Source organism: Pongo pygmaeus, chromosome 18, assembly GCF_028885625.2.
Source record: "Pongo pygmaeus isolate AG05252 chromosome 18, NHGRI_mPonPyg2-v2.0_pri, whole genome shotgun sequence".
In the NCBI taxonomy this organism is placed as follows: Eukaryota; Metazoa; Chordata; class Mammalia; order Primates; family Hominidae; genus Pongo; species Pongo pygmaeus.
In genome coordinates, this window is record NC_072391.2 from 47767747 (window position 1) to 47911925 (window position 144179).

Sequence of the window (144179 nt, forward strand, 5' to 3'; positions counted from 1 at the left end):
TCCAATTTATCTATTTTTTTCTTTGGTTGTTTGTGCTTTAGGTGTCAAATCTGAGAAATCATTGCTTCATCCAAGGTCACAAAGATTTTCATCTATGTTTTCTTCTAAGATTTTTATATTTTAAATCTTGCATTTGGGACTTTGATCCATTTTGGGTTAATTTTTGTATAAGGCCTGAAGGAGGAATCCAAATTCAGTTCTTTTGCTTGCGGATATCTAGTTTTCCCAGCACCATTTGTTAAAAAGACCACTTTTTTCCCCCCTGAATTATCTTGGCATCCTCGTTAAAAAAACAGTCTACTTTTTAAATTTAGCCTTATATATTCTAGGCGGCTTTCTATCTGATAAACATACTTATAGCATCTTTAAAAAATAAATATCTATTGAAATATGACAAGCATAAAGGAAAATGTAAATATCATGTGTTTAACTTGGTCAGTTTCACAATGTATTTGCATCAATGCAACCACTATTCAGACTAAAAATAGGAGATTATTGGCACCCCAGAAGTCCCCTTCACTCCTCCCCTAGTCACTACCTCCAACTTTCTCCCCAGTGGTAGCCTCTATCTTGGCTCCTACCTGTAATGCAGTTTTGCCTGCTTTTGAACTTTATAGAAATGATACCATTCCGTATGCACGCTTTTGCACTCAGCCTGTTTCACCCAACATTATGTCTGTGAGGCTGCAGTTCTCGTGGGGGTACAGTGATTCATTTATTTTCATTGGTTATTAGAAGCACAGCATTATTTTTAGTATATTCACTTAACAAAGATTTATTGCATGCCAGGTCCTGTTCTAGGCCTTGGGAGAAGGCAAGGAACAAGGCAAAAATTCCCTGTTCCCTTGGAGCTCATGCTCTCTTGGGTGAGAGACCGACAACAAAGACAATAAATAAGTAGAATACATAATGTGTTGTGTGCAGATAAGTGCTACGGAGAAAAATACAAAATAAAGCAGGAGAAGGGATTGGAGGGTGTTGCAGCTGTACACTGAATAGTTAGGGAAGGCCTTGCTGAGAAAGTCATATGGAAGCAAAGACCCAAAGGAGAGGAAGGAGGGAGCCATGTAGATTTCTAAAGAAAGAGCATTCCAGGCACAGCAAAGGCAAAGGCCTGAGTGTAACTTCAGGTTTGGCATATTTGAGGAACAGCCAGGAGGCCAGTGTGGCTGGAGCAGAGTGAGTAACATGAGAGTGTTAGAGGTGGGTAGAGAGGGTGCCAGGGGCCAAACAGCAATTGTAAGGACCTTGGCTTTTACTTTGGGATGGGAGTCATCAACAGAGGAGTTTCAGCAGAGTAGTGATATAATTTGACTTAAAACAGCAACAACAACAACAAAACCAACAGACTCACTCTGGCTGCTGGATTGAAGAAGGGCTGTAGCTGGAGGCGTGGAGAATGGCCAGGAGCTCCTGCTATCACCCAGGTGAGAGATGATGGAGATGTGGACCCAGGTGGTAATGGTGCATATGGCAAAAATGGGCTGCATCTTGGAAATATTTGAAGGCCAAGCTGAAAAATTTGCTCCCAGATTGGATAGTGGGGTTGAGAGAAGATGGGTCGGGTTAAGTGTTCTAGGTTCAGATGTTCTGTCAGTTTTCTTAATTAATTTTCTGTTACTGGGCATTAGGGAGGTTTCTAGCTTCTCACTGCTATAGGCAAGATGGTGGTGAACATCCTTGTAGATGGATCTGTGCACTGCCCAGAATGAGTTTTCTAGGGTAGATTCAGTCCTTCTAATGCAGCATTTTCCAACCTTGGCTGACTGTGCACCACCTGTACAGGTATTTACCTGAAAGCGTATGGGGTAGTGGTTAAAGCATTCATTTGTGCCAGAGGCCTGGGGCAAATCCCCATCTCTGGTGCCAGAGGAAAGGGGGCATCTCGAGGCTGGGGAGGCCCCTGGCAGGAGTGAGAAGTCCTGAGGAGCCCGGGCTTCAGGTCTCAGAGGGGGCCACTGTTTTTTGAGTTCCTTCCTCTCTGTGGGACTCAGTTTCCCCATCTTCACCATGCCAGTGAGTGGGTGGGTGTAAGTGAGCGAGTCTGCCTGGAGGATCCTACTGCTGCTCTCTGCACCTCTTAGGGGAATCTCCTGCCTCCTCCTTCTCCCTTGGTGGGTGTGAGATCCAAATTCAAATCTGTACCTCAGTTTCTGCATCTATAAGTTAGAGGCAATAATAGTCAATACCCTAGAGGTGGAAGTAACTGAGTTACCGTACGTAAAGACTAGCACATGGTAAGCACTTTCTAGATGCCAGTTATTTTCATTATTTTTGAAAATTGACTTCACATTTTTTAAAACAACCAAATATAAGAGTTTCAAAAGGAACATTTACATTAACATGTTAAATGGAAAACCGGTGTCATTTGCTCTGGAGAACAGAAGAATGTAAAATAAAATATATTTAACGGAAACAAAAACAATGCTATTAAAAGCTAATTAGATAGTTTCAGAGCCAAGTAGTCTAGGCAGTGCTACAGAGGTACTCAAGCCCTATTAGTACTAAACTGAGAAATAGACTCCATTCAACATAAACGGAAAAATTGAAAGGAAAATGAAAAAAAAGAACCTTAAATGACCAGTCCACTCTTACCTAACATGTAACCTGTCACACTCCGGAAAAGTTTTCCTAGTTTTGGCTGTGTGTGCGTGTGTGTGTGTGTGTGTTGGGAAGCGATGTGTGTGTGTATTGGGAAGTGGGGTGTGTGTATATTGGGAAGCATGTTTGTGTGTGTTGGGAAGCAGTGTGTGTGTTGGAAGTGGTGTGTGTGGGGTGTGGTGTGTGTGTGTTGGGAAGTGGTGTGTGTGTGGGATGTGTGTATGTGCACGTGTGTGTTGGGAAGCAGTGTGTGTGGGGTGTGTGTGTGTTGGGAAAGCAGGGTGTGTAGTGTGTGTGTGTTGGGAAATGGTGTGTGTGGGGTGTGTGTGGGGTGTGTGTGTTGGGAAAGCAGGGTGTGTAGTGTGTGTGTGTTGGGAAATGGTGTGTGTGGGGTGTGTGTGGGGTGTGTGTGTTGGGAAAGCAGGGTGTGTGTGTGTTGGGAAGTGGTGTGTGTGTGTATGTGAGTGTTGGGAAGCAGGGTGTGTGTGTTGGAAGTGAGGGGGTGTATGCGTATCAGGAAGCATGTTTGTGGGGGGGAAGCAGGGCGTGTGTGTGTGTGTGTATGTGAGTGTTGGGAAGCAAGGTATGTGTGTTGGGGGAAGCGAGGGCTGTGTGTGTGTATTGGGAAGCATGTTTGTGTGTGGGGGGGAAGCAGGGTGTGTGTGTGTGTGTTGGGAAGTGTGTGTGTGTGTGTGTGTGTATGTGTGTGAGTGTTGGGAAGCAGGGTGTGTGTGTTGGGGGAAGCGAGGGCTGTGTGTGTGTATTGGGAAGCATGTTTGTGTGTTGGGGGGGGAAGCAGGGCGTGTGTGTGTGTTGCGAAGCGGTGTGTGTGTGTGCGCGTGTGTGTTAGGAAGCGGTGTATGTGGTGTGTGGTGTGTGTGTGTGTGTGTATGTGTATGTGTTGGGAAGCGGGTTGTTCCGAGGACTCCCCGGTTCCCTCCTGGTTGAAACGTGGCCCAGAAAGAGAGGCACACTGGCTAGGGCACACAGCCAGGGCCGTCCGGCCCCGCAGGCAGCCCCGGTCCTGCCCTGTCCCAGGTAAGCCTGGCCAGCCCTGGAGCCGGCGCTGCGGGGCCGCGGGGCCGCGGGACAGGAGCGGGTGCTGCGGGGCCGCGGGACAGGAGCGGGTGCTGCGGTCTCGGCATAGCAGGGGCGGGGTCCGGGCGGGGGCGGAGCCGAGCGCCCGCGCACCCGGAGCCGCAGCCCGAGCCGAGCCGGAGCCAGAGCCGGAGCCTGGAGTCGTGGCCCGGAGCGGGCCTTGGAGTCGGCGCGCAGGCGGCTCGCGGTGAGTGCTGTGCCCAGCGCCTGGGGGTGGGCTGGAGGGAGACTGTGGGCGCCGAGGTTCCCGTCCCCGGGACTTGAACACTTGGCTTCTGAGCCGTCCTGGCCGCAGGGCTTGGGCAAGGGTTGCCTCGGTTTCTCCTGGGGGAGTCCCAGGATGTAGATGGGAAGTGAGACGGAAAGCGGGTATCTCGAGGTTGGGGAGGCCCCTGGGCCACTCTTTTGATTTCCTTCCTCTCTGTGGGACTCAGTTTCCCCAGCTTCACCATACCAGTGAGTGGGTGGGTATAAGTGAGAGAGTCTGCCTGGAGGATCCTACTGCTGCTCTCTGTACCTCTTAAGGGAATCTCCTGCCTCCTCCTTCTCCCTTGTTGGGTGTGAGATCTAAGTTCAAATCCATCTCTTCCCAGACAGCCCACACCAGGACCTGCAAGGCCACATCTCCCGGCTGTTTGCTCTCCTCTGCTTCTCAGGTTGATGGAGCAGCCATCTGGTCCTGCTTTCATTCCAACAAACTGAAAAGCCCTCCACCCCAATCCCCCTGGGGAGGACCTCCTGAAGCTGCATGAGGGCTAGGGGCTGGACCCCTGCTTCTGAGTTTGCTCTTTCTGAGCCTCTCCTGCCATGGCCTTGGTTTCCCCATGGGCTGTGACCTGGCCTCCTCCAGGGTCCTTGTTCTACAGAGGGGAAACACCTGCCCTGTCTCCCTCCCCTGACCCCTTAGTGAAAAAGACCATAGTGACATCCCCACCACCTGTACTTGCCTGTCCCAATCACTCAGCCATGGGGCTGCTGGGGCCCCTGAGTTTGTTGGTCACTCAAGGCCCCTTTGCCTCTCTGCACCCTGGGATCTGAGGCTGGAAGCATCCTCATCCAGCCTACCTCCCTCCTACCCAGTGCAGAGCCCCTCTGTGACACATGCCCAGTGGTGGGGAGCTTGTTACTGATAAGGTGGCTTTTCAGTGCCTTGCAGCTCTTGTTTTCTTTAGCTAAAATCTGTGGCTTACAGATTCTACACCTTGGTTCCATGTCTGTCTCCCGGAGCCATGCAGAGCATGTCAGTTCTTTCATTCATTCCAGCAGTCATCATTCATGCACTGGATGAGACACGAGATGGAGCAATAGGAAAATCAGACAAAACCCCCTGCCCTCATGGAGTGCACATTCTAGAAAGGAATGGACAGCAATGAAATAAGTAAATACATGGCATAGCAGGTGGCAGGAAGTGCTACGAGTGAAACAAAGCTGGGAAGCAGGATGGGGTGCTGGGGCTGGGTATTGCATTGTATATAGCACAACCAGGGAAGGCTTCTCCAAGATCACGATAGCCGGGCAAAGTCATAAGGAATTGAGGGGTGAGCCATGTGAGTATCTGGGGGGCTGGGAGGCTTTGGTTTTCACTCTGAGTGTGATGGGAGCATGGGTTTGGAACAGAGGAGTCATCTGCTCTGACTTGGGGTCTGGCAGGTCCGTCTAGCTGTGGGATGGAGAATGGATCATGGCGGGTGGGGTAAGGGCAGAAGGAGAGCCCGCTGAGAGGATCATTGCTGTCATTCTGGGGAGAGACCATGGTGGCTTGCCCATGGCCCAGAGTTGGTTAAAAAAAAAAACCCCGACATTCAGATTTGGGATATATTTCAAAGGCTGTGTCGATAGGAGTTGGGGTGCAAGAGAAAGGTAGAGTCAAAGATGATTCTGAGTTTTTGGCTCAAGCTTCTGGAGGTTTGAAGCTGCCATGAACTGAAATGGGAGTTGCTTAGGGGGGAGAGCAAGAGTTTGGTTTTGTGCTTGTGGAGTTTGAGCTGTCCATTAGGCATCAATGATGAGTAAGCAGTTGGGAAAAGTTAAGGGCGGAGGTTGGAGTTGAAAATAAAACTTTGGGCATCATCACCATATAGCTGGTATTTAAAGCCACAAGAGCAGGTGGGCTCATCTAGGGATGGAGTGATATGGAGAAGAGAAGGGGTCTAACCATTGAGTGCTGGGGCCCCCAGTGTTAGGAACCAGCCAAGAAGACAGAAAGAGTGAAAATCAGAGAGTTGGGGTGTCCTGGAGGAAATGAAGAAAATGCCCCAAAGAGGAAGGAGGGAACAAATATGACCAGTGCCCCTGGCAGAGCAAGCAGGCTGAGGGCTGAGGATTGAGCAATGGGAGGTCACTGGTGACAGTTTCACTGGAGCTGGATGGGGAACTTGAGGGAATGGGAGGGGATGGGAGGACTTGGGGACAGCAGTACAGGCAACAGACAAGGGGGCCTGCTGTAAAGGGAGCAGATAAATGGGATTGGAGCCAAATGAAGAAGGGGGGTGTCAAGAGAGGGCTTTACTTTTACAATGGAGAATTAGAGTGCATTGCGCACTGGTGGGGGGAGTCGATCTCTTAGGGAGAGAACAGTGTTGGGGAGGGAGAATGCAGGATGCCTGGGGGAGGGTGGGGGGCTGGGCCCCGGCAGAGACTCAGGACACTTGGAAAGTTGAGCTTCCCTGGGCTTCCCCTCCTCTCCTGTCTGCAAGGGGTCAGTGGGCTGAGATTTCAGCACTTAAGCAAAGCATTTGCTCTTGGCCCCAGAGAAACCAGGCTGGCTGTGGTCTCAGGAAGGAAGGAGGTGTCCAGGCTCAGGCCTGGGCCTGGGTTTCAGGGAGGGCCCACGTGGGTCACCGCTTGACCCTCTCTTTCAGCAAGGAAGTGCTCCTTTCTCTACATGGGCCTCACCTTGGGGAGGACAATGGTGTCTTTGAAGTTGTAGTAACTGAAGTAGAGATCAAAAGGCAATGCAGATAGATTGATAGATTTCACCTGAAGAGGGGAAGCCCGACCAGGTAATAAAGGAGTAAGAGGAAGGATGTTAAGGACAATTTTTAGGAAACAGATAATGAGTGAATATTTTTTCTCTCTCTTTCCCAATTTAAACTGAAGCAGGAGAAACTGAAGCTAGACATAATGAGGAACTTCCCAAGCTGGTGAGCTTCCTGAGCTGGTTAGTGAGAACAGCACTAAGGCCAGGTTCTCCTCCACAGATGTTTAAGATGAGACAGGACAATGCCTGCTCAGAGACAGGGGGCTGGCTGAATTGACCCTCAGGATTCTCTCTGCTCTGAGGTTTCTGGAAGAAGGCCAGGGCAGAGGTGCAGTGATGCAGCTGCTGGGAGGACAGAGCTCTGAGTCACGTGGCTTGGGCGGGCCTCCCCTTCCTGGTGTCCACAGAAGCCCAACGTCACTAGCCGGGCTGTGTATGGCTCACATGTAGGCCAGGCTGCCCTAGGCTTGGTGTGCAAGGGAGGGGCCCCTACTTACTTGTGGCCTGTCCCCTCGTGAATGTGTCTCATCTCCCAAGTGGGGTTTTTCAGTGAGTGTCATGGTCTCCAGGATGCACAAGGCTTTGTGCCGGAATTGCCTGGAATTACCTAGTTCTGGAAGGCTGGTTGGCCAACTCTGGCCTCCGGCTTTTCCTTTGGGAATTTCCCTTGAAGGTGGGGTTGGTAGACAGATCCTGGCTCACCAGTCCTGGGCCACTGGGCTTTTGATGTTCTGCACAAGGCCATCCCACAGATGCCATGCCTGCTCCCCTAGCCTAATGGGCTTTGATGGGGGAAAAGGGTGGTTCCGTCTCTCACGATGAGGAGGAAAGAGCAAGTGTCCTCCTTGGACATTCTCTGGGTAAGAGGAGCAGGCATTGTCCTGTCTCAGCTTGATTCTCAGCCTTCTTTCATCCCTGGCTGCGCGCATGCTCCCAGGCCTGGGGTCAGATGGGGAGTGCTGACTCTGTTTCTGGGCTGTTTTCTGGGGAGAATGGGTGGGTGGTTATTTTCCCCAGGACCTGCGCAGGGGCGATCGTGGGGGCTGCTGTCGCGTCCTTGGCTGGTGTTTCCATAGCTGAGAACCACTCCAGGGCCGAGCCCAGAGCTTATTTTACCCCTTTTTTGTCCTCTCTTCCCCCGTCCCTGGCCACCCCACCCTCTTGGCTCCTCTGCTTAGCTGTGGGCACAGGGAGGAGAACTCTTTGGCCTGAGAGAACTACCTTAGATCCTGGCTTCCAGTGGCCTCTGCAGAGGGGGACACCCTCTTTCCCAAGCAGCCAGACACACAAGTAACCTCATTGCCTCAGTTTCCCCATCTGATCAGTACAGGGCCCCCTGTGCCCCAGCAGCATTCTGAGAGATTGGAGCTTTCTCCTTTTGCTCACCTTGGCTACCGTATGAGGACGGGTACAGAGTGTTCCCCCCACCCCCAGCCCAGGGGATATTTGATTCATGAATATTCCCACAGTGTCTTTGTGGGGGACAATGCTGTGTCAGGCTCAGGGATGCTAGGAGGAGTAAGACCCAGGCTTCCACGTGGCCCAGGCAGGGAGAGAGACACATAAACAACCATCGGGAAAGAGGTAAAATCCCCAGGCCACTTGGCATCTGCTCCCTCGAGTGTCTGGGAATGTCCCTGATTTATAAAAAGAAGCTGACAGCCCTCTTTGTTGTCTTTGCCTACACCCTTTCACTTTCGTTTCTTCAGGGCACCGCAGCAGCCCTTGTCCACGGACCCCATGACAATCTCAGAACTGACCATGCTGAGAGATTTTCTTGGCTGCTCAGGGACCCTCTCAGGGCTTGAAGCTCCTGGAGGGTCACTTCGCCTCAAATTCCCAGAACCCACAGCAGGTCACTGATGATAGCAGTGGCAGCAGTCTGTGCACGGTGGTTTCGAGGGCATGGGAGGGAGGTGAGGGCTCTAGGGCAAGTGTGTGTGGGAAGTGTTGATGGGGGACAAGGCACCAGAACGCTCGGAAACAACTTAGTTTGCACCGTAATTTTTCACTTCGCCTAGGACAGGACCTTTAGAACAATATTCTGAGTCTACCCCTTGGAGTAGCAGTGTGCAAAACACACAGCACAGGCTTGGGGCCCCCATGGGGAACCCAAATGTAAGAGTTAGAGACATGCATTCCGGAGTCGTACACGACTCGTGTTGAAATCCTGACTCTGCCTGTCTAGCTGTGACACACCGTACAAATCACTTAGCCCCTCCGTGCCTCAGTGTCTTCCTCTGTAAAATGGGCAGATCATAGGTACTACTTCAGAGTGGCTGGGAGGGTTCAGTGAATTCATGCAGGAGAGCACTTAGAATGGCGCCTGGTGTGTAGTTTATGCTTAATTAATATTAAGCCATTACTGAAACTGCTGTAGCCTGAATCCAGCCAGCATGAAAGAGCCCCTCTCACCCTGCTTCGAAGAGAATGAATTCCCTGATTGCTTGGAAGATCTCTGTCTCTCTCTCTTTTTTTTTTTTTTTTTTTTAGATAGGGTCTTGCTGTCTTGCCCAGGCTGGAGTGCAGTGGCACGATCTTGGCTCACTGCAACCTCTGCCTCCCGGGTTCAAGTGATTCTCCTGTCTCAGCCTCCTGAGTAGCTGGGATTACAGGCGCTCGCCACCACGCCCGGCTAATTTTTGTATTTTTAGTAGAGACAGGGTTTCACCGTGTTGGCCAGGCTGGTCTAGAGCTCCTGATCTCAAGTGACCTTGGGAGATCTCTTGCTCCTAATATTACCTCAAGCCTTTTAAAATGTTTTAAGCCGGAGACCAAGCATGGATATGGGACTTAGGGGTCTTGATTTAATTCTTGGTTGCTTCAAACTCTGTGGGACCTTGAGGTGTTTCTTGCCTTCTCTGGGTCTCAATTTTCACATCTATATGGTGGGGAGCTTGGATTGGGTAATGTCTGAGGCTAGAACCATGGCTAACTCGGGTTCTGCTGGGGCTGACTTGCCCTGGCCTTCCCCGACCACCCTGCGTCTGGCTTCTGAAGAAGTCCGCACTGACCTTGTTCTCCTCCCCAGGTTGTGAAATGTGCTCGCAGGAGGCTTTTCAGGCACAGAGGAGCCAGCTGGTGGAGCTGCTGGTCTCAGGGTCCCTGGAGGGCTTCGAGAGTGTCCTGGACTGGCTGCTGTCCTGGGAGGTCCTCTCCTGGGAGGACTACGAGGGCTTCCACCTCCTGGGCCAGCCTCTCTCCCAGTTGGCCAGGCGCCTCCTGGACACCGTCTGGAATAAGGGTACTTGGGCCTGTCAGAAACTCATCGCGGCTGCCCAAGAAGCCCAGGCCGACAGCCAGTCCCCCAAGCTGCATGGCTGCTGGGACCCCCACTCGCTCCACCCAGCCCGAGACCTGCAGAGTCACCGGCCAGCCATTGTCAGGAGGCTCCACAGCCATGTGGAGGACATGCTGAACCTGGCATGGGAGCGGGGTTTCGTCAGCCAGTACGAATGTGACGAAATCAGGTTGCCGATCTTCACACCGTCCCAGAGGGTGAGGCACTCCTGGCGTGCATCACAGAGTTCCCAGGAAAGGGGTGCTTAGTCACCAAGACTGCTTTGTCCTCATGAAGTCAGCCTGTGGGGTAACTTGGTCTGTGGGATTTCCCCTAAAAAGGTAGCCAGGCAGGTAAAATTTCCTCTTGACTCTTGGCAGGAAACATACAACTCTTTCTTCTTTTCTTTGTCTCACTCTGTTACCCACGCTAGAATGCAGTGGCACAATCGTAGCTCACCGTAGCCTTGAATTCCTGTGCTCAAGTGATCTTCTGGCCTCCGAGTAGCTGGGACTACGGGTGCTGTACCACCATGCACAGCTAATTTTTTTTTTTCTTTTAGAGATGGGGTGTTGCTATGTTGCCCAGGTTGGTCTCCAGCTCCTGGCTTTAAGCAATCCTCCCGCCTTGGCCCCCCAAACTGTTGGGATTGCAGGCATGAGCCACTTTGCCTGGCCAACAGAACACTTCTGCTGAGAGGAAGTGTGTGGTGGCCGGGAGCTCAGATTCTGGAGCCAGAATGGTGCAGGCTCAAGGTCAACCCTGTGTGATCTCAGGCTTCCCTAAGGAGCCTCTCCAACCTCAGTCTCTCTTGTTTCAGTTTCCTCATCTATAAAACAATGGTAATAGTCAAATGGTGCCTATCCTATAAGGCTCTTTGGAGGATTCAGTGAGTTAATTTGAGTAATGCTTAGGATAGTGTCTATTACCACTGGCTGCTATTTATTATTTCTGTTATGAGTGATACTCTATACTTGTACACTTTTATTTCTGTCTGTTTTAAATTAACAGCACAGCAGATCATAAGACTGCAGTATATTGAATTTATTTTATAATTAACATAGCATATTATAAACTAATATAGTTTAAATGTTTATGTAGGATTTCTGACATGAAATTGCATTAGATCATAGATGTTCAGAGTTGGTATATAACTGCCCCTGAGAATGTAATAACTCAGCAGAGACCATCTGGTCAGAGAAATGACCACTGAGTATTTTTGAAACTCTTCTGTTTTCTTCCAAATAGTGATTCTTAGGGCTCCTGAGAGGCAGATGGAACAATCACTAACATTCCACTTTATAAATTGGGAAGTTGAGACCAAGGAAAGTAGTTTGAATAAGCTCACAGTAGTTAATAAGGGGGCCAGTGCTGGACCAATTGGCCAGCACTGGTCATTGACTTATTCATCCATCATTCATTTATTCATTCATCTATTCAGCCAGAATCTATTAGGCGCTTCATACGTATTTGCTTAAAGTTTATTGTGTTCATAGAGCTTTGCACATAGTAGGTACTCCATAAATATTTGTTGATGAAATAAGTGAGTTATTGAATGAATGATTGAATTAGAATGACACTGCAGTGTTAAAATGGGCTGGGTTGGGGAACATTTTAGTTTTTATTTTTGTCCGTTTTCCAAAAATGTATGTGTTGTTCACATGAGTCTGGATAACCCTAGATTGAGATTGATGAAATAAACGAATTTGTCTTCAAGGCTGCACTAAAGCTGGCTCACATGGCTACGTATTTACAGAGCAGACATAGTACAGTCCTCTCTGATTAGTTGCACATACAGAAGACATATTCGTTATTGGACTGACCTTAGTTTCTCTTATAATTTGTTAGGGGAATTGAATCAGCCCATCTGAGAAGTTACAAGATTGTGTCTTGTCATCTTTAAAAGTTCAGCAATGTGATCTGGTACAGATGGTCTGAGGGGTTTGGAGAAGGTAGCCTAGATCCCTACGGCCCAGAGAAGACAGGACATGGATAGAGGAAGTACATGGATTGGTGAAGAAAAGAAATGGGATAACTCATGGGTCAAAGAAGAAATCATGATGGAAATCAGAAAATATTCAGAACCAAACAATAATGAGAATATTATTTATCAAAATCTATCGGATACAGCTAAAGCAGAACATAGGGGGAAATTTACAACCTTAGATGCCTAGATTAGGAAAGAAGAAAGGCATTTATTTATTTATTTATTTATTTATTTAAGATGGGGTCTCACTGTGTCACCCAGGCTGCTGGAATGCAGTGGCACGATCATAAATCACTGAAGTCTCGAACTTCTGGGCTGAAGTGATCCTCCCGCCTCAGCCTTCCAAGTAGGTGGGACACAGGCTAGCACCACCATACCAGGCTAATTTTTTTTTGTAGAGACAAGGTCTTGCTATGTTGAGGTCTCAAACTCCTGGGCTCAAGTAATCCTCCTCCCTCGGCTTCCCAAAGTGCTGGGATTACAGGCATGAGCCACCGCGCCCATCTAAGGCTGAATTTTAATGAGCTAAGAATTCGTCTTAAGAAAGGGCTAAATAGACAGCAAAAGCAAACATTGAAGATTGGGACTGAGCTGAGTGGGTAGCAGGGATGGGAGACAACAGATCTGAGGAGAGCAGGAGATTTTGAAAGGATTGCACTGCCTGAGGTTTAAGCCTTTAGAATCCAGCTGTCTCTGACAGCCTTTAGAATCCCTTTGAGCTCTGACATTCTGTGACTCTGATTTGGTGGCCTTCCCTTAGTGGCCTTACTGATTTCATTTGGATGGTGCTTGTGGTATAGCCAACCAACATGTCTTCCCAAATGGCCTTTTAATTTCCTGTAAAGAAGTAGTTGTCATTGATGGCAGGTTAGGGACAGAAAATGCTGTGGAATGAAACAAAATGCAAGTTAAAGAACTAAATTCCAAAAATACCCATTGCTACTATTGACTGAGTGAATTCCTACTGTGTGCCAGGCACTGTACCCAGTCCATTCCCTGTATTGTTTTATTTAAGCCTCACAAGGGTGTAGTGTGACTACACTGTTTCTTAACAATGAAGAAACTGCCCAAATCGCCCATCTGGGAAGCGGCCCAGCTGGAATTTGAATCCAGGCCTGTTTTCCTCCAGAGCTTGTGCTATTCTCTGTCTGTCATAAAATGTGGGGGCTTTGTGTGGTAAACTTGCTCAGTTGGGCATAGCAGTTGTTAGGAAACCTGAGGCTGGTAACACCAGCTGTAATACCAGCTGTCCGTCTGACTCATGCAACTGTTAAAGTTGATAGGGCTGAGGTGTCAGACTGAGCTCTGAATTGCCTGATTCCTGTAACAATATTAACTTAAACATTTTTTAAATTGGGAAATACACCATGCATACAGAAGAGTGTGTATACTTCATATGTATAGTGTAAACTGTTCCCATCACCCAGGTTAAAAAACAGGATGTTGCCAGTACCTGGGGCCTTCTTTAATTGCAACTACTAGAGGTAAACACTGGCTTGACTTTTGTGTAAATCATTTCTTTGCCTTTCTTTAATGTTTTAGCATCTTTTAAAATAAATCCCCAAACAATGTATTGTTCTATATTGAAAAACTGAGTAGCAAGCCAAAAATAGCTGTGTAAAGAAGGTCACTTAAATTAGGCTGGGTGCGGTGGCTCAAGCCTTTAATCCCAGTACTTTGGGAGGCTGAGGCAGGTAGATCACAAGGTCAGGAGATCGAGACCATCCTGGCCAACATGGAGAAACCCCGTCTCTACTAAAAATACAAAAAATTAGCCAAGCATGGTGGCATATGCCTGTAGTCCCAGCTACTCGGGACGCTGAGGCAGGAGAATCGCTTGAACCCGGGAGGCAGAGGTTGCAGTGAGCCAAGATCGCACCACTGCACTCTAGCCTGGGCAACAGAGCAAGACTCTGTCTCAAAAAAAAAAAAAAAAAACAACAAAGGTCACTATTGCCTTTTCTTAGATGAAGGTTCCCAAGGCAGGGAAAGCTAAGTGGAGTCTCAGGGACTTGGTCTGGCTTTTCCTTCCCTGGGAATTTATAAGAACCTCTTCTGGGAAGTCAGTAGGCAATGCCATGAATGAGTCTGGGGAAATATTGGGCTCATTGCAGCTGGAGGGTCTGGTAGGGCTGATGTGAATTAGGTACTGTGTCCGGAGGAACATGGCCAGGGGAAGTGGGCTGCTTTGTACAGTCAGTGGTAAAGTTGCCAAAGGCTATTATAGCTCACAGGAATAGGCCAAGGCTAAACACTTCTGTGGAGTGAAATGAATGTCCTCAGCTGACTGAGGCAGCAGGAGTTGAGAAGAAATGATATTAGTTCATGGTGAAGACAAGTCAAATATAGATAAAGGTTAGGGTCAGGCTTGCCTGGACATATAGGAGATAACTGCCCTCAACCTGTCTGAATCTTGAGTCACTGCTCCATTCTGTTTGAACTGGTGGCCATCTACTTTTAGTATACAGCCATCAAGCTGAGATTTCCCTACATGGTCTTCCTGCGTTGGTCTCCTGTATCCTGAATCCTATGGCCTCTTCTTCCCTGGTTTACTACATTTTGCTAGACCGTATCCTCTAGTCAATTCCTTAGAATGAATGTATGAAAGTTAAAATTTCTGAGCTCTCACATGTCTAAAAGTTCCCTCATACTGGATTGATAGTTTGGCTGGGTATAAAATTCTGGGCTGGCCATCATTTTCCTTCAGAATTTTGATTGCATTATTCCATTATCATCTCTTTTCAATATTGCTTCTAAGAATTCCAAAACCTTTTTTTTTTTTTTTTTAACTTTTTGAGACAGCGTCTCACTCTGTCATCCAGGCTGGAGTGCAGTAGTGTGATCTCGGCTCACTGCAACCTCCGCCTCCTGGGTTTAAGCAATTCTTCTTCCTCAGCCTCCTGAGCAGCTGGGAGTACAGGCACCCACCACCACACCCTTTGGTAGAGATGGGGTTTTGCTATGTTGGCCAGGCTGGTCTTGAACTCCTGACTTTAGGTGATCTGCCTACTTTGGTCTCCCAAAGTGCTGGGATTAAAGGTGTGAGCCACCACAGCCAGCCTCCAAAACCATTTTAAAACTCTTTCTGGAAGCTTTTAAAATTTTCTTTTAGTCCCCAGCATTTTAAAATTTCAATTATGTGCCTTGGTGTTCTTCCATTGTGTTGGTCACCCAAGAGGTACTTTGAATCTGGAAACTTCTCTCTTTATGTTTTGGGAAATGTTCTTGATTAGTTTATAGGTGATTTCTTCCTCTCCATTTTATCTCTTCTCTTTTTATGAAACTACTATTAATTCAATGTTAGAATTCCTTGACTGATCATTTAATTTTCTTCTATTTTCCATCTCTGTGTCTTTTTGCTCTACTTTTCTATGATAGTCACAGCTCTATCTTTAAACTCTTGAATTTTTCATTTTTGATGTCATGATTTTAATTTGCAAGAGGTAGGTTTGACTGTCTCTTTTCTGTAGTATCTTACTCTTGTTTTATGAATGCAACATCTTCTTTGACTTAAGGATCATAAGATAGGTGGGTTCTTTGTTTGTTTGACTGTTTTTCACCCTATGTAAACTTTTTCTACAAGTTGCTTTCCCCTTCCCCCCTTGTTTGGCTTCTATCTCCCACATTAGATGCTTTCTCTGGGCTCATGACACTCTTTGGTTTTCTTTCTCAAGATTGACAAGTAGGACTTTAAAACTTGTTGAGCATGTGGGTGAAACTTGTCTACCATGAATTTCACTGTAGATATTTTGGGAAATGACAGTGTTTATATCTTTAGATCTCGCCTCCTGGGTTGATCAAGTTATCTGAGTAGACCACAGACCTTTTGCCTGGGGATGAACCAGAAATTTGTTTCAGAAACCACTTTGATTCAGTCCTCCTTGTTTTAGTCATTTCCTTCAGTTCTGGAGGTCCCTCATGCTGATCATTCCAGAGCCCTTTACAGATCCTAGGGTACACACTGCATGGTTTTCAACTTTCTTGTTTTGGGGTTAAGATTTGGCTTTCAGGAGTCTCCTCAGTCTGTTATTATTCATTCATTCAGCAAGTCCTTGAGCACCTGATTTGTGCCAGACATTCTTCTAGGTGTTGGGGATACCTCAGTGAACAAAACAGACAAAAATCTTTGTCTTGGAAATACACACACTCCAGTCAGGGGAGAGGGACAATAAGCCAAAGGAAGGAAATTACAGAGTGTGCTAGAAGGTGGTAAGTGCTGTAGAAAGTAAGTAAAGTGGGTTTGGGAGTTGAGAGTTTGGGAAGGGGATAAATGATGGCAATTTTAAATAGAGTAGTCAGAGTTCTCACTTAGAAGGTGAAATTCAAGTAAAGACTTGAAGGAGGACAGGGAATTAGCTACATGGATGGCTGGGGGAAGGCTTCCAAGCTGAGAGGACAGCCAGAGCCAAGGCCCAGAGGCAGGAACATACCTGGTAGTTTTAGGAAACAGGAGGCCAGGATGCTGAGTGGAGTAAGAGGGGGCATGAAAGGAGAAACTTGGGTCCACGTGATTCTAGACAGGTATTTTTGTCTGTTTTGGGCCCTGAAGGTTACTGTTGGACTTGGACTCTTACTCTGAGGAAATAGGGATGCTATTGGCATGTTCGTACAGGAGTGGTGTGACCTGAGTTTTGTTTGTAAAGGATTAGACTCTGGCTGTGGCATTAAGGCTAGGCTGTGAGGGCAGGAACAGAAGCAGGGGGACCAGTTTTTCAGCCTGTGCAGCTTTCCAGATAAGCAGGGATTGTGGTTTGGAGGAGGATGGTATAGAGGAGGTGACAAGAAATGGCTCTGTGTGTGGTATGCAGACGTTGGCCACAGATGGCATTTGAGCACTAGAGACCTGGCTGGTCCACATGGAGTTTCCATAAGCACATAATACACATCAGATTTCAAAGACTTAATATGAAAGAAAGAATGAAACATACCTTGCTATTTCTTTCTTTTTTTTTTTTTTTTTTTTTTGAGACCCAGTCTTGCTCTGTCACCCAGGCTGGAGTGTAGTGGTGTGATCTCGGCTCACTGCAACCTCCGCCTCCCAGGTTCAAGTGATTCTCCTGCCTCAGCCTCCTGAGTACCTGGGACTACAGGCACATGCCACCACGCCTGGCTAATTTTTTGTATTTTTAGTAGTGATGGGGTTTCACCATGTTGTCCAGGCTGGTCTGGAACTCCAGACCTCAGGGGATCTACCCGCCTTGGTCTCCTAAAGTGCTGGGATTACAGGCATTAGCCACCACGCTCAGCCATATCTTGCTATTTTCTACATGGATTACATGTTGAAATGGTAATGTTTTGGCTATTGTGGGTTAAATAGAATATATGATTAAAGTTGATTTCATCTATTTCTTTTAACTTTAAAAAATGTGTCTGTTAGAGGATTTGAAATTCCACATGCGGCTTGCATTTGTGCCCTGCATTTTATTTCTGTTGAACAGTGCCCTTTGGGACATGCTTTGAAGGTGGAGTCAACAGGATTTGGCAGATTACAGAGGAGAGGCTTCAAGGGTGACTCCAAGACTTCGGGGCAGAGCATCTGGAAGAATGGGATTAACATTAGCCAAGATGAGGAAGGCTGTCGGTTTGGCAGATGCGTGGGCAGGTTAGGAGTTTAGTTTTGAATATGTTGGAGGTGTTTATGAAACTTTTAAGTGGAGATGGAAAATAGGCAGTTGGATGTGCAAGTCCAGGGTTCAGGGGGACAGTTCAGGCTGGAGATGAAGATGTGGGAGTCTGAGCAGAGATTGTATTCAAATATTCAATCCACGAGACTTGATGAAATCACTTCTCTTCCAAATGATTTACAGCCTGCAGAATCATTTTCCCTATCTTTGTAGGTTTATGTCTTCATTTTGTTTCATTTATTTTTCAGTTATTCACTGTTTTAGTGAGTTTTGAGTAGGAGCCAGATTGGATGCATGTGTTCAATTCACCATCCAACACTGTATTAACTACTTGAAACTCATGTGGTTGTTTGGTTGTTTTTCTGACCTTTTATTGTGGATGGAAGAGAGATGCTTATGAAGTTGCAGTAATCAGTAAGCCTTCCCACATTGCTCCATCAGCCTTCCTGGAAGAATAATGTCTTCTGCCTTTCCCGTAGGCAAGAAGGCTGCTTGATCTTGCCACGGTGAAAGCGAATGGATTGGCTGCCTTCCTTCTACAACATGTTCAGGAATTACCAGTCCCGTTGGCCCTGCCTTTGGAAGGTAGGTATATGTTCTCAGTTAATCGAAGGGCAGTCAGTGCAGATCCATGGTTAAGAACAGAACACACCTCAGTTAGCATCCCATATGCTGGCAGTATAGCCTCCCTGTGACTCAGTTTCCTTGTTTTAAGGCTAGCACCACCCCCTGTCTCATTGGGATTTTAGGAGGATTAAAAGGACAAAAGTGCGTAATGTTAGCTATTAGCTTTCATTATCTCCCACACAATATACTGACAATTGGGCTACCATATATTGAGGGCTAACTAAAGGTGTTACTTACCATCCAAACTCTCATTATCTGTACCAAAAAGATATGGACACGTGTTTTGAGTTAGGGCTGGTATCTCTTGATCTCTGAAATTTAGCAGCTCACAATCGGAAACTCAAGAACCAAGTAGATCTAGAGACTCTGGTATCCCTCAGTGCCCAGGGTCACCACCCAAACTCAGGAACAGGAGGGGCTTGGACTGCACCACTTGAACATACCAAGCATCCTGCCAGGTGCTTTATGGACAATGTCTACCCATTGCAACAACCTGAGAAGTATGTGCTGTTTTCTTCCACCTTGTGGAAACTGGGCAGAGAGTTTAAGTGACGAGGGAGGGGGAGAAGGGTCTGATTGTAAATTGTCCCCACCTACACTTTCTCTTTTCTTGGGAGAAGAAATGTCAGTTGTAAAGAGAGGGTGCAAGCCTGGCACTCTTTAGGGCTTGTTCCTACACCACTGTAGGGAAAGCTCATTGGCACTGAGGCCCCCTGAGCTGTGTGTGGTGCTGGCAGATGGGTCTATCACCCTGGGCTGTGCCCTCTGGGCAGCAAGCAAGCCTGTGGGAGGGGTGGCTGGAAGTCTGTGCCTGGCACTCGCGAGTGCACCGTCTCATTGAAGAACAGGATCTAAACATCAGTGCACCACAGCAGGGTGCGCAGCACGGAGCGCAGGGCCTGGTTTGGCCCTTGGTTGAGGTTTGCTGTTGATATCATCAAGCACAGCTAGTTCCTGTAAGACCAGGCCAGGGTGCAAGATTCCCCACACTTCTAAAGGTGACAATTGGTGTGTTTATTTCTCTATAAAATGACTTTTTTTTTTTTTCTGGAGAATTTTAGTATCATTGGTGATGGCTGGAAAACCTGCATTGGAAATCAGGTCGGAAGAGGAAGATATATATCTGATATGTATTGGAGAGGAAGATATCTATCTTATGGTCTAAGTTCAGGGATCCTGGTATATTCAGAGGGCAGAAAGCTCAGCAGTAATCATCAACTCTGGGAACAACAGAGGTGACATAAACACAGGGCGTCCCCTTTGTGTGACTGCAGATAGTCATCAGTGAGCTCAGAGCTCTGTGAAAATTACTTGTTAGTTTTTGGGTTGAAAATAGTGGGCCAGTGTTTGCTTGGGGGCAGTGAGGCTGTGATGGTGGGGGACCATGCCAAGCTCCTACCAGCCTGGGGCGCTAAACCAGCACTTCCCCATTTCCTGAAAGGGGAACTAAACCCTGACACAGGAAATGGTTTGCTTGCATTACTTTCAGGATGAGAAAGGAAGAGCACTGGCCTTTCAAACACACCCCCTGCATGAAAACTCTCCCTGCATGGGGTGCATGGGGAGGATGGGGAAGTGGAGGCAGGATCACAGACTCTTGTTCGAGTGCTCAGCTGGGGCACCCCGGTGACCCCAAGGCCTTCCCTTGCTAGGTCCACCCAGATCAATCAGGATCATCTCCCCATCTCGAAGTTTAACTTTATCACATCTGCAGAGTTCCTTTTGCCACGTAAGGTAACATATTCACAGGTTCTGAGGATCGGGACATGGACATCTTAGAGGGTCTATTGTTGTGCCTACTATATCCATGAATAATAATGATAATAAGCACCATTTTTTTGAGAGTTTGCCATGTCAGATATTCTTTTAAACTCTGTTTTATCTCATTGCCTCCTGAAACAATCCTTCCAGGTGTATATTGTCCCCATTTTTACAGATGAGAGAACTGAGGCCCAGAAAGGCTAAATGGCTTGCCCAAGTGTATGGTGGACCCAGGTTTTCAAACTCAGGTGTGTCTGACTTCAGAGACTGGGCTCCTGAGCCCTTAAGCCCTTTGTTCCCCTTTAGAAAAAGTCAACTGAGGCTGAGTGGTGAAGGGATTTATCCAAAGCCACCCGGCCACTATGGCAGGACAGATATCAGATTACGGGTCTTCTGATCCCAGCCCAGAGCCCCTTCCCATCATCCAGAACTCCTCCTGGTATCAGTAATGATGATGGCAGTCACTGATGTCTTTTGAGCACTTACTTTGTGTTGGGCACTGTGCTAAGCACTTGACATAGGTCATCTTAGTTGATCCGTGTAAAACTCTGTGAGGTAGTGACCAACATTTCTCCCACCTTATAGAGGTGGAAGCTGAGGGTTAGGAAGTTTCCTTGACTGTCCTCAAAGTCCACAGCTTGTGAATGGAGGAGCCAGGATGGGCACCCGCTGGCTCTCCTATCCCTTCAGTTATGTCAGCTTCCCCCGCAGCAGCCCACTGTCTGGTTAGGTCCCATCTTCGCCATGGTGCCACCTTCATCTGCCTCTTCTTCTGCCTTCCAGCTGCCACATGCAAGAAGTACATGGCCAAGCTGAGGACCACGGTGTCTGCTCAGTCTCGCTTCCTCAGTACCTATGATGGAGCAGAGACGCTCTGCCTGGAGGACATATACACAGAGAATGTCCTGGAGGTCTGGGCAGACGTGGGCATGGCTGGACCCCCGCAGAAGAGCCCGGCCACCCTGGGCCTGGAGGAGCTCTTCAGCACCCCCGGCCACCTCAATGATGATGCGGACACTGTGCTGGTGGTGGGTGAGGCGGGCAGTGGCAAGAGCACGCTCCTGCAGCGGCTGCACTTGCTGTGGGCTGCAGGGCGAGACTTCCAGGAATTTCTCTTTGTCTTCCCATTCAGCTGCCGGCAGCTGCAGTGCATGACCAAACCACTCTCTGTGCAGACTCTACTCTTTGAGCACTGCTGTTGGCCTGATGTTGGTCAAGAAGACATCTTCCAGTTACTCCTTGACCACCCTGACCGTGTTCTGTTAACCTTTGATGGCTTTGACGAGTTCAAGTTCAGGTTCACGGATCGCGAACGCCACTGCTCCCCGACCGACCCCACCTCTGTCCAGACCCTGCTCTTCAACCTTCTGCAGGGCAACCTGCTGAAGAATGCCTGCAAGGTGGTGACCAGCCGTCCGGCCGCTGTGTCGGCGTTCCTCAGGAAGTACATCCGCACCGAGTTCAACCTTAAGGGCTTCTCTGAACAGGGCATTGAGCTGTACCTGAGGAAGCGCCATCGTGAGCCCGGGGTGGCGGACCGCCTCATCCGCCTGCTCCAAGCGACCTCAGCCCTGCACGGTTTGTGCCACCTTCCCGTCTTCTCATGGATGGTGTCCAAATGCCACCAGGAACTGTTGCTGCAGGAGGGGGGGTCCCCAAAGACCACTACGGATATGTACCTGCTGATTCTGCAGCATTTTCTGCTGCATGCCACCCTCCCAGACTCAGCTTCCCAGGGTCTGGGACCCAGTCTTCTTCGGGGCCGCCTCCCCACCCTCCTGCACCTGGGCAGACTGGCTCTGTGGGGCCTGGGCATGTGCTGCTACGTGTTCTCAGCCCAGCAGCTCCAGGCAGCACAGGTCAGCCCTGATGACATTTCTCTTGGCTTCCTGGTGCGTGCCAAAGGTGTTATGCCAGGGAGTATAGCGCCCCTGGAATTCCTGCACATCACTTTCCAGTGCTTCTTTGCTGCGTTCTACCTGGCACTCAGTGCTGATGTGCCACCAGCTTTGCTCAGACACCTCTTCAATTGTGGCAGGCCAGGCAACTCACCAATGGCCAGGCTCCTGCCCACGATGTGCATCCAGGGCTCGGAGGGAAAGGACAGCAGCGTGGCAGCTTTGCTGCAGAAGGCCGAGCCGCACAACCTTCAGATCACAGCAGCCTTCCTGGCGGGGCTGTTGTCCCGGGAGCACTGGGGCCTGCTGGCTGAGTGCCAGACATCTGAGAAGGCCCTGCTCCGGCGCCAGGCCTGTGCCCGCTGGTGTCTGGCCCGCAGCCTCCGCAAGCACTTCCACTCCATCCCGCCAGCTGCACCAGGTGAGGCCAAGAGCGTGCATGCCATGCCCGGGTTCATCTGGCTCATCCGGAGCCTGTACGAGATGCAGGAGGAGCGGCTGGCTCGGAAGGCTGCACGTGGCCTGAATGTCGGGCACCTGAAGTTGACATTTTGCAGTGTGGGCCCCGCTGAGTGTGCTGCCCTGGCCTTTGTGCTGCAGCACCTCCGGCGGCCCGTGGCCCTGCAGCTGGACTACAACTCTGTGGGTGACATTGGCGTGGAGCAGCTGCTGCCTTGCCTTGGTGTCTGCAAGGCTCTGTAGTGAGTATTACTGGGCATTGCTGTTCAGGTATGGGGGAGCACCATCAAGGCTAAGTGTGGGAACACCAAGCTGGGATCTAGAAGTCTGGGCCCAGCTTCGCCTCTGCCACCATTCTTTGCAACACTGTCCAGATCCCTTCCCTTCTGGGCCTTAATTTCAATATGTGATGATGACAGCCATACTTTATTGACTGGCCTATGTGCTGGGTCTGATGCTATGCTTTCCGGAATGACCTCATCTAATCTCTACAACCACCCTGGGGGGTAGGCAGGAATGTTATTATCTCCATTATCCTTGACTTGAGGCTCAGAGAAGTGAAGTAACTTGTCCAGGGTCACACAGGAAATGGCAGAGCTGGTGTTCACAAATCGCATCATTCTGATTACAGGTTTCCTGCCCCCCACCAGTCTGTGGATACACTTCAGAAGCTCCCTGAAAACCTTGAGGTCACTTGCCGAAAGTTTTCTGTAGTATGTGTCCATATTAGGAACGACACCAAATCAGAGGTGACTTGTGCCCCATCAGAGACTTTAACACCCCAACCAGATAGGAATTTCAGGACCCAAGAAATAGAAAGTGGCTGCAGGGTTACAACCACTCTTGGATTCCTGAGGTAGCACGGTGTCCAAACAGGATTTCAGCACTACCTGTATTGCTTAGAGCCCCAGCCAAAGATGTGAGGTTTTGCCCTTTGGAAAATCTGTGCCCCTGAACTCAGGGGCCTCTTTCCACATCTTGGGGGCAGGCAAGGGCAGAGGGTGTGCCTAGGCCTGCGGATCAGCATGCCACAGATTCCCCAACATCCTTCCAGCTTGAAAGGGGAATGCCCTGCTTCTATTTAGAACCTATAGGAAAGCAGAAGTTCTGGATTGAAGTTAACATTGATTCCCAGCCTCCAGGGGCTTTGGGCTACACCTGGATGACCTTAATTGACCCTAAGCATGGGACAAACCTCTTCTTGAGAGTATTAGGATGGTATACATCTTCTCTGGGGGCAAAGCAAGAAGATTTATTTTTCTTTTTATTTTATTTTATTTTTATTATTATTATACTTTAAGTTTTAGGGTACATGTGCACAATGTGCAGGTTAGTTACACACGTATACATGTGCCATGCTGGTGTGCTGCACCCATTAACTCGTCATTTAGCATTAGGTATATCTCCTGAAGCTATCCCTCCCCCCTCCCCCCACCCCACAAAAGTCCCCATAGTGTGATGTTCCCCTTCGTGTGTCCATGTGTTCTCATGGTTCAATTCCCACCTGTGGGTGAGAATATGCGGTGTTTGGTTTTTTCAAGATTTAGTTTTCACCATGGACCAAACACATGGATACCCACTAGAAACTATGTAGTGACTTTTGTTAACCCTGACATAGGGACCATGGTCATTAGGTTAAAGCATAATAACAACATAATACATAACATATATAGCGAATATATATATGTATATATATGTATTATATGCAATGAATATAAATATGATTATACCCATCATGGTCTTGGAGGAAACAGATGACACACTTAAAATGGGTGATTTGAGGAGAGTTTAATAAACAGATTGTTTACAAGCCACGGGCAGGAGTTAGGAAGAGCGAGAGGGTTGGTGCAGGGGCCTGGGGTTAGTAACAGCTGGGGGAGGGTAGACTTGAAGGGGAGGGAGACTAATTAGCTGGGGGGAAGGTATGGAGATGGCTGTCTGAGCTTCTGCAAACTGGAAGAATACCGCTTGGCCCTAACTCCCCACCCCGACTCTTGCCCCTGGCCAGCGCCTTCCACTGGCTGGACCCATCAGGGAGGCCGAGTGGGCTGTCTGCTGGACTAGTCCCCAGGCATCAGCCTCCCAGGAGCCAGAGACAGGTAGAAAAGGGGGAGAGTGGATCTGGCCAGGCAAATGGAAGACAGCCAGCATCAAACTCTATTTCCCTAGGGGGGAGGATCATGATACTTTGAGTGGGAATTTGGAAACCTGTCTGTTGGAGCAATTTCCCTGATAGAAATAAGAATTGTGCACTTTCCTGGGTAGTAGACTCATAGTTTTTACCTCAAGAGGCAAGGCATGACTGGCCTGTGTGATCCTCATAGGCCAGTCCATCTCTGGAATTCTTGAATGGATCATCCATCCTTGATTAGGGATGTCCCCGTGATTATCAGGGTGTGCAGAAGGGCTCTGGGAAACCTGTGGGTCTGTCTCTATGTTCAGAGAAAGGTGAGGGTGGCCTGGTTCTAGCTCATGGTGCTCAGACTGTGGTGTGTAAAGGCACTTGTGGCAATGCAGATTCCTGGGCCTGCCTCTAGTGATTCCCATTCAGTAGGTTTGGGGTGGGGCTCAGGAAATCTATATTTTTCACAAACACCCCTGGTGATTCTGATACAAGTGGTCTCGCCCTGAGAGAACTACTGGTCTGCAGCAACCAGCTTGGTTTTCCATTAGAAATTACTGTCCTTGAGCGAGTTTTACTGCTCTTCACCTTACACACACTAAAACTGCCAAGGCCGTAGGGGAGGGGAAGCAACCATGAGGTTGCTGTGAGTGCATTGTGTGTACGTGTGTGTGTGTGTGTGTGTGAGAGAGAGAGAGAGAGAGAGATTGAGAAAGAGAGGAAGGGAGGAAGGGGAGGGCACAGGCTCCTCTCCCACAGTGCCAACCTGCCTCTCTCCCACTTGAAGTGTTTCCATGCCAACTGAAATCCTCAGCCTCTAGGAAACCCTATATACACAGTGCCCCTATATAGGTTTCTTTAGAGTCTGGCTCTCTCAGACTCTAGAGTGATGGCTTTAAAAGTTTTTTGAATGTGACCCACAATGATTGAGAAAGAGAGAGAGAGAGCACGCACCACCATGTAAACATGGAACCTAAACTTCACAAAATGACTTTGCTTTATGAACTCTGAGGCACTCTGCTCTCTTCTGTTCCGTTCTATTTCCATTTTAGAAATGCTGCTCAGGACCTTCAAAATGATTTGCATGACCTGCAACCTGCAGTCTGAAAAATCACTGCACTACAGAAGTGGCCATAAGAGGCCCTGAGGGAGAAGCTGCACAATGTCATGGTTAAGAGTGGGGTTTGGAGCCAAGCTGCCTAGGCTGAAAGCCTTTATGTGCCGTACAACCTTGGCAAAGTCACTTTGCTTGTCTGTGCCTCAGTTTCTTTCTCATAAATGCACATAATAATGGTACCCATTTCACTGGCTTGTTGTGAGGATGAAATAATATTATTATTGGGAAGTGCTAAGGATCGTGATCAGTGCTAGCGATCATGATTCCAGGTGACTTTTACTGTGTACCAGGTGCTCACAAGGCTTTATGTGCACAGCCTGGTGAGGCTGATAATACTATTGTTCCCTCTTTTTTTTTTTTTTTTTTGAGACGGAGTCTCATTCTGTCACCCAGGCTGGGGGTACAGTGGCACAATCTCGGCTCACTGCAAGCTCTGCCTCCCAGGTTCACGCCATTCTCCTGCCTCAGCCTCCCGAGTAGCTGGGACTACAGGCGCCTGCCACCATGCCCGGCTAATTTTTTTTGTATTTTTAGTAGCGACGGGGTTTCACTGTGTTAGCCAGGATGGTCTCGATCTCCTGACCTCGTGATCTGCCCACCTCGGCCTCCCAAAGTGCTGGGATTACAGGCGTGAGCCACCACGCCCGGCCTGTTCTCTGTTTTATAGATGAAGAGACCAACAAATAACTAGTAAGTGACTGATCAGGATCACAATATCCAGCTGAGGCACTCCAGAGCCTGAGCTGTTAACCATTCAGTCAGGGCCTGCCAAGTTTGCCTAAAGATAAAGAATCATGTGCACAGTTGTTAAAATATACAGATTCCTGGGCCCCACCCTGCAGATACTTGATTGCCAGCTCCAGGGTATGGGCCTGAGAATCTGTATTTTAGGGAAGCTTTCAGATGATGTTGTGATCAGGTGAGTTTTGGGAATGGTGCCCCAACAGGAGTGGCAGACAGGGCTTGCTCGGCAGGGACTAGCCTGTTGGAGTGGTGTCATTGGGGTTAAGGACTGGGCAGCAGGGCCTCACTAACCACAGCCTACATGCCTGTTTCTGAAGTTTTGGCCACTCTCATCCAGCTGGTCTACTGTCTGCTGGCCTAGATGATGGTAAATTGTCCCAGGGGTAGCCTGTCTAGTTCAGGCTGCACCTTTCCCATATATCAGCTCCTTTCTACCATCGTCCCCTTTGTGAGGCTGCTGTGATTATCATGTTCCTTTTGCAGAGATGGAAACATTGTCTCAAATTAGCTCTGTCATTGCCTAAGGATTTCAGGTTCTTTAGTAGGGGGTCTGGATCCTACATCCTGGGCCATCCCCATCATAGTGCACCACGTCACCTCCCTGGCCAGGGACCGTGGGGTCTCCACTTTTTTGGGGTGCTCCATCTATGCAGGGTTTCCTGGAAGCACAGATGCTGGCACTTCAGGGATGAATGAAAGTCTTTTTGGGGGATTTGTAGATTTTTTTCTTGTCTTACTAGCTCCATTTTCAAATGTATTTATTTTGTCTCTTTAGTTTGCGCGATAACAATATCTCAGACCGAGGCATCTGCAAGCTCATTGAATGTGCTCTTCACTGCGAGCAATTGCAGAAGTTAGCGTAAGTCAGCCTGGGCTGTGGACAATGGGCCCCAAGTGCCCTGGTCTCACCCCAGGTCGTGCAGCCTGGGAAGCTGTGAGTGATGGGCTGGGGCAGGGGCTGTTTGCATGATGGGGGGTGCAGGTGATTCCTGCCCAGAGGGGAAGGGCAACCCTGGGATTTGGTGCTCACTGTCCAATGTGCTTTGCTTCTGTGTCTCCTCTCTTCTGGAACTGAACAGTCTATTCAACAACAAATTGACTGACGGCTGTGCACACTCCATGGCTAAGCTCCTTGCAAGCAGGCAGAACTTCTTGGCATTGAGGTGAGCCCAGGTTTTCTTTATTCCCTGGAAACTATTTTTTGCCCCATACCTGAGTCAGTCTGATCTGGTCTTGGCCTGGCACTGCCCACACTGGCTCCTGACCTCCTGATTGAATGCAGGGACAGTGTCTCATTTTAAGCAAGGGTTCTCTAATGCTGTGATCTCCCTAGTAAACTCTGGACTAGCCCTGCTGAGGACTTCTTGTCTTTTGACCTTTAGCCTGTAGGGCAAGAAAGCTTTTCTAGGCCCCTTTCCTTTCCTGTGTCTAAGAGTGTCACAGCTTTCTGGGGTTACTGAGTTGCACGATGCATGTTGAGCTTGTCCTGGTGGGGGAGGCATACACAGTTACTTGCCACCCCAGCTGTGGCAGCCAGTTGCTGCAACACTCCCAGGAGGTCCTTTTACCACTCAGAGCATGCAAGGTTTGCAGTCCATCTGATTCTGCATTTCTGCAACTCCAGTGTCTCCCAGTTTCAACTGGAGTCTCTCTCTCTCCTACCTGACGCCATTAAATTGCCCCTCTAGCTGGCCGCTGGGTTGGCCTGGTTTCTCTCTCCTTCTCTGTCTCTCTCAGATAGTCTTGCCTCCTGTGATTTGTGAGGCAGTAAAAGAAAACAAAGTAAAGAATTGTTTCCATCTATTCTTTTACCTCTTGGGCTGGGTTTGTGGATGGGAGCCGCCATTTTAAAATGGCGGGCCACATAGCTCAGTCTCGGCGAGGGCTGCTGAGATCAGAACCACAGGTGCCAATTTGTACAAAGGACTCAGTCCTCCTACCACTGCCTGCTCCCTCAGACTCACAAGCCTGGAATAGGCTGTAGCCAGACCTGGCTGGCCCATCCCTGAGAAGGGTGCTAGTTTCAGAAATGGAGACTGAGTTTGTGGCCAACACAGTAGTCCTCCGGTATGTGTAGGAGAGACATTCTAAGACCCCAGTGGATGCCTGAAACCATGGAGAGTACCAAGCCCTACACATACCATGCTTTTTCCAATACCTACACACCTGCGATAAAGTGTAGTTTATAAATTAGGCACAGTAAGAGAGTAATAGCAACTCATAATAAAATAGAACAATTATAACAATATGCTGTAATAAAAACTATGTGAATGTGGACTCTCTCCGTCTCCCTCAAAATATCTTCTTGTACTGTACTCACCCTTCTTCTTGGGAAGATGTGTGGTGGTAAAATGCCTGTGTGATGGGAGGAAGTGAGGTGGATGACGCACGCAGCACTGTGCTCTAGCGCTGGGCTGCTGTTGACCTGACCACACGTCAGGAGGAGAATCATCTGATCCCAGAGATCCTGAATCTTTGAGCAACGATGAGGTCGGCAGCTGGATGTCAGGAGCAGATGATCTTGATGGCTACCAAATGGGAGCGTACAGAGCATGGACGCGCTGGACGGGGGGCTGATTGACGTCCTGGGTGGGATGGAGCCGGATGGCGCGTGATCAGAATAGCATGCAATTTAAAATGTATGAATTGTTTCTCTCTAGAATTTTCCATTTAATATTTTTGGACTGCAGTTGATTTCAGATAACTGAAACCATAGAAGGCGAAGCTGTGGATAAGCAGGGGGCAGGGATTACCGTATATCATTGTAATTGAGAGCACAGGCTCTGGAGCCAGACTGCCCGAGGTTTGAACCCTCATTAGCTGCATGACCTCAGGTCAGCCCAATGTCTGTGTGCCTCCGTTTCCCCTTCTGTAGAATGGGGGTAATAACCGTGGCTACCTCACAGTGGGTAGTGATGAGCAAGCAAGTTAATCCACATGAAGGGCTGCACCGTCTGGCAGGGGCTTTATATAGTAAGTGAGTGGCTGAAAGATGATGGGTAAATCACACAAGCACTCAGCTTGTTTCTCCTTATGTGAGTCCGGTCCTCCAAGCAGGGATTCAATGTGCCACACATTTACTGGGGAAAAGTCCTAAAAGGGGAAGTAGGGAAGGGAGCTGGGGGAGGCTGGGGGGTGTGTCCCTGAGTGAAGGAGAGAGGGAAGGAAGGAAGGTTGAGACTGGGCACCTTGGACTTCATTGCAGTCCTAAGACATCTTGGCAAGGCTGATGAGGAGTTCTTGAACCAAATTCACCAGGCAGGGGAGCCTGATGTCTCAGGCAGGGGCTGGCAAGTGCAGATGCCAGGATGTTAGATTTTGGAGCACAGCAGCTGGGGCCCTTGGCTGCCTCCAAGGAGCTGAGGCTGGAGACCTGAAAGACAAGTTCTCCTAGCTGCCACACCCCTTCTCCAAGGATACAATAATATGTGCCTTATAGGATTGTTGTGAGCTGAGTGGCTTGACGTTCCTTGAAAGAATGAAAGCGTATAGTTATCCCAGGAAGCCTAGGGTTGCCCGTGAGAGCTCTGGGGCTTCTCCGAAGCTCTCCGAGGTGTCTGGATTTGGTTGCAGCAGGAGCCTTCCTTGCTGGGATCTAGCCTTGGCCCTCCCTCTCTCCTTCCTTCCTGGAAGGCTCAGTGGGCCCCACCCCTCCCTCCAGTCACCTGGACCTGCCCAGCGCTCTTGTGCAACAGGTAAAGCCTACCTGTAGCAACAGCAGATCTGGGAAGGCTGCAGAGGGCACGATGGGGTCTGGATCGAGGGCGGCTGAGACCGGAGGGAAAGGTGTGACCCTGAGTCACCCTCACTGTCCCGGGGAAACCACCTCCCAGGACAGCTGCCTACTGTGGCTCCTGCCTGGACTTGTCACACTGCTGTGCAAACAGCTTCCCGCTGCCCCTTTCCCTTTGCTGGGGGAAAACGAAGTTGTGGGAGCCGCTGAGTAAACTGGACTGAGCAGCGAGGGCACCTGCTGTGGCTGCTGCCTCCCGGGCAGGTCGTCAATGCTTTCTTCCTGTGTTTCCCTGGCCAGGGCACAGATGGCCCTCCTCTTCTGGCTGCCGCTGTGTTCTCTCAGCCTCCTCTGTCTTCCCTTCCAGGCTGGGGAATAACCACATCACCGCCGTGGGAGCCCAGGTGCTGGCTGAGGGGCTCCGAGGCAACACCTCCTTGCAGTTCCTGGGGTAGGTTGGATTCCAGGAAGAGGGACCTGCATGGATGGGCTTGGGACTTTTGAGGATTTGGGGGCAGGTGAAACTCTTCAGCCAGGAGGCCCCAGAGGCAGCCCAGCTCTAGTGGGGAGGACAAGCCAGGGAGAGAGTGGGTGGCCCTTGACTGCCACCTTCACACTTGGTCTATGCCTGACAAATAGGAAGTTTGGGATGTTGGGGCTAGGGGAGGACAGTGCCCACGCGCTGGTGACAGGAAGCCCTCTGATCCTCAGGGCGCTAGGGCTATAGTTTGGCTGCATATTAAAACCACCTGGGAGCTTCTAAACACTATTGCCAGGCCTCCCATCCCAGACTGATGAAATGCAAATATCTAGGTGCAAGGCCCAGGTATCAGGAGTTTTAAAAAGCTTCCCAGGGGATGTACAGTCAGGGGTGAGGACCCCTGACCTAAGAAGGAGAAGGAAATGGGGAAGGATAGGAAGGCACCCAGGATAAGAGGGGCTGTGCTAGGTCCCTCGGAGCTCTTGCTCCCTGTAGGACCATGCTAGGGCCTGCCAGGGAGGGGAGTACCCCAAACTGCAGCCCCAGGGTGGGCTTCCTCTGTGTGCTAGGCACCCAGGCTTGCACTTGTGCTGTTTCCAGCAGCCGCTCTCCTATCCTGTCATGCCCTAGTGTGAACTGGGGTCCATTTGACAGGAACTGGGAGTTTTAGAACCTGGGACTATAGGAAGAGAGAATAACCTTAGGGCCTAGGTGTTCCAGCCCATTTCACAGGGAGGCAAGTTGCCCCCAAGCTCAGTTTTTCGTTTTGTTTTGTTTGAGACATAGTCTCACTGTGTCACCCAGGCTAGAGTGCAGTGGCGTGATCTTGGCTTACTGCAACCTCCGCCTCCCTGGTTCGAGCGATTCACCTGCCTCAGCTTCTCAAGTAGCTGGGATTACAGGCACCCACCACCACACCCGGCTAATTTTTGTGTTTTTAGTAGAGACAGGGTTTTGCCATGTTGGCCAGGCTGGTCTTGAACGCCTGACCTCAGATGATCTGCCCGCCTCGGCCTCCCAAAGTGCTGGGATTACAGGTGTGAGTCACCGCACCCGGCCCCCAAGCTCAGTTTGAGCCATGAATGGGACTATGTTGCTCTAGAAATCAACATCTTTTCCACACTGCATTAGTAGCAACAGAGTCTAGAACAAAGGAGGCCACAGCCCCACTGAACTCTCTTCTGCTTGAGGTCACATCTGCCACATCAGGGGTATTTACCTCTTTCAACACATATTTATTAGGGCACCTGTCTGGGCCAGGCGTTGTTCTAAAACCCCCAAACGCTGTCATATGATACAAAGTGTTCTGTAACTTGCTTGTTTTTTTTTGTTTTCTTTTGTTGTTTTTTTTTTTTTTTTTTGCTTCACAATATATTATAGGAATTTTTTTAGGTCATTATGACCTCTTTATTTACTTAATTATCTATTTATTTATTTTACTAATATTTACAGAAAGGGTCTTGCTCTGTCACCCAGGCTGGAGTGCAGTGGTTGCAATCATAGCTCACTGTAGCCTTGAACTCCTAAGCTCAAGCGATCTTCCTACCTCAGCCTCCTGAGTAGCTGGGACTACAGGCACACGCCACCATGCCTGGCCAATATTTTTATGTTTTGTAGAGACGGGGTCTCACTATGTTGCCCAGGCTGGTCTCAAACTCCTGGGCTCAAGTGATCCTCCCTCCTTTGCCTCCCAAAGTATTGGGATTACACATATGAGCCATCATATGTGTATGAGGCTCATATGAGGTCAGCCTGACCTCATTTTTCAAAGAGCTGCAGGGTGTTACATAATCTATTTAACTGGACACTTTTTGATGACTATTAAGTTGTTTTCAGGTTTTTTGTTATTACAGTGCCATATCCCTGGGGCACAGAGCAGTGCTGGCACATAGCCAGAGCTAAATCAATACATACCTAATGAATGAAAGTGCAGTGGACGTCCTAATTCAGCCATTCTTTGCTAACTTGTGCACATACCTGTCCAGGGTAGGTCCCTAGAATACAGTCAATAAGTCAGAAGGTGTGAGTTGGGCTCTACCTTTTGGAAAGGGATGTTTTCAAGCTACAGTGAGTCAGAGGAGGACGGCCCAGAAGCTGGGGAAGTTGAAGCTAATGGCGTGAAGGAATTAGGGGTGTTAGGAAGAAGCAGGAGATAAAGAGCTAGCTTGCAGAAGAAGTGTTAGACTTGTTATGGGCAGGTACCGGAGGGTAGCTAAGGACTTGTGGGTGGCAGTTACAAGGAAGCATATCTGAACTAAGTGTCAGAAAAAGTGTCACAACTGTAAATTACTCTTGTCAGTGAGTTCCTGTCCTTAAGGGTTTGGGCTGGGTAGGCCTCTACTATTCTCTAAGTCTGTAATGTAAAGCCACTGAAAACTCTTGGGTTAAGTTTGGCCATCCCACCCAAAAGATGGAGGCAGGTCCACTTTGCTGGGACCAGGAGCCCCAGTGAGGCCACTCTGGGATTGAGTGGTCCTGCCCCTCTGGCTGGGACTGCAGAGGGAGGAGGACTGTTAGTTCATGTCTAGAACACATATCAGGTACTCACTGACACTGTCTGTTGACTCTTTTGGCCTTTTCAGATTCTGGGGCAACAGAGTGGGTGACGAGGGGGCCCAGGCCCTGGCTGAAGCCTTGGGTGATCACCAGAGCTTGAGGTGGCTCAGGTAAGTCAGAATCTATCCTGCAGTTTTCTTGGGGAGATCAGGTGAAGAGGGAGGAGCTGTGGCCAGTTTTGAAGGTCTTTGAACTTTATTTCTACCCCACAATGTTAGGCAATGGAGTAAGGAAAAAAGACCATTGGATTTCAAGAGAGGACACTTGAGTCTTTCTGGGTGACTTTGGAAATGTCCCTTGTCCTCTCAGGGTTTTGATACAGTATCTGTAAATTGAAGATATTGGGCTGGATCAGGTACATTTTATCTTAAGGACCAATTCCAATCCATTGGTAGTGGGTGCCCAGTGCACCATATTAAAAAGAATTCTAAGGCTGCACCTGGGCTTAAAGAGCACTATAATCAATTAGTGATGTGTAAAAAACATAAAAAAAAGAGCACTGCATTCAGTTAGTGATGTCTAAAAAGGGTAAAAAAAAAAAAAAAAAAAGGAAGAGCACCGCAATCAATTAGTGATGTCTGAAATGGAGCAGACCAGGAGAGCACCACGAATTTTGCCCTCCATAGGTTAGCTCATCTCTGAGGTCTTTCCCTGCTCTGACATGCTTTTGTTCCATGATTACCTCCAGCCTGGTGGGGAACAACATTGGCAGTGTGGGTGCCCAAGCCTTGGCATTGATGCTGGCAAAGAACGTCATGCTAGAAGAACTCTGGTGAGTTTGGGGGATTCTCTGCTCTGGGGAGGTGGATCACAATCTCTGTTGATCCCCTGGCCTCATCCATAGGAGCGGTTGTGTGGACAGACAAAGGTGGATGATTGAGTGATTGACTGATTGATTGATTGTGTTTGTCTTTATATGTCCTGAGTGGTATGAAGCTTATAGAGCCTGGTATGTACATGCTAATTTTTTTATTTAATAAAATATATTGGTTTGCTGGTTTGATGACTGCCTCCACATGGCATAAGTGTTAAGAGCATAGACTCTGGAATCAAGCAGGCCGTGATCTTAGGCAAGTTAAATAACAATTTCAGAATCTCAAGTTTCATGTCTGTAAAATGAGGGTAAGAATACTTCCAACCATAAAGGATTTTTGCAAGAATTAGATAAAGTAGTGCCTGTGAAGACCTTAATATAGTGCCTGGCATATTTGTAAGTGCTCCATAAATGTTAAATTAGAATAATGGCAGGGTTACTACTACTATTACTGCCCCTGCTGCTGCTGCTGCTACAACTACTATAGTACTGTGACTACTACTACTAATAAAGGTTTGTTATTTTAAAGTGATTTTGAGTTCCTAGGAGCACTGGGTATTCAAGTCATAGGTCATTTTGGAAGGTGTAATGGAGTTTTGATAGTTGAAAGAGGAACCATGAATCATGCTTATACTGTTGACCTGAAGCAGATTCTAAGTTTCTCATCCTTTAGATGCCACTAGTATAGTTTTCTGACGTGTTCTGGGCAGCTTCAGATTATGTCAGGGAGATAAAATGCTGAATGTTTGATTTTCCCGGGAAGCAGAAAGGCACTGCAACATATGGGCATTGCCATAAACAGATTTTATGGATGGACCTTGGCTGTTGCAGGGCTTACTAGCTCTACTTAAGTATGATTGATTCTATCCTGACTGGATTTTGCCACTTGGAGTTTCTTAGTAGAGGAGAAACTTATTGTGAGAGCATCCGTTATGATTACTGTTAAAAGAAAAACTTTAGGCAAATTAAATTTAGCAGAGCTGGTTTGAACATACAGCAATTTTTGAATTGGGCAGCATTCAGAACTGGGAGTGCTCCACCCAGCAAGGTGGGCAAGCAGTATCTATAGACAGGAAAAGGAAGTGATGTACAAAACAGCTTGATTGGTTGCAGCTGGGCATTTGCCTTATTTGGGCATGGTGTGATGAGGCATTTTCCTTATATGGACATAGTCTGATCAGCTGGTAGACTGTGATTGACTGAAGCCTGGCTGCTGTGATTGGTTGAGACTTAGCTCTTCGTTATAAGGATATATTGTTAGGTTGCAGTTTGCTACATAGGAACTCAAAATATGGAGGCAGTCTCAGGCCAAATTTAGTTTAACTACATGTTAAGCTGCAGGTGACAGAATACCTCCATCTATAGAGGTTTAAACAAGGAAAAGGTTTATTTTTTCCTGTATAGGCAGCTGGAGGTAGGCAGTGTAGGGTTTGTACAGTGGCTACAAGAGGCCAGGAGGGGTCTCAGCTCTGTCTCATTCTCTTTCTGTTCCATCATCCTTAGCCTGTGACTTCATTCACACGGTTGGTTGTCTCATGATCACATGATGGCTGCTCCAGCTGCAGCACTACTTCTGTATTCCAGGATTCAATCTATATACCTGGGAAAGCCATCTGGGTTCTCTCCTTTAAAAAGCATTCCTGGAAGCCCCACCTGTCAACTTCCCCTTATGTATCAACCACGTGTATGTCACTTGACCAACACACTTGTACGTTGTTTGACCAGCCCTGGCTGCAATGGAGAGTGGGAAATATAGTTTTTTCACCAAGTGCATGGCTGTCCAAATGAAATGAGACTTCCATTAATAAGGAAGAAAGGAAAGATGGATATCGGGAAGCTGGGGGATGAGGGAACTTATTACATAGAGAGCCCTTGGAGTGAATTCTCTTGCAAATATGTCCAGGAATAGAGAATCCCCACAACGTACTTTATCTATTCTTTCTTTATCCATGAGTTTGGGTTTTCAGATGTTGGATTTCCTATATGGGGGCATGTGAGTTCATCATCTTCCATAATCAATGTTGTATCAACTGGACTTTCTCTCTTGTTCTCACCAGCCTGGAGGAGAACCATCTCCAGGATGAAGGTGTATGTTCTCTCGCAGAAGGACTGAAGAAAAATTCAAGTTTGAAAATCCTGAAGTAAGGAACCCGTAAGCAGGAAACAGGACAATAATTGCTGGCCTTTGGAAGGGGCATTTCTGAATAAGATCTGGGCCGCTCCCCGCTGGGGTAACTCATGTGAGGTGGCCTGGTAGAACAGCTTGCCTTGGTCTAGGTGGACAAGGATTCCAATGCAAGTTGTTTATCTGGGAGGTGGTCCCAGTAAATGCTGATAGGAGAGTGGTGAAGTGAGATGGGGAAGTGAAGGTAACCAATAAAGGGGAGTTATCAAGCCAGTTATCAATGAGGGAAATTGGAGCTCAGTACTCTGGGGCACTCCTGGAGCCAGTGCAGAACACACATGGTCACCTACCCAACCAATGGGCAAGAAAGTCATGGCATTTATCCACCAACCCTCTGTCCTTCCAACCCTCTGTTGACGTGCGCTCGTGGAGCACTGATTCTCCAGCACTTCCAGCTCACCCTCACCCAGCTGAACATGCTTCTGGGGTCAGGAGAATGGCCTCAGGCAGAGAGTGGCAGGTCTTCTCTGCAAGCAGTGGCTGGGGAGGTGATGTGATGGGTAGCACTGTGGCCTCCTCCAGTGGCTGACTCAGTGGCTTGGGACTTGTGCCACAAAGAGATGGACAGCTGAGGTGAACACGAACCCACCTAGTGACCATCATGGGTTTGTCAGGGTGCTCTCTGAGGCTGATGCCAAAATTCTTATTTCAAGTAGACCTCAGGAACCCCATCAGATGGCTCCTTTTGCTGAAGGAAAGTGGCATCTGCCTAGGCAAATGTGGTCCTAGGAAAACGCTTGCCTTTAAAGACAGATAGACAGACAGCTGCCTCTGTGAGTGCCAGCTTTGCTGCCAGGCTGCTATCCACTCTGGCGACACTTGTTTGTGTTGCTTTTACAAGCTAGGAAGTTTCCAAATATTTGGAGAAAACACTTCCACTAATTATTTGGGTGGAAATGGGCTGGGAAGTTGGGGTGAAGCCCGGATGTGTCTGAGCCAGATGCCAGCTTTGCACTGAGGGTAGGCCTTTGGGAATACCAAGCCCATTATCAACCAGGTGTGGATATGGCATGTTTGTCTTCCCTCCTTGTCACAGCCTTACTCCACTTGACTCCCGTGGATACCAGGCAATGAGGCTGGGGTTGGTCCCATGCCACCCTGTCATCAGCCTTATTTTTCAGCATCCTAAACTATATCATCCCCCACAAAAATTGAGCTTCTGATATATCTTTTATAAAAAAGAGAAATGCCTACATCTTTCTTTTCCAGGCTTAGTTCTGCCAAGAGTTGGTTGAGAGCCCAGGCTTGCTGGGTACAGTAGCTCACACCTGTAATCACAGCACTTTAGGAGGATGAGGCAGGTGGATCACCTGAGGTAGGGAGTTTGATACCAGCCTGACCAACATGGAGAAAACCCAGCTCTACTAAAAATACAAAATTAGCCGGGCGTGGTGGCACACGCCTGTAATCCTAGCTACTCGGGAAGCTGAGGCAGGAGAATCACTTGAACCCGGGAGGTGGAGGTTGCCATGAGCCAAGATCACACCATTGCACCCTAGCCTGGACAAGAGAGAAACTCCATCTCAAAAAAAAAAAAAAAAAAGGATGAGAAAAATAATAATTAAAAAAAAAGAGTCCAGGCTCTGGAACCAGACAGCCTGGGTCTTACCCCTGCTCCACCATTACCAGCCAATTCTTCTTGGATGGGTGCCTCAGTTGCCTCAAGTGTAAATGGAGATAATGGCTGGACCTTCATTATAGGCCATGAGCATTCACTGAGAGAATGTAGGTAACAAAAGTAAGTTGTAGGTTGGAGCAAAAGTAATTGTGGTTTCAGACCGTGAATTTTAAATTATTATAACTAGGCTAAAATACATCTTTATTAATCAAAATAGGAACCATTAAAATCAACACATTTTTGCCAATAAGAAATAAGTTTGTCTATTCCTGTAGCATAAAAATTCATGCTCCGGGATTCAACAAACTCTTGGAAAGCATTTTTTGCATCCTCCTGGTTGTGGAAGCATTTTTCCTGGAAAAAATTATCAAGATTCTTGAAGAAATGGTAGTCAGTTGGCTACAGGTCAGGTAAATATGGCGGATAAGGCAAAACTTCATAGTCCAATTCATTCAACTTTTGAAGCTTTGGTTGTGCGACGTGCAGTTGGGTGTTGTCGTGGAGAATTGGACCCTTTCTGTTGACCAATGCCGGCTGCAGGCGTTGCAGTTTTCAGTGTATCTCATTGACTTGCTGAGCATATTTCTCATATGTAATGGTTTTTCAGGGATTCAGAAAGCTGTAGGGGATCAGACTAGCAGCAGACCACCAGTGACCATGACCTTTTTTTTTGGTGCAAATTTGCCTTTGGGAAGTGCTTTGGAGCTTCTTCTCGGTCCAACCACTGAGCTAGTCATTGCCAGTTGTATAAAATCCACTTTTCATCGCACGTCACAATCAGATCAAGAAATGGTTCGCTATTGTTGTGTAGAATAAGAGAAGATGACACTTCAAAATGATGATTTTCTTGGTTTTCACTCAGCTCATGAGGCACCCACTTATTGAGCTTTTTCACCTTTCCAATTTGCTTCAAATGCTGAACGACTGTGGAATGATCGATGTTGAGTTCTCAAGTAGTTGTAAGAAAATCAGCTTTGATGATTGCTCTCAATTGGTCATTGTCAACTTCCGATGGCCTGCCAGTACACTCCTCATCTTCAAGGCTCTTATCTCCTTTGCAAAACTTCTTGAACCACCACTGCACTGTACGTTCATTAGCAGTTCCTGGGCCAAATGAGTTGCTGATGTTGTGAGTTGTCTCCGCTGCTTTACGACCCATTTTGAATTCGAATAAGAAAATTGCTTGAATTTGCTTTTTGTCTAACATCATTTTCATAGTCTAAAATAAATATAAAATAAACAGGAAGTATTAAGTCATTAGCAAAAAATCATAAAGTGAAAATTGTGCACTAAAATGATATATAGCATAACCACATTTATTTAAGAATGTATTCCGATATCAAATGGCAAATTTCAACAATGCAAAACCTGCAATTACGTTTGCACCAATCTAATAGAAACTCAACAAATACTGGCAATTACAATTGGCATTGCCTTAGGGTCAACTTGTAAGACATTCCTGAAATTGTGGGAAAGGGGGAAGACCTGGAGTGTACATTATTGTAAGGCAAAGCTATAACCAAAAGAGCAACATGGGAAACACATGACTCCTCTGTTGCTGTCCCTGGCCCTATCCTGTCTCCTCTCCCTGTTGTCAGCTACCTCATATGTTCTCTAATCTCTGTCTCTGTGCCCTCAAAGACCTCCCTGAAAATGGAAATATTACTGCTCATCGGTTATTTTCTTGGTTATCAATTAAGTACTGTATTGGTTATCAATTAAGTACTGTATTAGTCCGTTTTCATGCTGATGATAAAGATATACCCAAGACTGGGCACTTTATGAAAGAGAGAGTTTTATTGGACTTACAGTTCCACGTGGCTGGGGAGGCCTCACAATCATGGCGGAAGGTGAAAGGCACATCTCACATGGCAGCAGACAGGAGAAGAGGGCTTGTTCAGGGAAACTCCCCTTTTTAAAACCATCAGATATCATGAGACTTATTTACTGTAATGAGAACAGGATGGGATTCAATTACCTTCCACCGGTCTCTCCCACAACACGTGGGAATTCAAGATGAGATTTGGGTGGGGACACAGCCAAACCATATCAAGTACTGTGCAAGTGTTTTAGGTATGCAGAGAGTGGTGGGTCTTCCAAGCAAGCAGAGTGTAGGGAGGTAATGGGGGACTGGTGACTGACTTAATGGCCCAGGACTCATGCCACAAGGAGATGGATGGTGGATGTGAACAGGAGCCTGCTTACACCCATCACAATTTAGATTCTTATGCTTGATGGCACAAGTACTCTTTTAGGCCCATTTTACCAATGAGGAAATTGGGACTAATTTGCTCGAGATCAAAAAAGAAGTGGTGTAGGTGGGATTTAAACCCAGGATGTCTAGCACTAAAATGCAGGTACTTAACCACTATCCTAAGGGAGTGGCTACTTAATTTGATAAACTCATCTAGTGAATGGAAGAGAGATGGGTACATTTCACTGACGGTACTGAGCCTTTGCTGATGAGCTCATTGGGAATCTCAGACATGAGCAGGATGTGTCTAAGGGACAGGTGGGCTTCAGTAGGCTGGCTAACTCCTGCAGTCTCTTTAACTGGACAGTTTCAAGAGGAAAACCAAGAATCTTTGAAGCTCACCATTGTATCTTCTTTTCCAGGTTGTCCAATAACTGCATCACCTACCTAGGGGCAGAAGCCCTCCTGCAGGCCCTTGAAAGGAATGACACCATCCTGGAAGTCTGGTAAGGCCCCTGGGCAGGCCTGTTTTAGCTCTCCGAGCCTCAGTTTTTCTATCTGTAAAATGGGGTGACAAGAGAGAGGAATGGCAGAATTTTGAGGATCCCTTCTGATTCTGACATTCAGTGAGAATGATTCTGCATGTGAAGGATCTGATTCTCTGTCTAAGAAAGAAGTCTTTACATCTTTAAGTAGGGAGCAATGATTTCATTTTTAAACCTTGACTATTTATTCAGCAACTTCTCTATTCTATGAGATAGTGTAGGAATGGGGATGTGGTTGAAGAATGAAAAGAAAAGTCAGCTCCCGCCCTCCTAGAAATTGCATCTGCCTTCACAGGTCAAGGATATTGGATCAGACCTTCTGCGGTTCTGAATGGAGATTACACAGGTTAGGAGCAGGTTGCACAGTGTATCCAATTCTCTATAATTAAAGCCATAGACTTTCATGTATTTGAAAAAAGCAAGAATTGCATTCTTGACAGATTCTTTCATTGCCTTAAAAAGAATGACTAGCCTTGGGAGTCTGGGCAGCTGGGTCTAGTACTGTAGACTTTCCCTCTGCTGAGCCACAGCTTCAAAGATTTGTCCTTCTTGTTTCCAGGAATCTATTTCTCAGACAAAAAGTAAAGGTTTTCCCTGCCCTAATATGCTATAAGTGAATGTTACTATATATGTTCCAGGCACAGGGCTGGAGACTAATATTTAAAAGCCAGGAAATTTCCTATAAAAAATCTATATCTCAGGGTTTTCTCAAAAGAGCTGGGAACTCTGGATGCCCATTCATGATTCCAGTAGTTAACCAGAGTACAAGAAGGGCTGAGTCTTCTCAGATGGGCAAACCCATTCTGGCTGACTGCAGATCCACCAAGCCTATTGTCTTAGACCAGGACCCTTTGGCAACTCATTCCTGTAAGCTTGTGACCCCTGCTTTAAATATGCAGGCCTTGTCTTCTCTCAAAAAGCACATCAAGGCTGCAGTGAATGCAGATATCAAGTGATGAAGTTAAAAACAAAAGCTTTGCTGGGCGTGGCAGCTCACATCTGTAATCCCAGCACTTTGGGAGGCTGAGGCAGGAGGATCACTTGAGGCCAGAGGTTCGACACCAGACCTCATCTCTCAAAAAATAAAAAATTCAGCTGGGTGCGGTGTAATTCCTAGCTACTCGGGTGGCTGGGATGGAAGGATCCCTTGAACCCAGGAGTTCAAGGCTGCAGTGGGCCATGATTGCATCACTGCATAGGCGACAGAATTAGATCCCATCTCTTAAAAAAATAAAAAATTTAAAAGTGACTTCAAAAATGTATGCTGTGATGGAGAGATTTTTCCTTCTGTATGATTGTGACATCTCTGTGGCCTATGACATCATCAGGTTCTGGGCAAAGTGTAGATTTTCTGTTTCTTTGTTTTTGAAACCATTGCACAGTCCTAAGAAACATCACATTCTGTGTCCTGGGCACCAGCCAACAGGAGGATGATATTTTAAGGGGTCTGATGTTATTTGCTGCCTGTTGATGGAACTTGGGAGGGCACCAGGGTTTGCTCATTGCATTCTTGACAGATTCTCTTGTTGCCTTAAAAAGAATCACTGGCCTTGGGGAGTCTGTGGCTGGCTGGATGCAGTGTTGTGGACTCTCTCTGCAGAGTCATGGAGCCTTGTTCAGAATGCTTCATGAGCTGCCCTGGTTGGCCAAGGGTAAAAACAGCCCTGACTTCCCTGCAAGAAACACTGCAGCTGGGCCAGAGAGTCAGCCCATCCCAGGCATGGGTTTAAAAAGCGGAGGCTTTTGTTTGAAAGCCCTGCTCTAATTTTGTCCTCACTCAAACCTCTGTCATTTGATCTCCTTTAGGCTCCGAGGGAACACTTTCTCTCTAGAGGAGGTTGACAAGCTCGGCTGCAGGGACACCAGACTCTTGCTTTGAAGTCTCCGGGAGGATGTTCGTCTCAGTTTGTTTGTGAGCAAGCTGTGAGTTTGGGCCCCAGAGGCTGGGTGACATCTGTTGGCAGCCTCTTCAAAATGAGCCCTGTCCTGCCTAAGGCTGAACTTGTTTTCTGGGAACACCATAGGTCACCTTTATTCTGGCAGAGGAGGGAGCATCAGTGCCTTCCAGGATGGACTTTTCCCAAGCCTACTTTTGCCATCGACTTCTTCCCAAGATTCAATCCCAGGATGTACAAGGACAGCCCCTCCTTCAGAGTATGGGGCTGGCCTCTGCTGATCCTCCCAGGCTTCCGTGTGGGTCAGTGGGGCCCATGGATGTGCTTGTTAACTGAATGCCTGTTGGTGGAGAGGCCTGGCCTCTCACAAAAGACCCCTTCCCACTGCTCTGATGAAGAGGAGTGCACAGAACACATAATTCAGGAAGCAACTTTCCCCATGTCTCGACTCATCCATCCAGGCCATTCCCCATCTCTGGTTCCTCCCCTCCTGGACTCCTGCACACGCTCCTTCCTCTGAGGCTGAGATTCAGAATATTAGTGACCTCAGCTTTGATATTTCACTTACAGCACCCCCAACCCTGGCACCCAGGGTGGGAAGGGCTACACCTTAGCCTGCCCTCCTTTCCGGTGTTTAAGACATTTTTGGAAGGGGAGGGACACGTGACAGCCGTTTGTTCCCCCAAGACATTCTAGGTTTGCAAGAAAAATATGACCACACTCCAGCTGGGATCACACGTGGACTTTTATTTCCAGTGAAATCAATTACTCTTCAGTTAAGCCTTTGGAAACAGCTCTACTTTAAAAAGCTCCAAATGCAGCTTTAAAAAATTAATCTGGGCCAGAATTTCAAACGGCCTCACTAGGCTTCTGGTTGATGCCTGTGAACTGAACTCTGACAACAGACTTCTGAAATAGACCCACAAGAGGCAGTTCCATTTCATTTGTGCCAGAATGCTTTAGGATGTACAGTTATGGATTGAAAGTTTACAGGAAAAAAAATTAGGCCCTTCCTTCTAAGCAAATGTCTTCCTGGATTATTCAAAATGATGCATGTCGAAGCCTTTGTAAATTGTCAGATGCTGTGCAGATGTTATTATTTTAAACATTATGATGTGTGAAAACTGGTTAATATTTATAAATCACTTTGTTTTACTGTCTTAAGTTTATATTCTTATAGACAACATGGCCGTGAACTTTATGCTGTAAATAATCAGAGGGGAATAAACTATTGAGTCAAAACAGCCATCTTCCTTGTGACCAAACATTTAAAAATATTCTGGCTGGGCACAGTGGCTCACGCCTGTAATCCCAGCACTTAGGGAGGCTGAGATGGGCAGATCACCTGAGGTTGGGGGTTTGAGACCAACCTGACCAACATGGAGAAACCCTGTCTCTACTAAAAATAGTGGAGGTTGCAGTGAGCCGAGATCACACCATTGTCCTCCAGCCTGGGCAACAAGAGTGGAACTCCATCTCAAATAAATAAATAAAATAAAAAATAAAAATATTCCTAAAACTTGTCAAATTTTAAAGCACAATTTTCTACTTGAAGGAAAATGATGTTTTCAACCCGATCATGTATAGCTTAAGGCAAAAGCAATTCTTAGAAAATAGCTAGGCAATCAAAACGCTTTTGGCTTCAGTTTAGAAAAGTTTAACCCCGTGAAGTTTTCAGCTGTGCAGGAGCCTCCCCGTACCCAGCCTAAAAGGCTGCACCACATGTGAAAAGGCCCCTTGGCCTCCCTCAATCCCCTCAAAGTGGCTCCAGGAGTCTTTAACAGGAGAAAGATGGAGAAGGTTTACCTATGGCTGGCTTTCCACAGTGAGCAGCCTCTCATGCAGGCTTTGTGTTAAAATAATGCTTAGCTGCGTTTAATAAGCAAGGGATCAGGTGGTCGCCCAGCAAGGTGAAATCCTACTTCCTTGAAAGGTTTTGTGTCTGGCTGACTTGGTGGTGTGGCATCTCCCTGGACCCTGCATGGGAGTGTGTCTGTGGGTTTTCTTTGTGATTGGTGCCCTGTTCTGCCCAGACCATTGTTTCTGATATAGCAGATCAGGAGGAAGGTGGCGTTGAGTCTCCTTTAGCTGAGGAGTACACACAGCAGCCCATTTGCATAGCACTATATTGGGTTGTCAATTTGTCATCTTTAAATTCATTCAGCAGTGAGGCCAGGCATGGTGGCTCATGCCTGTAATCTCAGCACTTTGGGAGGCTGAGGCAGCTGAATCACTTGAGGTCAGAAGTTCAAGACCAGCCTGGCCAACATGGCAAAACCCTGTTTCTAAAAATAGAAGAAGAAAAAAAAAGTTAGCTGGGTGTGGCAGCGCACGCCTGTAATCCCAGCTACTTGGGAAGCTGAGGCAGGAGAATCACTTGAATCTTGGAGGAGGAGGTTGCAGTGAGCTGAGATCATGCCACTGCACTCCAGCCTGGGCGACAGAGAGAGACTGTCATAAATAAATAAATTCAGCAATGATTTATTAACCAGTTATATTAGGATGACCAGTGGATGGACAAAACAGACATGGTCCTCAAGGTGCTTAGGTGAGCGTAGAGGGAGAGGCAGGCAGAAAACAAGTCAGTTGAAAAAGACATGAAAAAGTCTTCAGCCAGGCACTATGGCTCATGCCTGTAATCTCAGCACTTTGGGAGGCCAAGGTGGGCAGATCACTTGAGGTCAGTTCGAGACCAGCCTGGCCAACATGGTGAAACCCCATCTCTACTAAAAATACAAAAATTAGCCGGGCATGGTAGCAGGTGCCTGTAATCCCCGCTACTTGGGAGGTTGAAGCAGGAGAACCGCTTGAACCCGGGAGGCAGAGGTTGCAGTGAGCCGAGATCACACCACTGCACTCCAGCCTGGGCAACAGATCAAGACTCCATTAAAAAAAAAAAAAAAAAGTCTTCAGGCTGTTAAGGGGCTGGTCCGAGACAGGTTGTCTGAGGAGGTGACAGGTAAGCTGTGTCCCCAAGAATGAGAAACATATGGCCAAGCAAAGAGTGAGAGGGAAGAAGGGAGCATTCTAGTAATGGGGGACAAGTGGTACAAAGACCCTGGCGAGGGAAGGAGCCTGGTACGCATGGTAGGCTCAATAGTCACTCTGGAACATATGTAGATCCTAATCCCCGGGACCTGGGAATGTTGCCTTACCTGGCAAAAGGGACTTTGGAGGTGGGATTCAGTTAAGGGTCTTGAGATGGGAAGATCATCCTGGATTACCTGGGTGGGTCTTAAATGCAATCGCAGTTTCCTTATAAGAGAAATTTAAAGGACAATGTAAAGCAAAGGGAAATATGACACCAGAGAAGAAAGCAATGTGATCACCAAGTAAGATGCTACACTGCTGGCTTTGAAGGTGGAGGAAGGCGCCATGAGCCAAGGGTTGCAGCTCTAGAAGCCGAAGAAGACCAGGAAATAGATTCTCCCCTGGAGCCTCTGCAAGCAGCATAGCCCTGCCTGCCGTGGCTCCAGCCGATTTTGGGCTTCTGGCTTCCAGAACTATAAGGGAATAATTTGTGTCATTTCCTGCAGCAGCCATAGGAAACTAATACACTATGTTGGAGGCAAGCTAAGGGAAAGGTGTCACTAGATGGGTTTGCAGAGGTAGGTAGGACCAGTTCAGGAAAGGTCTCACTGGCCACAGTCAAGAGTTTGGTCTTGATCTTGGAATAACGTCAACGCCTTGGAAAGTTCTAAGCAGGGGAGATGTGAACCAATTTACAGTTAAGGAAGATCTTGTTTGCTCCTGGGTGGAGATAGGACAGGAATATGTAGGGGTGGGGATGGGAGGCAGAAGAAGTGGGGAGGCTGCCTCAGAGCTATTGCAGGTGAGAGGCGGTTGGCAATGGAGGTGGAGAGAAGAGGATGGATTCCAGAGACATTCTGGAGGTAGATTCCCAAGAGCCTACGAATGGGTTGGATGGGAGGGATGAGGGAATGGCAAACATCAAGGATGACTCATAGATTTCTGACTTGAGAAACTGGGGGCCTGGGAAAGTTGGGTAGGAAACCAGTTTGGAAGTGGGAGGGAGTTCTGTTTTGAATTGTCAAGTTTGAGACACCAAAATGGAGAAGTTAAGTGGAGACGTCAAAAGATGGTGTGAATTTGGAGCTCATGGGAAAGGTCACAGCCAGAGATAATAGCGTGGGTGTCTTCAGTGTCAGACTGAGAATGGGGCCCTCGAGTCTGGATGACATGAGCTAGAAAGAGATTATGGAGAAAGAAGAGGTCAAGAGGGCCTAGGTAAGATGGTACTGAGATCTTGATATGTGTTTCCTGGTAGAGTTCAGAGTAGGAGAAATTCCCTAATTTTCAAAAGTCCAGCGTATACCACCAAAAGCCTCCTGGGCCTGTGTAGGGAACTAGGGAAGTAGGATTCTTGATTGTAAGCTTCTCTGATAGGGAAGTTACCTGAAAGGTACATGCTCATGGCCAGAAGTTTATCCATGAGCAGACGGATTCCAGTTTTGCAGCTAAGAATACATAATTCTTATGCACAGAAAAACAAAGTATTAGAGCAGAATTTTAAAAACAGCCTCAGACTTTCATAATATTCATCATCATCCTGGAAGAAAAAGGATGCCAGTCTGAGGGCCCTTCCCTCCCCATAGCACCAAACAAAAAGCTGAAATGAATACACCCCACAGAAATGTGAGAGTTGGAGTCATATTCCAAGTGGCTGAGCTGAGACTAGTGCTTCATTCCATTGTTGTACCAGGACAGCTTCAAGCCTCCTTCTTCACTCCGGTAAGTGGTCCAGCCCAGTGTGTGAAGAGCCCAGTACTCAGGGCAATGCCTGGAAGTGCCCGGGCACGAGAGGATGTGCTGCCTCGGGCCCTAGGTGGAGGGTTCCAGGTGAGCTGTAAGGTCATAAAGGACATTTCCCCTGGAGAATCGCAGGTGGAGATTGCAGCAGGGAAGACTGGCAATCCAGGCTCTTTGATTGGCTTCCCTTGGATCGTTTTTTTCCCTCTAAATTTAATCCCAACCTATTATTACTTCCTGAACAATCCACAGATCCAGTCCCCTAAGCATCACCACTCCCCTGATCACTCACCCTGAAAATGCTTCTTTTCAGAAGTGCTACATCTCTTTCTGCTTTGTAACAACTTCTCCATATCTTCAGTTCCACATCCCCCTGCACCCCTCCCTCTCACCTGCTCTGCCTCCACCCCCAGGAAATAAGGAGGTCCCTTTGGGATCCATCCTTGCCTGGGTTACTCCATCAGTCTCCCTGTTACTGACTTTGACCTGAGGCGTGAACCTATTAAAACATAAGTCAGATCAGCTACTGCTCTGATGTAAACCCTCCAGGACTTCTTGTCTGGTGCAGGGTAAAAGGCAAGGTCTCATCTGACTTGGACCCCCTGTATCTTCTCTGGCCTCCCCTTTGCCACTCACACCTGTTCTCTGGGCTCCAACCTCACTGGCTTCTTTGCTGTTTCCTGAGCACACCAGGCACATTGCTGAGGACACCAGGCACATTGCTGCTTCCAGACCTCTGCACTCGCCTTTCCCCTCCTATGGCAACACTGTTCCCTGAGACGGTGGTGTGGTTGGCTTCTTCATTTCCTTCCAGTCTTAGTTCAAATGCCACCTACATGAGGTAGTCCTTCCCTGAACAATCTACCTAAATAGCAGTTTCCAGCCACTGCCTGCCCTCCTTTGTATCGTCTTCTCTGCATGAACTACCTGATGCATGGTCATTTTTCCCTTCCCCTAGAATGTCAGCTTCTTGAGAACAGGAACCACGCTCACTGCAGTGTCCTCAGAATCTACAAAGGTGCCTAGCATATAGTAGGTGCTCAATACATATTTGTTGAATGAAAGAAGGATCCACTTTCTTTATTAAAGGGGGCAGAAAATAGAAGTTGGGGCAGCTTGTAAGAATGAGTCACCCTTTTTCTGACATTGTTTGTGTCTCCTTCATAAAGGAGGAAGATTCCCTGGGACACAGAACAATCCCTAATGCATCAACTGCCCAAAATGGGATCCAGATGTAGCAGAAAGTTCCCTTTAATAAAGTGCTTTCTGTGTGTGTTTTAAAAATCAAACATAGAAATTATTTGTCACTGATACCAGCAAATAGCTCAAACGGGAGAGCATGGATTTATAGTTCGGCTGGATTAGTTTAAAGATGATTAAAGTAATCCCCTTTATCTTATCAAAAAGAGCTTTTAGGTGGTCATAGTAAAAGTCCTCAGACAGAATGTTCAGTTGCACTTGGAATTTCTCTTCCCTAAGAGATAAGCACAGCTCGGAGATGGAAGACCTCAGCCCATCATCCATGGATCAAAACACTGTGCTGGGCTACTGTGGAGAAAGCGCCCGTGACGTATCCTTGCTTGTGCGGATACCTGGTCCAGTTAGCCGCTTGGCCTAGTGTTCATTCTGAATGCCCATATTCACAGGATTGGTGGGAAAATGGCTGGAACCATGGGAGGTTGGATGGACATCTGGGAGTTGCCATTTACTAAGATGGGGAGTGCAGAGGGATTGCAGGGGGTGGTGGTGGGGAATATCAGGAGTTCGGTTTTGGCTGTGTTGAGTGGAGATGCTGAGAAGGCAGTAGGATATAAAACAGACACCGAATTTGGAGAGACTACAAGTAGGAGGTACCCCGTGGTAGGCACTGGGAAGCATGGAGCAGGGTCTAGTCAATAACCATGACCGGTGCCACTGAGCAGGTTCCCTTGAATCCTGACTGTGTGTTACTCTATGTCCCATGCCCCTAGCAGGCTACCTGGAGTTCACTATCCTCCGTGGGGAAAGATCCATTCAATTCAATAGCTTTATGTTAGGTTCCTGCTGTGTGCAATGAGAGAACTACATAAGACAGCTTAGAATCAGTGTTAGGTCAGGCACAGTGGCTCATGCCTGTAATCCCAGCACTCTGGGAGGCCAAGGCAGGAGGATCACTTGAAGCCAGGAGTTCAAGACCAGCCTGGGCAACATGGTGAGACCCTCATCTCTACTCAAAAGAGAAAAGTTAGTTAGCTGGGCATGGTGGTGCATACCTGTAGTCTCAGCTGCTCGGAAGACTGAGGTGGGAGGATCACTTGAGCCCAGGAGACTGGGGCTGCAGTGAGCTATGATTGTGCCACTGTACTCCAGCCTAGGCAACAGAGTGAGACCTCATCTCAAACGAAAAACAAAAAACAAAAAACAAAAAACAAAAAAAGAACCAGCGTTAGGTTCTCTGCAAAACCCTTCAAAACTTCCCATTGCTCTTGGGATGGAGAACAACCCCTGTCCTTGGCTCCCAACGCCCTTTTGTGCCTTCATTGTCTGTGCTCTGCCTCTTCCAGTTTCTTCAACAGGTCATGCACTTTCCTGTTTCCTATTTCTGGAGTGTTCCCCCTCACTCCTGCCTGCCAGTTATCTTTCCCATCTCATCTCAAAGGTGACTTCCTCAAACAGGCCTTCCCTGAGTGGCCAACCTCCCTTTAGGCATGCTCAGAGAGATTCTTCTTCTGAGGTTTACCACAGCCATAATTAAGTAAGTGATCATCTAATGAGTATTTTAGTTTGCCTTTTTTTTTGCCAGAGAGAGTGTGGCATCTCTCTTGTACACTGCTATGTTTCCTGGAAACTGCTCAGTAACTCAACTGCTAGTTCCATGAACCCAGGACCAGGTTGGATGGAAGAGGCTGTGGGGTGGTGGATTGAGAGAGGTCATTAGTGAGGGCTGGAGCCCTCTGTGAAAACATGTCTGTAAAGGACTTTGACTAGGTCCTCCATGAAGGGAGGATTTGAAAGGCAGAGATGATGAGCATTTCAATTGGGGAATCCATTTTAACAGAGGTGGAAAGAGTCTTGGCTTGGAATCAGGGTCTCGGCCCATCTCCTGAGTGACAGGGGGCTTGTAATTTACTGTCTTTGGGCCTTCATTTCCTACCTGTAAAATGAGAGGCTGGTTTACCAAGGACTGCAAATAATAGCACCATGACACTATCTCCCCATCTCATCCCCTGGCAGATATCTGTCTTCCCGGTGAGCCTGAATACAAGTTCAGAATTAGCTTTAACGCAATGTTCTAAGCAGCCATTCCCAATTGATAGGAAATGATAATTGAGATAAGCCCCATTTGTCAGGCTTGACTTGGATGAAGATCCCTTAGATGAAGTCAGGCCCCAGCACTGATTCAGTGAACGTATGACAGGACAGAGCCTGGGGACAAAAGCCCTATGGAAGTAGAGACCTTAGCAGCACCAAACACCATCAACAGAAAGGACACAAAAATGGGCCAGGCACATTGGCTCATGCCTGTAATCCCAGCACTTTGGGAGGCCGAGGCAGGCAGATCACTTGAGGTCAGAAGTTTGAGACCAGCCTGGCCAATATGGTGAAACCTTATCCCTACTAAAAATACAAAAAGTAGCTGGGTGTGGTGGCAGGCACCTGTAATCCCAGCTACTTGGGAGGCTGAGGCAGGAGAATCGCTTGAACCTGGGAGGCGGAGGTTGCAGTGAGCTGAGATCGCGCCATTGCACTCCAGCCTAGGCAACAGAGCAAGACTCTGTCTCAAAACAAACAAACAAACAAACAAAAAACCCCCAGCAACAACAACAACACAAACAAAAAGAAGGGACATGAAAATATTCCAGTCCACAGTGGCAAACTCAAATGCCTTAAGGGACCAGTGGATGTAGATCATGCGGATAAGAGAAGTGGTCCCAGTGGTAACATGAGAATGTTTGCCTTGCCTGAAAGGACCCCAAATCTCTCTCCTTCACATTCTTTTCTCCTTCCTCCTTCTTATTGTATGGGTTAGGCAAAAACAAATTTCAGCTGCAATTTTCTTCCAGACAGTTGGACTGTGACCTCTGAGTCTTACCAGCTTTGTTGGAGAATCCAGATGTAGACGAGAACGGTGTTGCCTAAGGCCTCACTTCAAGCCAGGCCTGTTGATTTCCAACTTATGACTTCCTACAGCAGTGTGGTCATGAAGCCTGGAAAACAGGAAGATAGGAGTGACAAAAGAGGGACACAAGTAGAATGAGGCTTAGGTTTTCAAAAGATGCTCATTTCATTTTGATGACTATGGCAAGGAAGAGTGGTGGCCTGTCTACTGCTACTGTTAGTCATCACTCATGTGACTGCTTTTATGTATTCATTGGTTTAAATTCCCTGGATCTCCAGAAACAAGTCACTTTCCACTGGGGGAAATTTGTGTCATGATTAAACACACACACACACACGCACACACACACACACACACCCCTCCTCCTTTCTCAGTGTTAATCACCTTCTCCTATAATTAGCACTTAAAATGTCAAAGGAGAAGAAATTAATTAACAGGAGTATCCAGTGCAGCAAGGCTCTAGGACTGATTATAAAAAGCACTTCCTTAAATATTTTGAGTGCTTTTGGGAATCAGAAGCCTCCCTTCTAATTGAAAGATCCTTAACTACACCCTAAGTCCTGGCTGGTGGCCAGGGGTGCGGGGCTGAGTGAGGCGGCGTGTGGAAATCCCTTCTTCACCATCCTTGGGAAAATTCCCTCCAAACTGGGATAGGTGGCAACAGAGGTTCGGAAACAGCAAGAGTCCCAGGCTGGATCTGCGGAGGAGGAAGAGATGAACCTTTCCTGAGCGGGTACTGCGTGCCAGGAACTTTAGCTGGGTATTTTGCCACAATCCTGTAAGACAACCGATACTATGATCTCCATTTTACAGATGAGGACATTGAGGCTCAGCGTGGTTGTGACTTCTTCAGGTCACGCAGCCACTGAATGAAAGCGCCAAAGATTCAAACTGAGGTCTGATTCTAAAGCTTTGCTCTCTCACGGCATCCTGGAATCCTATTTCAACCTTCATCTGGACTCTTAACCCAGCCCAAACCTAAGCGTCTACAGTTTTGACAGCTGAGGCCGGAGCACGGGAGGTGGAGCTGGTGGCAGCGCAGCGCCCCGCCCCGGCTCCAGCATCAGCCAATGGTGACGCGGCACCCACAGCCTTGTGCCCAATCAGCTTGAGCTTCCCGCCTCCATCCTCCGCTCTTCTCTGCCCCGCCCCTTCGCTTTCCCTTTGGTTCCACCGAGCTTGACAGAGCGGAAAGTCCCTTCGGCCGGCGCCGGGCCGGCAGCCATTGGAGGAAGGTCTGTCACAGGGAGGCCCAATCACGGCCCGCTCAGAAGCGCAGCTCGGCCTACGATTGGCTAGCGCGGCGGCTGCCCCCTCCGCCCCCGCTCCCTCCCTCTCCCCTGGGCGGTTTGGAGGCGGGGCAGGTGGGGGCGGGCCCAGGTAGCAGGTTTGGCTGCGCGGGGGCCGCGCGTCGGAGGTAAATACTAGGGCGGTGGGTGTGGGGAGCCGGGGCCGGCCCGGGACGCGGGCTGGGGAGCCGGGGCGAGGGGCGACGCCCCGCCGCCCGAGGTTAGTGAATGAGCGGGCGGCGGGCGGCCGGCGGGCGGCCGGATCCCCTCGGCGCAGCCGCCTGGCCTCAGGGCGTCCGGAGCCGCCGCGGCGACCATCGGGCCCTCGGCGCCGGCCCGTTAGTTGCCCGGGCCCGAGCCGGCCGGGCCCGCGGGGTGCCGAGCCCGCTGACGTCAGCCCGGGCTTCCCCCCCAACCGGGGCTTCCCCATCCCCCGAGGCTTCCCGGGAGGGCTCCGAGTCCGGAGAGCGTGCGGGGTCGCCACCGTCGGGACCCCCGGAGGAGAGAGGACTTGGGGCGGGAGCCACGCGGGACGCTGCCCCCCTCCCGCCCCCTACCCCATTTACAGATTGGGAGACTGAGGCACAGGCCGCTGGCGGGCCCCGACGGCCACGGTTGGCCTCAGGAGCCCGGGGCTGTGATTCCTACCGACCGCGCCGCGGGGCGTATGTACCGATCGATTTTGCGGGTGTTGGTGGCTCCCGTCCAGGAATCGCAGTCGGGGTTCTGGCCTCGTTAATGGCGTGTTCTGCTTTTTCTTTCAGTTTCCCCCTTTCCAGGGTGAGGATGGTTCTACACAGCCACCCGGAGTTCCTTAGTTGAAAGGTGCGCCCCGTTGTGACAGGTATTCTTTCTTTATGTTTTTCTTTCATGTTAACAATCGAGGGGGGTGGGGGGCGAATGGGGGGCGGGGTGAAGTCATGAAATCTTCAGGAAGATGGTGTTGAGTTTGGTACTCAGCTGGGTCAGCTGCCGGTTATTCATGTACTTGGCATCGTTTCTCTTCCACCCCTTGGCATTTGAATGTTTTAGGATAGTTGTCATCTTCCAGCCACCAAGCCTGTGGCCTTGCAATCTCCCAGCCCCCATCATCCCTGCCACCTTCTTCTCCTCAATTTTTCCTGGAAAGTTTTATCCTTAGCTCAGCTAAGGAGCATGCCTACCTTGCTTTTGAGTTCGGGCTAATTAGGGATCTTAATAAGATTGTTCATTTTGCAATCATTGGCTCTCAGAGAAGCACCCAGGCCTTGAGAGGGTGTTCATTTGATTGTTGGCTTTCTACACACCCCCTCATGCCCCAAGTAGACTGAATGGCCTTAAGAATTTAGCCTCCCATTCCCCACTGAGCAGTAGGTGGATTTGAACTAGAACAGTATTAGGAGAAAATGATTTGCTAGAAATTCTTATTGAAGTAACACCCAGAACATTCTCTAATATTCTGCTGCAAAATTGTATAGTATTCTTGCAAATAAACCTTCCTCTGGGTGGTAACTTTTGTGAGAAGCAGATAAGGCTTGTTATATAAAGCACAACTAACATTAAGCAGCAATGATTTTTATGGTCTGGCACACCTAAACTGTGGTTTTGTTTGATTTAAGGAAGTTTCCAACACAAGGAGAGAGAAAGGAATAGTTATGTTGTTTGTCAAACTATTAGTATTTTGTTCCTGATTTTCACACTATGATTTAAATTAGTTTTTTTTTTCATTGGTTGTACAGAATTTATAAGCATCATACATGCTAGTGAGGCTCTAGGAAGCTAGTATCAAACCTCAAAACAACTTGGTTTCGTAATTGTGAAATTTTCCGTATTTGTTGCTTCTTATATGTATAACAATGAAGTGGTTTAGTATGATTTCATTTTATCCAGAGAATTAGTGAAGTTTTAGGCAAAATTCATGAAATACTCCCAATTCCTGAGTCTTTTTCTTTTCTCTTTCTCTTGGTTTAATCCCTTAAACAGGAGGAGGAAATGCAATTTTGTTTTCACTGTTACCACTTGAGTCTTTCATTCATTTCTCTGTATTCAGCACCTAGCATATGCCAGACTCTCGTGTGGGCACTGGATAATATAAAAATGAAGGACTTGGGGAATTCACAGTTTGGCAGTGGAGTGGCTAGGTTTAACACTAGAGAGGCAGCAGTATTCCTTGTTCCAGTGGGAATATGCAGATGTGAGAGGCTCTTCTTTTCTTTTTTTTTTAACCTTATAAATCCCACTTATATTAGGGACTGTGTACTTGTGACACAAATTAGTCATTGAGGAAAATTAAAACGGATTCAGTCTTTTTTCTGGCCACGGAATCTCTGTATCTGTATTCTTTAGCTGTTTAGAAATATATCAACTTCGTCTTTTAGTGAGAGATGTTCCTTTTTAAAAGGATAATCATTCTAGCTATCCAGAAGCTTTTGGAAAAAGGCCCACATGTCTTCTTTCTTTGGTGTTCAGGCTGACCTTCCTACCTCTTTGCCATTTATAATTAGGGGCAGAATTAAGTATTGTAATTTTTATTCTAATTTAGATAGCTTCATGTGGTTTTTAGAACAAGCAGGATGTCTTAGGAGATGCAAAAAGCTCTTGAATTGGATCTTTCTTTGTGAGATCATTATGAACAATATAACCTGATAACTTGAGAATCAGAAAAACACTGCATCTTCTGGATAGGTTAACCATTGTTAGTTTTCTGTAGCTACTGATGTTCATTTGTACTATATGTTGCCTTTCAGAATGTGGTAATTGTAATCTTTAACATTTTCATGTAAAATGTATTTCCTGATCATCTTTCCATTGTCTTCATGGAAAATTGATAAATATTTGTGCCTTCCAACCCTCGTCTTGGTTTAATGACTTTATATTAATACAAGTAAGCTCTCCTTTACTCAGAATCCAGACCATCAACAAGCTCAGATAACCAGAAATGTTTTCAAATCTATGTGAACCTGAACTGTTCTTCTTCGTCAGTGTCCTCAAAGGAAAGGCCTTCTGTTCAACATGGCTTTAGGGTTAAACATATTATTGTGTTTCAACTCGTTGGTAATTTTCATTCAGTATTTATTACCAAGATATTCATAATAACACAGTTATCCAGCCTGAAGTAAGATAGTATTTAGATGAGTCATTTGTGATATTCTCACTCAAAGTGATTCAACCTGCAAAATAATAAGAGAATACAAGTGAAAATTTCTCCCTTCACACTGACCCCTCACCCCCACCTGCCCTACAGTGACTTTGAATTTAGCTGTGCTTCTTTTTCCTTCAGTTGTCTTACTGTTCTCTAGGCCTTTACTTAAAGGCAGAAGCTGAGTGAATGTGGATTGATGTTGGGTTTTTTTTTTGTGTGTGTTCTTTCTTTCCTCTTTTTTTTTTTTTTTTTGAGACCAGGTCTTGCTCTGTCACCCAGGCTGGAGTGCAGTGGCGTGATCATAGCTCTCTTCAGCCTGGACCTCCTGGGCTCTAGCAATCTTCCCATCTTCCAGAGTAGCTGGGACCCTGAGTGACTGGGCCCACAGGCAGACACCACCACACCCAGCTAATTTTCTTTTCTTCCTTTTGGGACAGGCTCTCATTCTGTCACCCAGGCAGGAGTGCAGTAGCGCTATCACAGCTCACTAAAGCCTTGAACTCCAGGGCTTAGGGGATCCTCCCACTTCAGCCTCGAAAGTGCTGGGATTACAGGAGTGAGCCACTGTGCCTAGCCTAGACGATGTAGTTTTCAGTATCTAACTCTGTACTGAAAGTGTAAAAAATACCAAACTAACAAACCAACCTTCTTGATGATAGATAACTCATTTACAATGTGATTTAGATCTTTCCCTTCATATTGTGTTGAGTCAGTTTTTACTGCTTGGGGTACCTAAGACTTTAACTATTTAACTACTATGCACATCCCAGTGAAAGTAGACTGTTGGTGTTACATTCACTTCTACAGTGGGGAGAAATGTATGTTAGCATATTTTTATTGTAATACTGGTATTTTGAGTACATAAAATAAATATATATGTATATATATATTATGGAGTGTGTATATATGTGAGAGAGTGTGTGACAGGGTCTTGCTTTTTCACCCAGGCTGAAGTGCAGTGGCGTGATCATGGCTCACTGCAGTCCCTCCCTCCAGGGCTCAAGCCATCCTCCCACCTCAGCCTCACAAGTAGCTGGGACTACAGGCACATGCCATCACACCTGGCTAACTTTTGTACTTTTTGTAGAAATGAGGTTTCACTATGTTGCACAGGCTGGTCTCAAACTCCTGGGCTCAAGCTGTCTACTCACCTTGGCTTCCCAAAGTGTTGGAATTACATGCATGAGTCACTGTGCCTGGCTGAGAATATTAATGATCCATTCAGTTGATTGCCTTGTATATCTCTAGACTCGAGCCGTTAAGTTTCCCATTCAACTTTCTCTATCAGTTGCAGTGAAGAGAATCAATTTTTAATAAGAGAGTTTCAAACTTGTTCTTAGTGTATTCTTTCTGAAAGAGGAAAGGCTGTATCCTTTATTTTTGGATAATGCTTTTGAAATATTTGATAACTTGTGCTTGACTATTCTAGTTGTCTAACACGACCCATCCTGTTGCTAAGTCTAAGCTCATTTCCACTTGTGCTAATGAAAGTTAGGAAAAAAGTTACCACTCCTTGTAGAGTTCACTTTAAAATATGGTACTTGAAAGCTATAGTTTATTACCCTAAAACATTTTTATAAACCTAGCAGTTATATCAATTTTTACTGTGGATTCTCTTCCTTAAATTATTTCAGAAAGCAAGCTTATAATCAAATTTATTTAACATAATGTTCTAATGCACATATAGTAATTTAGTCTTAATACATTATTAGTATTAATGATTTTTATTTTAAATTGTGGCATGAACGGTTAAGCTACAGGACCAATAGAGTAGGAGCTGTTGGTATAAAGCAATTGTTAAGATTCAAGGAAGTTTCTGATGGTAATATTTGAAGACATTATTCTTAGGAATTTTAAAAAAGAATTTCTTTTCAAAATAGAATTGCTTTACCTTTTTCAAAAAAATTTTGGCCCTAAAAATCGAAATACATTTTAAAGAGAACCAAAACAACAGCTCATTTTTTTGAAAGTTGCTTTTTGACTGTCTTAACCTTCTGCGAGTGACCAGAATCTCTATTCAATAAAGCCTATGTGCCCTTTGCTCCTAAAGACTCTTTCAGAATGTATGCATTCCTCTTTTCATGATTGTTGCTTTGTTTTTTCAAACACACAAACATATTTCACTACCTGGTTTCTCAGAACTGATTTGAAGCGGTAAGTTGGAAAGGAACAAGGCCGTAAAAGGAGTCAAATGCATACAGCAGGAAACCACAGAAAATGGCTGATTGCAAGGGAAAACTCTAGACAGTAGATCTGTAGAAAGCATTCGCGACCTCAGGAAGCATAAGATACAGCCTTTTAACAAAATAACAGCCTTGCAGATCAAGAGTTATGCAAAATAATTTACAGTCATAATGATACATCAATGATCAAGAAAAAAATAAGGACATTTTCTTGTGGAAAGTGTTGACATGTTAAAAGCATTTTGGTCAAAAAGAACCAACACTTCAGTTTGGTCCTTTAAAGGAATAGAACCAAATTGAGGGGTTGGATAGCTGTTTGGGCAGCCCTTATAAGGAGTTTTGTTTATATCGTGTCAAGATAGAGGTTTCCACAGGTGTCTTATATAAGTGGCAAATATAAATTGATCCCATTCTTGCTGAAGTAGACAGTGCCCTCAAGTGGAATTAAAACAAACACACCACAAAAAAGAAGAAAAAAAGAGAACCACTTCATGCTACCTCTGCTTTTACCCTCACTGAGTGTTACACAGATATTTCAGTCAGTCATGTTGGTTTGAAGGAGGTGCCTAACCTGTATCTTGTCTTGGCTAAACCACATGTCTCATGCTGGCTTGTAGAGGGAGAGACTTTTAGAAATGTTACCATTATGGAATACTTCATTATCTAGCAGTGCTTTCTGAAAGAAGTGTTCCGCTGTGTATAGATTTACCAAGTTGTTTGATCATTAAGTGATTAAATCTAAAATTTGGTTCTTTAGTTTTAGGAGTATTTATTTTTTAATTGCTAGAATAAAATAAATATGATAGTGCTATCAATTGCAGCCATTACCCAGAATAATGGAAATGGATACCTCTATCTCAAGGAAGGATGAAATGAAAGTACTGTCTTTGGAAACCAGATAGCCACATTCTTATGACAGGGATACCTAGGAACTATTGTTTTCAGCAGGAAATTAATTAAAATAATGAAGTAAAGTCTCAGTTTGAATTAATGAAATTGTGTAGTTTTTTAACCATTAGTTAAAATAGGTTTGAGAATGAGGCTACTTCATTGGAAAGATTATTATTCTTGCAAAAATTTTAAATGAGGACCAGGTGCAGTTGCTCATGCCTTAATCCTAGAACCTTGGAAGGCCAAGGTGGGAGGATCACTTGAGCCCAGGAGTTTGAAACTGCAGTGAGCTATGATTGCACCAGTGTACCCAAGCCTGGGTGACAGAGTGAGACCCTGTCTCAAAAATAAATAAATAAAAAAAAGAAAAGAAAATTTGAAAAAGAAATAATAGAAAGAAATTATAATGCAGTTATATCATGATATTCCCTTGCTATGTAGTACAAGTTTTGATGCTACAAAATTGTTAACATATTTTTAATATAGTCATATTATAATATCTGATATTTGCAATTTGAGAAATCAGATAACTATGATTAATGTGATGAACACTGCCCATCTTCAGATAAAATATATGAAATGAAGTTGAGTCAGAGGTAAAATGTCCCATTATCACAATATGGCCATATCATAGCTATCATTTATAGGCATGAGCCACACAGCTCAGCCCCAAATGCTACTTTTAAAAGTTTATTAGTGTCAGAATATGGGACAGTCCTGGTGGCTTACGACTGTAATCCCAGTGCGTTGGGAGGCCAAGACAGGAGGATTGTTTGAGCACAGGAGTTCAAGACCAGCTTAGGCAACATAGTGAGACCCTGTCTCTACAAAAAATAGAAAGCTTAGCTGTGTGTGGTGATACACGCCTATAATACCAGTTACTCGGGAGGCTGAGGTAGGAGGATCACTTGAGCCTGGAAGGTCGTGGCCACAGTGAACCGTGATTGTGCCACTGCAGTCCAGCATGGGCAACAAGAGTGAGACCCTGCCTCAAAACAAATAAATAAAAATAAATTTTAAAAAGTTAGAATATGTATATAAGTGTAATCTTTAAAAGTTTTTACTAGAATCTGATTTTATAAATTTCAGTGTCTTGGAAGCAAACATTATTGTGTTGTCTTTGAAAGTACTTTACAATTGGATTTCATTAGTTAAATATGCACAGTTACAGTAGATAAAAGTAATATACTGTATGTCTTTTAGCCCTTTTAGATATTTTTTGAAGATATTTCATTTGTGTGTATGTGTTTACTGGTCAAATGAAAATTTTAAAAGTCTTCAGTCTTAATTTTCAGTCATGTAGAATGAAGTCTAAAGTTTATTTTTGCTTTTTCACTAGGCATTTTGATTTCCTTTCTTTTTACAGCATGGACACCACGTTGCTGAAAACATGCTTTGGGACTGTCACTGAATTTATCTTTTGCGGTTTTATGACAAAGTTATTAGTAGTTTCCTTTTTTTGAATTAGTATTTTGAAGTTAATATCACAATGAGTTCAGGCTTATGGAGCCAAGACAAAGTTACTTCACCCTACTGGGAAGAGCGGGTTTTTTATTTGCTTCTTCAAGAATGCAGCGTTACAGACAAACAAACACAAAAGCTCCTTAAAGTACCGAAGGGAAGTATAGGACAGTATATTCAAGATCGTTCTGTGGGGCATTCAAGGATTCCTTCTGCAAAAGGCAAGAAAAATCAGATTGGATTAAAAATTCTAGAGCAACCTCATGCAGTTCTCTTTGTTGATGAAAAGGATGTTGTAGAGATAAATGAAAAGTTCACAGAGTTACTTTTGGCAATCACCAATTGTGAGGAGAGGTTCAGCCTGTTTAAAAACAGAAACAGACTAAGTAAAGGCCTCCAAATAGACGTGGGCTGTCCTGTGAAAGTACAGCTGAGATCTGGGGAAGAAAAATTTCCTGGAGTTGTACGCTTCAGAGGACCCCTGTTAGCAGAGAGGACAGTCTCCGGAATATTCTTTGGAGTTGAATTGCTGGTAAGTTTGATAAACCACTTTAGTAGTGTGTTTGTTTGTGTTCATGTGTCTATGTGTATTTGTATGCACATACGTATTTTTCTCATTTAAATACGAAATAAATTTTCCCAAGAGTCTTCCGTAATTTTTAATATTCATCATCCTTGCTGATGAATCCATGTTATGGTTGAATCCATAATCCAAAACTTGCTTATAGTTGTCACTGATAATATGTGTGAAAATCACCTTGGAGTTTATTTCTGTTGGAAAGAGACCAAAGAACTCTGTGATATGTTTCCAAGCTTAATATTCATTCTTGAGAACTTAAATGTCAATTATATTTTGACATTCTTGCAAATAGAATTTTATGCCTTCTTTGCTTCTTGATTTAATGTTTTTGTTTACTTTTTAATGATGAATTGCGAAGATGTAAAGATGATGTCGAAACTTTTAAAAAACTATGTACTATGATAGGAACACACAAAGAGATTCACCTGGTTATTGCAGACATATATATTTTAGAAATTTTAACATTGCCTATATTAAACATGAATGCTACCAGTTGTAAATAGTTACATCAAAAATTGTTAATTACCTTGCGTTATCATCTATAGGTTTCTTAGTTCTTCTTAATGTATGTTATTAAATAACAATTTAGATATAAGATTTTTGAAAAAAAGTTGCAGAAATTTAAACTTGCTTATAATTGTCCCTGATAATATATGTGAAAATCCTTAGAATTTATTTCTACCGGAAGGAGACCCAAGAATGCTGTGATATGTTTCCAAACTTAATATTCATTCACAAGAACTGAACTGCCAATTACATTTTGACACTCTTGCCAATAGAATTGCATGTCTTCTTTGCTTCTTGATTTAATTTTTTTTAAAAGCAGTGATTGTAAACAATTAGGAATTTGAATCCCAGTTAAGCCATTTACTAGCTGGGTTGCCAGGTTACTTAACAAAGCTACTTAACTTCTCTAATTCTGCATCCTTACCTGTACAATGGTGTTAATAGTACATGACTTGTAGTGTTTTTGTGGTACATTGATACAGGATTTAAGCACAGTGACTGACAATAAGTGCTTAATGAATGGAGCTAACATTACTGCTATTTTAAAGTAACATTTTCTTTTTATAACCAAATTAATGTTAGAATCACAACGTGGAATTCAGCCTAGCTTTCTCATGATAGAGTTATGAATTGAAATTATCAGATAATATTATTTCAGCATCAGATACAACTTCTTTTTTTTTAAACACTCTAAATCCAACAGAAACTGCTAATAATTATATTTCTTATTATATGTATCATTTAGAATTTTTCCAGAGTGATTTTCCTGAAATCCCTAGAGTGAACCCCTTTTCCTATGGATCGTCTTTCTATATCTATTTCTTTCCCTTCTCTCTTAAAAAACTAGGAAGAAGGTCGTGGCCAAGGTTTCACTGACGGGGTGTACCAAGGGAAACAGCTTTTTCAGTGTGATGAAGATTGTGGCGTGTTTGTTGCATTGGACAAGCTAGAACTCATAGAAGACGATGACACTGCATTGGAAAGTGATTATGCAGGTCCTGGGGACACAATGCAGGTCGAACTTCCTCCTTTGGAAATAAACTCCAGAGTTTCTTTGAAGGTTGGAGAAACAATAGAATCTGGAACAGTTATATTCTGTGATGTTTTGCCAGGAAAAGAAAGCTTAGGATATTTTGTTGGTGTGGACATGGTAAGAAAATTTTGGATTAAATATCTTTGTGATATATATATTAGTTTATATATATATGTGTATATATATAAACATATATATATACACACATATTATGTATAGTTTATATATATATGTATTAGTTTTGGGACCAATTTACTTGCAAATTGAACACTTTGAATATTTAACGTGATCTAATTTGGAGTACTTTAAAGAACATGTTCTAGTTTATCTTTGGTAAAGGAGCATTGAAATAGAATGGGGTCTAGATACAGATTACATTTACTTTTTTTTTTTTCCCATTTGAATAAACTAGAATAATGTTCTCTATCTTTAAATTTGCCTTATTGTAGCTGACCAGTAGACAAAACAAAACAAGACAAAACACAATTATATTACTTGAAGTCCTATTTTTCTTTATTTTGAAACAGTTTTTGGGGTAATCTATTTTTTTGTGATATTCTACACAATTTAATGGCTGAACTGATATTAATAATTAGTATAAAAATCATAGAAAATACCTGAGTAGAGGAAAACCACATTGATTCTGAGGAATAGACAATTAGAATATCTCATAGGATTTCATTCATTTTAAAAACCTTTTTTAATTGTGGTAAAATATACATAACAAACTTTATCATTTAAGCATTTTTAAGTGTTCATACAGTGGCATTAAGTGTATTCACATTGTTGTACTGTCACCTATTCATTTCCAGAACTTTTTCATCATCCCAAACTGAAACTCTGTGCCTGTTTAACAGTAACTGCCCACTTTCCCCAACCTCTGCTAACCACAGTTTCTTCTGATTTCTGTATCTGAATTTGCCTGTTCTAGGCTCCTCATAAGAGTGGAGTCATACCACATTTGACCTTTTGTTTGTGTCACTTATTTTTAATGTTTCCTTACAATCATACTTGTTAATAATGGATCCATTCCAGTGTGGCTGATTGAATTATACCTGTGGCATTGAGAGAATGAGAAGAGAAAGGCTGAGACCATTTTTATCATATATTGAACATATGGGCAAGACTTTGTTATGTATAAAGAAGGAAATTCATATGGAATTACTGAACACTAGAATGAGTTAGGAGGCGATGTGAGTAGTAATCTCTTATACTCACAATGGGGATGCTTTTAGTCATCATTTTTATCTATTCAGGTATACTTTTTGGTTGGTAAGGTAATGTTCTAGTGTAATGTTTCCTGTGCTTGAAAATTCCAGGAAATTCTATTTGATACTCATTGGTTAGTTAGAAAACAAACATTTACTCTTAACATGTGAAAAGTTAGAACCAGAGTAAAACATGCATGCCCCTCAGGATAGCTGACAATAAAGCACTCCTTTTAACCAATATTCTTTAAATAGTAATTCAGTCTTTATTTCAAGGAGAATTGTGGCCTGCATGGAGGGAAGATTGGAGAAAGAGGGCCACTGGTCATTGGGGTTGGTCTCCCCTTGCATCAGGTTCTTTACCTTGGGCCTCAAACTTGGCAGAAGCTGTTTAGGGTTTAGGCCTTGCCTTTTTCAGATGGCGGTCTGGGGTCAGCTTGTCTACCTGGGGCAAGCTGCCTAGAGATTTGCCCTGCCAGCTTCTCTCCCTGCCTCCGTCTGTCCCATAGCTGACTTGTGCAGATGTTCATTCCAAACACTTCTATTATAGTCCTGGAGAGGAAAGTTCTGGCAAATGCTAGAACTTCTTTCTTTATCTCCTTTTCCTTCTATTCATCCTTTATTTCCAGGGACATTTTAGCATGCCATGCACATTGGTGCCCAGGGCAGTTGTCTGACTGGCCCGTCTACTGATGTAGTTCCCTGTACAGCACAGTGCTAGTTGGCACTATATTAGAATATGAAATAATTAAATATAAACATCTCCATCTTGGAGGAGATTCCTATATGCCCATAAAATGACAAAAGAATAATTAGAAAATAGACTTTTTATGTACAGAAAGGCATACAGAAGTTCAGATGGACTATTTAAATGCTCAGGGAATATGAAGAACTTAGGGCTAATTAGAGGCAGGTTTCTGGGTGAAATAATATTGTCTTTTTAAACCTCAAATGGGTGTTATCCTACAGATTCGTATTTATCGTTCAGTAAAGTATGAAAAACACTTTCAATTCTTTGCTTATCTGGGGGTTTACTATAACTTGGTTATTCTTGAATCTCATTTCCCTAAAGAAAAAAATGAACAAACAAATGAAAAAAGCAAGCCTTATTACTATGGCAACTATTCCTAATGTATTCTTTCTTTCTTTTAGGTAAAATTGTTAACATTGTTACCAATGTAAAATATTTTGGAGGATTCTTTATGGAAAATACAGACTTTCACATTTACATTTCATTGAGGAGGATTTTAATGTTTATTATTTAATTTCTAGGATAACCCTATTGGCAACTGGGATGGAAGATTCGATGGAGTGCAGCTTTGTAGTTTTGCGTGTGTTGAAAGTACAATTCTATTGCACATCAATGATATCATCCCAGGTATGTTTTCTTTGTTTTATACAGTTATAAGGCAAACTTTTTTTTTTAAATTTTTAATTTTTTTATTTCAATAAGTTTTGGGGGAACAGGTGGTGTTTGGTTACATGAATAAGTTCTTTCGTGGTGATTTCTGAGATTTTGGTGCACCCATCACCCGAGAAGTGTACTCCATACCCAATGTGTAGTCTTTTACCCCTTGCCACCCCCCATTCTTTCCCCCTGAGTCCCCAAAGTCCAATGTATTATTCTTACACGTTTGCATCCTCATAGCTTAGCTCCTACATGTAAGTGAGAACATACAGTGTTTGGCTTTCCATTCCTGAGTTATTATACTTCACTTAGAATAATAGCCTCCAATTCCATCCAGGTTGCTGCAAATGCCATTATTTCATTCCTTTTTATGGCTGAGTAGTATTCCATGGTGTGTGTGTGTGTGTGTGTGTGTGTGTATATATATATATATATATGCTACATTTTCTTTATCGACTCGTTCATTGATGGGCATTTGGGCTGGTTCCATATTTTTGCAATCGCAAATTGTGCTGCTGTAAACGTGCATGTGCAAGTATCTTTTTCCTATAATGACTTTTTTCCTCTGGGTAGATTCCTAGTAGTGGGATTGCTGGATCAAACGCTAGAGCTACTTTTATCTTTAAGGAATCTCCACACTGTTTTCCACAGTGGTTGTACTAGTTTATGTTTCCACCAACAGTGTAAAAGTGTTCCCTTTTCACCACATCCATGCCAACATCTATTCTTTTTTGATTTTTTGATTATGGCCGTTCCTGCAGGAGTGAGGTGGTATCACATTGTGGTTTTGATTTGCATTTCCCTGATAATTGATGATGCTGAGCATTTTCCCATATGCTTGTTGGCTATTTGTATATCTTCTTTTGATAATTGTCTAAAAGTGGGCTAATGTCCTTAGCCCATTTTTTGATGGGATTGTTTTTTTCTTGCTGATTTGTTTGAGTTCTTTGTAGATTCTATATATTAGTTCTTTGTAGGATGTATAGATTGTGAAGATTTTCTCCCACTCTACTGATTGTTTCTTTTGCTGTGCAGAAGCCTTTTAGTTTAATTAAGTCTCATCTATTTATCATTTTTGTTGCATTTGCTTTCGGGTTCTTGGTTATAAAGTCTTTGCCTAAGCCAATGTCTAGAAGGATTTTTCCAATGTTATCCTCTAGAATCTTTATGGTTTCAGGTCTTAGATTTAAGTCTTTGATCCCTCTATATAAGGCAAACTTTCTAATATATATTTTGAGAAAGTAAATGTAAGCTTCAAGATATATTTTTAGAACTTGACTTTTATATTATGGAATTGTTATTAAATAGGATATCCTTTACCCTCAAATGAAAATAATTAAGATTTTTGTTTCCAGAAGTATATGAGTATAAGGGTGGCATTAATATGTTTTCATTCACTTTTTCATCACCTGTCCATTCTTAGTGGGGGAAAAAACCCTTCCTGTTAATTAGAAGGATCAGAAAATGTAATAAACTGCTACCTGAGTGAGAGCTTGGTTTAAACTAGAAGGCTTTACACAGACATTGGTCATCTAATCTAATCTAATGTACTGTGGAGAAGATTCTTGCTGGATGACCTATGAGATCCCTTTTAGTTTTGAGAAGGTGTGATTGATCAGGGATCAGGACTCTAGTCAGAAATAGATTGCTCAACTTTACATTTAGAAGAAAAATCAAGCAATCTTTTATTTTGCCATAAACAAGTAGCACCTAGTGTCTGCTGTCAGGTAGTTGACAATTTCTGTTGATAACAGCATCAACAGTTTCATTCCCCTGCTGTTAGTGGAACTCTCTGTGATACAGGCTAGTGCAATAAAGCCAACAGTGGCAGTCAGAGATGGTGATTCTCATTGAGCATTATGCAACTCTGATTAAAATGTCAGAAGGCCTGCAGGCAGACTGTAGCCAGGAATGTACCAGGCCCTGAGTTAGATGACTTAATACTTTTTTACATTCTTAACAAACTTATAATGTAGGTCTTTAATGATCCCCATTTTGCTGATAAAAAGCTGGTGCTCGGATGGACAACCATTACCAAAATCAAAGTAGATAGCAGAGCCAGAATTTAAATCCACACCTGTCTGATTAGAAAGCTGTGCTCTTTTCAGTACCTCCCCACCCCAAATCCTATCTGTATATTTAGGATGTGAAGACCTGCATAGAAAACCATACTTCTCAGTCTCACATGTATACTTGGGAATATTGTTTCCATGGAGATATATTTTGTCTCTAATTCTATAAAAGCTGAATTTTACTATAGCAAGGATCACAATTGAATAAGCAAACTGAATTGTTTTTTTTTTTCAGGTCATTTCAGGTCCTCAGTTTCTTTTGTTGTAAAAATGAAAGGGCTAATACTAGATGATTCTTAAGGTTCCTTTTAGCCTGCACTGTTTGCGCTTCCTGTTTTCCTGTTGCTGAGGCAAGTAATCAATGCTTCTTTTTCAAGTTAGGGCATGCTTTCTGCTTTGGTTTTTAGCTTTACAGCAACAGCACATTAATTTAGTTGGAGGTATAGGATTCAAATGATAGCTTTATTTCAATTTTACTTCGTCAAAGTGTAACATACTTTGCTTTACTTGATGTTTGTAAAATCAATTTTTAATTTATTGCAAATTGAATTCCTAGCTATTTTTCATTTTGCTTCCCTTTGGGAACAAATGATTTACATTCAGGAAAAAGCATATATGTGCTTGATATTTTACTTGGCAAAATTTAATTTAGTTTTTCATGATTTTTTTTTTTTTTTTTTTTTTTTTTGAGACGGAGTCTCGTTCTGTCGCCCAGGCTGGAGTGCAGTGGCGTGGTCTCTGCTCACTGCAACCTCCGCCTCCTGGGTCCATGCCATTCTCCTGCCTCAGCCTCCCGAGTAGCTGGGACCACAGGTGCCCGCCACCACACCCGGCTAATTTTTTGTATCTTTAGTAGAGATGGGGTTTCACCATGTTAGCCAGGATGGTCTTGATCTCCTGACCTCATGATCCACCCGCCTTGGCCTCCCAAAGTGCTGGGATTACAGGCGTGAGCCACCGCGCCCAGCCTAGTTTTTGACGATTGTTAATGGAGATAATACAATTTATTTTATGAATTAAAGTACTTTTAAATATTATAATAAATGCTTATGGTTTACAAAACAGTTTAATAAAAGGCCATTCCTTCATTCAGATATTATTAAGCCCTTACCTAGATGTTGGGGATATAGTGGGAAGCAAAACTGGTAAAAATTATTCTCTTGTGGAGTTTTCATTCTAGTGAGTGGAGACAGACAGTAAATATGTAATGTGTATGATCAATTACATGATAATAAGATGAAAAATGATAAACACGGTGAGGAGGAAGGGAGCACTGGGTTGTAGGGCGGGATTTTTCAATTTCATATAGGGTAGTTCTGATGAACCTTCTAATAAGGTGACATTTGAGCTCTTGACATGAAGGAAGTTTGGGAGAGAACATGTGGATTCCGAGGGAGAGCCCAAGGCCGCAGCCAGCGTGGCCAGTTGGAGCAACGTGAAGAGTTGACTGTGGCTGCAGCAGATGGAGTGAGGGGGAAAGTTGTAGGAGCCGCAGTGGGAGCTGGAACAGGTAGTGCTAAGTGGGCTGTTGTGTGGATTCTTGGCTTTCATAGTGACAGAGGTGGGGAGCTATAGGTGGGTTTTGAACAAAGGACAATTCACCCTAATTTGCATTTTTAAATGATCTCTCCGGCTACCTGTTAAGAATAAACTAGACAGAGGACAGAAACAGGGAGACCAGGAAGGAGACTGTTGTAGTTATCCACGTGAGAGACGGTGGTGGCTGGGATTGGGGTGGTATGAAGAGGATGGTAAGTGAAGGATTTGGATATAATGTAAAGATCCCATCAGGATTTGCAGATGGGTTGGGTGTGAGGTTTGAGAGAGAGAACAGAATCAAGGATGATTCCAAGGTTTGGACTGAGCAATTGGTAGGCTGGAGAGGCAATTTACCCAGGTGGGAAAGACAACAGGAAGAGCATGCGTCGGGGAGTGGGAGTTGGAAGTCAGGATCTTGGTTTTGATCATGTTAAAATTGAGTTAGCTATTAAACAATTTCCTTTGAATGTTTATGTTAATATTATATGAATTCATGTTTAATCCTTAAAAAATGGGCAATGTGCTCATCATTTTCATATTTGAGAAACTTTTGGCCGGGTGCAGTGGCTTATTCTTGTAATCCCAGCACTTTGGGAGGCCGAAGTGGGCAGATCAAGTGAGGTCAGGAGTTCGAGACCAGCTTGGCCAACATGGCGAACCCCCCCGTCTCTACTAAAAATAAAAAAATTAGCCAGGAGTGGTGGCGGGCACCTGTAGTCCCAGCTACTCAAGAGGCTAAGGCAGGAGAATCGCTTGAACCTGGGAGGTGGAGGTTGCAGTGAGCTGAGATTGTGCCATTGCACTCCAGCCTGGGTGACAGAGCGAGACTCCATCTCAAAAAAGAAACTTTTTACTGTAGAATGTATTTGCAAAAGTATATATAAGAACATATATTAAGAATAATAATGAACACTCATGAAACTGACCATCTAGGTTAAGGAACAGAACATTAGAAGTACCTTAAAAACCACCTGCAGTACCTTGTTTTCATTGTAATTGCAATCTCTCCCTAGAGGTGACCACTATTCTGATTTTTTCATTAATTATTTCCTTGCTTTTCATAATTTAATTATATCTCTATAACTAAACAATATACTGTTTAGCCTGCTTTTGAACTTGATGTAGTTAAAATCTTACTGATTTTTAAATTACTTGCATCATTTACTTAAAATGTATTTTGAGATTCTTTTCTGTGGATGAGGGTATTAGTAGTTGGTTCACTCTCACTGCTTCATAGTATATTTCGTCGTGTGACTATCCGACAGTTTGGTGCTCATTGTAATATTAACGGACACTTGGGTTTTAGGTTGTTTCCACCTCCTTTTCAACACTTGGTACTGATTAAAATTTTTGCCAGCCTGATAGCTGAGAAATGGTATCTCAAGGTGGTTTAAAAGTTTGTAGTTCCCTGATTACAAGTAGGATCAAACAGCCTTTTATATGTTTATACAACATTTGTGTCTTCTATTAAACAAGTATTTTTTGCCTGTTTTTCTGTTGAGTTGCTCATTTATTGATTCATGAGTTCTCTAGTTTTAGAATTTTAATAAAACATCTTTTAACGTTTTGTTATGACATTTTAAACAGAAAAACTGAAAATTTTATATTGAGCATCCTTATGCATATCATCTAGATCCTACAATCAACATCTTACTTGCTTTGTATGTATCTGTCCACCTCTCTATTCATGTACTTATCTGTCACGTTTTCTTGTGCATTTCACATTAAGTTGCAGATACCAGTTCACTTCCTCCTAAATACTTCAGTGTGCATCTAATTAACTAGAGATGAGTATTTAGGGTTTTCTTTTTCATTTCAGATAGAAGTCACACATATAATGACATACATATGGATTTATTTGGGTTTTAACTAATATATATATACCCTTGAATTAGAAACCTCTATCAAGTTATTAAAACAATTTTAAGAAGAAATCATTCATATATCTCAAATCAAAATTAAAAAGTACAATAAAATATCTCATTTCCATTTTTATCCCCTCTGCCTCAGTTGCCTGCTTACTCCATCCTTTGTTTCTCACTAGTCACAGTTTTTATGAATTTCTTATATATCTTTCCAGTGTTTCTTTATACAATATAAATATTCTTATTCCCCCTTCCCTTTTAATTCAAGAAGTATACTAGATACATTATTCTGCCGTTTGCTTTATTCTCTTAATTTTATATGTTAGAACTCTTTGTATATTTGCAAACAGAGGTTCTTGTTTTCTATAGTGTATAATTTTCCATTGTATGGAAAAAAATTCCATAATTTATTTAACCAGTTTCCTATCAATGGATATTTGGGTTGTTTCTGACTTTTTGATATTGCACACAATGTTACTGTAACCTGTACATATCTGTTTCCCACATGTGCTAGCATATCTGGAGGATATATTCTCAGAAGTGGAGTTGCTTGATGAAAGGGTGTATGCGTTGGTATTGTTCTGGATATTGTTAATTGCCTTCAGTCGTAGATATAACAATTTATATTCCTGCCAATAGAATACAAGGGTAACTTATAGCTTTCCCATGAGAGTGTGTTATTCACTTTTTTCCAATCTGATAGATAAAAAATATATTTCAGTGTATATAATACATTTGCAAATAGAAATTTGCATTTCTCTGAGTGATGTTGAACAGTTTTGCATATGATTAAGGGCAGTTTTTCTTTCTGTGAACTGTTTGCATCTGTTGCCTATTTTTAAGTTGGGTTAGGTTATTGGTCTTTTTTCTCACTGATTTCTTCACGTGTTAGGGTGGCAAACTCTTTTGTGATGCAAGGTGCAAATATTGCCCACTCTTCCACCCTCATTTGTCATTTGTCTTTTTTTTAAATTGCTTATTTATCTGGTCACCCTCATTTGTTTTTATTGTGGTAAAATATACCTAACAGGATGTACCATTTTAACAATTCTAAGTGTATAATTCAGTGTAAGTATGTTTACAGTTGTGCAGCCATCACCACTATTTCCAGAAACTTTGTTCATTATCCCAAATAGAAACTCTATACTCATGAAGAGATAGCTGCCGGTCCCTCTTTCCCTCTAGCCTCTGCTCATCTCTGTTCTCTGCTCTCTGTCCTTATGACTTTGCCTACTCTGGGTATCTCATATTAGTGGAATCATACATTTGTCCTTTGGATCTGGTGCATTTCACTTAGTGTGATGTTTTTGACTTTGGTGCTTTTTACCATGCAGGATTTATAAAATTTTTATGCTGTTGTATTCTTTTTGTTTTAATAGATTCTGGATTTTGAGTTACTCTAAGGTTATAAAGGAATTTCCCTGTGTTTTCTTCTAGTACTCTGTGGTTTTAGTACATATCTCTATATCTATCTATCTATCTATCTATCTATCTATCTATCTATCTATCTATCTATATCTTTGACCCATTTCTGTTTTATATGGTATATGATGTGAAATATAAATCCAATCTAGTTTTTATTTTTGCCCACAGGTAGAAGATACCCTGTTGTCTTAGTATCATTTATTAAAAAGTCCATCTTTACTGGTTTGAGAGGCCACTTTCATCATACTAAATTTCCATGTATAGTGTGGTATATTTCTGGACTTTCTGTTCTATCTCCCCACATTTCAATACCACATTGTTCTTAATGATTTTTAAAAAATTGTATATATTCATAGGGTACAAGTGTAATTGTGCTACACTGCTGTATTGCATTGTGGTGAGGTCAGGGCCTTCAGCACATCCATTACTGGAGCAATGCACATTGTACCCACCAAGCAACCTCCTATCATCCACCCCCCGCCACCCCAAGTCCCCTTTGTTCACCTTTTCACACTCTGCTTCCATGTGTGATTCTTTATGTGTTTTAATATTATTAACACTAGTCTCCTCTCACTGTTCTTTTGAATTTTCCTGTTCTATACTGTTTTCAAAATAGTTGTCTTCTTGATAGTTTTGCATTTTCACATTTAAGTGTGTTATTCACTTAGATTTGGTTTTGTACAGGATATGAAATATGGGTACAGATATCCAATTTGACCTTCCATGCTTGCTGTGTATAAATCAAGTTTCCAGATGTATACATGTGGATCTTTCTGAGCCGTGTTATTTTCCTACACTAAAGCCTGTCCATAGCTTTAGAAGTCTTGGTAGCTGTGAGAGTACATTTCCATTGTTCGTTTTCTTAATGAATGTCTTGGCTATTGTTAGCCTTTGGGCTTCATTGTAAGTTTAACTATCAGCTTCTCAAATACTATAAGAGAGTTCTGTTAGGATTTTGGAATTGCAATTAATCTGTAGAACAATTGGAGGAGAATTGACATTTCTATGACATTAAAACTTCTAATATATGAACATTGTATATCCTTTCATTTAATTTCCTTTTAGTTAAATTCTATAATTTTCTCCATGAAGAGCTTACTTGCATTTTGATGGATTATAAAGCATATTTTCTAACAGTGTCATGCTGATGTAGAAATACAATTGACTTTTTTTTTTAGAAAACAGCTTTACTGAGATCTAGTTTATAATTCACTCAGAGTGTACAAATCAGTGCATTTTAGTGCATTTACAGACATGTGCAATTGTCAAGATAATTTTAGAACATTTTCATCACCTCTAAAAGAAACGCTGCACCCCTTAGTGATCATCTCCCAAACCCTTCATCCTTGTTAGTCCTAAGCAACTACCAGTCTACTTCTGTCTCTGTATATTTGCCTTTTCTGGACATTTCATTTAAATGGAATCACATTATGTGTGGTCTTTTGTGATTTACTTTTATCACTTAGCATAATGTTTTCAAGGTTCCTCCATGTTGTAGCATGTGCCAGAATTTCCTTCCTTCTTAAGGCAGAATAATATTCCATTGTATGGATACATCACATGTTGTTTATTAATCAGTAGATAGATATGTAGGTTTTTTTTTACCTTTTGGCTAAAATGAATAATGCTGCTACAAACATGCATGTACAAGTTGTTGTGTGGACACATGCTTTTGTTTCTCTTGGGTTTATATCTAGGAGTGGAATTGCTGGGTCATATGATAACTCTATGTTTAACCATTTGTGGAACTGCCAGACTATTTCCCAAAGCAGCCACACCATTTTACATTCCTACTAGCAGTGTGTAAGGGTTTTGGTTTCTTCATGTCCTTGTCAATACTTGTTATTATCTGACTTTTTTATTCTAGCCATCCTAGTGGGAATGAAATCAATTTCAATTGACTTTCGTGTGCTGATTTTTCTTACAAACAGTCTTACTAAAATATCTTATTCACAATCTGTGGATTACTTATAAAATATTCAGTCATTATAGTTTGCACATAATAACAGTTTTGCCTCTGCTTCTGAATTCTTTTATTTTAAAAAATGGTTTCTTACTGTCCTAGCTAGGACCTCTAAATACAATATTGAATAGAAGTAGTGATGGAAGGCATCTTGGCCTTTTTTTCTGATCTTAAAGAAAATGCTTTCAACATTTCATAATTAAATGTGATGTTTGCTATAGAGTTTTATTATTGTATCTGTCATTTATCAGGTTAGAGAAGTTACCTACTGTTCCTAGTTTTCTAACAGTTTTATCATGAATTGATGTTGAATTTTATCAACCCCTTTTTCTCTATTGAGATAATCCTATTTTCTTTTAATCTGCTAATTTTCCTATATTGAATCAACCTTACATCCGTGATGTAAACCCAACCTCCTCATGATTCATACTTTGCTTGGTCCAGTTTGCTAGTATTTGCATCCTGTTTTTAAAATCTCTGTTTATAAGAGATATTGGCCTATACTTTTTCCCTCTTAGCTGTCCTTGTCTGGTTTTGGAATCAAAGTCATGCTTGTCTCATAAAGTACCTGGGAAAGGTTTCTTTTATTTTGTTATTTGAAAGAGTTTATGTAAGATTAGAATTACCTATTCCTTGACTATTTGGCAAAGCTTCTTTTTGTGGAAATGTTTAGCTACTGATGAAATATCCTTTAACATCTGTTCGTTTTTGATTGTCTTTTGCAAGTTTTATTTTTTATGAATGTATCTATTTAATTCATTTTCAAAGCTTTGGGCATAATGTTGTTTATAAAAGCCTCTTAATTTTCTGTTCAACCTCAGCAGCATCTGCACTTGTGTTCCTATTTTCATCCAAAATGTTAATTATTTGTGCTTTCTTATATTCTTCACCAATCTTACCAGTGGTTTCTGACTTTCATTTTTTCAAAGGACCAACTTTTGGCTTTCTTAATTCTTTCTAGATATACTTGTTATTGTTTAAAATATGCTATTATTTTTACTGGATAACTAGTGCGTTTTTTAGGTCTAAGCCCGTAGTTCTCAGCCTGGGATGCTTTTGTCTCCTGGGGACATTTGGCAGTGTCTGGAGATTTTTGATTGCCACATCTGAGGTGAAAGTGCTATTGGCCTCTAATGCATGGAGACCAGAGATGCTTCTAAACTTCCTACAGTGCACAGGGCAGCCCTACACAACACAGAATTATCTGGTTCAGAACTTCAGTAGAACTGAGCTTGAGACACTGTGTCCTAAGCAAATTCTAGGAGTTATGCTCATTTTATAATGTTAACTTGCTGGATAGCTATGGGGGAATCACTTGTAAAATAAATTTTCTTTCATTATTTATGTATTCTTGCAGGGATAACCAATTCTGTGCTAATATTGTTTTTCCCAGAGTAACATGGCTAAATGTAGTTTTACTTGTCTTACGAAATCAAATACAGGCATACCTAATTTTATAGTGCTTTTCTTTATTGTGTTTCACAGATATGTGTTTTTTATTAATTGAATGTTTGTGGCAATTCTGCTTTGGGCAAGTCTGTCAATGCCATTTTTCCAATAGCATGTGCACACTTCGTGTCTCTGTGTCACATTTTGGTAATTCCTGCAACATTTCAAACTTTTTCATTATTATTGTATCTGTTATGGTGATCTGTAATCAATGATCTTTGATGTGACTATTGAAATTGTTTTAGGGCACCACAAACCACACCCATATAAGATGGCAAACTCCACTGATAAATGTTGTGTGTGTTCTGACTGCTCCACTGACTAGTGGGGCCTCTGTCTGTCTCACTTCTTGGGCCTCCCTATTTCCTGATACCCAAAAATATTAAAATTAGGCCAAGTCATAATCCTACAATGGCCTCTAAGTGTTCCAGTGAAAGAGAGAGTTGCATATCTCTCACTTTAAATCAAAAGCTAGAAATGATTAAGCTTAGTGAGGAAGGTATGTTGAAAGCTGCGAGAGACTGAAAACTAGGCCTCTTGTGCCAAAGTTAGCTAAGTTGTGAATGCAAAGGAATATTTCCTGAAGGAAATTAAAAGTGCTACTTTAGTGAACACATGAATGATAAAAAAGCAAAACAGCCTTATTGCTGATATGGAGAAAAGTTTAATTATCTGGATAGAAGATCAAACCAGCACATTCCCTTAAGCCAAAGCCTAATCCAGAGCAAGGCTCTAACTCTCTTCAATTCTGTAAAGGCTGAGAGAGGTAAGAAAGCTGCAGAAGAAAAGTTGGAAGCTCGCACAGGTTGGTTCATAAACTTTAAGGAAAGATGTCATCACCATAACATAAAAGTGCAAGATGAAGCAGCAGGTGCTGATATAGAAACTGCTGCAAGTTATCAGAAGATCTAGCTAAGTTAATTGATGAAAGTGGCTACATTAAACAAAAGATTTTCAGTGTAGGCTAAACAGCCTTCTATTGGAAGAAGATACCATCTAAGACTTTCATAGCTGACAGAAGTAGTCAATGCCTGGCCTCAAAGCTTCAAAGGATAGGCTGACTCTTTTGTTAGGGGTTAATGCAGTTGGTGACTTTAAGTTGAAGCCAGGATTCTGAAAATCCCAAAGCCCTTAAGAATTATGCTAAATCTACTCTGCCTGTGCAGTATAAATGGAACAACAAAGCCTGGATGAGAACACATCTGTTTATAGCATGCTTAATTGAATATTTTAAGTCTACTGTTGAGACCTACTGCTCAGGAAAAGGATTCCTTTCAAAACATTGCTGTTCATAGATGATGCACCTGGTCATTCAAAAGCTTTGATGGAGATGCACAAGAAGATTAATGTTATTTTCATGCTTGGTAGCACAATATCTGTTCTGCAGCATATGGATCAAGGAGTAATTTCTATTTGCAAGTTTTATTTAAGAAATATATTTTGTAAGGCTGCCATAGATCAGGATTCCTCTGATAGACTGGGCAAAGTCAATTGAAAACTGTCTGAAAAGGATTCACCATTCTGGATGCCATTAAGAACATTCATGATTCATAGGAGGAGGTCAAAATATCAACATTAACAGGAGTTTGGGAGAAGTTGATTCCAACCCTCATGGATGACTTTGAGGGACTGAAGATTTCAGTGGAAAAAATAACTGTAGATGTGGTGGAAGTAGCAAAAGAGCTAGAACTAGAGGTGGAGCCTGAAAATGTACTTGACCGAATTGCTGTAATCTCATGATCAAACTTGAGCGGATGAAGAAAGGAAAAGTGGTTCATTGAGATGACATCAACTCCTGGTGAGGATACTGTGAACATTGTTGAGATGACAACAAAGGATTTAGAATATTCCATAAACTTAGTAAAGAAGCAACAGGGCTTGGGAGAGGATTGACTCCAGTTTTGAAAGAACTTCTATTGTGAGTAAAATGCTATCAATGCTATCAAACAGTATCACATGCTACAGAGAAATCTTTTATGAAAGAAAGAGCCAACTTCATTGTTGTCTTATTTTAGGAAATTGCCACAGTCACTCCAACTTTCAGCAACCATCACCATGATCAGTCAGCACCCATCCACACTGAGGCAAGAACCTCCACCAGCAAAAAGACTATGACTCCTTGAAGGCTCAGATAATCATTAACATTTTTTAGCAATGAAATATTTTTTAAATTAAGGTATATACATTATTTTTAATAACATAATGGTATTGCACACGTAATGGACTACAGTATAGTGTAAACATAGCTTTCATATGCACTGGGAAACAAAAACACTTGTGTGACTTGCTTTATTGTGATATTTGCTTTATTGTGGTAGTCTGGAACAGAACCTGCAATGTCTCCGGGGTGTGCCTGTGTGGGTTTGTGGGTTTCAATTTTTTTTTTTTTAATTTCCAAAGGGTACTTTTGAAAGCTCAAAAAATAATTAAAAGAAAAGCATTTTAGATTGAGAGTAACCGTTCTCTTTACCTACCTTAATTGCATTTCTTTGAATTTTACATTTTACAACTGAATGCAATTCATTATATTGAATACGTTAGGAGACTAGGGAAATCATTAGTTTAGTATTATAATTTAAGATTGAGATACCTGAACTATGAAGTTGGCTTATGTATAATTGATTGTTTTTCTCAGTTGGCTGTAGAATAAATACTTGAAGTGCTTTCTCCCACACACACACTCTAGAGCTGTATTTCCTTCTGTCTATTTTTTCCACATCTCAATTTGGTTTGAAATGTAAATTATCTTGGGTTCTACAGTAGCACTTAAAAAGAAAAGCAAAGAAAAAAACCACCCTTTCTATTTTTCCTGGAATATAACCTGACAAGGAATTCTTCATTAGTAGTATTTATCTTAAAAACATTTACAGTTTTGTTTTATTAAAATATTGGTGGAGGATTAAAATAATAAAAATTAGTTACATGAATATCTTGGGCGTCACTTGTCATGCACACTTTGATCTTCTAAATCAGTAGTTATCATTGTCATTATTGCTGGCTCAGAGCAGTGAAGAGAAAGGAAAAGAATGGTATTTTTTTTTTCTTTTAAAGCTTGATTTTCATAAACCCTCAATAGGAGATAATTAAGAATGATGCCAGCTTTTATAACATAATACATAAATTACACTTATTTGTCAACAAAATAAAGCTTGCAAATAGACTTTAAAAACTAAAGTTGTTTAAATGAAAATTAATTTAGTTTATTTAAATGAGTCTTCATTTGCCTTTCATGTCATCATTAGGACTCTTTTCTTGAGGGGAAAAAAAAGTCAAAGTGTCTCCTTTAGTTCCTTAGTTTCTTTTTCTTGCCCAATTACCTTCATCTGTAAAACAAAATTAATATTTCCAGCATTTAAAAAAGAAAAAAGATTCTTTTTGGAGCAGTTGAACAGCTGGGAAGCTTAGGAAAGAATTCTTTCTAGTCAATTGCTTATAATAGTTGGCTTCTGAAGGATACCTTTGATTGAAAGATGCAGGAATCTTAAACCTGTTATAAAATTGTTTCTCTCTTATATTTCTGTTCTAAATGGTTAAAAACACTGCTAACATATCTAATTTGACATTATGTTCATGTTCTTGACGTTGTTATGATGAAGCATATCAATTAGCACCACCCCAAAATTATACATTTCTGTTTTTCTAGTTCAACCTGTGTCTTCTGTTCTAGTTGTGGGGGTTGGGAGTATAATGCTGTTTTTTTGACGATCTCTACAATCAAGATAGTGAACATATCCACCACCCCAAAATATGTCCCTTCCCTCTGCCTCTTCCTGTCCTCTCAACCCCCTACATTCAGACAACCACTGGTCTTCTTTACGTCAGTATACACTTGTTCACATTTTTAAGGATTTTACAGAAGTGGAATAACTCAGGATGCATTCTTTTTTGTCTGGCTTATTTCACTCGACATAATTATTTTTTATTCATCCATGTTGTCCTTTTTATTGTTGATATGGTTATATTAGTTTCTATATCTATTCACTTGTTGATGGACACTTGAGTTGTTTTCAGTTTTTGGCTATTATGAATAATGCTGCTATGAAAATTTGTGTACGAATCTTTGTATGGACATATGCCTTCATTTCACTTGGGTACCTACCTAGATGTGGAATGGCTGGTAATATCATAGGTGACTGTTAACTTAAATAAAACCCCCAAACTTTCCAAGCTGTGTTTCCAAAGTTGTTGCATTATTTTACATTCCTAGAAGCAGCATATGAGAGATACGGTTCTTCCATATCTTTGCCAACACTTGGTATGATCAGTTTTTAAAATTTTAGTAACATCTAATTGTGGTTTTACTCTGCGCTTCATTGGTGACCAGTGATATCAAACATCTTTCCATGTGTGTATTTGTCATCTATATATCTTGTTTGGTTTAGTATCTGTGAAAGTCTTTGGCCGATTATTAATTGTTTCTTTATGATTGGGTTTTGAGAGTTATTCATACAGTTTGAATACAAACCCTTTTTCAGATATATGCTTTACAGCATTTCAGATGATTATAGATTCACATGCAGAGAGAGGGATCCTATGTGCCCTTTAGCCAGTTTTTCCCAGTGGTAACATTAACATCTTGTAAAACAAGACGTGTGCAACATCACAGCCAGAATGTTAACCCTGATACAATCAAGAAGCAGAACATTCCTATCCCACAAAGATCTCTTATGTTGCCCTTTTATTGCCGCACAAATTCCCTCTTACTCCTGCCCCATCCTTAACCTCTGACAACCACTCATCTGCTCTCGATTTCTGTAATTCAGTTATTTCAAGAATGTTACATAAATGGAGTTGTACGGTACATAACCTTTTGAGACTGGCTCTTTTTTCACTGAGCATAATTCTCTGGAGATTTATCTATATTATTTAATATATATCCATGGATTGTTCCTGTTTATTCCTGAGTAATATTCCATATTATGGATGTATCAGTTTGTTTAACTGTTTAGCCATTGAAGGACATCTGATTTGTTTCCAGTTTTTGGCTATTATGAATAATGCCTTTATAAATATTTGTGTGTAGTTTCTTGAGTGCACAAAAATCTTTATTTCTTGACATAATTGTCCAAGTGTATATTCGCTGATATTTGCAAATTTAGTTTCTTAAGAAACCGCTAAACTGTTTTCCAGAGTGACTGTACTCTTACTTTACCACTGGCAATATATGGGTAATCTGGTTTCTCTCTATCCTTTCCAGCATTTGGTGTTGTCCCTATTTTTAATTTTAGCCATTCAGAGAGATTTGTAGTTGTATTTCACTGTGATTTTGATTTGAGTTTACCTGATGGCTGCTGATGTTGAACATCGTTCCGTGTACTCACTGTCATCTGTATATATTCTTTTTCTTTCTTTTTTTTTTTTTTTTTTGAGATGGAGTCTTGCTCTGTCACCCAGGCTGGAGTGCAGTGGCATGCTCTCGGCTCACTGTAACCTCCACCTCCTGGGTTCAAGTGATTCTCCTGCCTCAGCCTCCCAAGTAGCTGGGATTACAGGCGTGCGCCACCACGCCCAGCTAATTTTTGTGTTTTTAGTAGAGAGAGGGTTTCACCATGTTGGCCAGGCTGGTCTGGAACTCCTGACCTCAAGTGATCCACCTGCCTCGGCTTCCCAAAGTGCTGGGATTACAGGCGTGAGACCCTGCATCCAGCCTTCGTATATATTCTTGAGTGAAAGGTGTCCTCATCTCTTTTGCCCAGATTCTCATTGGATCCTGTGCTTTTTTACTGTTGAGTTTTGAGAAGTCTTTATATATTCTAGATACTAATTCTTTGTTCGATATATGGTTTGCACATTTTATCTCCCAATGTGTAGCTTGTCTTTTCATCCTCTTAATAGGGTCTTTCACAGAGTACAAGATTTTTATTTTTATGAAGTCCAATTTATAAAGTTTTTCTTGTGTGGGTCAAGCTTTTGTGTCAAGTTCAACAACTTTTGTTTAGCTCTACATATGGAAGATTTTCTCCTAAGCTTTTAAAAATTGAAATGTAATATGTTGTGCAACCCTCACCACTATCCAGTTCTAGAACATCTTCATGGGAACCCTGTACCCATTAAGCAGTTACTTCCCATTGTCTCTTACGCTGAGACCCTGACAACCACTGATCTGCTTTCTATCTCTTACAGATTTGCCTATTCTGGACATTTCACATAAATAGAATAAAAGATACATGGTTTGTGTCTGGCTTCTTCAGTTAAGCATAATCTTTTCAAGGTTCATCCATGTGATAGCAAAATCAGTATTCTAACCTTCTTTATGGTTGAATAATATTCCAATAAATGGATCTGCCATATTTTGTTTATCCATTTTTCAGTCGATGGACGTCAGTTTCTAGTTTTTGACTATTATTAAAAATGCTGCTGTGAACATTGATATACACGTTATTCTGTGGACATCTGTTTTCAGTTCTGTTGGGTACTCCCTAGGAGTAGAATTGCTGGGTCATATGGTGACTGTGTGTTTAGTCATTTGTGGAACTGCCAAATGGTTTTCTGAAGGAGCTGCACCATTTACTTTTCCAGCTGCAATGTATGAGGGTTCTAAATTCTTTGCATCCTTGTTCTCTGTTTTCCAAAAAGTTTCATAGATTTACTTTTTACATTTAAGTCTATAATTTATTTTGAGTTAATTTTGTATAAGGTGTGAGACTTAAGTAGAATTTCTTTTTTTAAAAAGTCTGTGGATATCTAATTGTTCCATCACTATTTGTTGAAAAGACTCTTTCTTCCATTGAATTATTTTTCTACCTTTGTCAAAATTCAGTTGGGTATATTTATGTGGGTCTATTTCTTGGTTCTCCATTCTGTTTCATTGATCTGTGTGTCTGTCCTACTGCCCATACCACAGTCTTGATCACTGTGGCTAACAAGTAAGTCTTGCAATCTATTAAACTAATTCCTCCTACTTTATTCTTCTTTTCCAAAATTATTTTAGGTATTCTAGATCTTTTGCCTTTCCATATGCATTTTAGAGTAATCTTGTGTACACTTATACAAAATCTTCTTGAGATTTTGATAGGAATTGCATTAAACCTGTATATAACTTTGGGGAGAATTGATATACTTTGGCTAGAGAGAGCAGAACTTTTGTTGGGGCCTTCTTTTGTTTATGCCTATTGATGTTTCCAGGGTACTGATTTTTTTAGCTCTAAGTATGGGATAAGAATGTTGTCAAGAAGAAAACACAGAGGGAAGTCTCTGTGATGTTATTTCTTAGGTCTTGAGGTTTCTAGCTGGTCTACCTTCTCATCTCTACCTTTCAAAGTCTTCTTATATTTGTTTTATATATTATGTCTAGAGATTTTAGTTGTACTTAGCAAGAGAAATAGGAAGTACATCTACTTTATCTTCCCAGAAGTGGAAGTTTCACCTTCCTTTCTAACTTACCAATAGATATTAGAGATTATTTCATATTAATACATAAGTTGTATACTTGGTCTTTTGTTTAAATCATTGCATTGTATTTCATTTTATGCATGTACCATAGTTTTTGAACCAGCCTCCTACTGATGAGCATTTAGGTTGTTTTCAATCTTTTGCTGTTATAAACAGTGCTTCAGTGAATAACTTCATATCTGTATATCAGGTAGCATGTGTGTCCGTATAAAAAGATAACTTCCTAGGAGTAGAATGCTAGGCCAAAGGCTATATGCATTTTACATTTTGATAGACAGTAATACATGGCTTTCATAGAGATTGCTTGTCAATCGGAGTCACCATGAATGTTGCCTTTATAGGCAGTACTCCTGGTCCTATGAGACAGTTAGAGCTGGAGCTCTGAAGAAGGATAATTTGAAGCACCAGATCTCAGCATGCAACTTTTGATGTTATCTGTACGGCACCTTCAAGCATTTCTTGAAGAATTTTTCATATACTATTATGGAAAATATTTATTCTGATCAGGAACCCAACCTTTTAGAGATTTTTGAATAGTTGCTATGTAGGATATTTCTGACATCGGGTTTAATAATACCTCATTCTACTCAAGTAAACTGTATTTTCTTCATAAGATTTCTGTGGATGTTAAATTCTCATTTGAGTCTGAATTATGCTCTTGTGGCTGCTGATGTTAAGCCGTACATTAATTAAACAATTTCTCTTAATTTACTGGGGCATTCAAATTCATAGACATTTCATTTGATTTGAACAATAACTTGTTCACTAGTTTATTGTTATGATTTCCTGCTCAAGATTCTCCAAGGGATATTTCTTTTTCTGGTTAAATCAACACGTGATGGATAAGCTGTGAATTTTATCATTTAAATGCAGTCTTGCTGTGTATATATAATGGATACTTTTGGTTTGGTTTCTTTTGCTGAACACAATGTCCATGTTGCCCTGTTTATCAGTAGTTTATTCCTTTTTTATTATTGCTATGTAGTATTCCATTGTATGAATAGAGCATAATTTGTTTCTCTATTCTTCTGTAGAATAGCTTGTTTCCAGCTTTTGATTAGAATGAATAGGGCTGCTCTGTACATTTTTACTCATGCTGTTTGGTGGAATTATCTTCTATATCTTTTAATGTCTTTAATCAGGATTGTTTTAATCACACAAAATTGCCAGCTGAATTTATTTCTTACCTTGTTTTCCATCCCATATTTATCTTTTCCTGAGTTGGTAATCACTTATAATTCATATAAGTTTGAAAGCTTTGCTTCATGACCCAAGTAGTTTTGGGCCATGAACACAGTTGTGACAAGGTAACAAGAAATATTTGGTGTGTAATTGCTGGAGGGCAATTAGAGGTGGTTTGTGCCCCTTTGTCTGTATAGAATTCTGATGGAAAGTCTTCTTCTTCAGAGCTGATATTTGACCCCCTCTCAGACAGCCTTTGGCAGAAGGTAGCCACAGTTTCCGACTCCAGTGCCCTCCTACTCACATTCCTAATCTTTGGAGCTCCTCCCTAGTGTCACCAGCAGAACTGTCACCACCGGCCATCCAGTTGGCCCTCCAGTCCTGCCAGGCTACCTTCGAAGCCTAACAAAGGGAAGAGCACTTGCTTCATTTGTTATAATGGTTACTAACTATATAATGGATCTATATCGTGGTATACATGTGAACATACTTTAAAAATGTTATATGCAGTTAATTACAGTTAATAGTTGGAGTTGTTTTTCTTTAGTAAATTTATATGCTATAATTTGGAAACTCTTCTCAGTGACTAAGATTTTCCTTCTGAAGTAGCTGTCATGGGTGCTATTTAAAGATATCTGAATGACAACATCATAAAAGAACAGTAGTATCCTCTTTCATCAAGGGATACTTCCAAGACCCCCAGTGGATACCTGAGACTATGGATAGTACTGAACCCTACATATACTGTGTTTTTCCTCTACATTCATGCCTCTGATAAAGTTTAATTTATATATTAGGCACAATAATATATTAAAAACAATAATCAGAGAAGAGACAATAATAACAATATGGCAACATCACTACTCTTGTACTTCAGGACTATTATTAAGTAAAATAAGGGTGACTTGAATGTAAGCACTGTGATACTGCAATAGTTGATCTGATGACTGAGGTGGCTACTAAGTGACTAACAAGGCAGGGAGTAGACAGTGTGGAGATGCTGGACGGGGATGGGTTACGTCCAGGGATTATGGATTAGGATGGTGCAAGATTTCGTTATAATACTCAAAACAGCATGCAACTTAAAACTTACGAATTGTCTGTTTCTGCAATTTTTTATTTAATATTTTTGGACAGTGGTTGACTGTGGGTAACTGATACCATGGAAGGTAAAAGTGTGGATAAGTGGGGACCACAGTATTAGTATATAGCTTTTCTCTTATTATATCACTTGATCGAAATCATGGTTAATTGGTATAATTTTTGAATGAAAATATTTTCATATTCTATTGGATCGTATTATGAGATGTTTAAGATATAGTTTAATAACACATCCCCCTCCTCTTTCAACCATGGAAAAAAGTTACCAAGTATTTACATATAATTCATTTAGTATAATTTCCTCTTTTTTTAAGAAAAGTCTTTTCCTTGTATTTAAAATGTAAAAATTTTCCTATTTCTTTCTTTCTGTCCTCAAATCCACTGTGGGTGATATCGTTTTTGCTGACACACAGCTTTATCAGGTATGACTCCTAAGTGTCGTGTTGGACTCCACGGATGTATTGTTGAATTTTTCAAAGGAAGAACTTTTCACACTGCCTCTTCTACATTCCCTTGATCAGTATTTAGGAGTATTTTATGATCATTGCTGGTCTTTAAGGTCTAGAGTGGTCTTTGTATTCAAAACAAGTTTGCCACACTTATTACACCTATATTTCAGAAATAATTGTGAGTGTTTTCTTCAAATATATTATTGTTGTATGTCTCTGGCTTTCTGTATTTTTAATCTATGCATAATTCTCTATGTTTTCCTCTTTTATATGTATAAGTGTTTGTATACACATCTGTGTTATTCTTAACATATATGTTTTTAAAAGCAGATATGTGTTCTTAGCCAGAACTTTCTTTCCTAACCATGATACATATTCCTAACCAGGCTTTTTTCAAACTGTGTTCGTGAAATATATTAATCTGAGATGCTAAGCAAAATGGCACAAAAATTTTTATCAATAAGTTTATTTTGTTTCTCCCTGAGCAATTCACAATGCACATTAGCATATTAAAGGCTCTGGTTCCGTGCAGTAAAGAAATTGTTTATCTTTGTTTATCTTGGCATCTTCAAGAAATATTTGAGTTTGAAACACTTCATAATACACAGGGGTGTTCTAAGCCTGCTGATTTGGGAAATGCTGTAAAAACCGAGTAAGATTTTCTTTGTAGTGTTTTAAGAGATCAAATAAAATTGACTACAAGTGATTACATTTTCAAGAGGTTAAAGCATTTAGCTGAATTGTGTTTTGAGAGGGTATTTTCTTGTAGAAATTACATTTTGAAATACAGCATTGATTTTTCCCCCATAGTATTATCTTTTTCAATACTTTTGATGGCCTTTAAAAGGAATTTGTAAAACTAAAAATTCTGCCTTTTTGTGGAAACAGGGTTTTTTTTTATTTTGTTACTGTCATTGCTTCCTTGATTTTTTCTCTTCTATAAGAATTTGCCTTTATCTTTAAAAAACATGTTTACTGTTTCAGAGAGCGTGACACAGGAAAGGAGGCCTCCCAAACTTGCCTTTATGTCAAGAGGTGTTGGGGACAAAGGTTCATCCAGTCATAATAAACCAAAGGCTACAGGTATGGATTAATAGCATATAACCTTTAGTAATTTACATAATGCCTAACTTGCCATAGCGTTAAAAAGATTATAAGCTATTACTTCTGAACATGTATGTAGACTTTTTTTCTTTCAAACATTTTTAGTAGTGAAACTAAAGCTTGTATATAAATACTGTTGCTTAAGCCAAGTGTTCCCAGCCTTTTTTATCTCAGGAAGAGTTCCCCATAAGGTCTTGTGTGTTTTGCTGGTCTATAATCAAATGGTTTTTGGAACTCCTTACTTGGAATATTTGTATGTAAAGTTTAGGATTGCAACTGTGTAAAATAATCCTATATGGATAATGTTATATAGGATAAAGTATACTAGAGGTTAATTAAATGGATTTTACTAACTAGATGTGGCACAAATTAAATCCCAAACTGCTAAGCAAAAATTTCTTCTCTTTCCCAGAAGCTTCCTCACAATATGTGTGGAGCTTACAGCTCTTTTTTTTGTTAGCTTCCACATACTTCATAGATTTATCGAATAGTAGTTATACAAGCCGAAGAGCTCATTAAAAAGGCTCTGAGAATTTTTGTTAACTCAGATGTGAGTTAGGAAAAGAATGTTTTTTTCCTCAATTATTACAATTTTGGCTCGTTTAAAAGGAAATTGTACTTTCAGAATTATTTTGTGTGCCCTTGGGGCCTGGGAGACTTAGGATTAATTGAGGATATATAGGTAACAGTCTTTTTTATGTTAAGCTATAGATCTATATAGGATAGCTCAAACTTGCTACTCTCACTTAAGTAGAAACAGACTAAAGATTTTCTTAAGCTATGGCATGTTAATTGTATTGTAGTAGATCTTAAAGTTATAAAATGTACAGCTACCTGCTTTAATTTGAAAAGGGAAATCAGCTTTTTCGTGAGTTCTGGAGAGCCCACTGCCCCCCACTGTGTGTGGCATGTCCTTGAATTAATACTGAGACAAGGTAATGTCATGAAATGGCTGTGACATAGCTACACTCGCCCTCTCACGTATAATAAATCCAATCTATAAGAAATAATAGTGCTTGATTTTTTCAAAGACACAAGGAATTTGATGACCAAAAATTCCAAAATGCTTAAAACTTAACTATTTTTAAATGTAATTTGTATATTGATTTATATGTAGAATTTGAGGATTACCTTCTTTTAAAATAATAGGTTAAATTTGTGAACCAATGGGTCTACGAAATGAAGCTGGAAAATGGTGATTTTGACATTTAGAAATAAGCTGTGGTACATGGAACAATTTCTTAAAGCAGTTCATTTTTTTAAAAATGAGTGGGCTTTTCTTTTAACTTACTCCTGTTTCCCTCCTATCTTGACTTTTGGGCTGAAAAATATTTTTAGTATTGTCAAAATGGTTACCAAATTTTTAAAAGCTGAAGACAGTTAAAAAACATATTGTGTTTATATACATTTATTGGTTATGTAAACAGTTATTAACATCATATTCATAATAATTTCTCTTACTAAAAAAAAACTTTGATGCTATCTTGACTTTATTTTTAAATGAAACTTTTCTTGTTCTATAGGATCTACCTCAGACCCTGGAAATAGAAACAGATCTGAATTATTTTATACCTTAAATGGGTCTTCTGTTGACTCACAACCACAATCCAAATCAAAAAATACATGGTACATTGATGAAGGTAATCAGTAATTTTAGTGTTCTTTATAATGATCCTTTCTTTCTAACTCATCAAAGAAAAATGGTTTTTTTTTTCTTTTTATTATTATTATTATTATTATTATTATTGTACTTTAGGCTCTATGGTACATGTGCGCAACGTGCAGGTAAGTTACATATGTATACATGTGCCATGCTGGTGCGCTGCACCCACCAACTCGTCATCTAGCATTAGGTGTATCTCCCAATGCTATCCCTCCCCCCTCCCCCCACCCCACAACAGTCCCCGAAGTGTGATGTTCCCCTTCCTGTGTCCATGTGTTCTCATTGTTCAATTCCCACCTATGAGTGAGAATATGCGGTGTTTGGTTTTTTGTTCTTGCGATAGTTTACTGAGAATGATGATTTCCAATTTTATATCAATATTTGTAGTTTTTGGAAACAGAATAAGTAGACCACTCTTTGTAATATTGCTGAACTAAAATATTGTACACAGTTTGAACTGTACTGCTGTTAAGATTATTAAAATGTTTAAGCAATGTATTAGTAATTTGTTCTTTTCCTTTAACTGATCTATTTAGGGTGGAAGATTTCTGTCTGGTTCCTTCCTGACCTCTTTAAAGCACTCCCTTTTAAAAAATTTGATCTTCCCTTGGTCCTGGGACGTCATTTTCACCTAGTTTATTCTCTTCTTTGTTCATTTGTTCAACAAATATTTATTGAGTGCTTATGATTGCCAGGCATTCTTTTAGGCATCAAGATGAAAATGGTGAGAAAAAAATAGACATGGTTCATGCCATTTGTGAGTTTGCAGTTGTTAAGTTGTTGAGATAGAAATTAATCAAACAACCACAGACACAGAAGTAGAGTTGCCTTGGTGGTGTGTGCAGTGAAGGTGCATGATGCTGTGAGACTACACCAAAGATGATTTTTCTCAGGGTCTTAGGGATGTTTCTTTGGGGCAGTGACACATGCTTAGGTTTACCAGAGGAGTGACAGATGACAAAGTGAAAGGGGCCAGAACCTCCTTGGGAGAAGAAATAGCATAGGGAAAGTCCTCCTGGAAGAATGGAAGCTAGTGTTTGCCAGGGACTAGAACACAGAGAGAGGCATGACACTCATGAGATGAGAATGGAAAGGCAAACAGTCCTGACTCTGTGGTCTCCCAACCTTTAGAGTTTTGCCTGCCACATTTGTTTTTAAGGCACCTGGAGCTGATTTTCGTGTAGAGTATGAGTAGGATTCCTGTTTAATTTTTTTAAAAAATATGGATAACCAGTTATCTCAACAGCATTTAGTAAGAAGTTCATTCTTTCCTCATTGATCTGCAATACCTGCCTGTCAGCTGTATTAGTCATTTTAAGGAAATAGCTTTTGGCTGTGGCTCTCTTTATCATGTGTTTGGTTTCTCTTAAATTACATTCTGTGTTTGTGTTTATTCTGCCTTTGAACTTCTTATTGTATGTTTGTTTTCTCTCTTCTATTGTTTCTGTTCTTTAGTTTATTCTTTGCTACTTTTTTGAGGGTTATTCTGTTCTTTTAACTTCCCAAGTTGTATGCTGAGTTCATATTTAGCTTTTGTTGTTTTCTGAAATAAGCAATGAAGTCTATAAAATTCCCTTATAAGTATTAATTTAGCCATGTTCCATGAGGATTCTTTCTTTCTTTGTTACTTTTTCTCTCTTTTTCCTTTATTGTTAAAACATATTATTTCTTTTTTGATCCATTAGTTATATAGAAGCATTTCTTAAGGTTTTTGGTATCTTTTTGTACCGCCTTCTCAATTAATTGTATTTTGGACAAAGACTATCACGTATACGATACCCACTGATAATAGATTTTTTTGGTTTGAACAGTTGGGTGCCATTGACTGAGGTGCATAAATATGGAGGTGGCGAGAGAAGCGAGAACACTGTTGGAGATAATAACTTTGCGATGCCTATGAGAGTACTATTAATAGCAGGGAGGTCAGGTGGGCGGTTGGACTAGATCTGTATATTAATTTTTAGAAATGTAAGACAGAGTCAATATCCTTGAATACATTTCTCTAATTAGGAATAATTTTTTAGTTGCAGAAGACCCTGCAAAATCTCTTACAGAGATATCTACAGACTTTGACCGTTCTTCACCACCACTCCAGCCTCCTCCTGTGAACTCACTGTCCACCGAGAACAGATTCCACTCTTTACCATTCAGTCTCACAAAGATGCCCAATACCAATGGAAGTATTGGCCACAGTCCACTTTCTCTGTCAGCCCAGTCTGTGATGGAAGAGCTAAACACTGCACCCGTCCAAGAGAGTCCACCCTTGGCCATGCCTCCTGGGAACTCACATGGTCTAGAAGTGGGCTCATTGGCTGAAGTTAAGGAGAACCCTCCTTTCTATGGGGTAATCCGTTGGATCGGTCAGCCACCAGGACTGAATGAAGTGCTCGCTGGACTGGAACTGGTAATTTAACTTGACCCAAAAATTTCAATTTTTTTCTCTATGAGGTTTTGTGCAGATTTCACCCTATTATATGCTTTTTGACAAACTGTTATATTTGTCAGAAGAGCTATCACTGCAGAATAATTTTCTCACCATGTTGCCTGACTTCCCTTTGCCGCCCCGAAGCTTGCGACCCACTTGTCCTAATGTTGGTTGATTTACGTTCAAGGAATGAAAGTTGATTTTTAGGCCAATTGATTTAGGCGCCTTATATTAAACAGAATTTAGTAAATCAAGCAAATTTGCCATCAGCTTTTCTCTTTTGTCTTCAGCCCCTTCCCCTGGTCAGTTCTAATAATTATATCACTGGCTTTAAAATTAATCACCATTTTTAGAGATCTTTTGAGACCTTTGCTAGAGGGAAAGGTTTTCCCTTTAGAGATCAGAAGAACATATCGTTTGATATTTTGTAATCAGGAAAGGAGAAGTTGAGTATGTTTAGCATTTATTTAGAGATGGGGTCTCACTCTATTGCCCAGACTGGAGTGCAGTAGCACGGTCAGGGCTCACTGCAGCCTCGACCTCCCGGGCTCAAGCTATTCTCCTGCCTCAGTCACCTGAGTAGCTGGAATTACAGACATGTACCACCATGCTTGGTAATTTTTTTGTATTTTTAGTAGAGACAGGGTTTCGCCATGTTGCCCAGGCTGGTCTCAGACTCCTGGACTCAAGTGATCTGCCCGCCTTGGCCTCCTAAAGTGTTAGGATTATGGGCATGAGCCACCACACCTGGCCAATTTAAATATATTTCTTTTTTTTTTCTTGTTTGTTTCCATGCTAGTGAATACTATCTTATGGGGCATGGCGGGGAGGCAAGAATGAGGGTTAAAATAAATAGCCTTCTCCTTCCCTGCCTGTTTTAATGCTTGTAGAAATGGTGCGGGAAAGCCCGTTTAACCAGGGGACGTTGGAGCATATATTCTGAAAGGAAATACAAGAAGGACTTCATGGTGGATTAAGGAATTCACTTCTTAAATCAGTAGCTGTGGGCTGAAGCACTGATTACTCAACTTCTTTTTCTCGATGAGGTTCTCAGTACAGGTGCGAAGAGGGAGTGGTGAGAAAGGGTATACTAGAAACAGGTCTTAGAAACCTTAGTTCTTTGTATACTATCTCTGTAAGGCACGGTATAATGCATATTGAAGCATTTCTTTTTCAGGAAGATGAGTGTGCAGGCTGTACGGATGGAACCTTCAGAGGCACTCGGTATTTCACCTGTGCCCTGAAGAAGGCGCTGTTTGTGAAACTGAAGAGCTGCAGGCCTGACTCTAGGTTTGCATCATTGCAGCCGGTTTCCAATCAGATTGAGCGCTGTAACTCTTTAGGTATTTGGATGCTTTTTGTTTACTTAACAACCTGGAATGACTCTAATTCTAATCTCATATCATGTTATATTAGGTGATGGTGACAGTGTTTTAATATATTTCTTGCCAACGCTCATTAAGCTTTAAATCAGTAAAAATGTTGCATGGTGTATAAGAAAGTTGTTTTAAGAGGGGACATCTTAAAAAAGTATTAGGACGTGCATTTGGGACTTATAAAGTGACTAATATTGTGGTTTGTTTTTCTCTTCCTGTTGATGACAGACATTTAGTTTTCAGCAATATTAGTGGTAGAAATTGAAATGTAACCTTCTTTTTTTTTTTTACTGACTTCCCTCACAGTGTCTTGTTTACAGCAGTGAGTGTATCTTACAAAGAAATCAGCATTTTAGTGTAAGAAGTAGATTTCAACTGATTGCTGGAGGACAGCTCTCCTCATCACGTGTAATTGGTGGCAGTTTCCTGGTGCTGTTCCTTTCCACTTCTACATAATAGTGGAAAAGCATCTTGGGGCTTCAGCAGGTGCAAACAGGAAAGCCATCTTTATGAAAAACACTCTTATTATGTTGAAATAGTACTTTGGAATTTTCATTTTCTTTTCAAACTTGAAAATGAAGCAACTTCAGATAAATAGTGAAATATTTGGGAAACATATTTTACTTGACAGATGCTTTTTACACATAATACTCTAAAGTGTGTTTTTAAATCTTGGAGGAAATGAAATTGAAAATGAACAATAGCAATTTTTATAAGCCAAGTCGAATAGCAGTTAACCAAAGCCTACTTTCCACTTAAAGTTAAGAAACAAATTTTGCATCAAAATACAAAAACATTTTAAAATGAAAAAATATTTATGGGAATACATATTGTAATAGTTTAAAAGAATTCTTTTCATTTACTATTAAAAAAAAATCTTTTCAGCATTTGGAGGCTACTTAAGTGAAGTAGTAGAAGAAAATACTCCACCAAAAATGGAAAAAGAAGGCCTGGAGATAATGATTGGGAAGAAGAAAGGCATCCAGGGTCATTACAATTCTTGTTACTTAGACTCAACCTTATTCTGGTAAGTTTAAAATGAATGCAATAGGTATAGATAGTGCTATGGGGCAGGGACACATATGGGGGTGTGTGTGTGCGTGTGTGTGTGAGTGTGTGTGAAAGAAACTGCCATCTGCCTCTGAGTAGAGAAACTGGATGACTGTGGGTCAGGATTGAAAGGGAGATTTGCTTTTCATGACATACTCCTTGGAAGGTTTTGAATGTTGTCTCATGTTTCTGTATCCAGAAAGGTGAATGATATTGTTTTAATGGAATAGATATACAGAGGGTATCTGGGAAATCTTTGTGCACTTATCAAACAACATAACTTGCAGTAACGCCATTGGCTGTTATGTGCTGTATTTTTTTTAGTAGGTAAAGGCAGTCATAAAACTACTTTCTTTAAAAAAACAATTTTCAGTAGCAGCACTGCTGCCCTCATATATGCAATTTTTTCCAAAGTGGAACAACTTAACATTGCAAGGTTTTTTTTTTTTTTTTTTTTTTTTTTTTGAGACAGAGTCTCACTCTGTCCCTCAGGCTGGAATGCAGTGGCACAATCTGGGCTCACTGCAACTTCTGCCTCCCAGGTTCAAGTGATTCTCTTGACTCAGCCTCCTGAGTAGCTGGGACTACAGGTGTGACCCACCACTTCCGGCTAACTTTTTTTTTGTATTTTCAGTAGAGACGGGGGTTTCACCATGTTGGCCAGGCTGGTCTCGAACTTCTGACCTCAAATGATCTACCTGCCTTGGCCTCCCAAAGTGCTTGGGATTACGGGCATGAGCCACCATGCCCAGCCTTAACATTGCAAGGATCTTTAAGCTCTGGAAATTGAACCAAGAATCTTTAGGCTCTGAGGATTGTAGACTGAGCTAAATTGAGAGTAGCCTGCCAGTTCTGTAGCCATATGATAAGAATTAGGAAGTTAATATGGGATGTTAACATTTTTAAACTAGGAAGAAGAATAAAGTGGTGGCCATTTTATTTGCAGAATACTTTGACAAAAACAAGCCTTATAGCATTGATATAATATTCTTTAGATTTCCTGATAAAAATCTGTATTAGCTAAATTTTCTTTTTCTTTGATAACAGCAAGTTACTCCTGTCACTCGTTTATTTATTTTTTTGAGACGGAGTCTCGCTGTGTCACCCAGGCTGGAATGCAGTGGCGTGATCTCAGCTCACTGGAACCTCTGCCTCCCGGGTTCAAGTGATTCTCCTATCTCAGCCTTCCAAGTAGCTGGGACTTCAGGTGCATTCCATCATGCCTGGCTAATTTTTGTATTTTTAGTAGAGACGGGGTTTCACCATATTGGTCAGGCTGGTCTCAAACTCCTGACCTCAGGTGATTCACCTGTCTCGGCCTCCCACAGTGCTGGGATTGCAGGCATGAGCCACTGCACCTGGCCTGTTAGTCACTCATAAGTGATTTTAGCATTTAAAGAAATTTATTAATGTAATAGATCTTTGCAAAGGGGCATGGGGAGAGGGAAGTGGGGCACTGAGTAGTGCTTGCCTCGGGAAGTCGTTTCCAAATGCTGTCCTCTGTTGTCTGTTTGTAATTTGACTGAGATTTGTAGTCCCTCTTTCAACTTCTGCAAAGAAGTTTTCTTCCTTAATATTCTGTTGGCACGTTGTTATCCTTTAACACTGCCAATCTGCAGTTTGCTTTCTCAGTATTATTGGTATTGTCCTTAACATGGAAGGATCTGTAGGTCCTCATGATTGAACCATGGGTATCTTCACAGGGGTCCTGGTACCTGTGTTAATGAAAAACACAAATTGTTATGTTATTTGTTCTCCAGACTTTACTTATTTTCCTCTTCTAATTCTTTTAAAAATCTATTTCTTGAAAATTATGATTACAGCATGAAGAAAAGTATCCTTTTTCTTTTGCAGCTTATTTGCTTTTAGTTCTGTTCTGGACACTGTGTTACTTAGACCCAAAGAAAAGAACGATGTAGAATATTATAGTGAAACCCAAGAGCTACTGAGGACAGAAATTGTTAATCCTCTGAGAATGTAAGTAGAAGACAAATTGCTGTTTTGCCTTTACATGATGTTCTATTTGCTGTTTTCTGGTATAGTAATTAATTTATACCTTGTCTTCATATAATAAGAGATGGGTGAAAATTGGTTCTTATGGTAAAATATCACATTTTTAAACCTTTGGTCCTTGTACTTTTTTGCTTATTTAATTTCTTAAATCTGGCCAAGGTGTAGAACATAGCATATTCCATGAAATGATTTAACCTGTTTTGCTAGAGTAAACTATAATTTAGCAATTGCAGTACGTTTAGGAAAGCTAATACATAATACTTAGGATTCTTATCTTTTGAAATAGTTTATCCAACACTTCTGCTGCAAGTAATCATGCTTATTAGTTAAATTGGTGTAGTCTAGCTTCTTAAATCTGAAAGAAAAGGAGCAAGGGAAATTCTTTATAGAATAGCTAGTGTTTAGTACTTTGGACTAGCAACAGATGAGATGTATTTTAGTACCATATTTTTTGGTTAAAGGAATATATTTGGCCTCTTTCTACCTGCCTTAAAAAGGTGATTCTTTTTCCATTTCCTACTTTAGGAATTATAAATATGTCTTTTTATGGCCACAGGAAGCAATTTGTAATGGTACAAGCACAAGTGACAGGAGATATCTAGTAAGGACTTTGAATAAGTGGTAGTAGTGATATGTGATAATATCACATTATAAAATTTAAACTATGAAGAATTAGGACCATAGATCATAAAACAAATTTGTTCATTCAGGAGTATAGAGAGAAAGTGATTTATTTAAATTCCATATTAAGATAAATTTTAATCCTTTTATATGCTGTTCTTATTTATCAATTAAAGTAAAAAATAGTTTGATATCAAATTTGAACCAAAAAAGCAGAATACTCAAATACAATGAGGATTCCAAATTATCTGCTATATCACATGACTAGGAAAGTAAATTATAAGAGAATAAATTTCCTCACTTACATCTTTTGCTTTCCTTAAATTCTGTAATGATTTCTCTGATGATCTTACCCTTTAAGATAATTGTGAATCTTGATTTTCACATCAATTATTTTGTCTTATGCAAATTTTTAAACATACTACTTTTTCCCCCAAGTAATTGATACTGGAACAAGACAGGTCAAACCCGAAACTCTAAGGCATGTTAACACCTTCCTCCTAGAAGAGAGGAAGAATAAACATTCTTTGGATCCTGTTGTTCAACCAGTTAAGAATCATAGTTAATCACACTTTCTTACCCTGTCCACGGTAAGAAACTGGTCAGATGCCCTGTTGTGATCAGGATTCCCTGTGTCTGTAGCATTCATATCTGTATATAGCTGACTGGTTTTATTTGGCGCTGAAATCTCTGCTTTTCTTCAGAGACCCTGTCTTTTTCACCTTGCTCATTTTGTATTCCCAGTGGCTGACAGGTTACATTACTATTAAGTGGTACATTCTCAGTCTGCATTGGTTGCAGGAAGCTAATGAGTGAATGAATAGTATAAAAAGTGGATATAAAACTAGCTAGTTGTGACTTGTCCTTAGTAAACTTATGGTAGCTGCTAAGTTCTCCTCTGAAGCCATTTTTAGAATTAAAAATTTAAAGTGATATTAAACTTATTGAATGTGTCTTGCATTCAGACAAAGAAGAGAGAAAATGTCATCATTATGCCAATTGGTTTGATTGCAGATTTTAGATTTTCAGTTTCTTATAAATTCCCTTTCCCATTTCCCTTGGTGGCTGTTTCACACTTTAGTATTAAAAGGATATTCTCTCTCAAAATTGTATATTCTGCTTTATAAAGTAAATGCTTTAATTTCCCAAGCAAATATTATTTAAAAAATCAGTCACAGCAAACCTAAAAATTTTTTGTATTAGTGTATGACAGTTACTTGTAGAGCATATAATAGTGTCTAGGATAATTCTGGTTCTAGGTCTTTAATTTTGCAAACTTCAGGAAGAAGCCTATAATTGTTTTCTTCAAAATAATTGTCTAACCTATTGATTTATGACATACTGGAGTTGTATAAGAAATGTGTGGGCCAGGGGCGGTGGCTCACACCTGTAATCCCAGCACTTTGGGAGGCCGAGGTGGGCAGATCACTTGAGGCCAGGAGTTCAAGAGCAGCCTGGCCAACATGGTGAAACCCTGTCTCTACTAAAAATACAAAAATTAGCTGGATGTGGTGGTGCACACCTGTAATCCCAGCTACTTTGGTGGCTGAGGCATGAGAATCTCTTGAGCCTGGAAGGCGGAGGTTGCAGTGCGCCAAGATCGGGCCACTGCACACTCCAGCCTGAGTGATAGAGTGAGGCTCTATCTCAAAAAAAAAAAAAAAAAAAAAAAAAAAAGAAATGTGTGATTAAGATGTGTTATATAATTTAATACATGCCAATATCAATTAATAGTTTTTTACTAACTTAGATATGGATATGTGTGTGCCACAAAAATTATGAAACTGAGGAAAATACTTGAAAAGGTGGAGGCTGCATCAGGATTTACCTCTGAAGAAAAAGGTGACCATCTTAACTTATATGCATTAAAAATAACTGAAGAGCATATTCACATGTCAAAGTATTAGCTGAAACGTGCGTCTGTGTAGTTGGGGGGTTTTCTTTTAAATTAGAAATTTCTTTTTATGTGATATATGGTTAGCTCCTCTTTTTGTAAATTCTTCCTCTCTTCTAAAAGTGATTGATGATGTGGAATAATGAACTCCTTTAAGAAGCTGGCTGGTTCTAGTATATTAAATGCTTAAATAAAAAGTCCTTTCCTTTCCACCCAGCAATGATATTCTCAGTTGTTTCTCTCTTGTGGTGCAGAGTTGCATTGGGTTTTCTACATTTTCCCACTGAGTTTTCCCTGTTATAAAAGGGAGTTAGAAAGCTGCTGACTAGGATTAAGTTTATAGTCAGGAAACAGTGTTATAATCTCTTCCTAGCTAATGGGCTTACTCAAAGATTCACCACCTGACTTTGAACTTGTCAGCAGCATACTGTAAACAGCTGTAATGTTTAGAAGCTTGCAGGAAAAAACAGAGCATACCTCAGATTGTACTCCACTTACCTTAACCCCTCCAAAAGAAATAACAGCTATTTCATTATGTGCGATGTGTTACACCCTTTCAAATGTAATAAACTTACAACAAAATTGAAACATAATACTTGATTATAACTTTTAAATGTCTTTTATGTTTTTCCTTTGTCAGGAAAACTTGAAAACTGTGCTTTTAATTGAAATAATATTGGATGAATGAAACTGAATTCAGTATTAAAATATGACTGTTAGAAATAAAAAATAAAATGATTTAAAAATTTTGCCTGTGACTTATTTGATTTTTAAATTTTCTCCTAGATCCTGAGGAATTCTTGAATATCCTGTTTCATCATATTTTAAGGGTAGAACCTTTGCTAAAAATAAGGTAACCTTTAAATTGTTCTAGGAGCATTGGAAAAATAGACAATTCTCATTTCCACTGCCATTATTCAACAGACATGATTTCCAGAATGATTTCTTAATATTGTATTTGTTTAGGGCTCTTAATAGGCTAGGGGAATATCATGCAAGTTAATTTTATTTGTTGTCCTTGCCACAGTACCATAGTTTACTTGAAGATCAAATCCAATGTAAATTTGTACTATAATTTTTAGCCCTAGCGATAAGTATTATTGCAAATCATTTTCTTTTGAAACTGTACATATATTTTTCATAATTTCAATTAATGAACCTTTTAAGAAAAAAAAATCTCATTCTAACTTAATCAGACACTTCGAGAACACTGTTTTCTGTCTACTCATCACTCAAAAAATTTAGTCTTAAATTAGCTTTCCTGTTCTCAGTTGTATAACTTTGTCTCCCCTCCCCACCAACCATGTTGAATGAAAGCCTTGTTTAATGTAGTAAAGTTCTTAATGAAATGTTCTAAATGACTGAACTTTCCAGGTAGTTTGAATGTTCTCAGTCTAAACAATGGACCTTTTTATATTTTAGCTTGGGTTTCTCTGTTGAGAATCTTAGTAATATCCTATACACTTCCCTAAAAGCTAAGCATAGATGAGTACTCTTCCTCATCTCTGTGTCTTAAAGTGATATTGTTTGATGCCACTGTTGAACTGATGGGTGAGGAGAAGAGAGGGAGGGTGGACGGTGCCATGACTGTGGTTTGATATTGTTTGGGAAGTTCTTATGAATGAAATGAGATTGATATATAACCATCAGGAGTTCATATTATCTGTTCAAAGATGATAATAGCCATATGTGCACCTAAAAATCCTAGAGAATGGCCTAAAAATTACTACAGTTAGCAAAAGAATTCATAATTTGTCTATGTAAAATATCCATGGAAAAATCAATAGCATTTCTGTATACCTTCAAGCAAATATGAAAAAGTAATTTAAGACTTCATGAAAGTATAAAATACCAAGAAATCAATTTTATTGAGATAGATTTTTTTTAAAGACTTATACAGAGCTAAAAGGGTTTTGATTAATTAGTGAGAAAGATTACGTTCTGGGTAGGACAATTAAATAATTTAAAGATGATTACATAATAATTTGCACACAAGCAAGATCTTAACATACTTCAGGAAAGTGGATTTAGAGTTCTGTACAAAATGAAGTGGGCAAAAATCTTGAAGAATGCTTTTAAAATAGATTTCTATTATAAGCTACGAAGGCAAAGCAATAGACTTTAAAATAGTGTGTGATACTAGCATAAGATTAGAAATATGGATCAATGGGGCCAAATAGAAAGCTCAGAAATAGAATTAACTGTATGTAGAATTTCAGTATCTTATAAGTCAACTTTCAAACAAATGGGAAAGGAAAGATATGTTTAATACATGAGGTAGGAAACCTAGAAGGCACTTTGGGAAAAAAAAGTCAATTTGGTTTTTCATTTTAAAGAGATAAATTTCAGATGCTTAAAACAGTTGTTTTCATCGTTTTTACCCCCTTTTCTAGCCTACACACTTATGGAATGTAATACACGCCCAGTAATAACATAGGTTGAATACTGAGTGATCCTCAGAGTGGGTAGGGAGGGATCAGGGCATCTCTGAATATATCTCAGAGTCTGAATGCCTTGTGGGACTTGAAAGGGCCCTGGGAAATTCTTACACCCCCTGAAGGGTACATTGTCCCCTTCACCCCTGCAAACAACCTCTTCATATTGAGAATCACTTTTTAAAGATTATAAATATCTAAGTTCGCTCTTTTTCAAGAGTAATTCTTCCCCTCCACCAGCATTTCATTTTGACAGACAGAGTCAGCAGATGCAACATATAGGAGGATGAGTACCTAAAAAAATCTAAAATAATTAAATAGTCTAAAAGAGACTATAAGATGTTCTTAAATGATTGAAGAGACAAAAGAACTAGATGACAATGAAAGGTAAAACAGATTTGATAAACAATCAAATAACCAAAGACAGAATCTCCAGAAATAGAAACTATATCATGATGTTACCTCATTGATGCAGTGTGCACAGCTGAAGAGAGAATTGCTCATTTGGAAGACAGAGCTGAGGAAAGTACCCAGAATGTTGCACAAAGGGATAAAGAGTTAGAAAACAAGAAAGAGAGGATAATAGACATGGAATATGGATTCTAACTGGAGTTCCAGAAGGAGATACTAGAGAGAATAGGGAAAAGGCAGTGTTTCAACAGATAATAGCTGAATAATTTTTAGAATTTTTGATAGACTGAAATTCTAAGAATAAGAATATTCAGAATTTCTGAGCAGGAAGGACCAGGACTAAATTACCATTCAGAGACTTACTATAGGATGTACTTCAGTAAAACAAAACTGAGTTTAGAATAAAGGAGTGGGATGCAAGAAACAAGGGAAAGTCAAGAAATTAGTAAATTGTCTTCTCCATCCTCATTTCTGCCTCCTTTTCTCTCAGTGTTTGCGATGCAGTGGTCCCTTCAACCACCAGCCCTCCTCCCCTTCTGCCATTATTATGATTACAACTACTTACCTCTACTACTTCCTGGTTTCTTATTTTCCTCTCTTTTTTTTTTTTTTTTTTCCTGTAAACTGTTAATTTTCTATGCTTTTTGGCTTTCACAGAAAAATTCTGGTCTTTTGTCATAGTCATCAACAACTGATTAAAACATTGGTATATCATAGCCTTCAGGTTTTTTGATTATCATCTGTTTGTATTTGTTGTGGGTCTCCAGAATCTCCTGTTTTATTATCAATTAAGTTTTGTTTATTTGGGGATATAAGTTGCTTTGGGAAGCTGAGGATTTCTGCAGGCTGATCTCTGAATAGCTGAGTTTTTTTTTTTAAGTGAAAACTATGTTAATATTTTCCCCTAAAAATCTTAAAATCTAGATGTAAGTTTAGATGTAGACAGTCTAACTTTATATCCAGAAATTCTACTGTAAAGGTAAATAGTAAACTTAAGGATTATTAGTCCTTCTGGTAGAGTTAGTCTTAAAGACTAATGGCATGCTATAGTAAAATATTTAGGAGGAAAGATGCTCAAAATATAAGAGTAACACTATGATTGGCATATGGTAGGTGCTTACTTGGTATTTGTTGAATAAATGAGTGACGATCAGACAGCATGCTTTAGCAGAAAGAATGGCAAGCAGTAGTTAGGGCCCCTAGATTCTGTACCCACCTCTGCTTTTGACTTGCTGAGAAGTCATTCTCCTTCCCTAGATCTCAGCGCCTTCATTTTAGAAATGAAAAGTTTGATCTAGAAGGTCTGCTAAAGGTCTGTTACATCCAGCATATAATAATTTATTTTCAGGCATTAAATACAGTTTGCTGCTTTCTAGATTTGGGCAGTGAAATTGCACTAAGTGATTTACCTTTTGGTTAGTTCTGTTCACACAGTGCTTCTTGATTGAGATTATTATTCCATTATTTTTTTCCTAATCACTAGGAGATCTTTCCAATCTAAAAACTAAACAAAATAAATCATTTATAAGGTCTTGTGCCTAAGCACATTTAATTATTTTATCCAAATCATTTATTTCTCTCTGTTGTTCTGACTATCCAAAGCTACACCATCAATTTTATGGTTTTTCTGTTCTCAAATACTGCCGGGACAACTTCACATTTTGATTTAAGCATTTGATAAATAGGTTGTATGTATTTTTTTCTCTGCGTGTTTTTAGATCAGCAGGTCAAAAGGTACAAGATTGTTACTTCTATCAAATTTTTATGGAAAAAAATGAGAAGGTTGGAGTTCCCACAATTCAGCAGTTGTTAGAATGGTCTTTTATCAACAGTAACCTGAAATTTGCAGAGGTTAGTGATACTCACCTGTGGTATTTTATATGAAAGTCTGTGGGAGTCTTAAGACTATTGGTAGATTCAGTGTCTATTGATTTTAACTAGCTGAAAACAGTTTGAAACACAAACTGTTAAGAAACACAAATTTTAAAAAGTATGCAGTGTTTCAACTTTGCCTTTACAGAAAATGTTTTAGAATTAAGATTGAATTTTTTTGATTTCTGCTGCCAAAGAAAACACCAAGCTAATTTGCGTAACGTGAAAACTTTTAGGTAGTTTAAAGCAAAAGGAGACTTACGTTTTTTAAAATGCCATTTTACCCAAGCATATTATCCAAATATATCAAAATATAATGTTTACTTCCCCCCTTCATTAAGAGACAAAATGTCAATAAATTCGTTTATATTTGCTAATGAACCAGTGATAGAAATTATTTTTCTTTTATTGTCCAAGAATCTCAATAATTTTAATAGTATATGCTTGTGGTTTATTCTGATTGTATTCATTTCTGAAGTCATTTTTGGTAAAACCTTAACAGCCACAGTTATTTATTTGTTGAAATATAATGAGTAGTGTCCTTCTGTGATGACATTTTCTGTATTATATTTGCAAAAACAATCTGTCCAAAACCTTTAATAAATATAAACCCAAATAAAATGCCATGATTTTATTTGAGACTCAAGATTATTGAACTCCGTGACCTCTAGGTGCTGGTGTGCCCCTGCGATCATGAGCCACTTGAAGACTTGTGGCTTGTTGGTGTCCTCTGTCCACAGCCCATGGTCGCGTGTGGATCCTGTTTCATAGGATACCAATATTAAGGCAGAACTCAGTGTTTTGTTTGACAGCCATGACTATTTTGGTTTCATAGGGAAAAGTTTTTTTTAACACTTTGATTCTAAAAATATCTGTCTTTTTTTATAGGCACCATCATGTCTGATTATTCAGATGCCTCGATTTGGAAAAGACTTTAAACTATTTAAAAAAATTTTTCCTTCTCTGGAATTAAATATAACAGATTTACTTGAAGACAGTAAGTATGAGATTTTTTTAGTTTGTTTTGTTGGTTTTGTGGAAATTGTCAGATAATTCTCATCAGTTGTGGGTTAGACTCTAACTGGACACAGTATTTCCAAAGGCAATTCAGTATCTGAAGAGCCTGGAAATATGAAACCAGTCATTTTATTTCTAGGAATTTATTCTGAGAAAACACAAATGAAAATAAATATTTGATATGCAAATATACTTATTATTATATGATTAAGAAATTAGAAACAACTTGAATGTTAACCAGAGGAGAATGGTTAAATGAGTGTGTATCTAACAAATTACTGCCATTAAAATTCATGGTTTTGAAGACCAATGTGTATGAAAATGGTCATGGTGTAATATTAAGTGGAAAGGTAAGTACGTTGATATATTCTACAAAAGGAGCCATATATATATATATACACACACACATATATACCTATGTAAATATTCAGATATGAAATTATTAGAGAAAATTCATAATCATATTGACAGTGGTTATCTCTTGCCAACTAAAATTGTAGATGCTTTTAGTTTTCTCCATTATACTTTCTTGTATCTTTGAATTTTCATCAATGGGTATTTTATAATGAAGGGAAAAATACCCTAGGAGACACTATTTAGAAAAATTATTTGGTCCAAGAAAATGTTTTTAAAGATATTTCAAATACTAACTGAGAGCTTAAGCAGATGGAAGAGAAAGAGACTTTTTTGAAGCCATGAACATTGTCCTTTTTAAAGCCTAACTTTCTTTACATCTTCTTAATGAAAGAATGCATTTTTTTAAAGTCCTCTTAACTTCCCTTCCCCTTCCCACATTTCAGCTCCCAGACAGTGCCGGATATGTGGAGGGCTTGCAATGTATGAGTGTAGAGAATGCTACGATGATCCGGACATCTCAGCTGGAAAAATCAAGCAGTTTTGTAAAACCTGCAACACTCAAGTGAGTTTCCCTTCACTTAATGGATGAACTTTTGTTGAACAGTAACTTATTTATAGTTGAAAACAGAATGCTCGTTTTGGAAAGTTTTTAAAAATCATAATTAATGGTTAAAAATTCACAATAAAATGGTATTGCTTTTGCCTTTTCTTTTTACTTGAGAGCTGTTGGTGAAGTACTTGATTGCTATAAGGGATGTATTTAATAAGAGTAAGGAAGCCCATTCACTTGACACATTGAGTTTCTCTCATTAATGACATTTTTTTTTTTTTGAGACTGAGAGACTGAGAGAGACTAATGCCCAGGCTGGAGTGGAGTGGCACGATCTCGGCTCACTGCAACCTCCGCCTCCAGGATTTAAATGATTCTCCTGCCTCAGCCTCCCGAGTAGCTGGGACTGCAGGCACCCGCCACCACACCCAGCTAATTTTTGTATTTTTACCAGAGACAGGGTTTCACCATCTTGGTCAGGCTGGTCTTGAACTCCTGACCTTGTGATCCACCAGCCTCGGCCTAATGACATTCTTTTCATGGTCCATTTTAGGTCCACCTTCATCCGAAGAGGCTGAATCATAAATATAACCCAGTGTCACTTCCCAAAGACTTACCTGACTGGGACTGGAGACACGGCTGCATCCCTTGCCAAAATATGGAGTTATTTGCTGTTCTCTGCATAGAAACAAGCCACTATGTTGCTTTTGTGAAGTATGGGAAGGACGATTCCGCCTGGCTCTTCTTTGACAGCATGGCCGATCGGGATGGTACTGAAAACGCCTTTCTTCTGCATGTGGCACAGGGTTCTGGTTTATAGTGGGACAGTTCATAGTGGGATCGCCTGTTCTGAGTGATATGATATTTTCTGAGAAAATCCTTTCAGGATTATTCTGGTGACAACAGTCTTATATCTTGGATTGCATTAATAACCTTGCTTGCTAGCTGAACTAAGGAATAATATAGCTGTGTTTGTTTTTTTTTTTTCTTTTTTGAGACGGAGTCTCACTCTGTCACCCAAGCTGGAGTGCAGTGGCGTGATCTTGGCTCACTGCAACCTCCACCTCTCAGGTTCAAGCAATCCTCCCACCTCAGCCTCCTGAGTAGCTGGGACTACAGGCATATGCCACCATGCCTGGCTAATTTTTGTATTTTTAGTAGAGATGGGCTTTTGCCATGTTGCCCAAGCTGATCTCAAATTCCTGGCCTCAAGTGATTCACCCTTCTTTTCCTCCCGATGTGCTGGGATTACAAGAGGAGCCAGTGTGCCCAGCCTCATATTGTGATATTTTGACATGCATATGCTCTTTTTAAAAAAAAAAGAATCCTAAAATTCTTATTTCAGCCCTGAGGGATCTTATTTCCAGCTTCGTTGTCTTCTTTCAGGCCCCTCTCATTTTTGTAGGAGCTGTTTATTGAGCACCATTAAGTCATTCTACCTAAATCCTGGCAAGATGGGGATTATTCCTGTTTTTCTGTTATTAAAGCTGAGGTTTAAGGTGCTTGAGGTATTGTAGTTTGTGTTTAACTGAGTCTTTCTGATCTCAGTGCTTATGTTTTTTTGTACTAAACCATGTTATCTTCCAGTTGCCAAAAGCTGAGAGCAGAAGTAAACATCCTTTTTAGAAAAGTAAAGCCCCTTCTGCATGTAGTATGTTTCTCCCTGAAGTGGGGAATAGGCTGCACTTGCCAGGCCACTTTCTAGGATGCTTAATCATTATTTAACTAATGCTTAATGAATGCCAGGCGGGATAGTGGGTTTTAGGTAAGAAATGTTTGTTAAAGCAGCTCTGCCTCTACGTATAAGGAGTTTGCGGGTTAAGACCAGGCCTGGGCAAGGTTGTGTGGTGTGACTCTCATGTTCCTCCATTCTTATACCCTATTTTTCCTTTAGCTGCTCTCTCAGGTCCAGCCCCCATGGCCTTCTGGTGTGGCCCTCCAGTAGCCTAAGACATTCCCTGTGGCAGCCTCTTGAACAGAGGCCCAGTCCCTAGATCAAGAGTTCTCCACCTTTTCTCAGTTCTCCGATGCTTGAGGGATACATCCCAGCCCCATCTGTAGATGTGCCCCCAACCCAGTTAACGTTTGCACTGAACAGCGTAACATAACAGCATAGGTGTGGAAAAGCCACTGAGGTAACCCAGAGGAGCCTTTCCTGGAATCTCTGAAATCACACCCCAGAGCACCTTCATCAGGGCCTGGTGATGTGTCAAACAAACTGTGTTAGAGTTGAGTAAGGATGTGTTTAAAGTGTAGGGAGCTATAATAGCATTCATTTGACTAGATCTATTCCAAATTGGACAGTCTTATGGTGAAGTGTGCTAGGTGGCTTGTGTCTGGGAGGAAATGAAATGTGAAGAACAGAGTGTCGTCTACGTATGTATTGATAACATGATTCCCTGAGTGACTACAGAGAGAAGCCTGGAAAGTAGGTTGGGGGCTTACCTCAGAATTTGTGTCCTTTTACCAGGTTTATTCACTGTTGGCCCCAGAATCCTTTCAGAAACCAAGAAATGAGAATATATCAAGAGTTAAAGGAGGCTTTCACTTCCAGAAATCAGAAGTAAAATAAAGGCTTTTAGAGCATGAAATTAGCTTTTTGGAAATGATAGGATTATAAAATCACTGGCAAAAGGGTTTAGAACTTGACTGCCATAAAGAGTTTTTCCTCTGTGCCATAGGTGGTCAGAACGGCTTCAACATTCCTCAAGTCACCCCATGCCCAGAAGTAGGAGAGTACTTGAAGATGTCTCTGGAAGACCTGCATTCCTTGGACTCCAGAAGAATCCAAGGCTGTGCACGAAGACTGCTTTGTGATGCGTATATGTGCATGTACCAGAGTCCAACAATGAGTTTGTACAAATAACTGGGGTCATTGGGAAAGGTGAAGAAACTGAAGGCAGAGTCCTAACGTTGCATCTTATTCGAGCTGGCAGTTCTGTTCACGTCCATTGCCGGCAATGGATGTCTTTGTGGTGATGATCCTTCAGAAAAGGATGCCTCTGTTTAAAAACAAATTGCTTTTGTGTCCCTGAAGTATTTAATAAGAAGCATTTTGCACTCTAGAAAGTATGTTTGTGTTGGTTTTTTAAGAAGTCTAAATGAAGTTATTAATACCTGAAGCTTTAAGTTAAGTGCATTGATCATATGATATTTTTGGAAGCATACAATTTTAATTGTGAAAGTTTAAAGCCTCTTTTAGTCCATTGAAAATGTAAATAAATGTGTCTTCTTTATGGACCAAGGATATGAAATCATTTTTCTTTTGTAGCTAACGGTTGCCTTGAGGAAGAAATAATTTGGTTTTATTAAGAGTCTACTCTCAATCCAGTTATTAAAGATGTACTGAGTTTGATTTGTTAATCCTTTCTATATACTGCTGATCTTGCATGTCTACAATCTGCTCAGTTTTTCTGTGTTTCTGCAATAGTGGTCAGAAAAATACTTAAATTCCCCTAATGGTGTTGTTTTCTATTTGTTCTGGTTTTGAGATAAATGAGTGATTCTGTCCCCAAATGTCCATTTTTGAAGTGATTTTCCTGGAGGATTAGGGTATTTAGCAGTTGAAGCTCTTCATTCATAGTAGTTACTGTCAGCTAACAGGTTTTTTAAGGCTTTTAACTATTAATATTTTATGGAATGGGGCAAAGTAAATTGATGAAAGAATTGGAGTGATAAGTAAATAGTCCTATACAAACATACAGTCCATAAGAAAATGAATTTGGCATATAGAATTATTACAGTTTCCTGGGAGAGATGGATATTTAAACCTCTATTATTTTAGACAAGACTGTCTAGAACTTAAGTTTGATCTGTCAGCCAGTACTCCCATTAAATTCAGTGTGGTTTCACTTGATAGAATCAGATATGTCATCGAAATGTTAGCAGCAGCTTCATCCTCCTTCTGATTAAAGTAAGTAGAAATGGGATGTTTTGTTTAATAACAGCCATAGTGTGTGTTTAGACCACAGTGGATGTTGTAGACTAGGACCATAGATTATACATGTCAGTGCTGTGGAATGTGCATTCTCTGAGTGTTGTTTTGTGGTATCATTGTCTTTCTTGAATGACTTTCTAACTGTGCAGAAAGGCAGAAAAGTCATCATATGTATATGGCATATGACTTTATAAAATATTTAATGTGACAAAAAGTGGAAAGAATCTTTACAAACCCTGCAATTACTTTTTTAAAGGCACTTTTACTCTTTGGTTTTATCATTCCATTTTGCTAATATTTACTAGCTTTATAAATTACAGTAAGGTACAAAAACTCATCTTGTAATATTTTCATTTTTGAAGTGAAAAAGTACATATTTTGCACAAGGTTTCATACTGCTAAGTGCTTGGTTGGGGTGGTGAGATGATTATTAGATCGGGGGTGAGGCTGAGAGACTCTGGGTTTAGGGCTAGCCCTGCCTCCATCTCCCTTGGGTAAAAGGAAGGGTGTGGGGTACAAGATGCGTAAGGCCTTTTCTAGCTCTGACCGCCTAGAAGTCCAGTCACCCTGTAATAAATATGTGTTGAATGAAGAAATGGGTGAATGAGCTTGTCAATGTGATTTTAAAAAATTGACTACCTGGAGGAATGATTAGGAATCTAAATGGAGCCAGCCCTCGGTATCTGCAGGTTTCTCATCCATGGATTCAACCAACTGCAAATGGAAAATATGATTTTTTTTAAAAAAAAGGATGGTTGCATCTGTATTGAACATGTACAGACTTTTTTCTTGTCATTATTCTCTGAACAATACAAGAACTCTTTATGTAGCATTTACATTTATTAGGTATTATAAGTAGTCTAGAGATGATTTAATTAAAATATACAGGAGGATGTGTGTCAGTTATATGCAAATTCTGTACCATTTTATATCAGGGAATTGAGCATCTTCAGATGGTGGTATCTGCAGGGATCCTGGAACCAAACCCCTGCAGATACTGAGGGCTGACGATCTAGGTAAGACTGGATTTAACAGTTGGAAAAAAAAAAAAAAAAAGGAGAGAGAAGACAGTTCCTTTTCTGTAGAAATTAAAACAAAATACAAATTGAGGAAGCTCTGCTACCGAGGCTGTCATGGTAGAGAACTTGAAGAAGACCTGTTTGGATGGACACCTGGTTTCAAAACTCAGGTGTGGAGTGTCTTAAATGGGAGGGCCTCATCCATAAATGATTTCTGGAGACATCTTCTTCAGGTGGAGCTTGACGTCTTTTTAACATCACTTGGGGAGGGAGTGCTCATTAAGGGATGCCAGGGCCAGCTCTGGTGATTCCTGGGGAGGCTGCGTCCTTCTCTGCTTCTGAGTGTCATGAGGCAGCAGGAAGGTTTCCCCTGCACCTGTCTGTCCTGGCTCCCTCTGGGTAGCCCCTACTGTTCTGTGCTTCAGCACAGCCTGGTTTGTCAAGAGGGACATAGTTGGGGCTGGGCTGCATGGTGCAGGGGCTGATGTGCCTGCTGGTTATTTAATTTTTAGCCTTAAGTTTTCTTTAATATTTTCCCGTTGGCTTTTTAAAGGTTTTGGCCATCTTTTATTCCTTAGCTACAATCAAGATGACAACGTAATTGAATTATCTGATTTATAACATGGTTCATGATTCATGATTCATGATTACAAGTAGAAAATATGTCATGTCCCTCACCTCCAAATAAATGTGTGTGTGTGTGTGTGTGTATGTATGTATGTGGCGGGGAGGGAGAGAGTGGGGAAGGAGAGCGATGTTATCATATATAGAGAGGCTAAATGTGTCCCATCCCTCACTGTCAGCTTTGTAAAGGAGTTTGACTCCATCCACAGAAGAATGTTTTATAAGACTAGGAAAACACATTGAAAACTAGGAAAAACAGCAACAAAAATCAACTAAATATGTTGTTACTGTTGCTAACGATTTTCTCCTTAGAATAATTTAGGATTTTAAAAAATTTCTCTTTGCCAAATGCTGTAGATAAATGGCCAGATTCTTCCTATCCCTAGGATTCCTTTATTATTATTTTTTCACAGATTTTGAGAACAAGGGGAAGACATAGTATGGAAGATTAAGATTCCATTAATCTTATAGAACTGTGTTGTCATCCAAATTCCTGCTTGTTTGAACATGGCATCTTCATAGATTCAGGATTCACTACCCTCTATAGCTGGATCTTGAAAATTATCTGGCCAGATAATTTTGCATCTGCTTGGATGATTGTAGACTGAGATGTGAATGGAGGATAAAGTATTAGACCTTCGCTGAGCAACTGCCAACCAAGAAGTATTTATCAGACACTTACTAGGTGCCTAGGATTGTATCAGAGGGAATATGAGATGTGTCCCTGCCCTACCTAGTTTTAACGACAGAATATCTATTAAAGGCTACTTAGCTGAAGGGTAAGGGTGACAGGTCTAGGGGAAGCTTTGGGAGGTGGTGTGCTGTGACAGAAAAAGTGGCAGAGTAGGGACGAGAGACCTGCATTCTAGCCCTGTTTCTGTCACTTGCTCTGTACACTTAGACAACAGCTTGACCTCTTGAGCTTTAGTTTCCTCCTCTGCATAATGAGAGGGTTAGACTACTGAATTTTATGGGAAAAAAGTACAAATTCCTGGGTCTTAGGCCATGCCTGCTGAATCTGACTGTTCACGAAGAGGACTAGGAAATCTGTGAGGGAATCCCCAGGGGAATCTCATGACCAGCCAGGTGTGAAATCTGCTAACTGCAAGATCTCAGAGCTTCCTTCACTTTTTGTGATTTTGTGGTCATGTAACGCTACTGTATTATTCTACATAAATGTGGGTACTTGGATGTTTATCATACTGTTTCTCTGTGTTTACATACTAATTTGTGTAAGAAATGCATTTTAGTCTATGTACCTCAACCTGCTGTTTCCTAGAGGTGTTAGTAGTCTTTAAATACAAGTAAGACTTAAGAGGATATTTGATGTTATTTACCTGGATATTTTCTTTCCCTTTTATTTATTTAGAGGAAATTGAGACTCTAGGAACCAAAAAAATGAAAACAAAATTCTTAGGCAAAGTTAAAGAAAAAAATTACATTATTTCTTACCATTTGCTACTTTATAATGAAAATTTAAAAATTACATGGGAAGATTTTTCTCTGGGATCACAAATCCTTGTCATAAAGTAAGAGGTCTTTTTAAAGTAGGTAGGCTGTAAGGCCTGTAATTTAAAATAATACTCCTTTCTCTAGGGGTTGGTGCAATTCTCCATTAATGAAGATAACATTTGAATTCCCCAAAGCAGGTGAGGAGTCGGGGAGGAGAAAGGGATGTTAAAATGAAAACTCACTGCAAAAGAGGAGGCAGAGGAAGAAGGAATGTAAACCCCTTAAAGCAGATCTGTGTGGGGCCTTATGAAGGCCAGGATTCTGCGGGTGTCAGGGGATTGCCCCTCTTGACAGAGACTAGGGTTTTAGACTGAGGCTTCCTGCAGGGAGTTCGCATTGCCCTTCTCCGTTCCCCTTCAGACCTTTCTGGGGAGAAGAGATGGGAGGAGGGGAGAAAGGCTGTTCATCTTATTCTAAATCCTGGAGCAGCTGAAGATTTTCTCTTGAGTCAGGATGCAGTGGTAACACATTAACCAGCAAGTGTGGCCAAGGATAATGAAAAAGTGGGAAAGGAAGGTCTTCCTCCTCCCTGATCGTAGCATCCAGCAGTCTCTGTAGCCAGGTTACTCAAGAACCGCATTTGATTTCCTGGCCCTTTGCCTTGGCAGTGACGACATTTTTATTTCACTGTGTTTTAAAGTCTTCATTTATTTTTATAACATGGGTTAGGGAGAAGGGCCACGAGTGGAGGGATTGTCCTTTCAAGCACCACAGCTTCAGATAAAATTAGTACTTTTAAATACTGTCCACTTTAACTTAAAAAATTCTAGAGGGATTATATTGGAGACTCAACTGCCCTTGGTTTTAGTTTATACAATGGCCTAGTACTGTGGAATTTTAATTTTAGAAAGTCTTAGCATCAGATCATAAACATTCATTAAAAGAACTCACATCCCATCTGAAACTTCCCAGGAGAGTTGGGATTCTTAGTAGATTGGTAGAAAGGGGCTCATTTTCTACTGCATTTCCCATTTCTGGTATCTTGTTCAGCATGTTTTATTTTTATTTCTTGTCTGCAGAACATCCTATATTTATGAGAACATTCTTTAAGAAGACCATCACATAGAATACCCCTTCCTATCAGCTTGCTCTGATTTAGCCTTAATTTTGTTAAATTTTTTAGAGATGAATGAAGTGCTGCTGTGGAAAGAAATGTACATATACTATTTCTGTATCATTAAAATTACATTTTTATGGTTCCTTTTCCTGGATTTCTTTGAGGGAAGGGTTTTGGGTTATGAGAAGGCTGGAATTGGGTCTCTATAACACTTTAAGTTTTTGCTGTGGTAAGATTTCTTTGAGGAAATGCTACACCTGGGCACATCTCTGTGTCTTGATCAAGCCTCTACCACCATTACAATTGCTTTAGAAAACCTCACACACTTACCCTGTTCTGGGAGATGTGCCAGTGGCATTATGATGCTGTGTGGCTTCTTGATCTAGCCAAGTATTTCCAACCTCTGATGCATGTTAAAGCTCAGCTGCTCCAGCCTCCAAGCCACTCCAATCAGAAGTTGTCCCCCGCTGCTTCATTCCGTCATCTCTAAACATGAACCCAACACTGTTGACTAACGAGTAGTGTGTCCCATTCTTTTTTTCTTTTTTTTCTTTTTGAGATGGAGTCTCGCTCTGTCGCCCCAGTTGGAGTGCAGTGGTGCGATGTCGGCTCACTGCAATCTCTGTCTTTCAGGTTCCAGCGATTCTCCTGCCTCAGCCTCCCAAGTAGCTGGAATTACAGGCATGCACCACCATGCCTGGCTAATTTTTTTGTGTTTTTAGTAGAGACAGGGTTTCACCATGTTGACCAGGCTGGTCTCAAACTCCTGACCTCAAGTGATCTGCCTGCCTGGGTCTCCCAAAGTGTTGGGATTACAGGCGTGAGCCACCACGCCCGGCCCAGTAGTGTGTCCCATTCTACCACAGCTGCCACAGAGGCAGTTAAATGTTTTACTTTTTTGTGATAACCAGAGGAATGGTCGCATGATGTACTGTGTATTGAAATTCCTACTTTAGTCTTCTTTTAGGTAACAGATCAACCTTCCTTGGAAATTATTTGGAGTTTAAGTCACTTAATGTGCCATGATGGGAAAGCTAGAGTGGTCTGAGTTGGTAATATTGGTATTGACAATACATTGAAGAACACTTCTGTTTCAGAACCCCGTGGGTGGATATACATGCTGATATCCAAACAATGCTGTTCTGACATCACTGATCTTCCCTGTCAGATTCAAGGGCTGGCACACTTTTTCATAGTCTGCATTCCTTGTGACTCTGTTTGGGTCTGTTACTGTGACGGTGACAGCATATACCTTGTGCCCATCTGCGGATCTGGACGGTTAAGTGAAAACAAGTCCTTGTCAGAAGAAAACTGGCCTGGCCAAAGGAGGAGCCACTGGCCCTCCCCTAAGCCCCTTTTCCTGACTTGCTGAGGCACGTTCTTCCTCATTATCACCTGAAGAAAGTGTGTGCACTGCCTTCAAGCAGCAGTTCTCCAGTCAATCCTGGTTGCATGTTGAATTCACATAGGGAGATTTTAAAGACGCCAGTGCCTGTGCACACCCCGGACCTATTGGAATCTCTGAAGATGGGGCCAGGCAGTGTGGGTCCTTGTCAAAGCTCCTTATGCATTTCTGTTTCAGAACCCCATGGGTGGATATGCGTGCTGATATCCAAACAATGCTGTTATGACATCACTGATCTTCCTTGTCAGATTCAAGGGTTGGCACACTTTTTCATAGTCCCCACTCCTTGTGACTGTGCAACCAGGATTGGGAACCAGTTGTCAGGAGGAATGGAGTTTTCTGAGGGAGACAGAATCAACTTGGCATTCCCTGGTGGAACATTCTGCCCTGCAGAAAGAGAATGTGGATATGAACAAGCTCCTTGGGGAAAGCAGAAAGTTTATTGTAAAGCTACCAGCCCAGTCCCTTGAGGAAGAACCCAGGGAATATACGGGGAATGTGTTCCAGAGGCAGGAGAGAGAATTTAGAAGTAGGATGAAAATTTCACTATTTGTGAAGAGGACTTAAGATATCCTTAAATGGGCATGATGATGATGCTAGTCTCTTTCTTTAGGAAATATTTCAGAGATAAGCCTCAAATGTATGAAAAGAAAGGAGAGAGCTCACCAAGTTGATTAGGGAAGAAAGAAGGCAGGAGAATTCTTGGGGAGGGACTGTTTTGGGGCAAGTTTTCAAGCCTGTCTTTGCACTGAACTGTGGGCAGTCAGGTCTCTGTGGGCTGCCAGCTTCAGTAGACTGCTTGGAGTGTGGATTTTATTGGAGAGGAGGTAGATTCTGAGGTCTAATTAGAGTAATTAGGTGAGTGAAGACTGAAATGGATATTATAAGAATAGTGTAATTCACCCAGCAGACTGACCCTTATTACAAAAGCGCGACTGAAATTTGCAAGTTGCGTCCACTCTTTTGACTGTACCACTTTAATAGGAGTTAATGAAAACCTTTAAATTCCGTGTATGAAATCACCTTACAAATAACACACAAATCTGTTTTAACACCTAATATGGCCTTTTCCAAACTAAGTAGTTTGAAGTTACACTGGGATTTGAAGATTTGGCGAGGAAGTTGACTGTACCACGGATGCCTTCCTGAGTCCCTCTCCTCCAGTCCTCCCCAACTTCAGCAGACTTTGGAAGCGACCCCTCAGGCCTTGCCTTGCAGGTTCTATTTGGTGACAGGCAAGACTCAGCAGCCTGTAGTAAATGCAGTCAGGCCTCAGGCCATGATGAGTGGCTTCTTAGCTGTGCCTTCTTATTGGCTCCAGGGAGGCGAGGCTGCTCGTGGGTTAGTGTGTGGTGGGGCGATGACACCGGAATATATTGTGTTTTAAACAAATGTGCATTTTGTTGGGTCTGGCCATCTCTGTAAACTTCAGACTGTTTTGTTCCTATGTATTTCTGAACTGTGCCCTGTAGTTCGCCCATTGGGGGTGGGATGGGCCTCTGCAGGTTGGAAGGACTAAGTGCAGTTTCAGGTTTCTGTTCAGAGGTCACCTCCCTGAAGAGGCCTTCACAGACCACATTCGCCAGGGGTGTGCTGGCAAATGTTTAACAACCAGCTCTTGGGGGCTGAGGGGTAACCCTGTTTGTAGCCTCTGCTGATTTGGTGGTATAAATACCCCCACCACAGCCAATTGCAAGCTACCAAAATGACACCTTTCAAGGAACTAGGGAAGACATATAGTAGAATTAACACAAGTACATAGCATTTCTGCCATACAGATATGATAGACATAAAACCTCGGTGGCAAACAGCAGCCCGTGAACCAAACCAGCTCAGCACCTGATTTTGTGAATCACATTTGATTGGAACACAGTCGTGACCATTTATCTAAGTACAGGTTGACTGTCCCTTATCTGAAATGTTTGAGACCAGAAGTGTTTCAGGTTTCAGATGTTTTTGGATTTGGGAATATTTGCAGTACCAGATGAGCAGCCCTAACCCAGAAATCCAAAATCCAAAATGCCCCAATGAGCATTTCCTTTGAGTGTCATGTTGGTGCTCAAGAAGTTTTGGATTTTGGAGCATTTCAGATATTTGGATTAGGGAGCATTTAAGATTTTCAGATTAGAGATGCTCAGTCTATATTATCAATGTTTTTGTGCTACAATGGCTGATTCAAATAGTTTTGACTGAACCCTTATGGCTCACACAGTCATTAAATGGCCCTTTCCAGAAACAGTTTGCTTACCTTTGGCACAGAAAATGGTAAAATATAAAATAATTAGGAAGTAATGAGTTGCAAGTATTTGTTACCTTTATTTTAAGTATAATTTCATTTTAAGTTTATATAATTTGTTAGCTTAATAATTCAATAATAGATCCATCCAAGAACTGACTCGCAAAATTCCTGAAAATTTAATAATGGGCTCTTGTGAGCCATGGATGCCAGCTCCAGTTTACTTCTGCCATCATCTCAAACACACCTACAGGCACTTATAGACTCCTGTGCGCTTCATTTTCTCCACAGCACTGATCCCCTGGCCGCATGGCTTATCGTGGGCTCCTCAAGACCTCCCCTAAGTCCCTTTAATTGTCTTTCCTTACCATCTTGATCAGTCCCTGGCACAAACCTCCCGCCTCAGCCTCCTGAGTAGTTGGGACTGCAGGTGCACACCACCACGCCCAGCTGGGTTTTTACATTTTTGTAGAGAGGGGGCTCTCACTATGTTGTCCAGGCTGTTTCAGCCTTTTATTCGTGGAAGCCCCACTGTCTATTGTCAGTGTGCTCAGAATTAGATTACTGTCCCCATTTCTTTTGAGAAAGCACAAGACGTCTCAGTCTCTAGTTCCCCACATAATGCTTCCTCTCAGAAGTGGAGACGTCGTAGAACTCCCCTCCTAGGGCTTTGATGAACTTTGAATGACACCATGCACGGAAAGTGCTTATCACAGTGCCTGGCACTCCGTAGCCCCTGAGTAAACAGCAGCCACCAGTAGCAGCAGCAGCAGCATTAGTACTAATATCGTAGACATGAACTTGAGAGACAGGGTGCAAGTCTAATCAGCAGTTCTCTTTCTGCCTCTCATCTCCCTCCACGATCCTATTTTAGCCACACTCTTGAGTCTTTAGATGGTTTTATGAGATTGAGATTTTTCTCAGGCATCTTGTCCCTGAGTGCAGCAGCGCCATCTTGTGGTCATTACTGGTTATGGCGCTGTCCTAGATCTAAGCTCCCAAACTCCGAGCGGCAACCAGAACCCAGGCTTGAGAGGCAGCAGGGATTTTTGAAAGCCAATGTGGCAGTCGGGGCAACACACCAGATTACACACTACACCCAAGAGGGTTTAAGTTTCCTCTGCGTCATTTCGGGACAGCTGCTTAGTGTTGGCCATTTCTGTTTGTGGCTGTCCTCTCTCATAATGGGCTCTGTCTTGCCTTTTCTCTGCATCTGCTGCTCCCTCTGTCTTGAGCTTTTAGGCACCATCTACAAACGGGGTTTAAAATGAGCTAGCGCCATCTACTGGGCGAATGCCGTAAGGTCGGTTATGAGGTCCCGGAATCTGCAAGGAATGAATGAATTACAAATCTGTGGCTTTATGGGGGGAATGTCGGTACGTAATAGGATTCTGATGTCACCTCCCTTTATTTGCGACCCTTTCTCGGTGTAAGCCTCATATCTACTGTGCTAACTTTAGTACAGGTTACTTTGTCAGGATCCCAATATGAAAATCAACCACACTGTCTTCAGCGCTTCCCAGAGAGGGGTCTTTGGACCAGCCTGCGTCGTAGTCATCCAGGGACCTTTAAGAATGCAGGCTCTGGCTGGGCGTGGTGGCTCTCACCTGTAATTCCAGCGCTTTGAGAGGCTGAGGCGGGCAGGGCTTGAGGCCAGGAGTTTAAGACCAGCCTGGGCAACACAGCAAGACCTTGTCTCTACAAAAAAACAATAATAACAATAAAAATTAGACAGTTGTAATGATGCACTCCTGTAGTCCTAGCTACTTGGGAGGCTGAGGCTTGAGGATCACTTGAGCCCAGGAGTTGGAGGCTGTAGTGAGCTATGATCACACCACTGCACTTCAGCCTGGGCGACAGAGCAAGACTCTGTCTGTAAAAAAGAGAATGCGGTCTTGGAGGCCCTGTGCAAAACCTACATCATCAAGCTCTTAGGGTAGGGCCCTGGAATGTGCATTTTGAACACTTCCCCCTTTTCCCACCAAGAGAATCGGGCACCCGCTGAAGTGTGAGAACCACTGCCATTATGGAGAAGTGGCTTCCCGCCCCCTCACCTGCCACTCTAGAAATCCAGAGAAGAGATTCCACTTGGATTAAGACTTGCATAAGTGGGGAGTTGAGTCCAGTCTCTTTCCGCCACTGCAATACCCTGTTGCGGTGACATGTAATAATAATAAAAAGACTTGCATGTATTCCTTTCTGTGCAAATGAGAGCAAGCATCTTTAAAAAAACCACAGTGCCCCTGTCGCTCATTTTGTGTGTGGATTCAGTGATAACAGACCCAAAGTCCTGGGACCCAGCACCTGGCACACCATGGGGGCTCAAATGGGTCACTACTGCTGCTGTTACCTGTGTGAGGCCGGCTGGAGGCCTCCTCAGCATCCCTCACCCCCTCCCATCCATCTCTGCTTGGGAGGTGGGGGAAAATGGTTTATACTTTCATACCAAGACTCGGCCTGCCACCTCGGGCCCTTCTCCCAGAGCAGGGCTCACTTCAAACAAAGCACACAGCCATGTTGGAAAGATTCCAGTACTGAGGTCACCCCCTTCCTGGGTGGCACCTCTCTGAGCCTCAGTTTCCCCATTCCTAATACAGAGAATTGTATTAGAGTCTGTGCTGTCCCTTCCAGCTCTGACGTTCAGGGTGGCTCAGTGCTTTGGAAGCCCCTTCCCCATGTGGCACTTCCATGGTGACTGGGTCTGGTGTGTGCAGAGACCCCCCCCCCCTCAGAACGCCGATTTCTCTTGCTTTGGTTCTTTCTCTGCCTGCTACCCCTAACCAATTTTGCACAAATTGTGAGTCATGTAGGTGCCCCATACATGAGTGCTTGTTTTTCAAAAGCCTTCATGTTGTGCATACCTCATCCCCAGCAATTCTGTTGCTAGGAAATTTTTCTAAGGCAATCATGATCACAGATGTGCCCAAGATTAGCCATCAAACTCCAAGCAGCACTGTTTATAATGCTGGCCAAACTTGAAAAAGTTAAATGTGCAGGACTGTAATAAATTATGGTACAGCTAGACTATACCATAACCATTAACTATGTGCAGTCATTAATGATTCTTCTGGAATGTATTTTTTTTAAGGACGTGAGCAAAAATTCACAATATATTAGGTGAAAAAAGTGGATTATTAAAAACATGTATCGTAATAGATCTAATTTTGTGTATACAAAAATTTGTGGCTGGGCATGATGGTTCATGCCTGTAATCCCAGCACTTTGGGAGGCTGAGGTGGGCGGATCACCTGGGGTCAGGAGTTTGAGACCAGCCTGACCAATATGGTAAAACCTCATCTCTACTAAAAATAAAAAAATTAGCCGGGCTGTGGTGGCATGCCTGCAATCCCAGCTACTCAGGAGGCTGAGGCAGGAGACTTGCTTGAACCCAGAAGGCAGATGTTGCAGTGAGCCGAGATCGCGCCACTGGACTGCAGCCTGGGTGGTGACAGAGGGAGACCCTGTCTCAAAAAAAAAAAAAAAAAAAAAAAAAAATTGTGCATGTACTGAAAAATTTGTTTGCAGGGAATACATTGATTCCTGAGATGACAGTGACTGCAGATGACTTCATGTTTGTGTTTTTCTCTTGTCAGTATTATCTAAATTAAAATCCATGGTTGGCTGAATGGCAGGATGTGCAAGGAGGGTTGTCAGGAAGGGGCCATTTATCAGAAGGAGAGAACAGACACCAGAAAGGGTGTGGGCTGTCAATCAAATACCCTTGAGGTGTTTGGGAGTGTGGAGTGGTCACCTCCGAGGTCATTTGCATGATAAAGACCCACGTGGACTTCCACCAGGTTTGAAAAGAGACCTGGCCGTCCTGGGAAGAAAAAGACTGTCTGGAAGGGCAGTGGCTGGGCCCCTGGAGATCAGAGGCTTTTATGACTCCCTGGAGGGACTGCATTGCAGCTGGCATGGAGGGTGAGGCTGCCAAGAGCTCACCACATCAAAAGGGTGGGCGTAGCAGTGGGGGGCTCTGGGGTGCACCAATGGTTTCGATCAAAACAGAAGCCATCCCCAGACCAGGAGGAGCGTTCTGTGTGGTGGGGGTCCTATAGAGGATAGCATACGACATAAATGTCAGGATCACACTGGGGAGACTGAGGCAGCTGAGCCAGGAGGCAAGGAAGAAAGAGGAAGACTGTATTCTGTCCAGTTGGTATAAAAATCAGACTCAGCCAGCATCACCCTCTGCTCTATGTTCAACCCTCCAGGTAGCCGCCTAGAAAACCTTTTCACACCCATTGTCCCCACCCTCTGAGTAGACAGAATGGAGAGTTTTATTTCACAGCTGGAGAAACTAGGGCTAAAGGAGCTCAGTGATCTCACTGGGGTTACTTGCTAACCAGACCTGTGCTGTGGGACTGTCCCGCAGGACGAGAGCAGCAGCTAGGAGTGACCATGGGGAGCCCCCTTGCCCCATAGGTAAATGCCGTCACCCTTTCCCAGCCTCAGATGATAGGGGTTCCGGGACAGAGAGACCCTGAACATAGAGTGCTGTGGGGAGTGGCACGTGCCTGGAACATGCTGTGTGGACAGAGGAGGTGGGAGAGATGAGGTGGTTTGGGCTAAGTAGAAGAGCAACTGTGGGAGGGACTGCATTCTGGAAACCCCAGAGCAGGGGATGAGGAAGAAATTGATCAAGCAATCCTCCCAGCTCGACCTCCCAAAGTCCTAGGATTACAGGCATGAGCCACTGTGCCTGGCCTACCTGGATTGTGGTGTATCTGCTCTCTGGGCCTCAGTTTCCCCATTTGGTGAACATTGGGCCCTGGGTTAGGTGCTTCCTATATATGCTCTCTTATTCTTGTGAGAACTTCATCCCTAATTATCTGATGAGAAAGCTGAGGGTCAGGCAGAGCCAGTGGGACTTGAAGTCAGGGCCACCCGCCTCTAGTAGCCTGGCATTGACTCTAAAAATGACTAGTGGGAGGAGGGCAGCTTGGTCCAAGATGATTCCCTCAGCGGCTGCCTGCTTCTGCGGTCTCTCTGGAGATGCCTGCAAGGCTCTGCTGGGCCCCAGCACTGTCCCCTCAGCTAGGGAGCAGTTGGCAGGGTTCCCACTGTTCAGTCAGGTAAGGGCCTGCTGCTCTTCAGTGTGGCCTGTGTTTGGTGCCCATCTTCTAGCCCAGAGTGCCAAGAGAGCATGCCATCTACCCTGCCTGGGAGGCCGGCCTTGTGCTCAGCTTGAATTTTATTTCCTCTAGACCCTGGTAGCCCCTTCACCCCTGCCAGCCTATCTGCTGTGGGCGTGGGCTCCAGTTCTGTCACATTCTGTCCGTGTACAGGGCTATGCACAGAACCGCAGTGCCGGTGGGGAGGGGCGCTGCCAGGGGTGGCCCAGAATCTAGACCCTGGATGGCACTGGGGAAGCATGGGCTGCTCCCTTTTCCTTTCTTTCTTTGTTACTGAGATGCACCTTGTTATCCTAAAGGGCACTGGGCCCCTGTATAGGGCTCAAGGAAATTTACATTTCCACACACCCTTGCAGCCACACATTAGGTCAACCTGGGGACCTTTCCCAGCACCTCCAAGGCTCCTTCTGCTCCCCCAAGTCAAGTTACCTCCCTGCACCAGTGATCACCACTATTTTGACTTCCGTCACTGTAGATCCCTGTTGCCAGGTTTTGAACTTATGTAAAGGGAGTCATAGATTGTGCACACTTCAGGTAGTGTCTGACGTCATGCTGTGTGCATCCTTCAGGCTGTGTCTGTTGTGTATGTCAGTGATTCTACTTCATAGCTATGTGATGCTCTCTTACGTAAATATACAATCGTTTATTTATGGTTCTCATACTGATGGAAAGGGGCATTGCTGACAGTTTGGGGCTACTACACATGACCCCACTGTGATCCTTCTTGAATTGGTGGATTTTAGCTATAGGAGAGACAGCTACAGCCTTTTCCAAAGTTTACACTCCTTCCTTCTTTTATTATTATTTTTTAACCAACTCCACTGAGGTATAATTTACATACAGTAACATACACATATTTTAAGGAAACAGTTAGATGAGTTTTGACACACTCATGAATTTATTTTTTATGAGACCAGGATCTCACTATATTGCCTAGGCTAGTCTCGAACTCCTGGGCTCAAGCGATCCTCCTGCCTCAGCCTCCCAAGTATCTGGCACTACAGGCATGCACCACCATGCCCAGCCAATTTTAAAATTTTTTGTAGAGATGGGGATCTTGTTATGTTGCCCCGGCTGGTCTTGAATTCCTGACCTCAAGTGATCCTCCTGCCTGGGCATCCCGAAGCTCTATTACAGGCATGAGCCACCACTCTGGGATCTGACAAACTTTCTTTAGTGTTGAAGTTCAGTGACTTGGAGTAGTCACCTCCAGCTCAAGGTGCATGTGCCTGTGTGTTCTCTCCTTTTTTTGATAAAACCCAGGCTCAGCACAGGGTCTAGAAAAAGACTGAAAGTCGGCCCAGAAAGCAGTGTAGAAACTAGAAAGCCAGTCTGGACTACCATCAGCATCAAGGACCTCAGTCACTGGAGCCATTGAGATGGGTCCACCCCTTCTCTCTCTCTTTCTCTTTTTCTTTAATTCATTAGCAACAGGGTCTGTCTCACTATGTTGCCCAGGCCGGAACACCTGGGCTCAAGCAACCCTCCCATCTCAGCCTCCCAGGCCCAGCTCAATCTTTCTTTTTAAAGTTGGAGAATTTTCTAAAGTTCTCCAACTTTAAAGGCTGCTGCCTAGGGAGGCAGGGCTGCACCCACGGGCAGAGTTAGAGGCAGAGCTGGAACAGAACCCCAGCATGGGAAGTCCATGTTCACGGGGGGGCCATTTCACCCTGGGACATTGAAGAGCAGCCCGAGGTTCTGACTAGGGAGGCCCAGCGCCTGGGGCTGGCTCTTGGTCCGAGCTCTGCAGGCTTTCCTGGGTGGAGAGGAGCCTCTTCCTGCCATGTACACCAGGCCTTCCCTAAGTGACTCAAACACCAACCTTCCTTGGGCTTCCTGAACTGTGAGGATTCCACAGTCTGGCAGGGCTGGTGGCCTCAGCCGCACACTCTGCAGCCAAGAGGGCTCTAGCTCCTGATTCCACCCTGTCCCTCAGCGGCTCCCCAGTGCTCTTCAAGGCCTTAGGCCTGCACCATCCCCACCTCTCCCTCCTCACCAACCAGCCGCCTCCTGCCTGAAGTTGACACACTCAGGAAGAATTCAAGCCTGTCCCTATACAAACGCCATATTCCCAGGCACTTGCTTCAGTAGAGATGAAGTCCCAGCTCACTTCTAGGCGAACCCAAGGTGCCCACGGTCCCCACATCCCCTCCAGGAGTCCTTGCATTTGCGCAATGCTTTAGACTCATCTGTCGACTCGGCAGTGGGGCCCCCAGAGGGTGAAAGCCACATTGTCCCTGTCTCATCAGCAACCAGCACAGGGGGCACCAACTGTGGCCCCCCCAATGTTTGTCGGGAGACTGAATGATTCTCAGGAGGCTGCGTGGCCACCGGTCATTTTACATGGGCATTTCCAAGCTGGGTGCTTTTTGCACCATGCTATTTTGGGCAGGAAGACTTTTCCAGTCCCTTTTTCCTTGGCATGCCACAGAAGAATTTCCTTCACCCACATCTGGAGCATCTAGAATTACCCAGGTCAGCCTGTTGCTTTCAATGGCAAACGTCCAATGCATGGTGTTGGCTCATTTTCATCCCCACTGTCTGGGAGCCCTTGAGCCTTGAGCTTTGGTTCACTATGGGCAGTCTCTTCCCTCCAGGCCTTGGCTAGAGCCAGGCAGGGGCAGTGCCCACTCAGGGGCTGATCCACCTCCCCGGGGGCCACCAGTTCGAGCTGGGTGCTCTATGAAACCAGCCACACCCCAGCTACTGGTCACTCCGTGCTCCTTGGCAAGACTGTCTGTCTATGAACCTCAGTCCCTCTATCCGTAAAATGAGGGATCCTAGACTGGGACTCTTAAGCACACTTGTCTACAGGGGCCAGGCAAGTACCTTAGGGAAGGGAGAGGGTTGGAGTGTTGGTGGAGAGCTGAAATAGTAAAGGAAAAGAAGAAGCAGGCCAGTATATTCTGATTTATTTTTTTTTTTGAGACGGAGTCTTGCTCTGTTGCCAAGGCTGGAGTGCAGTGGTGTGATCTCAGCTCACTGCAACCTCCGCCTCCCAGGGTCAAGAAATTGTCTGCCTCAGCCTCCTGAGTAGCAGGGATTACATGTGTGTGCCACCACGCCTAGCTAATTTTTTTGTATTTTTAGTAGAGACAGGGTTTCACCATCTTAGCCAGGCTGGTCTTGAATTCCTGACCTCGTGATCCACCCGTCTCGGCCTCCCAAAGTGCTGGGATTACAGGCGTGAGCCACCGCACCCGGCCTATATTCTGATTTTTCAGACGAAGTCAGAAATTTCTAAGAGAAGCAAAATTTCCTGATCTGTCAAAATCTGGCAAATTTTTTTTTTTAAACTCTGCATGTGCCAGATGTGGTTAAGCCAGAGCAGCTCCATCTTGAATAAGGGCTGGGTAAAATGAGGCTGAGACCTACTGGGCTGCATTTCCAGGAGGTTAAGGCATTCTAAGTCACAAGATGAGATAAGAGGTCGGCACAAAATACAGGTCACCAAGACCTTGCAGATAAAACAGGTTGTGGTAAAGGAGCCGGCCAAAACCCACCTAAACCAAGATGGCGACAAAAGTGACCTCTGGTTGTCCCCATTGCTCATTATGAACTAATTATAACATATTAGCATGTTAAAGACACTCCCACCAGTGCCATGACAGTTTACAAATGCCATGGCAACATCTGGAAGCTACCCATATGGCCTAAAAAGGGGAGGAACCCTCAGTTCAGGGAAATCTCTGCCTCTTTCCTGGATAACTCATGAATAATCTACCCCTTGTTTAGCATATGACCAAGAAATAACTATAAGTATACTCAGTCAAGCAGCCCATGATACTGCTCTGCCTTTGAAGTAGCCATTCTTTTATGCCTTTACTTTCCTAATAAACTTGCTTTCACTTTACTGTATGGATTCACCTCAAATTCTTTCTTGTGCTAGATTCAAGAACCCTTTCTTGGGGTCTGGATTGGGACCCCTGTCCTGTAACATATGGACCAGCTATTTGAGCTCTGGCCTAGTCATCCTGCTCTATATACCTTCTGCCTGGGGGATTGGTGGGTGGTGGCAGGGCGGGAACCCCAGAAAGGTGCAGGGCCTGAATTCTGACTACACCCGCCCCTCCCCACAAGCCAGCTGTCATGTGGCAGGCACCCTTTGCAGTGTGATCGCCTTCCTTTCGGGGCGCCCGAGCTAGCATATGAATTTTTGATCAGCTTGCTTTTTGAATGAGTTGACTATCATGAATAATAGGGCAAAGGGCGCCAGCATTGTGTCTTTAACTATAACTGTTCTAATTAATTATGGGTGTAATTAGCATACATCGTGAGCAGCCCTGGAAAATAATACTTCATGGGTTATAGATGCCCTGGCAGCTGTAACATGAAGTGTGATACCGGGCTGGGGTAGAGATAGTTATTAATAAATTACTCCTATTGTCAGAGACCCTTATTTATACAAATTAGCAGGGGATACATAATCAACTTTAACTGTATAATTTATAATAATTGATTTCATTTTGACTGACCACCAGTCGCTTACCAAATACCCTCAGAAGAAAAATTGCCCTATTAGGGTAAGTTTAATCCTAAACATAGCTAATGAATCCTATTACTTTAAGGTCATATTTGAAGCTTTTGTTAATTGTCAGAACCATTTTAAATTGATTAGAGTTAAATTAAATCAATGTAATGTTTAGAAAAACAATATTTCTAATGGATGAGTCCAGGCTGACCTCGAATAAACATATTTATCAACCGATTCCTGGTGACGAGAAGGGGAACAGCTGGGCCCATAAGTCACATTTGTCTATAATATGGGAAATGTCACCAGGCAATTAGTTATGTCAGGTAATGAATAGGGAGCACGGGGACTCCCCTCTGGCAGCTGGTGTGGATGGGGTAGAATGTTCCAGACCTGAGCCCCTGGCTGCTCCCCTCTGGATGGTCTTTGTTTCCCCAACCTAAACCCAATGCTTCTCAGCTTCCTCATTCACCTCCCTGGATGCTCACTTGGTCCACATTCCCTCCTTGCCCTGTCCCCAGTCTCTCAGGCTCTAGTGCTCTGGCCTTCCACCCGGAGCTGGGAAGCCACCTGTCTGCCCCGTCCACACCTACTCATCCTGTTACAGGAAAGGGGTCCCGATCCAGACCCAAGGGAGCGTTCTTGGATATCACACAAGAAAGAATTTGGGGCAAGTCCATAGAGTAAAGTGAAAGCGAGTTTATTAAGAAAGTAAAGGAATAAAATAATGGCTACTCCATAGACAGAGTAGCCCCGAGGGCTGCTGGTTGTCCATATTTATGGTTATTTCTTGATGATATGCTAAACAAGGGGTGGATTATTCATGCCTCCTCTTTCTAGACCATATAGGGGAACTTCCTGAGGTTGCCATGGCATTTGTAAACTGTCATGGCCCTGGTGGGAGTGGAGCAGTGAGGACGATCAGAGGTTACTCTCAGTGCCATCTTGGTTTTGGTGGGTTTTGGCTGACTTCTTTACTGCAAACTGTTTTATCAGCAAGGTCTTTATGACCTGTATCTTGTGCCGACCTCCTACCTCATCCTATGGCTTAGAATGCCTTACCATCTGGGAATGCAGCCCAGTAGGTCTCAGCCTTATTTTACCTAGCCCCTATTCAAGATGGAGTTGCTCTGGTTCACACACCTCTGACAGTCCCTCGCTATCCCCTGGGTTTTGCTCAGGTATCACTGCCTCGAGGAAGCCTTCCCTGACTCCCATTCTCCATCAACCTCCCAAGGATGAGCTGTCAGGGCACCATAGGTACCCTTCTCAGCTGTCGTTTTCCATCCGTGTGATTCTAACACCAGGCTTTAAGCCCCATGAGAGCAGCCGTGTGTCACTTCCTTAGCCCTGGGTCTCGGATTCTGAGCCCTGATGGAATGCCATGAGGACCTGCTGAATGAATGAAGGAGTGAAGGATGCAGGACTGATATTGGGCTACTCGGAGAATGTCATCTACTGCTTACAGAACATTTACAAAATGCCAAGTATTTTACATATATTCAGCTAGTTTTTGAGACATTCCTGAGAGGTGGGGCCTGGTACCTCCATTTTATAAAAGAAATAACTCATCCAAGATGTCTTGGCTAAGCATGAAGAAGATAGGATTCAAACTCAGGTCCAAGCTGGGTGCAATGGCTCATGCCTGCAATCCCAGCATTTCAAGAGGCGGAGGTGGGAGTGTTGCTTAAGTCCAGGAGTTTGAGACCAGCCTGGGTAACATACTGAGTGAGACCTTGTCTTTACAAAACAAAAGACAAAAAACAAAAACAACAAATTAGTTGGGCATGTGGTGGCATGTACCTGTGGCCTCAGCTACTGGGGAGGCTGAGGCAGGAGGATCGCTTGAGCCTGGGAGTTGGAGGCTGCAGTGAGCTGTGATTGTGCCACTGTACCCCAGCCTGGATGACAGAGCAAGACCCTGTCTCTAAAAATCAGTCGATCAATAAACAAACAAAAAACTCAGGTCCAAGAGAATCCAAAGCCCTTTCTGAAGCCTTTGCCTGGTCAGCCGGGATTCCTGCAGGAAACAGCATGGGGACCTCGAGGAAAGGTTTGGATTTCCAGAGGGAGGCTGAATGGATCCTCTCGGCTAACTCCCGAGAGAACCAAATCTGGGCAGGAGAAGCAGATGTCGGGGAGAGGAAAGAACTGGTTCATTCCAGTGGCCCCTGCTTCTTCCCCAGCCCAGAGGGGTGGTCCCTGGATGGGGTGGTGCATAGGGTAGAATTCCTGCCAGACATCCGGACCTGCGGTAAGTCCTCGATGGGAAATGTATTCACCGTGTTACCTTGGGAGCATCACTGTCGCCTCCGTTTCAGGGGCTGTGAAATGAATTCCCAGCCACAGCACTGCTCAGAGTAAAGGCATGGCAGGAGCAGGCTCATGATGTGCACTGGGGAAGCCCCTCCTTTCCTCTGTCCCCCTTACTTCTGTCACCCTGGATTAGCGGCAGGAGGTGGGGATCTCTGCCTTTACCTAGCTTCTGCTTGGCACCTTGGAATGGAGGTGGCCCGCAGGCTGGGATCTTTCAAGCCTGCTGAAGCCTGAAAGGGGGGCCCTTAAATGGACCAAGGTGCCTAGGATAGGAAAGGCACTCAGACTCTCCGCACAGGGAATAAAGATTCAGAAAAGATTCAGAGACTCACAGGCATGTGCCACCACACCCAGCTAATTTTTGTATTTTTAGTAGAGACAAGGTTTCCCCATGTTGGCCAGGCTGATCTGAAACTCCTGACCTCAGGTGATCCACCTGCCTCGGCCTCCCAAAGTGTTGGGATTATAGGCGTGAGCCAGTGCGCCTGGCCTTGCATGTGCAGTCTCTACAGTTGGTTCTGTGCTTCACTTTATGAATTGAATCATACAATTCGGAGACTGCCGATCAATACTAGCATATAATAAGGGTGTCTTCATTTTTGTAAGCAGTTGCTTGGTGTTTTATTGCTTGGTTGTACTGTCATTTATTTATTTAGCCATTTAGATTGTTTCCAGGCTGTAGCTGCTGCTTCCTCTTTGTCCTCCTCCTCCTCCTCTGAAATGGCTTTTCCAGGTGCTTTTTGTAGTAAACTCACTCTGGGCTGTCCTGAAAATCTGCCCACATGCCAAGTGGTCATTGAGGGAAAGAGCATTTCTTTTTAGGCAGAGTCTCACTTTATTGCCCGGGCTGGAGTGCAGGGGCATGATCTCAGCTCACTGCAACCTCCACCTCCCAGGTTCAAGCAATTGTCCTGCCTCAGCCTCCCAGTAGCTGGGATTACAAGTGCTCGCCACCATGCCCGGCTAATTTTTGTATTTTTGGTAGAGACGGGGTTTCGTCATGATGGCCAGGCTGGTCTTGAACTCGGGACCTCGAACGATCTGCCCGCCTTGGCCTCCCAAATTTCTGGGATTACAGGCGTGAGCCCCAGTGCCTGGCCAGCATTTCTTTATCAAACCCGAATCCTTCTACATCCCACACCTGCCATTGGAGGAAACACAATGTCGCTTTGCAGAGGTTGCTGCGGTGGGTGGGAGGGATCGTGGTGGGCAGGTGAATAGCTGAGGGATAGTAGGGGCCTCAGGGAGAGGAGTCCTATCTGTTATAAGTAGCCCCTGAGTGCCAGGCACTTCACTGCCCTGTACTGATCAATACAGGGCACTTTGATCAGCTTATTCCAGATACAGCAAGGGCTAGGTTCTGACATGTGGTTACCTGGGAGGGAGGGAACAGGAGCCAGGGAGGATATAACAGGGAGTGCATCAGAGAGTTGAGAAGACTCTGGTGGGTGTGGGCTGCAAGCTCAGGCCGCCTGAGAAGTCCCACAATCTGCCATCTGCAAGCCCTTTGGGCTTGGGCTGGAACTAGACCAGTGGCTCAGGGTGTACCCTCAGGGGCCCCATTCCTGCCCCTGAGGGTACACCATTCCCTCAAGGGCTGGAATGGGGTGGTCTGTGTCTCCAAGGAAGTTCTACCCCTTCTAGGAGAAGCAATAGAGATTGTGAACCTTAGCCTTTTCCCTGCTTTGTGGGTCATAGAGTGGAGGTTGCAAACTCAAGGCCTGCCTGCATGACGTTTGCAAAAACTTGTGAAAAGTTGCCAGCCGTGGTGGTTAATTTCATGTATCAACTTGAGTGGGTTAGTGGGTCCCCAGATTAAACACTGCTTCTGGGTGTGTCTGTGAGGGCGTTCCGGGCGAGATTCGCATTTGAATCCGTGAACTCGCTTAAGCAGTTGTGGGTGGGGGACATCCGATCCTTTGAGGGCCTGAATATAATTTTAAAAAGAGAAGAAATCCACCCCCACTTTTTTCTGGCCTCACGGCCTGAGCTGGGACATCTCGTTCTCATCTTCTCCTGCCCTCAGACTGGGATTGACTCCACCTGCTCTCCCAGGACAGCCACTGGTGTAGTTCAAGTCCAAGCCCAAAGGGCTTGCAGATGGCAGACTGAGGGGCTCCTCAGGCTCCCTAATAGAAGGAGCCAGTTGCTCATGATAAACCCCTCTCTCTCTGTCTGTCTCTCTGTCTCTCCCACTCTCTCTCTGTATATGGAAACACACACATGTATATTCTATTGGTTCTGTTTCTCTGGAGAACTCTAATTAAATCAGTGTTTAAAAAAATGGAAGATTTCACATAAAATCTGGATTGAAAAAACTGGAGGAGTTGGCACATCAGGCGCTGTTATCTACAAGGGCACCCAGGGGCAGCAGAGGACCCCCACGATCAGCCCTGAGCTCTGCCATTCTCTGCAGTCCCCGCCTGGCTGCTTCCTAGGGCCTGGACACCAGACATAATTAAGTTTGCAACCCTTAGCATAAAGGCAAGGCCATCGGCGTCCACGTATCCTGCCTCCCAGGCTGGTTCCTTCTGAGGGGTATCAGGGAAGGAACTGGTCCAGGCCTCTCTCCTGGGCTTGCAGATGGCTGTCTTCTCCCTGCATCTCTTTACAAGGCTTTCTGTCAATGCCTCTGTCTCTCTGTCCAAATGTTCTCTTTTTATAAGGACATCAGTCATATTGGATTAGGGCCCATCCTAATATGCTCATTCTCACTTGAGTACTTCTGTAAAGACCATATGTCTGAATAAGGTCACATCTAGGGGACTGGGGAATAGGACTCTAACATGTCTTTTTTTGGAGGGGAAACAAGTTAACTTATAACAGGTGGCTTTAGAAATCAACTTCATTTGTCCAAATGAATTATAGTTATCTCGCTTTCTCCTCCATGACATCGAACTCTGCTGACACCCTAGGTCAGGGATGATTTGTATATCACCGCTCTCACAGCAGACATCATTAACTGATCATCGAACTTTTGCATTGAGCCTGGCTGTGACCTCAGAATCCTTCTAAACACAGCTCTCCTGGTACCTACTACAAATCTGTTTATCGTGTCTGATCTGTGCCTTGCTCTGTTATGTGTTGCTTCTGTCTTGCTTGGTTCAATTCTGTTTCCTCTGCTTAGGAATGCTCTTAAAGCCCAATTCAGGTGTCTACTTTCTCCCTCTGTATAGCCTTCCCTGATTATCCAAGCAAAGAATATCTCTCCTTCCATGTGCACCAACGCACTGGTGTTGAAATTGTCCCCGTAGGAAGGGCCCTCATTGGAAGAAAGAGACTTGGGGATGGGTTTGCATAAACTTTGCCCGGGAGTCAGAAAAGCCCAATTATTTACATCAAAGTAAGGGGGATGGGCTGATGGAAATGGGGAGGACCAACTGCCCCAGCCCCTTATGCTCAGTACTTAGTACTCACCCTACTTGTCTCATTCATTGCATCCTGAAAATTATCTGTGCAGAGAATGAGAATTTATGTCAACCTGAAAATGACAGCCTGCTTTCCCTTTGAAGGAGGGCTTCGGCCTATTCCTGGAGTGGTTTGAGGGGAGGGTGGATGTTCCCCAGATATATATAAACTACCCTCTCCTTCAGAGAGTGGAGATTTAGCAGTTGTGTTTTCCTAAGACAAGGCCTTCCCTGCTCTTAAGAAATGGGAACTTCAGTTTTTGGCTTTCTAATAACTTGAGCTCTGGGTTCTAGTATCCCATGGAGATTTTTTCTGATTGGCTACTTACGGGAGGGAGAGGAGGTAAACCAGGAGGTAGGAGCTGATCCCTCCAAGTCATTCTCCAAAAGTAGAGTCTGGGTGAGGTTCAATAGCAGCTTCCCCAAAAATATGTCCACTCCGAACCTCAGAAGTGGCCTTATCTGGAATAAGGATTTCTGCAGATGCGATTAAGACTAGGGCCTCAAGGTGATCTTACACCTGGATTAGGGCCCTAAAGCCGATGACAAGTATCCTGATAAGAGACAGAAAAGAAGACACACAGGGCAGGTGTGGTGGCTCACACCTGTAATTCCAGCATTTTGGGAGGCTGAGGTGGGTGGATCACCTGAGGTCAGGAGTTCAAGACCAACCTGGCCAACATGGTGAAACCTATCTCTACTAAAATTACAAAAATTAGCTGGGCATAGTGGCGGGTGCCTGTAATCCTAGCTACTTGGGAGGCTGAGGCAGGAGAATCGCTTGAACCCAGGAGGTGGAGGTTGCAGTGAGCTGAGATGGCGCCATTGCACTCCAGCCTGGGCGACAAGAACGAAACTCCATCTCAAAGTAATAAATAAATAAAAATTAAAAACAAAAGGAAAGAAAAGGAGACACACAGGAGAGAAACAGATGTGAAAATGGAGACAAAAATGGGAGCACTGGGTCCACCAGCCAAGGGGTGCCCAGGGCTGCCAGAAGGTGTCAGTAGCTAGAGAGACAGGAACTGTTAGCACTTAGGGAACCTGTCTGAGTCACGTAGCATCAAATGTTACTGGCAGCAAATCCATGTGGATCTGTAGCAGCCTCATTTCTTGCCTCCTCAGAAGAAAGAGTTCAACTGAGGGGCATAAGGCAGAGTGAGAGACCAAGGCAAATTTTGGAGCAGGAGTGAAAGTTTATTAAAAAGTTTTAGGGCAGGAATGAAAGGAAGTAAAGTACACTTGGAAGAGAGCCAAGCGGGTGAGTTGAGAGTCAAGTGTGTTATTTGACCTTTGACTTAGGGTTTCATACTTCCGGGGTCTTGCGTCCCTTCTCCCCTGATTCTTCCACTGGGGTGGGCTGTCTGCCTGTGCAGTGGCCTGACAGCACTTAGGAGGGGCCACATGTGTGTGTGTTTACTGAAGTTGTGTGCATGCTCAGTTGAGGCGTGTTCCTAGAAGGTCATATACCAGGTAAACTCCGCCATTTTGCCTCTGAGTGCTCATGCTTGAGCCCACTCGCCCACTCCTGAGATCTTATTGGGAAGCTACTGATCACCAGTTTCAGGTGTTTCTGTCTATTGGGAGACAGCCTTTCCCTGGTGCCGGCTGTGACCAATTATTATTTTAGAGAGACAGCTTAATAACTATCTGACCGTCACCTGATGGTCGCCTGACACTCCTGGTGGGGGTGACCCTCTCCTGCTCTGCTCATATCTAACTACCGACTGTGACAGAATAGATTTTCCCACCGAGCCTCAGAAGGAGCGTGGTCTTGCCAACACCTTGATTTCAGGCTTCCTGCCTCCAGAAATGTAAGAGAACACATTTCTGTTGTTTTAAGCCACTAAGTTTGTGGTCATTTGTTACAGCAGCCCAAGGAAACTAATACACTGGGTCACCATTTTTATTGACCTCACAGTAGTTAACACACTGATGAAAAGACTCTGGGTGAAACAGAACTGTGAGGACCACAGCAGAGGTTCAAAACTGGTGGTGTGTTTTTGTGCCCTTCACAGCTTCTCAAGCCCCATGCGCTGTCTTCTCCAGGTATCCTCCAGGTTTGCTGTCTGCCCTGTCGGATCCTGGAGTGGCTTCAGACCGAGGGCTTTCCTTAGAGAGCGCAAAGGAAGATAGCTTTTGGAGGAGGGAGAGGGAGTAGGGCAGAGTGGACACTGGCGGGAAGGAGAAGAATGGGGGTATGGGGAAAAAGGGAGGAGGAGGGCTGGGTGCCAAAGCTCATGCCTGTAATACCAGCACTTTGGGAGGCCGAGGCAGGAGGATTACCTGAGGCCAGGAGTTCTGAAGCCTGGGCAACATAGCAAGACCTCCATCTCTAAATAAAATAAAATAAAATAAAATAAATAAAAAATTAGCTGCACATGGTGGTGCACACCTGTAGTCCCAGCTACTTAGGAGGCTGAGGCAGCAGGATCGCTTGAGTCCAGGGAGGCAGTGAGCTGTGACTGTGTCACTGCACTCCAGCCTGGGCAGCAGAGTGAGATCCTGTCTCTAAAAATAAAAAGAAAGAAAAAAGAAAAGGTTGACTGGAGCTCTGAAGTCTGAGGCCCCCTAAAATGAGGCTGTTGCTCAGGTCCAGGTTGGTGGTTGTGAGGGGTACTGCAGGGTGCCCCAAGACCAGTTGGGTCTGAGCCCTTGCCTACCTGATTCCAAATAGCTCCTTTGTGCCCATTGCAGACCCTGAAATTCCACTATTAAATTCTCTTGGAAGACCTGGGGTGGAGGTGAGTTCTATAGCAATTACAACTCAGTGTTGTCTTCCTTTATAAATCACATCCGCAATGCGGGTTGGCTACATCCAATTCCGGCATTTTAAAGGCTGAATGACAAAGACACGTGTGAAGCAATCTGAATACATAAGCCTGGATTTCTATGACATTTTCTCCTAACATTTATGCTTGTCTTGTTCATCTTTATTTCCATGACAATTTTTTTGTCCACTGCTTTCATAGGGAACACAACATTTTAAAAGCAAATTATCGTTATGGAATCTTTTACAAACACTCAAATTAGTTTAAAAATGTTTTCCACTCATATTTCATTGGTTGAATATTATTTAATTAATGCTATAGAAACTCCAAAGAATGAAAAATAGAACTAGCATTTGACCCAGCAAATACCACCACTGGATATCTACCGAACGGAAAAGAAATCATTTTATCAAAAAGGTATCTGCACTTGTATGTTTATTGTAGCACTATTCACAATAGCATAGTTATGGAGTCAACCTAGGCACCCATCCACGGTGGACTGGATTAAAAAAATGTAGTACATATACACCTTGGAATACTTTACAGCCATTAAAAATGAATTCATGTCCTTTGCAGCAACATGGATGCAGTTGGAGGTTATTGTCCTATGTGAATTAATGAAGAAACAGAAAATCAAATACTGCATATTCTCACTTATAAGTAGGAGCTCAAAAATGGGTACACATGGACATAAAGATGGGAACAATAGATACTGGGGTCTCCAAAAGTGTGGGGAGAGAGGGAAGAGAGCAAGGATTGAAAAACTGCCTATAGGGTACTATGTGCACTGTTTGGGTGATGGGTTCAATAGACGCTTGAACCCCAGAATTATGCAATATACCCTGTAACAAACCTACACATGTACCCCTGAATATAAAATTTTTTCGAAAGCCACAGAAACTCAGTAAGAAACGCTGGCATTACATGGGTCTGGGAACACATACAATTGATATTGGTCAACTTCCAACTCAAATGGCAGGTGGGGACAGAAGTGAGTTTGTGACTAGACCAGAGCTTCTCAATCTTACATTTGAATGATGAGAGTGTAATTGGGGAGTTGGGGAGGGGGTTTTATATATATAGGAACACATCTGGGGAAAATATCATGGGAACAACTGGGGGTTCTGATTGAAAATGCAGATTCAGAGTCGGCTGGCCTGAGGTGGGGTGTGAGGGGCTGCATTGACGAAGCCCCCCAGGCTGTGCTGGTCCTGCTGGTCTGGAGACCACACTTTGAGGAAAGAGGGGGAAGAGCAACTTCTCAGCCTTAGTGGTGAGTATACCCCGGGTGGAGAGGGAGAATGAACGAGTCAGTTCATAGTGGCCATTAGGAGGACTCTTGCACTGAGCCCGCTTATGCTTTCCCATCCTTTTCCCATTCATTGCTTTCAGTTCTGGTCTTGGAACCATGCAGGATAAATCACTAAATCACATAAGCTTCATGAGAATAGGGTCAGCTTAGAGCCTTGCAGGTAGCTAGAATGCCTTAAAAGTTTTATTTTTTTCAGGTTTATTAAGGTGTAGTTTACATACAGTAAAAATCACTTTTAAAATGTGTACAGTTCAATGAGTTTTGACGATATATATAGTCATGTAACAGCCACAATTGAGAGAGAAAGCATTTCCTGCAAGCAAGAAAAGTTCTTCTTGTCCCTTTTTTGTTCAGTCTCCTTTCTTCACCCCCAGTCCCCTTTCTTCACCCCCAGTCCCTGGCAACCACTAATTTGATTTCTGTTCTTACAGTTTTGCCTTTTCCTGAACATCATATTCATGAAATCGTACAAATTGGGTCTGGCTTCTTTTAGTTACCATAATGTTTTTGAGATTTATTCATACTGTTACATAGACCAGTAGTTCGTTCTTTTTATTGCTAAGCAGTATTTCATTATATCCATTTATTAATGGGTTTGGGGGTTGTTTCTACTGAAAGCTAACGTAAATAATGCTGTCATGAACATTTGGCCACAGAACTTTGTGTGGACGTAGGTTTTCATTTCTCCTGGTAAAAGCCTGGAAGTGGAATCACCGGGTCATGAGGTCAGGGTTTGCATCACTTTACCAAAGACTGGCAAAATGGTTTCCAAGAGAGTTCCAGTTGCTCCACATTCTCACCACGGCTAATATTGTCAGTCTTTTTAATTTTAGCTATTTTAGTATGTGTGTCATAACATCTCATTGTAGTTTTCATTTGCATTTCTTTAATGACTAACAGTGTTGAGCATCTTTTCATGGGGTTATTTGCCATTCGTACATCTTTCTTGGTGTAGCATCTGTTCATATTTTTGCCCAATTTTTAAATCGAATTCTTTGTCTTCTTGTGTTGTAAAGAGTTCTATATATTATTCTAGATACAAGCCCTCTCTTTATCCAGTGTTTCTCAATATGTTTTAAAATATTGCCCCTCAAGAGCCTTTTTAGACATTTTTTCCTAATGTCTCCCCCCATCCACTATGAAATTTAATATAATAGACATACCATATATCTATTTATATACCATGATCCTTTGCAGGCACACATATCATTATAATATCTAAAATTTTTAGCCACCAAGAACAAATTTTTGCCCCCTTGATGGTATCACCTCCATTGAGAATGCATACAATTATCAGATATGTGTTTTGCAAACATTTGCTCTCAATTTGTGACTTGTTTTTTTCATTTTTCTTAATATCTCTTGAAGAGCAGACTTTTACATTTTTATGAAGTCCAATTTATCATTTTTTTATGACTTAAGCTTGTTGTCTTCTATCTAGGAATTATTGGTCAAAACCCAGGTCACGTATATTTTCTCCTAGAAGTTTTAAATCTTTGGCTCTTACATTTAAGTTGGTGAACCATTCCAAGTTACTTTTTGTATATGGTGCAACATAAGGGTTAAGGTTCCACTTTTTTTGAAATGAATGCCCCATTTTTCTAGCACTATTATTGAAAATACAATATTTCCTCATTCAGTTACCTTGGTACTTTGTCAAAAATAAATTGACCATGGAGGTGTGGGTCTATTTCTGGACTCTTCATTCCATTCCATTGATCTATATGACTTTCATTATGCAAACACTTCGCCATCTCATCTGCAATTAGATAGCATTAATCCTCTAGCTTTGCTGTTCTTTTTTGAAATTGTTTTGGCTATTCTAGGTCATTCATTGTTTTGTGTAAATTTAGAATCAGCTTGACAATGTCCACAAAAAGCTAGCTAGAATTTGGACTGGGATTACATTGGATGTACAGAAATATTTGGGAAGTGTATTAGTCAAGGTTTTCCAGAGAAACAGAACCAACAGGATGTGTGTGTGTGTGTGTGTGTGTGTGTGTGTGTGTGTGTATAACATATATATTTATATTTATTATAAGGAATTGGCTCACATGATTATGGAGGCTGGAAATTCCAAATTTGCAGTGTGGTCTGGCAGGCTGAGACCCAGGAGAGCTGTTGGTGCAGATGAGGTCTGGAGGCAGTCTGCTGCAGAATTCCTTCTTGCTAGGGTATGTCGAACTTTTCATTCTATTAGGGCTCGGACTGATTGAATGAGATCCACCCCCATGAAGAAATGCAATCCACTTATCAAAGTCCACCCATTTAAATGCTAATCTCATCCAAAAACATCCTCCAAGTTGACACCTAGAATTAACTATCGCAGGGAGGATTGACATTTTAATAATACTGAGTTTTTTGATCCATGAACCTGGTTTATCTGTATTCATTTTGGTCTTTTATAAAAATTTTTTTTCAGCAATGTTTTACAGTTTTCAGCATAGAAATCCTGCATAGATATCATTAGGTTTGTCCATAATTATTTCACGCTTTTTGAAGCAACTGTAATTTTTTTAAATTTAAATATTCAATTGTTCATTTCTAGTATACAGAAATGTCATTGATTTTTGTATAGTGATCTTGCAACCTGTGACCATGCTAACTAAACTCACGCAGATTTCTTTAAATGTATATGATCATATCGATTATAAATAAAGACAGTTTTATTTTTTCTTTTTGAATATGTATGTTTTTTATTTCTTTTGCTGTCCTTATTGCACTGGCTAGAACCTTTAGTATGATGTTGAACAGAAGTGGTAAAAATGCGAATTTTTTTCTTTAGTTTTTGTCTTTTTTTTAATATTAACCAGGTCCTCACCAGACAGATAATGAGAATGTTTTGAATCTCTGTTATTAGATCTTTTGAGATGATCATTTCATTTTCTTTCCAGCTTATTGATGTGGTGAATTTACACATTTTTGGATGTTAATCCAATCCTGTATTTCTGGGTTAAACCCCACTTAGTCATGATGTAGTATCCTTTCTATATATTTTATTTTATTTTGCTGAATTTTATTTGCTCATGTTTTAATAAATATTTTTGAGTCTATGTTCATGGGTGACATTGTCTGTAGTTTTCTTGTTGTATCTTTGTCTGGTTTTGATATCAGGGCAATGTTGGCCTCAAAATGAGTTGAAAAGTATTACCTTCTCTTCTACTTTATAGAAAAGTAGTGTTTCTTGATTGAATATTTGGTAGATTTCGCCAGTGAAACCATCTGAGCCTGAAGTTTTGTTCGTGAGAAAGTTTTAAACAATGAATCAAATTTCTTTAAAAGTTATATGAAAAGCTGTTTCTTGTCGGATAAGCCCTGGTAGTTTATGTCTTTTAAGGCTTTTTTCCATTTCATCTAAATTGTCAAATTTGTTGGCAAAGTCACCCTTAATATTACTTGTTTAACATTCTCATTTCCATAGGGTCTATCGTTGTGTACCTGCTTTCATTCCTAATATTGGCAATTTGTGTTTTCTCTCTTCTTTCTTGATCACTGTCTAAAGGTTTGTTGATTTTATTGATCTTTTCAAAGAACCAGGTTTTTGCTTTATTGATTTTTCCTATTTTCCTATGTTTTATCTTATTGATTTCTGTCCTAATTTTTATTTACTTTCTTCCATTTTGGTTTAATTTTCTCTCCTTTTTTTCTTTCTTTCTTTTCCTTCCTTTCTTGCTTCCCTCCCTCCCTCCCTCCTTCCTTCCTTCCTTCTTCTCTTCTCTTTCTTTTCTTCTTCTTCTTCTTTTTTTTTTTTTTTTTTTTTTGACAGAGTTTTGCTCTGTCACCCAGGCTGGAGCACAGTGGTGTGATATCAGCTCACTGCAACCTCCACTTCCTGGGTTCAAGCAATTTTCCTGCCCCAGCCTCCCGAGTAGCTGGGATTACAGATGCGTGTCACCATACCTGGCTAATTTTTGTATTTTTAGTAGAGACGGGTTTCACCACATTGGCCAGGCAGGTCTCAAACTCCTGATCTCGTGATCCACCTGCCTCAGCCTCTCAAAGTGTTGGGGCTACAGGCATCAGCCACATTTTTCTAGTTTCCTAAGGTAGAGGCTGAGGTTATTAATTTGAGATCTTACTTCTTTTCTAATGCCAATACCATGGGGTCTATGGAGTCACATGGTCCAAGCTACAGAACTTGTAGCACAGCCTGGACCTGCTGCAGACCCCTCTCTTGTTTTGAGCCTCACTTAAGACTAGCATCTTTCCTCACAAGTCATTGAATGGGCAAAAGCAGTATCCCCCAGTGTTGGAGTATGCATCCTTCAATTTGGACTGGTCTACTAAGCACTGGGGTTTTTTCCTTAGTGGTAGGAGTTGCACAGTACAATAACTTTACTTTATTTTGGAGGGGATTGATATTGTTCGGATGCATGTGCCCACTCAAATCTCATGTCAAATTGTAATCTCTAATGTTGGAGGTGGGGCCTGGTGGGAAGTGACTGGATTGTGGGGGCATATTTCTCATGAGTGGTTTAGCACCATCCCCTTGGTGCTGTCCTCATGACAGTGAGTGAATTCTCTAGAGATATGATTGTTTAAAAGTCTGTGGCACCTTCTTTCTCTCTCTCTTCCTCCCTGCTCTGGCCATGTGACATGCCTGCTCCCCCTTCTCCTTCTTCCATGATTGTAAGCTTCCTGAGGCCTCCCCAAAAGCTGAGCAGATGTTAGCACCATGCTTCCTGTAAAGCCTGCAGAACCATGAGCCAGTCATACCTCTTTTCTTTGTAAATTACCTAGGTTCAGCTATTTCTTTACAGCAATGCAAGAATCACCTAATACAGGGATGCTCCACTGCTGCAGACCACTGGCCCCTAGAAACTTTGCTGATACATACCTGGGATTTCTTACTTCCCATCCTTTGGACAGCATGTATCTTATCCAGGCATCCCAATGACTTGTCTCTTCTTGCTCATCTGATCCAATTAACATATCATTGATACAGGGAAGTAATTTCAGTTTCTTTGTGAAGTGTCCAGATGGCCTAGGTCACATTATGGACTACATTATGGCAGAAATCAGAATTACCATATTCCAGGGCAGGATTATTAATGTATGCTATTATCCATTGTATGTAAATGCAAACAGCTTCTGATCCTCATTTGTGATGGGCACGTGTAGTGGGTTAAATGATGCACCTGCCCCCACCCCACCAAAGAAAAGATATGCCCACCTGGAACCTAGAACTGTGGACTTATTTGGAATAAATGTCTTGGCAGACATAATTAAATAAAGGATCTCAAGATAAGATCATCTTGGATTAGGGTAGGCCCTAAATCCAGTGATAAATTTCCTTATAAGAGAAGAGAGAGGAATACATACAGGAGAGGACAGAGATTGGAGTGATGTGTCTACAAGCCAAGAAATGCCAAGGACAGCTGGCAGCCACCAGGAGAGGAAAGACTCTTCCTTAGAGCCTCCAGAGGCAGCCTGCTGACCCCTTGACTTCAGACCATTGGCCTCTAGAACTGTGAGAGAATAAATTTCTGTTGTTTTAAGTCATTAAATTTGTGGTAATTTGTTATGGCAGTCCCAGGAAACAAACAACAGTATTGGAAAGAACACGTTTGGCAGATCAGAAATGAATTGCAAACCACATAGCTGAGGTTGTGTTAGTCTGCTGTAGTAAACAGACCTCCTTTGGCATAGGAACTGCAATTCAGCTACCACTTGGTTGATCCTTTCGTCCATCATCTGCAGTGAGAGCTCTGGCATCTCAGCTTCATTTAATGAGGGCCAATGTGAGCTTTTTCCAAGCTTCTAAGAGCCATCCCAGCTATGTATTAGACCCATCCCTGGAAGCCTTGCCAGGGTGTTAAATTCCATGGCAAAGGAGAGGGCTCCCTTGTCAACAAATGTTCCCTTATTCAGTGATAAATTCTGTCCACCTTGACCAAGCATCCTCAGGATCCACTCCTGGGCATGCCCTCCCAGTCCTGCCACGGCATGTCCACTAGTACCTGCAGAGTCTTTTACTTAGAAACTTTCCCATTCCTAAGCAGGCCTCACACAGTTGACTCATGCTGAGACTTGGCCCTACAGATTAGACTGGTGGCTGGGAGAGGAGGTGACAGCAGATACTGAGGAGGCCAGTGCTGCTTTATAATAATCCTCATTTGAGGCTTCTTGGATAGTCTCCTAACAGGGTGGACGGGCCACTTCTGCAGACCCAGAGGACCCAAAGTTCTCAAGTACATGTACTCAAATGCACTTACCCCAAGTTCCAGATTCCTGCACCTTCTCCATCAGAGGCCTGACTTTGGTGTAGAAAACTTGCCTAGGCTGAGAATTAGAATTTAAATTTCCTTAAAGTTGCAACTCTTATCCTTAAATCCTTTCCTCATATCCTTAAGGCCAGGGCCTGGGAGCCAGCTGTCTGCCTCCCCAGCTGTGGGAGATGAGAGTTTCTATAATGCTGCCAGTGGGGCTCTCAGACCCTCATGTTTGGCTTCACATTGTGATTGATGGCCCTGAGTCTGTCTTTTCCTCTTCTTAAGGCATGATTGGCATTCACTGGTGGGCACACAATTCTACAGTCTTTATAAGAACCCTTTTTCCCATACCTCTCAAACATTAAAGCTCTTGCACAGGGAAGTGCACGTTTTCCACCTGTATCCCATGCCCTGGGTGTATTACAGGTAGAATCTTAGCAACAATCACTGCCTAGCATTTACCACTGTACACTAAGCACTGGTGATGGGGCTATGATTTCTAGGCAGCTAGGGACTTCAGAATCCTATCCTTCTCATCTATTTCCTAGGATCACTCCTGGTACCAAATATATTAGCTTGGGTTCCCTAGAAGCAGAGCTTGAGAAAGGAATTCAAGGAGCACATGATTAATCAGGGGAGTTTTTCAGGAAAATCTTCTAAGGGAGGGAATTAGTCACAATAAGACAAGGGAGAGAGCAGAGCAAGGAAGCAAACCTCAAGCAAAGCTCAATCTTGGTCTGAGCCATGGTGATAAAAGCCCTGAAACTCTGAATCACATTGATCAGTCAGTCATTAGCTGTGGGCTGCCCTTCCTGTGTGCTGGGGTCCAACTTCCAGGTCATGGTCCCTCTTATGAGCTGAAGGCAATTCTCCAGGGAAGGGTGCAGCTGGTGCAAACTCACTGGAGTCCAGCAAGGTGATCTCGGAGGGGAAAAACAGCTTCCTACAGACCCCATGTAATTCATAGCCTCCATAATTCACAAGTTCTTTCTCCATGAGGTGGTAAGTGGCAATTTTATATTCTTGGAATGCCACGTACCTATAATGATAGTAATTTTTTTCAGCAATGTTTCTGACATTTTTACAGAGCATGCACATCTAAATTAGTGACACACCATGGTGATCTTTGGCCTTCTTCAAAATAACTTTATCCTTTCCCTTCTCTGGCCCAGAGTTATTGATTTTTAGGTGGTTATTTTATTTTATTCTTTTTTTTTTTTTTTTCTTTTTAGACGGAGTCTCTCTCTGTCACCCAGGCTGGAGTGCAGTGGCACAATCTCGGCTCACTGCAACCTCTGCCTCCTGGGTTCAAGCGATTCTCCTACCTCAGCCTCCTGAATAGCTGAGATTACAGGTGTGTGCCACCACACCTGGCTAATTTTTTGTACTTTTAATAGAGACAGGGTTTCACTGTGTTAGCCAGGATGGTCTCCATCTCCTGACCTTGTGATCCATCCACCTCAGCATCCCAAAGTGCTGGGATTACAGTCATAAGCCACTGCGCCTGGCCTATTTTATTCCTTTCTTTTAGCACAAACTCTAGCACAACCATGACCCTTTAATCAATGCTTGGATAATGTTCCTACAAGATTACAAAATATTTTGAATCACAAGATCAGTTAATGTTAAAGATAATATGCACTAGTCACCAAAGGTACTGTTGGAAGTTGTGATAGGAGAACAATAGTATGGGTCACACAATAATGACAAAGGACAGCATGTCCTTCTTTTCACCAGCTAGAGGCATTGCCATGTTGCGCTTGGAAATGCAGTTTCAACTCACTGGCCTACCAGTTTGAAAGTTATGGAATTCTTGATGAGTTGCCAAGTTATGCAATTCTTGATGAGTTGTCAATCCCCCCGTTTGGGAGGATTTCACATTTTGTATGTAACATGAGGAAATTATTATTTTTATATTACATAGTTTCAAAATCACATCATTCAAATGCACATGTGGTGTTGTGTTCTAATACTTTTCTGGATTTGTCTTTTATATTTAGCTTCTTAATCCAGTAGGAACTTACTTTTATATATGATGTGAGGTAGGGATCTGACGTTTTCTTTCTGTTTTCCAATGGAACTCTAGATGTCACAATCTCATGTATTGGAAACACCATAATTTTCTTGATTTTTCCTATAAATAGGCTCCCATTCTAGACTTTCTATTCTGCTTCTTTGATTTCTTTGCTTGGTCTTATCAGTGTCATGTTCTTGTATCCACTTAATGGTCTCTTTTAAAATTTGGTAAAATATGCAAACACTTGTTTTTCTTTTTCAAATTTTTCTTGTCTATTCTCTTGCATTTTCTTTTTCAAATGAATTTTAGCATCGACTTGCCCAGTTTCACAAAAAATCCTGTAGGGATAGTGGTTGGGATGGTATTGAATTTATAGTTTAATTTGAGGGGATTTGACATTTTTACAATATTGAGTGTTTCCATCCAGGTCTGTGGTTATGCCTTTCCATTTATTCAGGTCTTCTTTTATGTCCCACAGCAAATTTTTATAGTTTTCTTCACATAGGTCCTGAACGTTTCTTGGTAGGTTTATTCCTAGGTATTTTATATATATTTTTTGTTTTCATTGTGAATGAGACTAGAGGGTTTCTGGGATTGTACTTACATCATAACAGGATTGTTTACGCTTGGAGAAAAAGAAATGTTTCTTGCTCC

General features: G+C 42.6%; 2 protein-coding genes and 1 pseudogene across 6 annotated transcripts; 2 read left to right on the forward strand and 1 right to left on the reverse strand.

The window, feature by feature from the left end:
- Nucleotides 1-3816: 3816 nt before the first annotated feature.
- Nucleotides 3817-43479, forward strand: NOD2 (nucleotide binding oligomerization domain containing 2). Of its 3 annotated transcripts, none has more exons than XM_063655047.1 (12): nt 3817-3886; nt 9711-10177; nt 18050-18155; nt 20742-22557; nt 27074-27157; nt 27378-27461; nt 30399-30482; nt 33095-33178; nt 33757-33840; nt 35940-36023; nt 40302-40385; nt 42231-43479. In XM_063655047.1, exons 2-12 carry the CDS (start codon nt 9719-9721, stop codon nt 42301-42303), a joined length of 3042 nt encoding a protein of 1013 aa, XP_063511117.1. In that variant the 5' UTR covers nt 3817-3886; nt 9711-9718; the 3' UTR covers nt 42304-43479. The 3 variants fall into 3 exon arrangements, with proteins under 3 accessions (XP_063511117.1, XP_054310597.2, XP_063511118.1); XM_054454622.2 differs by lacking the exon at nt 3817-3886 and adding an exon at nt 7171-7539; XM_063655048.1 differs by lacking the exons at nt 3817-3886; nt 9711-10177; nt 18050-18155 and adding exons at nt 19251-19931; nt 20134-20206.
- LOC129015916 (histone-lysine N-methyltransferase SETMAR-like) lies at nt 37890-39499 on the reverse strand (annotated as a pseudogene).
- A 9033-nt stretch (nt 43480-52512) lies between the features above and the next one.
- On the forward strand, nt 52513-107338 carry CYLD (CYLD lysine 63 deubiquitinase). Of its 3 annotated transcripts, none has more exons than XM_054452981.2 (18): nt 52513-52605; nt 53242-53321; nt 60039-60665; nt 62068-62370; nt 64734-64839; nt 86291-86389; nt 87934-88050; nt 90098-90477; nt 91676-91841; nt 92760-92901; nt 94779-94901; nt 97309-97400; nt 98239-98305; nt 102017-102149; nt 103059-103167; nt 103988-104106; nt 104648-104864; nt 106776-107338. In XM_054452981.2, the coding sequence occupies exons 3-18, from the start codon at nt 60162-60164 to the stop codon at nt 106958-106960; spliced, it is 2862 nt and encodes a 953-aa protein (XP_054308956.1). In that variant the 5' UTR covers nt 52513-52605; nt 53242-53321; nt 60039-60161; the 3' UTR covers nt 106961-107338. The 3 variants fall into 3 exon arrangements, with proteins under 3 accessions (XP_054308956.1, XP_054308957.1, XP_054308958.1); XM_054452982.2 differs by having other exon boundaries at nt 52602-52697; XM_054452983.2 differs by lacking the exon at nt 52513-52605 and adding an exon at nt 52824-53142.
- Nucleotides 107339-144179: the final 36841 nt, after the last annotated feature.

Excerpts from the sequence above, each read along its gene's own strand:
- NOD2 (XM_054454622.2), top strand. The coding sequence starts at position 7,467 with ATGGGGGAAAAGGGTGGTTCCGTCTCTCACGATGAGGAGGAAAGAGCA. Across the intron at positions 22,558-27,073 it reads GGTGTCTGCAAGGCTCTGTA|TTTGCGCGATAACAATATCT; the intron begins GTGAGTATTACT and ends TTGTCTCTTTAG. Across the intron at positions 36,024-40,301 it reads TCAAGTTTGAAAATCCTGAA|GTTGTCCAATAACTGCATCA; the intron begins GTAAGGAACCCG and ends CTTCTTTTCCAG.
- CYLD (XM_054452981.2), top strand. The coding sequence starts at position 60,162 with ATGAGTTCAGGCTTATGGAGCCAAGACAAAGTTACTTCACCCTACTGG. Across the intron at positions 88,051-90,097 it reads TACATGGTACATTGATGAAG|TTGCAGAAGACCCTGCAAAA; the intron begins GTAATCAGTAAT and ends ATAATTTTTTAG. Across the intron at positions 90,478-91,675 it reads TGCTCGCTGGACTGGAACTG|GAAGATGAGTGTGCAGGCTG; the intron begins GTAATTTAACTT and ends TTTCTTTTTCAG.